The sequence below is a fragment of the Watersipora subatra genome, chromosome 1 (assembly GCF_963576615.1).
Source record: "Watersipora subatra chromosome 1, tzWatSuba1.1, whole genome shotgun sequence".
Classification (NCBI taxonomy): Eukaryota; Metazoa; Bryozoa; class Gymnolaemata; order Cheilostomatida; family Watersiporidae; genus Watersipora; species Watersipora subatra.
Window position 1 is genome coordinate 55273877 of NC_088708.1, and position 144179 is coordinate 55418055.

General features: G+C 36.9%; 1 protein-coding gene and 2 pseudogenes across 1 annotated transcript; 2 read left to right on the forward strand and 1 right to left on the reverse strand.

Moving 5' to 3' along the window:
• Positions 1–10734: 10734 nt before the first annotated feature.
• On the forward strand, positions 10735–64321 carry LOC137389079 (inositol 2-dehydrogenase-like; annotated as a pseudogene).
• Positions 64322–112321: 48000 nt separating this feature from the next.
• LOC137405365 (endoglucanase A-like) lies at positions 112322–120522 on the forward strand. Its single transcript, XM_068091601.1, has 9 exons — positions 112322–112364; positions 112478–112636; positions 113695–113879; positions 115418–115595; positions 115894–116005; positions 116470–116641; positions 117013–117329; positions 118957–119153; positions 120176–120522. The coding sequence occupies exons 1-9, from the start codon at positions 112343–112345 to the stop codon at positions 120202–120204; spliced, it is 1371 nt and encodes a 456-aa protein (XP_067947702.1). The 5' UTR covers positions 112322–112342; the 3' UTR covers positions 120205–120522.
• A 16753-nt stretch (positions 120523–137275) lies between these two features.
• Positions 137276–144179, reverse strand: part of LOC137389095 (endoglucanase E-4-like) — a 21228-nt pseudogene continuing 14324 nt past the window's right edge.

Sequence of the window (144179 nt, forward strand, 5' to 3'; positions counted from 1 at the left end):
GCTTTTATGGCTTCAATTCATAAGTTATTGCTGATCGTATGAACAACACACCATTATGTGTTACCGAGTAACATATGTAATAATCTAAGGTGGTTTATGCTTTATGGATGGTGAAGCCATCTACAATGTATATCACAGCTAATGGCTCTAAGTAAATATGAGAAGATTGCGAAGGCAGTTCAGTTAAAACTCAATTAGCAACAAAAGTAATGCTGACAGTTTTGAATATCAATAATAGTTTAATTTGTTAGAGAAAAGTATATTTTGCTCATCCTATTAGACTAGCTTATGTTTTACTAGTCTAGTGTATTCAGACAGTAAGGAGGGATGGGAAGTGCTCCAATAACTGCAGCGTCAGTTCAAATTAGTGTTTCAGCCTGAGGAATGACTTTAACATCTATCTTTGACAGGTAACTTTTTCAATAAAGAAGCCAGTATGACATGCAAGATGATAATGATAAGCCAGCAGCAAAAGGAATCATACGTTCGCTGCATACCAATTGCTTCTCCATTTTAAACAAAGAGCTAAACTGAGAGGAGTGTATGGTACATTATTTCCAGGAAGCCAGCGTCCAATAAACTCCTCTAGATTGCCACTGAATCGGCTGTCTTGCAGTTGATGGTAGAGTAGGAACTAGAATAAATGGATAGATGCTAGTATATTTAGATCTGTATATACGGTTGATAACTTGGTTCATCGTGTTTACTCTTTACAATTTATAAAACAAAAGATAGAAGTTAATTTGAATTTTAATTCTGTGTTTGTATTTTAAACTCATTATAGTTTGCTCATTTCATCACAAAACATGCTAATTCAAAAAAGTATTTGTGCGATTAACCTAACTTGTGTATTATTTGTAGAGAACTCAATTGTCCAATACTAACTGATATGGACAGTCTCCAAAAACTATATCTTGCAATCTTTTGTAGGCAACAATCCTTCTGTTAAAGCTTTTATTAGCAAACAATTTTAAATGAAGTTAATCTCATATATTTTCAAATTACATTACATTTACCAGGCCTCGTTTGTCTTCCCAGTCAAGGGCCTACATATACTGTTCAGAATCATCATTGAGATAAGTTTGAGCAGATGTGAGGTAAGTTGTCTCCTCGCTAGTTCCCTGATAAGCTAAGGCTAACAAGGCTGCTGCATGGGCCATCTCATGTTCCATCAAACTCGATCTGGTAATCAGCAAAGAAACTCCTAATATAATGACATTCGAGTATCAGAGACCAGAGTTGTATTCCCGATTCCAATATTCACACTGTGAATAAATTGTGTTAGCTGAACCTGTATATACCACTTTTTTAAACTTTTACTAAATTGCAAAATTATGGTAAAGTTATTAATGCTAAACATAAAAATAAATTATTATTATTATAACAGTAGAATATATATATAGTACTTTATTGGCAATAGAATTGCAAAATATTCTATTGCAAAATTATTTATTGCAATAAAATAAAATTATATATTTATATAAATATAAATAAATATATTTATAAATATTTATATATTTATAATTTATTAATATATTTATATATTTATAAATATATTTATAAAATAATTTGCAATAAATTATTGCAAAATAGCATCTCTTTGGTAGAAGGACTATAACATACTCCAAATGTAGGTACGTCGTACCTAGTAACAATTGCTATCAGTATATCTATTCAGTTGATATGAAATGATGTTTTCCAAAAATATGAAGAATGGCCTTAAAATAAAAAATAGTACTCACTCAAAATTTAACAGCTGGGAGTTGTCTTCTTTTCTTTGTGAATAAAACCTTTTACGATAGAATAATTACGTGATTATTTGTTTGGAAAGAATGCACAATTGAATACCTACAAATAAAATTCAACAGCCTCTGGTAGAGCAGTATTATATGTGTCTTTGTTACTCTTAGCAAGCTGATTGAGAAAAGTGGCATTTTTAAGCAAGTGATTGCTGCTATCTTGATTTGAAACAGAGGAAATGATTGCTTTAGTTTTAGTGTTTAACCATTTTATCTCCGACTGATCGGGTAAATTTAGTTACTTTCAAATGGTGTATAATTAATACAGTGCTTACTTAATTTTTATCCAACGTTCCAATGTGTTACTCCCTTTAGTTTTTTATAAGTAATAATTTAAAAGTATTGAATTCATTGAAAAAGTCATACAATAAATGGAAGCATGCAAAAAAGAACCAGAGCTCCCACATGTTACGATATTTCTAAAAGGCACTTTCCAAGCTAAAAAAATGTGTCTCTCAGAGTGCAAACATGGAAATACTCACTGGCAGTATAAATATTAATTATTAATTATTAGTATTATTAACCATATCCTGGGAGTTTCACAGAATCACTAAAACATTGCCTTACACAGACATAAAACATCTAGCTACTCTGTGATCAGAGTGCATAACGAGTGGGAATATCTAAGCTCACCAGATGTCTTAAATAAGATTGATCCAGCAGCAAGGGCTGCCGCAGTCTCTCCCATAACATCAGCCCCTCCACTCGTACTGGCTCCAGCCCCCAAGACATAACTCGGCCTTGCGATGTTCTGCTCATCCATCTCCTCAGGTCTGCCCCAGTGAGCATGATCAATTGTACCACTTCCAACCTGATCAAATGTGTTTATGAATATGTTTATTAATTGATTCGTGTTAGAAGGTAAATAATATAGATGGTTGACAAGAATAAATGTATTTATATATAATAACATATTTATATATACAAGGTGTTTATATATACATGGTGTTTATATATACATGTACAAGGTGTTAACATATACAAGGTGTATATAAACGAGGAGTATATATACAAGGTGTATATATTTATATATATAAGGTGTTCATATATACATGATATATACATGATATATACAAGATATATAGGCCCTATAAAGTTTATTGGAAGCCTTTTTACATTATATACCAACCGTAAGTAAATGTTGTTGTTGCTGGGGTGGTTGTAGCTAGTAGTGATGGTAATGGTGGTAGTCGCATAGTCATAAGTTATCCCGAAGCATGGGACAGGCCATTGAGATTACTGACATTAAACCTAAAATATGTATAATTGCCTTAAAAAATGTACATGTAAAATATGTTGTTATCACATGATCAGAAAATTATATAACTGCCTGATCATGTGATAACAACATATTTTACATGCTGTTGTTATAACATGGTCAGACAGTTATACAACTGTCTGACCATGTGACAGTTATATAACTGTCGGATCAAGTGATAACAACAAATGGGCAAAAAACAACTACGTATTAGTAACATGCATAAAACTTGCTCTCATACTTACCTCTACAGTAACATTTCCATCTCCTGTTCACTTCAGGCCGATATAATACAAGAATATTTTACCCAGCAAAGCTGGTCAATAAAACAGAATTAGGAGTATAAATCAAAAAAAGGTGTTCAAACCTAAAGTTCTTACAACACATCGTGAGCTGAGTGCAAAATTGTTGTAACTTCCCTTATGTTCTATAAGAAGTTACAACAATTTTGCACTCAGCACACGACATATACGATGAATGTAGCTAACTCTGATACAAATGTTGCTCATGAAATGTACTACGCTTAATTGAGCTTATTTGAGTTTAAGCATGCTAAGTGGCAGATATCATGCTTGATTATCGGTTCAAACAGTTGATAGCCAGCTTTACAAAAAGTGCTAAAAAGCTAAGTGATGAAGTAAGCAGTTGTTCAATGATGAAATCTATCTGACCAATCAGAAAGCATAACATAAACCAATATTCAAGTCTATTGATTCTATAAACTATAAATGCAGACAAAATAAAACATATAAGCTAATATGCAAGTATATACAAGTTCTGCCCACTCACTGTTACATTTCAGTTTGTTACAGATTGCCTCTTTTGAGAAAGATGTGAATGAATACTGATGCCAAGGTTTGTCATTCGTGACAGGCGCATGGTCTTGAGCAAACGATGCATTATTTGGTGACTGAAATTGTTTAAATTTGAAAGAATTGACAAACTTTGGCTCCGAGGCCTTTCTAACTAGCTGCACAAGCATTAGAAACGTAACTGAGTAAGTAGTCCTTTAAAATTAATTGATGACTGCTTTAGCACAGTTAAAGATGTGGTTGCGTCAAAAAGGTCGATTTAATGAAATTAAGACCCATTAAAGGCTAAAACATCAGCTACACTTTGATGCCATTTTTGTTTTTGTAGACCAATCTTGTCCAGAGATGTTTGCGTTAGAATGAGGCCCTCTTTTAAACAGCTCAAATTCCAGCGGGCGCTTCATTGTTGACGTAACTAGTGATACATCTGAAAAGAGTCCACGAGCGATAAATATAAGGTCGCTTCATTAGCCAATCATCAGCACGAAATTTTTATATAGGTCGTAATAAATGTTATCACTCGTAAAACGCGTTGTCTGTGATCTCAAGTTTAGGGATTTTACTCTATTATTTAATCGCATGGACATCGATATTTACCAAATTAATTAACATTGTTACTTTAATGGACTACTTGATCAACATGTTTTATTAACGAGTTGATTCCGAGTTTTCTGGGCATCAGTTGGTTAAAGTGCTATGAAGGAAAATAGGAGAATGGAGGTAAATTTATCCTTTACTTTGAGTCTCCTATAGATATACTGTTGTGTTTACATTCAGATTATATTTCCCTGTTTGAGGTTATAATGTAATTTCCTGCGCGTGCGAGATACGTATGTACAGTGAGTTCTTGACAGATCTTTTTTAATCCATAACATCTAGCAATACAATGGTTTAGATTGATGAATATACTGAAGGTAATATTTTTAGTACTCTTTTAGTATAGTTTTTTTTAATAGTAATAGTATATTTTTAGTATTTTTAGTAATAATGTATCGGTAGCTGGATTAAAAATTTTATTTTAGCCAACACCAGCAAATACAAGATAAATATATGCCAATAGAGCCGAGTAGGACTAGACTTTTATCGCAAATAGCCGATATGAATACGAGAGATAGAGACAGGTTGTATCACACGTTACATCATTTTGGTCATGTCTGGGCATGGTTTTTTGGCCCGAGTGTTTTCACCGCGATGGAATTTTTTCGATTTAAATCTTCAAATATCTTGACAATGAGATCGCCTAACACAACAAACACCATATCAACTGATAGACAAAGAAAAATACTTTCTTGTAAAATCAACTTAATTTGACGCAGCCACATCTTTAACGATGGTTTAATTCAGCTGTTTTAATCTTTGTAATACTAACATTAGAATGTGTAATGCTTGCTTAAGGTTTGATTAGATGATATGATGTCAGTTCACAGAATTTCCTCAAACCAGTACTAGGTTATAAAACAATCTCACAAACTGCTTGAATTCTCATGAATTGAAATTATCATCAGTATAGATAATATATGCTCATGTATGAATGATGCAGAATAGAAAGTGGCTTAACTATAAACTTTACTATTATATAAACTGTAAAACTTTATCCCACGAGCAAACACTAGTAAAGCGATTGTTTGAGAGATTTATGATTAATGCATATGTGCACACAACTCCCAAAAAATTATCCGTCAACAGCCGTGACTAAACCCTTGTACCAAAATCTCATCAACAAATTTAAGCAATTTTGTGTAGTCGTTTAAGTATAATAATGATACAAAACGCATATAAACCTATTTAAATATGTTACCAAGTCTTTGAAAGGTTACCACAACATCCTAAAACTAACCCATCTTATCGGATTATACATAAATAAACAGATTAATTCGGCCTAAAATCAAAATAAAAACTTGACCAGCCTTTTTTAATCAAAATTAAGACCAGCCAATAAAACGCCGATAAGGCCGTGCGACAGAGTGTAGGACCATAAAGTCGTGCGCATTTCACGAGAAAAAACGTGCATATTTCACCAGTCTTTGACATTGTTCAATTGCCGAAGGTTTCTGTAATTAATGTAAAAGTACTGAAAAGTAACCGTTTCTTTTTTGCCGATTCTACTGGACTCTAACATTTTGGACACTTAGCATGAGTTCTTTGCTATTCAAGGTGATGTCCAAAGCAGTGAAAGTAAAGGAAATGACGATGATATTTTTCTAACGATTTTATAAGATTTAGTTATAAGAATCATCATTCAAATTTACAAGATCGAAGTATATAGTGACCGATGGTGTGCAATATGTTACTGTTATTATTTTTTCTAAATAATTTTGTTAAATAAATTTTTTAAAAATCTAGATAAATATCACAACCTCTTGATATTGATTGCTATGACATTTTGAAATGTAAACAAAATTGTGCATTGGTTTTCTATTATTACTGTATTACTATATTAACAATATTGGTTATTCTAATAATATCATTGTATTTTACTTCTAATATTGCCTTTCTCTTATTGCAGGGGAGAGATATAAACATATAATATTTTCCTTTCATTATTGCTGTTTGTTGTACATAATAACACCCAGTACATTACAGCTACCATTGCAGCTACCATTGCAGTTATCCTATTGCACTGCAGTGCCATTTGACTCCTAATATTGCATTTCTCAACCATCAGTACCCTTTCTTTTTTCAAATATTACTTTGGTCGTGGGCTGTATGACAGGGAAATTTCTAGTATAAAAATAGGTTATATCTTAGTAGAAAAGATGGAGACAGGGCTCAAAGGCATACAGCAGACGGTGAAGGAAGAACAGAGCATGAATATGCTCTGTTATGCAGCCGAAATGGGCATCATAAGTAAATTACTAAATGAATTTCACTTTACTATTGTGACAATAGAACCACACTGACAAGGAACCTGACTAACATACCAAACCTCTTTATGGTGCAAACCACCAACAAACATCTGAGGTTGGCGACCTACATAGAGTAGTTAACTATGTCAACTATAGTCTTACTAGAGTTAACAAAACCAATAGATTAGCAAAAACATATATATTGAACCAGTCACTTGCGGCGAGTAGTTAATATCTCCATTTATCCAGTCCACAGTTGTACTAGATAAAAATATGTGAGTTAGATCGGTACAAGAATACATATCTACTAGATCAAACTAAACCACTCATACAACTGTATTTTACAGTTGAAGCAGATGTTGCTCCCTGGTTACACTACTGCGACAGTAGTCTCACATTGAATACCGCAAGTTCAATTTCTTAATAAAAGACTGCAAAACCTTTTCACATGCACAAACACAAAATTCTCTCATTTCTCTATTTCTGGTGACTGATCTGTGATTGCTGGCTATCTTCTATCAGCAACTTCAAATTCTGTCAGCTATTTACATACAAGGGAGACAAATCCAAGTATTTTCAATAGTTGTATAACCAATAGAATTGGATACTTGTGGTTATTATAATCACCTTCAACTAGGATTAGAATAACACTTGGCACAGATTCACAGGCTTCGTGGTCCTCCTATTGTAGAACTGACAGGTCTTCAATTTGACTGCATAGCTCTCACTGCATGCAGACATGGACCTACGAGTAAACACACGTGATCTCCACCAGCTGCCTAAGCAGATTCACATAGGCGTGTGCTCATAGAGTTGTCATGTCTTAATAAATTTCAAGGTCACTCCTGAAAATCATCCTAAATTTGTTCAAATAGCAACAGGTTAGGTGTTGAACCAATTTTTTTTAAAAAACAAAATACACTATTTGCCTGAATCCGTCAAACATGTTGACCGAATCAGTGTTCAAGACAGTGATGACACAATAAAGAAAGGTTGATTAATGAGCATGCAAATTGGTACACAAAATGTTAACATGTTTTGTAATAGAGAACCATAACTTACCATAACTTCCTGTATAGCTATTAGAGCACAGCTTGAAGTATGCCTGTTTATTTACCTGTATAGCTTTTTATGTTATAGTTATTCTGGTGAATAGACATACATTTAGTTCGATTTTCATCACTGAAGATAATAAAATCAACTTCTTATTCAAAACCATAGATCTTTGGAGTAGTTCGATGCTGGCTTGAAGTTCCATCTGCGCAGTGATTTCTCTCTTGCTACAAGACAACTTGCTACAGCCTATTTTGCTATAGCTTGTTGGATGTCTATGAATGCTATTGCAAACTAATGTTTTAATAGTCATCCGTTTTAAGTGTCTAGTTATGAACCACAAAATTCCTCACTATTTAACATTTAGGTCCATCAAATCTATAATAGAATCTTTATAAAATTTTATACAAAAATCAGGTCTAAGCAACTCCAACTGTATATTATGCCAAGTTAAAAGTGAGGTAAGGATAAGATAAGCAAGGCATGACAACTACTACGTAATCTAGCCAAGAATTTATTTCTTAGACAAGTTTTTCTAGAAATAACAGTATGAGGTACCTACAAGTGTAATAGGACAGAAAATGGATAATAATCAAACGCTTATCACTTCAAAATATTCCCAAGTCGGTTGATATATTGAAATGATTACTAAATGAATAACTTTACATGTACTTTAATTAACAATCAGCACACTTGTAAGAAACATTCCTATAAATAATAGATATGAGGATACTAACAGTCTTGAAACTTTTTATATCCAATATTTTTACATAATAATTTCTCTGATTATTGAAGATTTTCTTTAGTCTGCATATTGCTAAGTAGTTGCGGTTTATTGTAGTCACTTGTAATGATTATGAGCTATTGTATATTATTCTCCTAAAAAAATTCATCAGAAACTATTAAACTTATAACTTATCAGTTTTTATTATCATTTGATTAAATAATATTAAAATAAACATGAGGACTTTTATAATTTGAGCTGATCTACAAACACAACATGTCTAGACTTGTAAACTTTGTCACTAGCTGAGTTGTTGCGGAGACAGTATTAGTGCAAGTATTTGAAGGTACTTTAGTACAAAAGCAAACAAACAAGATAAAGCTAAAATTAGTAGAAGATAAATCAAAATATGCAGTTTCATAAAGATTTCCAAAACTTGCAGCCCTCTCTCAAGTTGTTTTGCTTGGGCTAGAAATACCCTTTATCTAAACAAGACATTTTTTCTTTAACAATATTGTATATGTTGAGTACTGATCATATTTTACCATAATATTTACTATAATAACAGCCATGAGTGTTTATTCAAAGCCACAGATAAAACTTGAAAAAAAGATTGCGTCGTAGGAAATCCGAGCCCCCTACTTTCTGTAAGTTAGATCGACAAATGTGCCAACAGACCGTCTCCTAACAGTATAAATTAATTGTACATATAGTTATTACACCTGACTATCTCTCACAGTACACTAAACTACCAGGGTACTAGTTATAATTGTACAGTACATATAGTTATTACACCTGACTATCTCTGACGGTACACTAGACTACCAGGGTACTAGTTATAATTGTACAGTACATATAGTTATTATACCTGACTATCTCTGACGGTACACTAGACTACCAGAGTACTAGTTATAATTGTACAGTATATATAGTTATTATACCTGACTATCTCTCACAGTACACTAGACTACCAGGGTACTAGTTATAATTGTACAGTACATATAGTTATTATACTTGACTATCTCTCACAATACACTAAACTACCATGGTACTAGTTATAATTGTACAGTACATATAGTTATTATACCTGACTATCTCTCACGGTACACTAGACTACCAGGGTACTAGTTATAATTGTACAGTACATATAGTTATTATACCTGACTATCTCTAACGGTACACTAGGCTACCAGAGTACTAGTTACAATTGTGCAGTACATATTGTTATTACACCTGACTATCTCTCACAGCGCTCAATATTACCAGGGTACTAGGAACAGGTAAAGCTGGTTGCTAATGCATTTGTAATTATGAATTTTTAAATCAAGAAAGTTTTTGAACCCATGAATTTGAATATTCATTATCATTTTAGTTCAATGAAGTTGCCAATATTAAATTATCATTTGGGAAGCACCAAAAGCGTACAAACCTATTACAAATTTTTCTGAAACCAAATGACTCATCAATTAAATGTTATTTAATTAGAAAAGATGCCATCTTATTGAATCAGTTCATGCAAATTCACTTTCAGGGGTCCTTTTAGAAAGTACAGTAAAACATGGCTTATGATCATTTCAACATACAGAGTTTTCAACATACAACACAAATAAAGTTCTAGCAGGTATAATAGGTACTTGGTGTGCACTCACATTATTCTCTCTCACGTGTTTGGAATTTTTTGAAATATTGATGCAAAAAAGGATGGGCGTATATGGATTATCACAGTGTAGGCTTTTCAGTAGATACTACAAAAAAACATTAGGTTCGAGAAAGATAATTCCAGGAAAAGATCCTTACGATGAAAATTCGAATGGGGAAAAATGAGACTTCGTGTTTGATCCATCTCGTGTTGAGTAAAATTACTGTATTTTACTATTTTATAAAGCCCTATATGTCATATCATATAACTTTGAAATGCGAGGGTTTGCTCACTTCTGAATTTGCTAGAATTTGCATCATGAAAGATGTTTCCGCCGGGTAAGTCGAGGATGAATCCATAAACTTAATATTTTGTGTCATATTTTCTACTTATGCGCCAGAATTCATGGTATTTCCTTCTGTAGTAAAACTACTGTTGAGGCAAAATAACCATCTACATGTAAGTCTTTCATGTAATAGCAGTAAAAGGAAGCTATGAGTTAGACAACCTATCCTTACATGGATTAAAACCATCTTGTTTTTGCTAGGTATTTATGAAAATTGTAGCCATAGAAATAGTCCTTTTATACATAATTACAGAATTATGATGACAACCGCCATATTTGTTGGTGTGGGTAACAGAGGTTTTACCTATGCTGAGCTTGCAACATATGCAACTGACAAGCTCAAAATAGTCGGCATTGCGAAACCAATTGAGTTGCTCAGACATCGGATGGCTAAAAAGTACTGTATCAAAAAAGATATGGCGTGGGTTACACTTTCAACTCTTGGGCCTGCGACTGGTTTAGTTAGCTCTGCTATTTTGCACTGGCCCAATCATCTCTGCTTTTGTTTGATTGTTGATATACGATTGTTTGAAACTTTTCTTTGTTTTCTTTTTCGTATGTATGCAATTGTATGTACTATGTATTTGATGAAATAAATCGGACACACACACACACAAACACACACACACGCACACACGCACACGCACACGCACACGCACACGTACACACGCATGTGGGAAAAGATGCTAGACCATGAGAGATTAACAGAAGTAGCTATCATAACTCTCCAGGATCGAATGCACAAAGAGCCAGATGTTCAACTCACTGCAAAGGGATACCATATCCTCTTGGAGAAACCGATGGCCATGACATAAAGAGATTGCTGTGATCTTTTGCGAGCTGTAAAAAAATGGTATAATCTTTGGTGTCTGCCATGCGCTAAAATATTTTGCACAGTACACACGCATACGCCTTAATAAATTGTGTTAATTTTCATATACGTGTCTGTCGAAAAATGGTAAAACCTTTTAACAATAGGTGATTAACAAAAATATTATCAACTCAAAATAAATAGAGAGCGCTTTATTACAAGTAAATCAAGCTGCTTTTTTTGCGAGTGTGAAGAGAAAATTCTGGTTTGCTGTGTTTGGTGTAATCTCTTGTTTCTGTCTTTAACTCGACTTGATGCCTACCTGACTGCTCATCATTGCATGGCCTGTTTTTTGGACTTTTCTCTGTCAAACTTGGTCTCACTTGCTCAGATGAATTCTATAGCCGAAGAACCATCGACTAGACAGGGACAGTGAGAGAAGTTCTAGCAAGCTATTGTGATGGAAACGTATGTTGCCATCGCCCTTTCTGTATATCATTTGGAGTTGTATTCTCTTTTTTCATTTATATAACCACGCCCCTAAAGGAGGCTGGCCTTTGCTACCTTATTTACATATTCAGCTGTATTTAAGGCAGAGCCTCGGCTCATTTACGTTGTTCAATACATGCCTTGCATTTGAACCCACACTCTTCTGTTACTTTGCGCAATAACAGAACCACACTGAGCACTTACTTTACTCCAAGACTCAGTCTATGGACTGTACTTTGGGAGTAAAGCCACAGAAACACTGTCGACCCCGTCGACCTCAGGTCGACCTTGTCGAACCAGTATAGTACCACTCAGGGAGCAATTCCTGTTGTAAGGTGGTTGATGTGGACCGGTGGTGTAAGTCGACCTAGTCGCCTCCGCGTGTTGGTCACGGGCAACCCTTACACAGCCCCTGTGAAGAGTGAATGCAGACCGGTAGAGTAAGCCGACCTAGTCGCCTCTACGTGTTGGTCGCAGGATCCAACACACTATCTAAAGGCTCAGCTTCGCAGGACAATTGGTGCTTTTCACCTACTTCACAATCAGTTCATTTGGAGAAAAGACCTGTTCCACAGCCCCTCCTACCAAAAAAGCCATCTAAGCAGGCGGGTATTCAGGATCAGGTTATAGCAACAATCGTTTTGCCATAGTTCACGAGGTAATTGCTTCGCTACGTTCATGGAATTGTTTTCAGTGCAAGAATGGACTGTTCTGGAGTTTTGTCTATCATTCATTTTATTGATTCACGTTCATCAACTGGTAGTGAAAAGTATTCTCCTAGTCAAGTGTTTAATATAGTGTAGCCAATGTTGATATAGTATTCACCTAGTCAAGTGTTTAATATGGTGTAGTTCATGTTGATATAGTATTCACCTAGTCAAGGATTTAATATGGTGTAGTCCATGTTGATATAGTATTCACCTAGTCAAGTGTTTAGTATGGTGTAGTCCATGTTGGTATAGTATTCACCTAGTCAAGTGTTTAATATGGTGTAGTCCATGTTGGTATAGTATTCACCTAGTCAAGCGTTTAATATGGTGTAGCCCATGTTGATGTACTATTCACCTAGTCAAGTGTTTAAAATGGTGTAGTCCATGTTGATATAGTATTCACATAGTCAAGTGTTTAATATGGTGTAGTCCATGTTGATATAATATTGACGTAATCAAGTGTTTAATATGGTGTTGTCCATGTTGATATAGTATTCACCTAGTCAACTGTTTAATATGGTGTGGTCCATGTTGATATAGTATTCATCTAGCCAAATGTTTAATATGGCTTAGTTAATGTTGGTATAGTATTCACCTAGTCAAGTGTTTAATATGGTGTAGTCCATGTTGATATAATATTGACGTAATCAAGTGTTTAATATGGTGTTGTCCATGTTGATATAGTATTCACCTAGTCAACTGTTTAATATGGTGTGGTCCATGTTGATATAGTATTCATCTAGCCAAATGTTTAATATGGCTTAGTTCATGTTGGTATAGTATTCACCTAGTCAAGTGTTTAATATGGTGTAGTCCATGTTGATATAATATTGACGTAATCAAGTGTTTAATATGGTGTTGTCCATGTTGATATAGTATTAACCTAGTCAACTGTTTAATATGGTGTGGTCCATGTTGATATAGTATTCATCTAGCCAAATGTTTAATATGGCTTAGTTCATGTTGGTATAGTATTCACCTAGTCAAGTGTTTAATATGGTGTAGTCCATGTTGATATAGTTCGAAGTAAATAAACTGCTTTCTTGTGCAGTTTTTTATTTGTACAGTTTCTCATGGTCTGCTCATTTTTCACATAGAGCCATATGTTTGTCATCTTTTACCTCTTCTGTCAGCAAGATCTGCATTGTTTCATAAAATAGCCGATCTCATCTGTTTTTCCACAATATATACTTCGCTGGAGCCAATTCCAATGATGATATATTTGTGTGAAGCATGTCCAGAGTTATAGCTACTCTCTACTGAGTCGTACACCATCCACCACTAGAGTATCTGTTAGAAACCATGGTTATCCTCCTCGTTTATGCACTGTAGATCATTACTCTGCTATGCAGCCTCCTCATTTATGGTTACTAATACGGTTCTTAGAAATATATATCTTTATTATTTTTCATTGTTATTAGAATGCTATTATTTATATCTGCAACATCCTATTCTAGCAAATTATTTTCATGGCTAGGTTGATTACAAACTCACATATTTTAAAGTTTTTATGTGCAGTAAGTTTCCATGTATGTGGCCTAATGATTAGGGGATGTGGATTGTGAGTTTCATACCATCTTTGTTGATCATGTTTTGTTTCCTTCGCTACAACTTTACATTTGGTCCCAACAATGAATGTCAACTTGTAAATGCTAAATGTTAACACGTCTGCTAGCGTATTTATACAGCTACAGCTGTTAGTGCTACTTCACCTATCAAGTTCCACGTCTATGGCATTTCTCAAACTTGACCTTGTTTGTAGTGACTATAACTAGGAGCTAGTGCTGAATACTGTTCTTATTATGTATTGTCTACTCCAAGGTGAGTTGTAAAAAAAGATACATTTAAAGATAGCTTTGGTTCATCATAAAACAAAACAATTTGCAGGATTTGAGTATTAAGCATGTTTATGCTTGCATCTTTTGTACTTCTGACTCTGTGAAGAAAACATGGATGTCACAAAAACTGAGAAAATATTTTATCTGTTTTCAAGTACATCGGTAATTGGTTAGTTGGCCAATGCAGCTCTGCTACCTGTTGCAGTCTTGACATGGTTAGGTTTTTTGGTGTCCTTCTCAGTACAATGTTCTACTACATTCGTATCTTTTGCTAGATAAGTCTCTAACTAGTATCCCTTTTAGCGCCTCGACGCTCTGAAATCCTTATACATTCATAAAAAATGTTACACAAAATGATTCATCTGTAAACAATAACTATACAAAGACTTAACACAAAAAAAACTGAAATTTACATTTTCAATGCTTCAAATTTTAAAGTTGAAATTTTAATGTATAATTAACCGCCTGCTAACACAAACGTTGATGGTTAATTACAACTTTTCAGTTTCGATTTTTCGAATTTTTATTTGAATACATTTTGGAAAAGCAAAGTATAATTTGGCACAGATCATGCTGCCATCAAATATACAAATTGAAGTTGATCAGTACTGCCAATAGAATATTTATATATTAATTAATTACGGATTAAGAAACTGTTATAGTTAAAATTTTTACTCTATCTATATAATGAATGTGTTTCTATCTATGGTAAAACATAACCAGTAGTCCGGCGAAATAACAATACTTCCTTAAGCAAAACTTTTTAAAAGAAATAATCCTTAGGGAAGAAGAGAGAATTGTATGACAGAATTACATGAAAGTTAGATTAATATAGTTGAATAGATGACACCTGAAGATTAGTCCAGAATGCCTGTAATGTCCATCATAAGAGGCTAACTGCTTTCTCCAAAGTGTAGCAAGCCTACAAACAATACAAACAAACTATTGCTATAGGTTTTAGGGTTAAAAAGGCAATTTATAGCTCTTGGGGTTATACAAATAAGCCATAACTGTTATGGTTATGTAGGTAAGCTATAGCTTTTAGGGTTATAAAACATTCAGCTAGCCTACGCAACGTAAGAACACCTACGTACAAGCATGCGAATCAATTACGAATTATTCAACAGAAAAATTAATTTTAATAACAATGAAGTGATCTGTCCTGCAACCATCAAAATATTCGGCCATTGCCACTATTCTACCTCCATTGACAATACAGAAGGTAAACTATAGTCCATTTTATGGTGCTGTTGACAAACAACAAATAAAACTATCAACATGGGAAAGCAAAAGTTCTGGAACAGAAATTGACAAAGAGAACCAGATGCTCTGAACCATCAGATTCACTTATAACTACTTTATATCATTGTTTTATATGGGACATTTGTATACGCTGAATGTGTGAATAAACTCACTTAGTCGATTTTTCAAGGATTTGTTGACTAAGATAGTGAACAGGTCAAAAAGATGCGCAGCTGTGACAGCAATGAGGTGACAGCAATGAGGTGACGGCATTGAGGTGACAGCAATGAGGTGACAGCAATGAGGTGACAGCAATGAAGTGACAGCAATGAGGTGACAGCAATGAGGTGACAGCAATGAGGTGACAGCAATGAGGTGACAGCAATGAGGTGACAGCAATGAAGTGACAGCAATGAAGTGACAGCAATGAAGTGACAGCAATGAGATGACAGCAATGAGGTGACAGCAATGAGGTGACAGCAATGAGGTGACAGCAATGAGGTGACAGCAAAAAGGTGACAGCAATGAGGTGACAGTAATGAGGTGACAACAATGAGGTGACAGTAATGAGGTGACAGCAATGAGGTGACAGCAATGAGGTGACAGCAATGAGGTGACAGCAAAAAGGTGACAGCAATGAAGTGACAGTAATGAGGTGACAACAATGAGGTGACAGTAATGAGGTGACAGCAATGAGGTGACAGCATTGAAGTGACAGCAATGAAGTGACAGCAATGAGGTGACAGCAATGAAGTGACAGCAATGAGATGACAGCAATGAGGTGACAGCAATGAGGTGACAGCAATGAGGTGACAGCAATGAGGTGACAGCAAAAAGGTGACAGCAATGAGGTGACAGCAATGAAGTGACAGCAATGAGATGACAGCAATGAGGTGACAGCAATGAGGTGACAGCAATGAGGTGACAGCAATGAGGTGACAGCAAAAAGGTGACAGCAATGAGGTGACAGTAATGAGGTGACAACAATGAGGTGACAGTAATGAGGTGACAGCAATGAGGTGACAGCAATGAGGTGACAGCAATGAGGTGACAGCAAAAAGGTGACAGCAATGAGGTGACAGTAATGAGGTGACAACAATGAGGTGACAGTAATGAGGTGACAGCAATGAGGTGACAGCAATGAAGTGACAGCAATGAAGTGACAGCAATGAGGTGACAGCAATGAAGTGACAGCAATGAGGTGACAGCAATGAGGTGACAGCAATGAGGTGACAGCAATGAAGTGACAACAATGAAGTGACAGCAATGAGGTGACAGCAATGAGGTGACAGCAATGAGGTGACAGCAATGAAGTGACAGCAATGAAGTGACAGCAATGAGGTGGCAGCAATGAGGTGACAGCAATGAGGTGACAGTAATGAGGTGACAGCAATGAGGTGACAGCAATGAGGTGACAGCAATGAGGGGACAGCAACAATGTGCCCAGGCACCACAGCCCTTTTTAGATTCACATTGGTATTGCATGTCCTCTGATCTGTAGAGTTACAAGTTTAAATAATATTTGCAGAGATTCATATCTGCGCAACTCCTTTCAGTGTATTAACTAGATTTCTTACCCGCAAGGGCCCCAGTATATCCAGCGTTGTAATCACATGAAACTCCATTTTTTTCATGGTCATTTCTCACATCCATATACAAATCGTTTGCATCTGGACCCCCGACTAATGCCCCATAAAGAGTGTTAGGATTGTCAACGTTGTCATTGAAGTCTTCCCAGTCACATGTGGCATCGTCTTTTGGCAGCGGACATGACCTATGTAAATGGTAATCATGATTACCACCAAAGATTCACATTTGTAGCTACACGTGACAGAAAGTCCTAACTTGTTGGTCCATTGTGTTTTACCCATGAATGTAAAACTTAAAGTGAACAAACTCATTTTACTAGCCAGAAAATATTACCATAATTTATTTTTTGCTGACCATAATGTTAACAAAAATGGAGTTAAAGTGGCAAGGTCAGAAATAAGCTTTAAATCAATTTTTTGACTCACTTCAGAAAATAAATCTGTATATTTATGCATTGGCACTTTGCCCTTCATCTAAAGAGTGAAAGAATAACTATAGTTCAAGCGCTAAAGCTACATTAAAGGTTCAAGCACTAAGGCTATATTACTCTTATATTTACTGTTCACTAATTCATAGCGACCTCATTGTGTAATAGAATATCGCTACCTTCAGTATTACAGATATACATATTATAAACTTGTAAATTATTGATATCCAACTAGATGCACAATACAACAAGTTGCACAGGTTCAAGCTAGTAACATACCATCAAATGTGGGACAGTTCTGATCTTTAGATCAATAGTTATTATTGAGGATTCGTTTTTAGCTGGATATATAAAAATAATAAGTCACAAGTTTTATTGTTTGTTGTTGAATGACTATTTCTATAGCAAACTTTTGAGTTTAGTGCATGTAATCAAAGTTGTTTTTAGATTGTTGGGTCAATCTTAGGCAAAAAAGCACAAAAATAAAACATGTTTATATTGACCAATAAGAAAAAAATTTTAAAAGTAATTTTACAATTTTTTTTTGGTTGAAAGACATTTTTTATACGTAATCTTTGCACAGTTTTATCTGACACGGAGACAGCTCTGCAAACAGGAGTAGCTGCAAAACCTTGTTTGCATCACCTAAGTCTCTGTCTGTGTTACAGCCTTCTAGTGTTAGCCTAGCTCCCAACTTCTTCAATCTGCTGGTAAATAAAGATTTGAAAAAATCGATCTTATGTTATTACTTATCAAATATTTAGATTGAAAAATATTCAAAATTTTAATGGCTTTAACATACATGTAGGTTTATTATTTGAAGTGAAATCGAAATTATGTTTTGTCCTCTGTTACTCGTTTCAATTTTAGGGTCGGCTAACTAAAGTGATTCAGGGTTATTCTTAAATAACTTAGTAATAATATTACTACTAATCTGGGTAGCATGTGCTCATATTCTCAGAAACTTATACAGTATTGCAGCTGAGCCATTTAATATGTATTTGACTGCTTTTACGGCTTCTATTTATAAGTTGTTGCTAGTCGTATGAACAACACACTAATATGTGTTACAAAGTAACATCGTAATAATCTAAGGTGGTTTATTCTTTATGCATGGTGAAGCCATTTACATTTTATATCACAGCTAATGGCTCTTTAAGTAAATACGCAAAGATTGTGAAGACTGTTCAGTTAAAATACAATTACTAACAAAAGTAATGCTGACGGTTTTGAATTTCAAGAATCGTTTAATTTGTTAGAGAAAGCAATATTTTTTTCATCGTATCATACTAGCTTATGTTTTACTAGTCTAGTGTATTCAGACAGTAAGAAGGGATAAAAAGCCTCTCGATAACTGCAGCGTTAGTTCTAAATAGCGTTGTAGTCTGTGAGGAAGTATTTTACCATCTATTTTTGACAGGTCACTTTTTCAATAAGGAAACCTGTATGACACGCAAGATGATAATTTTTATAGTCTTAGACACAAGAAATACACAGTCTGCATAGAGAAGTGCCCATATATGTGCTTACGCTGCTTTGTGGTGTGCTCGCTTTGGTGACGAGCTGTCGAAGCCGACAACATAACTCCTTCCACCATCGAAAAATCCTAGCATATAATCAATCTGACTCTTGGCGAAGTCTCTGTACGTCTGTTCGTTGATGCCTTCGCTAGCAGCCAGCAGCGAAAGGAATGCTGCATTCGCTGCATACCGATTGCTTCCCCCCTTTAAACGAAAAGCTAAACCAAGAGGAGTGTATGGTACATCATTTCCAGGAAGCCAGCGTCCAATAAACGTCTCCAGATTGCCACTGAATCGGCTGTCTTGCAGTTGGTGGTAGAGTAGGAACTAGAATAAATGGATAGATGCTATTATATTTAGATCTGTATATACGGTTGGTAACTTGGTTCATCGTGTTCACTCTTTACAATTTATAAAACAAAAGATAGAAGTTCATTTGAATTTTAGTTCTTTGTTTATATTTTAAATTCATTAAAGTGTGCACATTTCATCACAAAGCATGCTTAATTCGAAAAAATATTCGTGCAACTAACTTGTGCATTATTTGTAGAGAACTCAATTGTCCTATACTAACTGATATTGACAGCCTCTACAAACTGCATCTTGCAATCTGTCGTAAACAGCAAACCTCCTGTAAAAAGCTTTTATTAGCAAAAAATTTAAAATGAAAGTATTTGTTGTACTTTAACCTACGTTTACCAGGCCTCGTTTGTCATCCCAGTCAAGAGCCCACATATACCATTCAGAATCATCCTTGAGATAGGTTTGAGACTCTAAGAGGTAGGTTGTCTCCTCACTAGTTCCCTGATGAGCTAAGGCTAGCCAAGCTGCTGCATGCGCCATTTCATCTTCCCACAAACTCGATCTGGTAATCAGCAGAAAAACTCCTGATATAATGGCATTCAAGTATCAGAGACCAGAGTTGTGTTCACGATTCTAATATCTACACTGTGAATGAATTGTGTAAGCTGAGCTATATATTCCACTATTTTAAAACTTTCACTAATTAACAAAATTATGGTAAAGTTATTAGTGTTAAACATAAAAATAAATAAATCCCATTATAATAGCAGAACTATAACATACTCAGAATGCAGGTACGCCATACCTAGTAATAATTGCTATCGATATATGTATTCAGTTGATTTAAAATGATGTTTGGGAGACCTCCCATGTTTTATGACGATTTTGATGACCTGAAGACATGGATAATTAAAAAGTGACAGATGAGACGACCCTTTCTTGTTGTAGGTGACGTTGAAAAGATGACGATGATTGTGTAAGTAGGATTACTAACTACGTTATTATTTGTCCATAAATCAACACGATCAAATGAAACTTCACTAGTTTTGGTTTGAAGCATCTGGCTCAGCATTCGTAGACTGACAGGTAATTTAAGTAAACAGCCATGAAATGCCACAATACACTGACAGCAAATCCGGTTCAAAGTCTGTAGCTGACAGTGATTATTAAAAACCATCTCGGTCTATTTTCAATTTTTCAGTACGGGAATTGTAACCCTAAAACCCTAAGACGCCGGTCACACTTTGCAGAGTAATCAGCAACGCTCCCAAACATCACTCATAAGTTTGTGAAGGTCGCTGGTTGAGCCACGTTTTTGACTAGCAGAAGTTCAAGCTCAGCAAGTTTCAGGTTTTCAACGCAACACAGTGAAACCAGAATGGATATTTGTATTAAAGTAACGAATGTGAAGAAAGAGGTTGTTTTGGTTATCTAAGGAAAAATGTGATGACAGTGATTTTAAAAGTGACTATTCTGATGACAAGTTTGTGTGGTAAGAGCCCCATGTTTTCCAAAAATATGAAACAATGACCTGAAAACATAAAATAGTACTCATTTAGTATTTTAGCGGCTAAGAGATGTCTTCGTTTTTTTAATAAAATCATTTGTGATACAATAATGATGTGATAATATGTTCAGAAAGAATACACAGTTGAATACCTACAAATAAAATTCAGTAGTCTCTGGCAGAGCACTATTATATGTGTCTTCATTACTCTTGGCGAGCTGGTACAGAGAGGTGGCATTGTTAAGCAAGTGATTGCTGTAATCTGGGTCTGAAACAAAAGAAACAATTGCTCTACATAGCTACTGATGTACAAGTACATGTAATTTTGATGTAGCCTTGAGCTACACACTCTGGTCTTGTGGTATAAATCTGGTCATCAGAATCATTTTTTATATGATGTTTCCTAGGCATCTGATCCAACCAATATGTAACCTTTAAAATGCTTATCAAGTGGTCTTATTGGTTTGTCTGTATACTTTTACTGAAAAGTTTCTAGCAATTATCTTAAATAGCTTGACATTATTCTTTAGTTTTAGTGTTTGACCATTTTAGCCTTGACTGATCGGGTAAATTTATTCACTTGAAATAATGTATAATTAACACAGTGTTTAGTTATATTTTATCTGACTTTCCAATGTGTTACTCCCTTTAGTTCTTATGAGTAATAATTCAAAAATACTATATTTATTAAAAAGTCACAAAATAAATAAAAGTATGCAAAAAAGAGCCTGAGTTGCCACATGATACGATATTTTAAAAGGCATTTCCCAAACCATAGAGGTGTGTCTCTCAGAGTGCAAACATGGAAATACTTACTAACAACTTTAAACCTTAAAGGTTGACTTGCAACAAAATTCACATTACAGTTATTTGGTATCAAAAGATTCGCCATGTCTTACTCTGTTGTGTAATAGGTGCCAAATATGTGGGAATGTGATTAAAAGCACTTAAAAGCTCAAAAACGAGCAGAAAATTGCAGTGACACGAGACCGCCCAAGTTTGGATTCGTTTTCCAAAACGGCTAAAATGTGACGTATGTGTGGGAGATGGTTTATGTTTACACTTTCATGCATCTTTATTCGTCGAACTATTTTCACAAATATACTTCACGCTTGCAATAAAAACCATGTCTATTGTTCTTACGCGTCTATTTTATTGGCATCGTAATGCTGCAACTTTGAGCACTGATATCTCCAAACATAGCATAAAAATATGTTTAATTTTTTAAACTTAGCTTGAACGATTGCATATCATCCTCTGATAAAAATGATGAGCCTTTTGGTCCGCTATGGTGGTCGAAAAAAGCTGTAGAAGTTGTTCGCGCCATATGGCGGGAATTGTAAGTCACATGATCAGATAATGTTAGTTTCAGTTCAAGTTTGATCTATCGCAAATAACGGATACGCTTTCTCGTATTAAACTTGTTAATTTCAATTCGTCATAATCTCTAACGCGCCACATCGTGTTTGTGCAGCTGGCAAGCTGAGAAGCACCTTTTTTCTTGGCCAAGAGCAGAGAAAAGACCAGACCTTCACCAGGCGTGGAGCAACTGGGTGAAGCTGGATGTGATAAACTTTGTTTATTCATCTGCTTACTCCTACTTTTGTTTTCGCCATTTCAAAGACGACATGTTTTCTAACCTGTTTGCATACTCCACATGCCACCAAAGCACATGAGTAATTTATTTTATGAACCACTTGTATTAGTAGTAGTAACTCGGGTTATTTTCTAGTATTCTCCTAATGCTACTGTATTAATCTATATTTAATATTACAACATTAATGTCATTTAATTGTAATATGATATTATTAGTATTTTATCTTTTTAATTACTTGTATTATTATTATAATAACAAAACTAATTCATACTGCATATCTATCTGTAAAACGTAATATATTAATCTATAATCGATAAAATAATGTTATAAATTTCACGATTAATTTCGCCAAATCTCTTAACCCCACTCATTTATAGATATGTTATATAAACTAGTTATTGTCATTTTCTGGTACAATCGTTAATAGCATATTAATATTATTAGATGATTATTATTAGTATTAGATTATGAAGAGTTTGTGCCAACCACTGAAGACTAGGAAGAGTTTGAGCGCTATGTTGGCCAGCGTCAAACGCTCTCCAATTACATGTCAGATAGAGCTGAACTTAACCAAACTTGACAAAATATAAAGAATATCCATAGAGTTATTACTCACATTTTTATGTTTACAATATCATGGATTCTGACAAGGTTTTGTAAAATCTGTGTCATGATTGCATAGCTAAAAATTTATTTTTTTTCTGATCAAGCAAATATGATATAATAACCGGAAATGATGTTGTACAAATCTTATTGCAAGTCAACTATTGTGTTGTGATTTCAGACCCGAATCCTCCTCCTAAGTGGCAAAAATAATAGTAAGTGTGACAGCACTCCAGCGACTATTTCACTGCCACGCCTGCGCCCTCCGCTGCTCATTCACGATGGTGCGAGAAGGCGGATGGATAGAGTTCAAGGTTACATGTGCCTCCTGTCACCAATCGTACACTTGGGAAACAACTGCCAGGATGAACAGAGCTCACGTCATCAACCCCCTGCTGGCAGCTGAAACACTCTTTTCTGGCGGATGCCTTACGCAGAACCTCCGTTTTCTGTCGCTCCTGAACATCGCGACACCAAGCCACAGCGTTTGCCTCTACCAACAAAGAGAATACTTACATAGTGTGAGTGTTAATATTTACCCATAAATTTGGAAAATGTGAGTAAAAGCTTGGCAAACTAATTGAATAACTACATTTAGAAACCTTTTTTTTTAAATGAAAATATGTCATTCTTCAAGGGACATATATAATAATTTAAAATTCTGATTCTTCATCATAATATAGCACAAAAAAGGGGAAGAGGATTCTACATTCTTAGACTAATGATAATGATACAAATTAATCTTGTATAATGAAGTTTTACAATATTTTACAGTGTATTGCTGAGCAGTACACCCTGCATAACGAGGGATTGATGGCAGCAATCGATTGGGAGCTTGATTTGGCAGGTGACGGTAGATGTGATAGTCCGGGGCTTTGTGCACTATACAGGGCCTACACTATGATGGATCAGAGCTGCAGTTTAATAGTCAGCAGCCATCTTGTCAAGGTAAAACTTTGGCAGTTTTTACTTTACAGCCTGACAAAAACCCAAATTTTTTAGTAGTTATCAATACATAAACATGAAGTTGCTGATCTAGCTAAATAATTCATTCAAATAATGTGAAAGTGATTGTTGGTCGTAACTTTCTTTACTTTGCAGTCAACGGAGACCACCAGCTCTAAAGCCATAGAGCTGAAAGGCTTCAAGCGATGCCAGTCCGATCTAGTTTTCCATGGCCTGAGAGTGAGGTCCATTACAACGGATGTTGTTACAAAGGTTGTGTGCATACCGCAAGCTTGTGTTTTGGCTTATGCCGCAAATTCGTCGTGGTGAGCGGCGGCCTCTACCTGTCTGCTTGGTGTCTAAGATTCGGGCTCTTTTCCCACCAACAGATGATGAAGAAGAGTTTGCAGACTATGTGTTCAAGGGCTTCTGCTATGGCGATGAAGAGACTCAACGACTTTGATTGAGAATTCTAGATCAACTCTATATCATAGGTGGTACTCATTTTCATTGCATTGTCATTTTATTATTTTACTTTTATTCAGGCTAAGCCACATGGTGACTACACACCATGTAGCTAACAAACTAATTTTTGTTAGTAAATTGCTGTTACATTGCTTCCATATTTAAAATCACATGATTAATGCGCATAAATCTGCCATCACTGATTTTATAAAATAAAAACAAATACATAGAGGAACGCACATTGGTTTCACCGCTTACCATCGGTTACTAGGCCCCAGCACTTCGTCGAAGTTTGCGTTCATGGCTGGGGTTCCCTACCTGGGCGCCCACTCTAAAAACCTCGTCGCCGGGGGATTAGTACCACCTACTATCATTCTGGCTTCGAAGCCTCAGAGCGGTCTTTAGAGTTGAGCTGGAATTCTCAATCAAAGTCGTTGAGTCTCTTCATCGCCATAGCAGAAGCCCTTGAAGACGTAGTCTGCAAACTCTTCTTCATCATCCGCTGGTGGGAAAAGAGCCTGAATCTTAGACATCAAGCAGGCAGGTAGAGGCCGTCGCTCACCGCGACGAATTTGCGGCATAAGCCAAAACACAAGATTGCGGTATGCACACAACCTTTTCCGAGCATTTGGCGATGGCTCTCCAAATGGGAATAGATTATCTACCAAAACAATTATTGAAAAACAATAATTGCTGATCATCAAAATAATCTCGATCTTTATATAATAAAATCATAAAACTAATACACTCTATACTGTAGTAAGTGTACAAGCCAAATATAACAGTTCTCCTTGTGTTCCATGAGTTCAGAATATGTGTGTTCAACCAATGCATTAAATGTGTAACACAAGACTTGTAGATAATGCTTGACACATTAGCATAGCTTTGGTGTTGTTGGCATTAAATGAAAATCCAACTCACTATGATATCGCAGGTAATTATTCCACCCCAACTCAAGGGGTGCAGACGCCACAAGTTCATCCACACCAGGATGCATACACAGGCATTCATGCTCCCCGTGGTCATGGAGACGATACGCAAACTCAGCACCATGGCAGCACAAACATTCAGGAAGAGATGGCATGTCTTGACAGCGCTTGCAGACACACCACTCTGTAGTCGATGGTATTAGCTCCTAAAGAAATGAACAGATATGTCTATGCAACCATAGCTAATACATCAGGTCGATGTTATCCAACAGTATATCAGTGCAGCACTAGATTTAAATATTAAAATTGTTAATGTTGGCATTCGAGAAAAATCTGTAATTATTTTTTTGCAATATGAAGCGATAATTATCATCATTAAAATCATATACATGTATATAATAATAATATTCGTTCTATCACTCTCAAGCTAAAACTATTACTACTAGCTAGCTTGGCACATAAGAGCTGGCTAGTGGCGGTGCTTACTTGCTGGGAGGTTTGATTCTGCTGAGGATCTTCTTCAGATAGGGCGTCAGGCTCGCAACGCCAGGGTCTTAACTCTTCAGAATTTGACATTTTTTATGATCGCAACTCGGACATGTACACGTATGTTGAATAGTCGGACGGAATGGCCAAGCTGAAACTGTAAAGTAGCGAGCATCTGTATTTGATACGGGGTCTTCGGTAAAACCTAAAAAGTTTGTCATAAACTATTGTTACGATAAGTTTGATATTGAGCTTTGTATTGGCCTTTTAATTCTCGCGAGAACATCACGTGACAAGACAATAACCAAACTCCACGGATACGTCATCGAAATCAAGAGATTCCAATCTACGGAGGCTTTTTGTTTTTGAGCTTTTAAGAGCTTTTAATCACATTTCTACATATTTGGCACCTACCACGCACCAGAATAAGACATGGCGAATCTTTTGATACCAAATAACTGTAATGTGAATTTTGTTGCAAGTCAACCTTTAATCATATCCTTAGGGTTTCACAGAATCAGTATAATATTGCCTTACACAAACATAAACCATCTAGCTAGCCTGTGATCAGAATACATAACGAGTGGGAGTATCTAAACTCACCAGATGTCTTAAATAAAATTGATCCAGCAGCAAGGGCTGCCGCAGTCTCTCCCATAACATCAGCCCCTCCACTCGTACTGGCTCCAGCCCCCAGGACATAACTCGGCCTTGCGATGTTCTGCTCATCCATTTCCTCAGGTCTGCCCCAGTGAGCATGATCAATGGTGCCATTTCCAACCTGATCAAATGTGTTTATGAATAAATTTAATAATTGATTTATGTTAGAAGGTAAATAATATATATGTTGCCAAGAATAAATTTATTTATATATAACAATATGTTTATATATAAAATATGTATATACATACATGATACATAAACATAAATACACATGATACTTACATGATATATATATATATATATATATATATATATATATATATATATATATATATATATATATATAGATGATATATACATTATACACATGACGTTGCCATGACCTTGGCGTTGCCCTGGTAGTAAAAAATTCTTTGGTACGAATATCAATTTTTATTTAACATAATATAACAACATATCAAATGTGATGCCAACCTGATCAGATGTGTTTATGAACATTTTTATTAGTTGATTCATGTTAGAAGGTAAATAATATAGGTGGTTAACATGGATAAATTTACTTATATATTATAATACATTTATATGTACAATATGTATATACATACATGGTGCATACACATATACACGTATATACGCATGATATACACATGATATATACACTATGTATATATAAACATATATCATGACCACTAAAAACAAATTGCTTCATGTGGTGTGAACAAAAGTTTGTTAAAACTTAGTTCACTCCCACAATCGTCAGTTGTGTGTGTCTACTAAAATACAGCTTTTCCGTTTATTGCGTACAATTTGCTTTTTAGCTTTGCTTCTTGGAGGTTTGCTAGATTTTTTGGTGAGGCAGTTGCTTATGTGTTGGTATATATACCTATATATATATACCTATATATATATATACCTGTATATATATATACCTGTATATATATACACCTGTATATATATATACCTGTATATATATACACCTGTATATATATATATATATATATATATATATATACCTGTATATAATATATATATATATACCTGTATATAATATATATATATATATATACATATACATATACCTGTATATAATATATATATATACATATACCTATATACTTATATATATATATATATATACTTATATACCTATATACCCATATACCATATACTTATAAGATCGAAGTGTATAGTGACCGATGGTGTGCAATATGTTACTGTTATTATTTTTCTAAAGATCTTGTCGAAGATACTATGGCTGTGCCCAATATCGCGGTACTGCCAAACCGTTTTTAGTATCTGCAAAACAAAGTAATAGGCCTACATTTTCTTTTAGATATACAGCTATTTCTATGACAACCAACTAAAATCTGTTTAGATTTTTAAATTTAGCATAATTTTTTGCATATAAATACAAAAATCTATATAAATATCACAGCTTCTTGATGTTGGTTGCTAAGGCGTTTTAAAATGTAAACAAAATTCTGCATTGGTTTTCGTTTCTCAAACTTTAACACCAGTTTTATCAGAACCATGTTTTCGCACTAATGGTAAACATGCATTCAGTTTATTGACCATAAAATCTGCTGTAATTAAGATGGAATCAAATTTTTTTGCAAAATAACTGAGAATTTCCTCCTTCTGCTAGTGTAGATAACTCTGAATCACACACCCAACATTACCATGGCTTTTGTGATCATGACCCATTTCTTTACTTTGGTTACAGATTGCTGTCAAAGCCATTCTACATTCAACACAACCAACTTTCAAACTGTGTATATTACACAGCAGCTTACTATTTTACTTCTAATATTGCATTTCTCCTATTGCAGTGGGAGAGATATAAACATATAATCTTTTCCTTTCTTTATTGCTGTTTGTTGTACATAATAACTCCCAGTACATTAGAGCTACCATTGCAGCTCTCCTATTGCACTGCAGTGCCATTAGACTGCTAATATTGCATTTCTCAACCAGCAGTACCCTTTCTTTTTTCCAATATCACTTTGGTCATGGGCTGTATAACAGGGGAATTTCTAGTGTATGTGTACGTGATAGCTATTAAAATCTTGATAAGGAAAGTTCACATTCTGATGGATTTGAACTCCCGACCATTGCCACAAACACATAGACAAAGTTCTTTTCCAGACGCTCTACCACTGAGCTAGAACGGCATGGTGACCAAAAAAATTTTCATGTACTGCATACACCGTGCTAATTATTTTAGCCTTGCATCTACGAGTTAAGGTTCAGAAATAATTTTGGAACCCAAGTATATTCAATGCGATGCTTCTTCATTTTCTTTTCTTCAGGGCTAATTCATTCGGCCTGACGATATCAACAATAATTTATTTCGAATGTAAAATTTTGCGATTTGTGTACTCTTTATATACAGTAGAACCTCAGCTCTTGGACGCTTCGGTTCCCGACCAACTCGGTTATCAACCAAAGATTTTGAAATTTGTTCGTTTCGGATCTCGAACATAAATTTGGAGCAAACCGGAGCAAGCGTATTGAAATTGGAACAGCTCCGGAAACAGCATGGAAACATTCGTTAACAAATGGAAAAGCGATTTACGCTTCACAAATCCTTTACAAAAAGGAAGAAACCATCTGGGACGACGTTTCCTTTAATGAATAGATTTGCTAAAGAGATAACCTCTCCAGTCGAGTTGCCCTAAATTGTTTTGGAGGAAGATTCTCCTTCAAAGATGTGAAGTAAATGTGCCATTGTTGTTTATATTTTCTTTTTCTTATGACTTTTGATGTAACTGATCTGTTGCATTTTTTGCTGTTTCACTATCAATTTCTGCAAATTTTGTCATTGTATCTAAACCTTTAATTTTTACGATGTTTTAATAGCGAAGAATACAAAATGTTTACTTTTTTTTTTTTCATCATCATAAATATAAAACCTTTTATGGAAATTAAACACGATTTATATCTACCCATTTTTATTTATAGTATGCAGTACAGTTTACGGTGTGAAATTTAAAATACTTTGCCGAAGTTGTTTTTTCGCAATGTAATGAATTAAAAATTACTTACATTCATTCTAATGGGAAAATTGTTTTGAATCTCGAGCCACCTTCTGGAACGGATTATGTTCAAGAATCGGGGTTCCACTGTATGTTATTAAAAGATATACGTCGCTGAAATTATGAAATTTTAAATTTTCAGTAGTTTTAAAACCTTTATAGTTGTTTTTATTTTTGCTTTTAATTAGTTTTAACTACACGAAGCACTTCTCTCATGATATGTAGTTTGAAAGTTAGAATGACAAATGTTGTTATATGTTAAATACAAATTAATTTTCTGTCCAAATTATTTTTATTGCCCGGGCACTGCTGGGTAGCACAGCTAGTATATATACAAATATATATATATATATATATATATATATATATATATATATATATATATATATATATATAACAGAGAACACTTTCAAGACGCGATTCATTAACCATAAAGCTTCTTTCAACCACCTGTCTAAGAGAAACTCTACTGAATTAAGTAAATATATATGGTCACTAAAGGACAATAATACCAACTACTCAATATCATGGAAAACTCTACGACATGCTAAAGCATACAACACTATCTCCAACAAGTGTAACTTATGCTTATGGGAGAAATTCTTTATTATTTACAGACCATCACTAGGCACTCTTAATAAACGTAACGAGCTATTATCATCATGCAGACATTCATCTAAGTTCTTGCTACGTAATTGTATCGCTTAACTATTTGGCTTTTGGCTTCTGTACACTCATCCAATTATCAGCTTATCTAACTTTGCATAACAGCATATTACTGGTGTATGAAATTCATTTTAGACATTTTATCTGAAGAGAGTGATACTTATTGTACCACATGAAACTATTAGTAATAAAATGTTTAACTTATAGAGTGAAGTTCCACTTATACATATTTTATATATATATATATATATATATATATATATATATATATATATATATATATATATATATATATATATATATATATATATAAACGCATACACTGAGCGGCATAATCATGTCGCAGGTATTGTGTATAGAAGTCTATGTGATGAGTATGGCCTTAATAAACCACAACACTGGTGGGAAGCTCCTGGTAAGGTCAATGAAAATGACCGCGCTAAGATCCTCTGGGACTTCTACATCCAAACTGACAAGCATGTCCTAGCAAACCAACCAGATATAGTGGTGGTAGACAAGGAGAACAAGAGGGCTACTATAATAGATATAGCAGTACCCAATGACTACAATATAGCCAGCAAAGAAAAAGAAAAGGTAGAAAAATATCTCCCTCTTGGAGAAGAGATTGAAAAATGCTGGAATGTAAGAACAACCGTAATCCCAGTAGTGATTGGGGCACTGGGCGCAATAACACCGGCGCATAAAATGTGGCTTGCCCAAATACCAACAACAATCAACTCAGGTGAGTTGCAGAAAAGTGCGCTATTGGGAACAGCTAAGATCTTGAGACGAGTGCTCAAACTCCCAGGTCTCTGGTAGGAGACCCGAGTTAGAGCAGAATTTACCACCCATACGGGGTATCCGGGGTGAGGAAACAATTTTTTTTTTTTTTTAATATATATATATATATATATATATATATATATGTATACTAGCTGCATTACCCGTGTTCGGGAACAGATTTACGTAAAGCAAGTTTTATTGAGAGTTGTCTTTCATAGTGTAAAACAACTCCAAATATTCAATCTACTGAACTTTTTGTGCTGATCTGACTGCATAAACATATGCAGTTGTACATGTCAATAATGTTGGAGAAACCAATGGAGATATGCAATGTATTTTACAGCTAGTCTACAATGCATCAGTCTCGAACCACTCAAATCGGAATTGTCCTAATTTTATACACAGAACTGATAATGAAATTGACATTGCTAGGCAAACTGACGTTCTTCAAACTGGCAATATTGAAAAGTTTTACATATTTTAAAAAATTCCAGAATATATTTTGCTATTGCACTGCTTAGCTATCGCCAGCATTTATTGAATTGAGGCTTCTGCATGCTTGAAACACTAATCATGACTCACCAGTTCTTCGTCTATAGCCTCTGTTTTGACATGGTATATACAAACTGTGCAGCAGTAATGCGGTTGTTGATAAATTTATTATCAATAAAATCTACTATATAAACTACATATATGGCCTCTCGCCTTTCCAACGTAAGGCATTACATCTGGAGCATTTTTGGACATTCGTCTCATAAAAAAATCAAACCTATACTGTGTTGCAGGACTGTAGTCAATTGCGAAGTTTTCTGTCCATACACGGCGCCTGGTAGCAGCTGCTGTAGTTAGTGCATCTCGCTGTTGTCGCCGTTTCATCTGCTCTGAAAATTCAGCTCGCCGAGCAGTTGTTGTAGCTAGTGCATCATGTTCTTGTCGCCGCTGCATCTGCTCGGAGGTTTCTGCATGTCTGGCCAATGTAGCGGCTGCTCTGAGTCGCTTGAGTTGCTGCTGGGGTCGGTTCAGTAGGCTCTGCACTTCTAGCGGCTGCAGCATCTATTCTAGCCTGCTTTCGATGTACCCGTGTTTGGTCGGCGGTTTCTGCTCTTCTAGCAGCTGCAGTAGCAGTTCCGTTTCATTGTGGGCATAGCTGTGTTTGCTCTGCAGTTTCTGCTCATCTAGCTGCTGCTTTGCGAATTTGGTCTCTTTCTCTACGGGAATCAATCTGTTCTTGCGTTTGGGCAGTAGGCTTTTTGGAAAGCATTGTACTGCTTCAAGCATTTCTAAAATTGAATGAGATGGTGTGTTTTTTTGTAATATACACTGCTCGCTTTCCTCTCACCGCCGCCTATCACCAGGCCCGTGCAAGTTCTGTAGTAGCTGTAGTTCTGTAGTACTCGTAGCTAGAAAAAAATTAAAAGTAACTCAACTGCGGAAGGAAATGAACATGTTTACTATCACAAACAGTGGCAATTCCAACGTTTTCAACCCTTTCACTGAAGCAGACTTATTCGTGCATTTTTTATGGTCGACCGCCGTGGACACATTTTTGCGATTTTCCCAGCAATTGCTAATAACTGAATTTTATTATTCGTTGATAACATAACCAACGATCTTTAAGACTTTTATGGTAGTGACAGTGTTGTTCAAAAATTTCTCTATAAAATTAGCCTAAAATTTAATTTTAATTCTTTGTTTGAGAATTTCCAACTTAACCACTTTGGGTGCATGCCCGCTATAGCGGTTTCGAGTATATTACTTTCAAGTTCATCAGCCGGTTTTTAGGCTTTGCGTAGTCGCAGTACTCATCTATATTTAGAGCCTGCTTACAGTTACACTCTATCTACAAAGCTAAGCATGACCTTCAGACATGTTTGCAGACATTGAACTGGTCAAACAGCTATGGTCAAAGAAAAGGACTCGAGTAATTTGCATTCAAAGTTCAACATCGCGATTAGTTAGTAACAACGCGTAGTAGCTAGTAGTGGATGCGTATTATAAGCTTCAATTCAGCGATAGAAATGGCAGACTTCCAGCGGAGTGGTGACGAAGATAAGTTAACAGCTATGGAAAAGACTGTAGATTGCATATTATGCACAATACAGTGTTTTAATTGCTGGTTATCATATATACTTTTATACATTTATATGCTACCCTTATCAGTCAAATATGTTTGTAGAACACGAATTTTAATAAAACCGCATAAAATTTCATGCCACTTTCAAAATTTATTATTTTTAATTTTTGCAATAAAGATAATATGATCAGATACAGAATTTTCTTTGCTTTCTACAAAGTATAGGTATTCTATGTAAAAATGTGAGTGCTTCTATGGTTAAAACGACATTTTGTTGACCCATGTCATAATCTGTAGACTGTAGAGCATCATGATTTAATTGTACCTGAACGCGAAATAAGATTATGCAATTGTACCCGAAGTGGTTAAATAGCAGCACTGACTCTGGTGGCGATGAAAGTAATGGTTTTGTAAGAATAAGGAAGATTGTAGAGGATCGTTTTGCTTTGTAGCTTCACATCGCTTTATAAATGCACAAAGTATAAACACAATGAATTTTTTGAATAGCAGTGCTTGTTAACGTGTTGGCAAAATGAAATATATAACCAAAACAAATGTTCTAGATGGAGTTTGAAATTGAAAAAATATCATGAAGCATTGTCGGCAAAATGGCTGGCAGTAGGCCGATAGCTAAATTTGTACATGGACACAAGTAAAAGGGTTATGTATTGAAAGTGTGGCAATTCATAGACAATACAACATTGAATAAGAAGCCCTTACCTTTTCAATGTGAAAATTTAGTAGGTGAGAATTGCATTTTTCTAATGGCCGCAAGAAACAAACGTTTACGCGACCTTCCCAGTAGACGCTGGCTGTAAGTATTAATTGCGTGTAAAGTACTACGCGCTAACCGGATATGACGTTTTGTGTAGAAACGATGATGATTAGGTTATGTATAATAGAGACGTGTACTAACTGGAGATTCCCGTTAATGCGCCCAAGATACCTAGTAGCGGGTAATAGTCCGAAAAGTACGGTACTCTATAACGCGGACACTCAATCACACACACACAATGATTGCCGTTTATATAGTGGATATATATACATATATATATATATACTATATATACATATATATATATATATATGTACTCATGCTACAGAAAGTACTGTTTCGGCTTATGAAGCCTCATCAGTGCAGCTCAGAGCTTAGGCAAGGGACACAAATCCCCTTACCAATGAGAGTTGACTTCCTGCCATGAAACAACTAGGTTGCCTCGCAGACTTTAAGAAAGTCAATGTGCTGGCGCCAGATATATATATATATATATATATATGAAAAAAAAAAAAAATTGTTTCCTCACCCCGGATACCCCGTATGGGTGGTAAATTCTGCTCTAACTCGGGTCTCCTACCAGAGACCTGGGAGTTTGAGCACTCGTCTCAAGATCTTAGCTGTTCCCAATAGCGCACTTTTCTGCAACTCACCTGAGTTGATTGTTGTTGGTATTTGGGCAAGCCACATTTTATGCGCCGGTGTTATTGCGCCCAGTGCCCCAATCACTACTGGGATTACGGTTGTTCTTACATTCCAGCATTTTTCAATTTCTTCTCCAAGAGGGAGATATTTTTCTACCTTTTCTTTTTCTTTGCTGGCTATATTGTAGTCATTGGGTACTGCTATATCTATTATAGTAGCCCTCTTGTTCTCCTTGTCTACCACCACTATATCTGGTTGGTTTGCTAGGACATGCTTGTCAGTTTGGATGTAGAAGTCCCAGAGGATCTTAGCGCGGTCATTTTCATTGACCTTACCAGGAGCTTCCCACCAGTGTTGTGGTTTATTAAGGCCATACTCATCACATAGACTTCTATACACAATACCTGCGACATGATTATGCCGCTCAGTGTATGCGTTCCCTGCTAGCTGTCTGCATCCACTGATGATGTGTTGGATGGTCTCAGGTGCATCTTTGCACAGTCTGCATCTAGAATCGTCTCTAGTGTGATAGATTTTCGTTTGGAGTTGCCTTGTTGGGAGCACTTGCTCCTGGGCTGCCATGATTAGCGACTCTGTATTGGCCGTTAGGTTTCCTTTGTTCAGCCACATATATGTCTGGTGAAGATCGCCAACCTTAGATATTTGTTGGTGGTAAGCACCATGAAGAGGTTTCGTATGCCAGTCAATTTCCTCATCATCAGGGCATAGGTCCGTTGTGAGAGCAGCCGATTGAAATTCAGCTAGCAAATTATCTGAGATGGCCATGGAGGCTGCATATGCTTTGATGCTTCGCTCCTCCTCTTTCACTGTCTGCTGTACACTTTTGAGTCCCCTACCGCCATCTTTCCTATCAAGATACAATCTAATAGTATCAGATTTTGGGTGGAGTGCTCCATGCATGGTCAGCAGTTTACGAGTTGCTATATCTGTTTCTTTGATGGCTTCCTCAGTCCACTTTATTATGCCTGCTGGATATCTTATTACTGGCAGTGCGTAGGTATTTATTGCCATGATTTGGTTCTTGGCATTGAGCTGGCTCCGTAAGACCTGCCGAAGGCGTTTCTTGCATTCGGAAATGGCTTTGTGACGTACCTCGGCTTCGTGGTTGATGTTGCTTTGCATAATCCCCAAGTACTTGTACCCTTCTTCTATATCTTTGATGGTACCATTTGGCATTCTTAGGCCATCTGTGAGCATAGAATAGCCTTTCTTAAGAATTAGCCTTCCACATTTCTCAATACCGAAGGTCATTCCGATGTCCTTGCTGTATACCTGAGTGAGGTGTATTAGCGAATCAATGTCCCTTTCTTTGTTAGCGTACAGCTTGATGTCATCCATGTAGAAGAGGTGGTTTATCTTGGTGCCACTTTTAAACTGGTACCCATATTGAGTCTCCTCCAGCATATTGCTTAGAGGGTTTAGGCATATGCAGAAGAGCAGCGGTGATAAGGAGTCACCTTGATAGATGCCTCGCTTAATTTGTACACTCGCCAGCTTTTTGCCATTAGCCTCCAGTTCCGTCTTCCATTTGGTCATTGACATCTTCATGAATGCCACAAGAGCAGGGTGAACATTGTACATACTGAGGCACTCAAGTATCCAACTATGGGGAATTGAGTCATAGGCCTTTCTGTAGTCAATCCAAGCCATGGCAAGATTGGTTTGCCTTCTCCTGCTGTCTTGACAAACCGTCCGATCCACCAGTAACTGATGTTTAGCTCCTCGGGTGTTGCGCCCAATTCCTTTCTGAGCACTGGTCATATAGTGACTCATGTGCTCTTCCAGTTTGTCTGCAACTATTCCTGAGAGCAGTTTCCAAGTGGTGGGCAAGCACGTTATTGGTCGATAGTTTTTGGGAATCGGCCCCTGCTTTGGATCTTTTATCAGAAGCACAGTTCGTCCTTTGGTCAGCCATTCTGGATGGTCACCTTGTTCTATGAGGTATTCCATCTGCTTAGCCATTCTAGTGTGAAGTGATGTCAATTTCTTTAACCAGAAGGCTTGAATCATGTCATGGCCAGGTGCTGCCCAGTTTTTCATACGCTGCACTCTGCACTTAATGTCGTCTTTGCTGATGGTGAGTCCTTGCTGAGCCACAGTGTGTTGTTGGTTCTCTTTAAGCCTCTTCAGCCAATTTGCAGTGGTGTTATGAGTGGTCTCTTTCTCCCAGATGTCCTTCCAGAACTTTGAAGTGCTAGATCGGGGAGGCTCAGACATTGGCCTCTGCAGTTCACCTTTGAACTGGGAATACACTCTAAATGGATTATTGATGAACAGTTTGTTCATTCTCTTGTTATCTCGCTCTTTGGTGTACCGCTTCAGTCGTGCCGAGAGTGCTACTAACCGCTGTTTGGCAGATTCTAGAGCTTCTATTGTGGCTTCCCTTTTTGGACGCTCCAAACTGTGGTTAGATCTCTCACTGAGCTTACTAACTTTCTTGCGCAAGTCCTTGATCTTATTTTGTAGCCTCAGCTGCCAGGATGGAATGGCTTGAAGCCTTGTTGGCATTGGCTTAATATCCATCTCCTCCAAGATGACGGTTGCTGTACTGTAGATTAAGGCATTAGTCTCACTGATTGATCCAGTTGAGATCGACTCCAGTGCCATGTTAATGTCTTCTAACAGCTTCTTAGGTATGGCCTTGCTAACTCTTCGTAGTGGTACCCTGCTTCCATAATCATTAGCAGCTGACATCTTGTTGATGATATTTTCCGCAAGCTCTTTCACCCTTGGGTCAACGTCCAAGTGCATGTCCTCTTCAGCCCGTGAGTCAACACATGATCGTGTATCCATGACAGTGTGTGTGTTGATATGCACTCCTCGTTGGTTGAGGTTACTTGGGTGAACTTTTCCCTAATTTCATCTACCTCAAGTTGTGATATGAGGTGCCGGTTGATTATGTTACTCCTCTGAGCTACAAGTTGCTTAGCGGTTAGTGGCAATTCAGGGCGCATGTTTATCCACAGTTGACACATCCTTCCCATGTAGCCCCACTTTTGAGGTTCACTCATAAAGTAGCACTGCATGAGGTCCGTGTTATCAGTCCGAGTCCATTTCATCCGTTTTGAACCAGTAGCCCATTTTTCACTGCCTTGTCCTGGTTCAGCTACAGGCAGCGCGGACCTTGTTTGACCGGGCGACGTCCGAGCCGGCATGGCTTTGGTTATTGCACTCATCATAGAGGTTGTAGACGTTATACAAGCAAAGGTCTTGTCTAAGGACCACCAGAAAAGTGCAGTTGTTGGGGTTTGAACCGAGGACCTAATGATCACGGTCCCAATACCTTACCAACTGCGCTATCTGTCCTGTATATATATATATATGTATATATATATATATATATATATATATATATATATATATATATATATATAAATATATATATATATATGCATACATATATACATATATATATATATATATGTATATATATGCATATATATACATATATATATATATCAATATATATAAGCCTGATAAGCCTGCGTTTTAGGTAGCGATGCTTTTGTATCGTAGGAATATTCTTTTAGAAAAATTAAATATTATGATAATTTGAAGGTTTTATTTATGTTTAAACATTCTAGCCATACAAGCATACATGATTGTGTGAACCTACATATAGTCCATAGATATATACTTACTTCCTTTGGTCATCAAAATAATGCTAGGAGTACTATTTTAATGCTGTAATCTAATAATTGTCATTATATCTTGACAATGTTTGAAACAACAGTTTCTTTTTAGTATTTTGTAGGAAGTCAAGCTATCAGTTGACAAGTTTTAAATTTAATCAGCCCAAAGCCTTTTACAACTGTCCAAACACCTAATCTACAACTCATTCAAGCAACACCCTTACATTAATAATTGTAGCAACTGAATATCAAATAAAAATGCATAAAGTAGGTTTAGAATAATTTATATTTTGATTACAAAAAATTAGTAGATTGTCTTCCTAAGGAACAATGGTCAAACTTTATGCTATTACAGAACAAATCAATTAAACAGGAGGACTGAACATTTTTCATTATAAAATTCATAGAAAACCTGTAGGCCTACATTAGCAAAGTTACTGAACCAAATAAAAGCAAGTTTTGAAACAATTACATTGTAGAGGTACTTATTTTACTACTAAATTTGGCCATACTTATATGAGAAGTAGAGTTTTATATTTGTTAGTAAAATATTCAGTTTTTAATTTTGGCCTAATGACTGCATCGAAGTTGAATTTAAAATATCAAGCAATCTGCTACTGACTTTGCTAAAAAAGGCGTGAGAAAATATGCTATTACTTTCCAAGCAAGCTACAAACTTACTGTAAATAAAACTAAAAGTAAGTCATTATTAGCTAAATGAGACTGTATTTCTTTCTAGAGCAAAAATATCACATCTGTGTTCACTGAGGCTATTGGCTATGCATATCAAATCTGTGTTCACCAAGGCTATCGGCTATGCTTATCACATATGTGTTCACTGAGACTATCGACTATGCAAATTTTTCTTGAGGCACATAGATTGAGTGATTTACAAAAAACAATTCCAAGACATAATCGTGCACCACATAATTGGTGCATGACATCCATTCAGCTGTGGTTAGCGATTTAATATGCCTCAGTGATTGTGTATGACACCAATAACAAACAGAAAGTATGACAACAAACAAAGCTTGCAGTCAAGCAAATCAAAGCCTTGGCAAATAGCTTTGCACCTAGCAGCAAACCTAGCCTTATAAAAATGATCTCAATGGTTGACCCCCAATTATGTTTACATCTTTGCTCTTACCAAATGAAGAGTAGAAAGAGCACATTACATGTTGCAGATTGTGACTGTGTAAATGAGAACAGTTGGACTCGTTATATTGTCCAAATATATACATGCACATGAAGACTACCGATGCAAGCTTCTTTACCGTTGTGTTGGATTTATCAATTGTCGAACAGAAGCCATTTAGAAGTCTCAACTCTAAAGCATTCATAGCAATCAAGTAACAAGTAACTGTATTCAATATTTCTCTCAAGTGAAGTGTATCATCAATACTTATATTTATTTTTGAAGTCCATCTAAAAAAACTTTCTAAAGTTACAAGAGAATTGAGTCACACACAGATAGTCTAAAGACAAGCACAAAGTCCACTAGTTAGCGCTGATCATAGACATAGATAAATGCTGTTTGTTACTCTACCTGTGCGTAAAATCTATCCGTCAATTGATGGCACTTCATGAAGTAATCGAGTGGCCATTTAATTTGTCTAAGTCCCTCATCGTATTGTCCAATCATCTGGTAGGCATCGCCAAAAAATATCAAGCCGTGTAAAAGCATGGTCGTTGCTGAAGACATTGGCAACCCGAACTTTACGTGGTCACCAGCTGAAATCACCATTCCAAAATGATTATTAGCAATCAACATATACATGTAGATCTTAATTGCGTGGTTAGTCATATGCTCTAAACACGTTACGATGTATGGTTTTGTTGTCTTGAGGATAACCATGATTCCTTTAGACTATTATTTTCATTAATTTTGTTAAATTCTATGAAACACGTCTGCAGTCTCAAGTTTCTTCTTTTAGTTCAAGTATCTTAATTTAATATTTTTCAGTGCTTAATGATGATGTAACTCCTCTGACAGTATGCAAATATTTCTTCTTGTCTTTGCTATTTTAGGCAAAACTAAAAAAACGGATATATGGACATAGCTTTTGAGATATATACATGTATATACCTATGCATATACTTATTATAAAACTCTGATCACCTTGTAGTTTTGCCTTTAACTGTCTCTCTGAAAAACGGGACTCAAACTTGTAATACTCCATTTATGATACGGACGGTTTACCAACTTTATCAATCTGACTAGCATATGAGATTGTAGAATAAACTTTACTATAATAAGAGCCATTTTCCATGACTAAAAATCTTTCGGGTGTTGGAAGATCAGTAAGAGCAGACTGCAAGATTGCCATGTGTTACCTATGGCTTGCCTAATGTGAAATAGGAGGCCCACTGCAAGCAGCGACCTTGCAATGCCTTTGCATAAGGACAATTGCCTTCAAAGAAACGTGTTCATGGATTGTTTCCATGACAGCTATTTATCAATTTGCGGTAAAAATGAAAAGATGATTTCAAGATATCAAAAATAAATTTTTTACAACTTCCAACTGCGTACCGACTTGTACCAAAAAGCTGGTATTTAGCGACATATGATGCTTATTACCAGCAAGTGGCTAGCATTATATGACATGTGACAAGTGGTTTTTATCAGTTGACAAATGGCATGAAACTTGTACCAATTGGTACATAGTGACTGACTAGCATCAGGTGACAAGTGATTCGTATCAGTTGACACATTGAATGCCATTTGTACCAGGCGATACATAGTGACTTGCTTACATCAAGTAACATGTGACATATGAAATGTATCAGCTGACACATTGCACGCCACTTGTACCAGGCAGTACATAGAAATTGGCTTAGATCAGGTGACATGTGACATATGATTTGTATCAGGTGACATCCGATAATGGCTAATACGCATATCAAATGACATGACAACTAATTTGAATCAAGTTTCATGTAGCGACTGACAGACTAAGTGATATTTGGTCCAAGTGACTTGAATGTTAATGTGTGGCATGTGACATATGACATAAAGCAGAAAAAATGCAACCTCCTAAATCAGGTACTCCCAAACAAAATATAAGCATTTGATGATGCGTAATATAAAATTTGAGCGACTGACACATGAGGCTGTTAAAGCAAAAACGGACTCACCATCGTGCCAGCCTCCACTCAGGTCAAGGCCAACATCACTGCCATCATTTTCTGATGAATCGCCTCTCCAGGTTATTCTGTTATCGGCAGGAAGAACTCCCGATCGTTGAGCCTCGTAGAAAAGGAAGGAGTAATCAATGGCCAAAGCATAGTTAGAGTCTATAAAAAACTGAATGCTATGCACGAAAGGGAAAAAAGAATTTTTATAAATACTGAGCTCAAAAAAACAGTGGAAATAGATTTTATGAGAAACTTTTCAACATTATATACTAACCGTAAGTAGCTGTTGTTGTTGCTGGGGTGGTTGTAATAGTTGTGGGAGTGGTGGTAGTTGTGGGAATGGTGGTAGTTTTGGGAGTGGTGGTAGTAGTAGGAGTGGTGGTAGTTGTAGGCGTGGTGGAAGTTGTGGGAGTGATGGTAGTAGAAGGAGCGGTGGTAGTTGTAGGCGTGGTGGTAGTTGTGGGAGTGATGGTAGTCGTAGGAGTAGTGGTGGTTGTGGGAGTGGTGGTAGTTGTGGGAGTGGTGGTAGTTGTGAGAGTGGCGGCAGTTGTAGGAGTCATGGTAGTTGTGAGAGTTGTGATAGTCGTATAGGTGGTGGTAGTTGTAGGAATGGTCGTAGTTGTTGGAGTGGGTGTAGTCGTAGGACTAGTGGTAGTAGTAGGCGTGGTGGTAGTTGTGGGATTGATGGCAGTCGTAAAAGTAGTGGTGGTTGTGGGAGTGGTGGTAGTTGTGGGAGTAGTGGTAGTTGTAGAAGTGGTGGTAGTTGTAGGAGTGGTGGTAGTTGTAGGAGTGGTGGTAGTTGTAGGATTGGCGGTAGTTGTGGACGTGGTGGTAGTATTGAGAGTGGTGGTAGTCGTAGGTGTGGCAGTAGTTATAGGAGTGGTGGTAGTATTGGGAGTGGTGGTAGTCGTAGGAATGCTGTTAGTTGTGGGATTGTTGGTAGTTGTAGGTGTGATTATAGCTGTAGGAGTGGCGGTAGTTGTAAGAATGGTGGTAGTTGTGGGAGTGGTGATAGTGGTAAGAGTGGTGGTAGTTGTGGGAGTGGTGGTAGTTGTGGGAGGGGTGGTAGTCATATAGGTGGTGGTAGTTGTAGGAATGGTCGTAGTTGTTGGAGTGGGTGTAGTCGTAGGACTAGTGGTAGTTGTAGGCGTGGTGGTAGTTGTGGGATTGATGGTAGTCGTAAAAGTAGTGGTGGTTGTGGGAGTGGTGGTAGTTGTGGGAGTAGTGGTAGTTGTAGGAGTGGTGGTAGTTGTAGGAGTGGTGGTAGTTGTAGGATTGGCGCTAGTTGTGGACGTGGTGGTAGTATTGAGAGTGGTGGTAGTCGTAGGTGTGGCAGTAGTTATAGGAGTGGTGGTAGTATTGGGAGTGGTGGTAGTCGTAGGAATGCTGTTAGTTGTGGGATTGTTGGTAGTTGTAGGTGTGATTATAGCTGTAGGAGTGGCGGTAGTTGTAAGAATGGTGGTAGTTGTGGGAGTGGTGGTAGTGGTAAGAGTGGTGGTAGTTGTGGGAGTGGTGGTAGTTGTGGGAGGGGTGGTAGTAGGGGGATTGGTGGTAGTTGTAAAAGTTGTGGTAATTATGGGAGTGGTGGTAGTTGTGGGTTTAGTGGCAGTTGTAGGAGTGGTGGTAGTCGTGGGAGTGGTGGTAGTCGTAGGAGTGGTGGTAGTTGCGGGAGTGGTGGTAGTTGTAAGAGTGATGGTAGTTGTAAAAGTGGTGGTAGTTGTGGGAGTGGTGGTAGTTGTGGGAGTGGTGGCAGTAGGGGGATTCGGGGTAGTTGTAGGAGTGGTGGTAATTGTGGGAGTGGTGGTAGTTGTGGGTGTAGTGGCAGTTGTAGGAGTGGTGGTAGTTGTGGGAGTGGTGGTAGTCGCATTAGCGATGGTAGTTGTAGGAGTGGTGGTAGTTGTGGGAGTGGTGGTAGTTGTAAGAGTGGCGGTAGTTGTAGGAGTGGTGGTAATTGTAGGAGTGGTGGTAGTTGCAGGACAGGCGGTAGTTGTGGGAGTGGTGGTAGTTGTAAGAGTGGTGGTAGTTGCGGGAATGGTGGTAGTTGTGGAAGTGGAAGTAGTTGTTACAGTAGTAGTAGTTGTAGGAATTGTGGTAGTTGTGGGAGTGGTGGTAGTCGCATAGTCATAGGTTATCTTGAAGCACGGGGACAATCCATTGAGATTGCAAATGTTAAACCTAAAATATATATAATTGTCTGATCATGTGATCACAACAGATGGGCATAAAACAACTACATATTAGTAACCTGCATAAAAAACATGCTTTCGTACTTACTTCTACAGGAACATTTCCATTTCCTGTGCACTTCAGACCATTCAGAACAAGAATATGTTAGCTGCAAAGCTGGCCAATAAATCAGAATTTAGAGTGTAAATCAATAGAACATTTTCAAACCTAAAGATTTTGGAACAAGTACACAATGAATGTTGCCCACTCTGACTCACTTTTTGCTCATAAAGTCAACCACACTTAACTGAGCTCATCTGCGTTTAAACCCGCTAAGTTACAGATGTTATGCTTGATTACTGGTTCAAACTGTAGATAGCCGACTTTACAAAAAATACTAAAAAGCTAATCTATGAAGTAAGCAGTTGTTCAATGATGAAATATATTTTTCTAATCAGAAAACATAATATAAACAAATACACAAGTATGCTGTTTTTATAACCTATATATGCAAACAAAATGAAATATATAAACTAAGATGCAAGTATATACATTTCCTGACCACTCACTGTTACATTTCAGATTTCTACAGTTTGCCTCTTATGGAGAATATGTGAATGAACATTGATGCCAAAGGTTGTCACTCATGACAGGTGAATGCTCTTGAGCAAACGATGCTTTATTTGGTGACTGGACAGATTTGGATTTGAATGAATGGAAAAACTTTGGCTCTGAAGCTTTGCTAACTAATTGCACATGCAGTAGAAACATAACTGAGTAAGTAGTCGTTCAAAATGAGTTGATGACGGCTTTAACACAGTTAACAGTCAATATAACTGTATTTAGGTTTTGTAATACTGACATTAGAAAGTGTAATGCTTGCTTAAGGTTTAATTAAATGATATGATATCGGCTCACAGAATTACCTGAAACCTGTACTAGTTTATAAAACAATCTCACCGACTGATTGAAATCTCGAAAATTTAAATTGCCATAAATATAGATACTATAAGCTTATGTATGAATGAATGATGCAGAATTAAAGAATGGCTTAACTTTAACTTTTATAGTTGTAAAAACTATAAAATTTGATAAATATTATTAAGGTTCTTAACATTAATTTAACAATATTTAATATTGTACTGGTGAATGGCGTTCAGCGCTAACAAACCAAGGAGATTTGTTGGCACTTTTGACCAGTTACCATGGTAACAATACAATTATGATGAATATGTGATCACATTAGTAAACAGTAAAATTATTAAATTGATCTAGATGTCGGTGATTGGTTCGACTAGTAAAAAGAAAATTATCTGGAGTTGTCTAGTCCTACGTGTTTGAGACTGACATCTTTTGATGAATGCAATGTGCATAGAATGAAACATAGTAGTCTCTGCTTACTTGACAGTAAAATTCAGACGAAATTTATCTCCTGCTGCCATTACTCCTTCTCCGTCCTTATTAGTCAAACTGTACACCTTATTGTTGACCTTTGTTACAACAGCATCCTTGACCTGTAGAGTACTTACACATTACACTCAACTGGCAGTGCAGATCGGTTAGTAAAGACTAAGTTCTACAGAACGACTTCGTGCTAGGTAGCCAAGAACCGCCACACGACCTAGCCAAGAACAGCCACAAAATCCATTAGGTAACCACTGCATGACAAACAAGTCACGTTAAACTACATTTTACTTCTTAATGTAGATTATCTACTCATTATTAAAGTTTGACCTTAGTTAACTTACCTACGAGACACTGATTTGCAAAGCTATAACAAGTAACATTGAACTACCTACCTGAACAGCACTAACAAGTGACATTGAACTACTTACCTGAACAGCACTAACAAGTTACATTGAAATACTTACATGGTCAGCACTAACAAGTGACATTGACCTACCTACCTGAAAAGCACTAACAAGTGACATTAACTAACTACCTAAACCGCACTAACAAGTCACATTGAACTACTTATCTGAACAGCACTAACAAGTGACATTGAAATACTTACCTGAACAGCACTAACAAGTGACATTAAACTAACTACCTGAACAGCAATAACAAGTGACATTGAACTACTTCCCTGAACAGCACTAACAAGTTACATTGAACTAGTTATCTGAACAGCTATAACAAGTGACATTGAACTACTTATCTGCACAGCACTAACAAGTGACATTAAACTAATTACCTGAACAGCAATAACAAGTGAAATTGAACTACTTACCTGAACAGCAATAACAAGTGACATTGAACTACTTACCGGAACAGCACTAACAAGTGACATTGAACTAATTACCTGGACAGCACTAACAAAGAACATTGAACTACTTACCTGCACAGCACTAACAAGTGACATTAAACTACTTACCTGAGCAGCACTTACAAGTGACATCGAACTACTTACCTGAAGAGCACTAACAAGTGACATTGAACTACTTACCTGAACAGCACTAACAGGTCACATTAAACTACTTACCTGAACAGCACTAACAAGTGTCATGAAACTACTCACCTGAACAGCACTTAGAAGTGACATTGAACTAATTACCTGAACAGCATCACAATTACCAGCTCAGCCCTAACAAGTAACCTTGCGCTAGTTACCAGAAGCGCAACCATCATTTCCGCCGTTTTATTTCGTTCAACCTAAGTATATGGTAGTTTTGTTAATACGGAGAACTACAACTCTAAAATCTTGAACTAGAAGTATCACAATTTGAGTATACTGTTTTTGTAGTTCCAGATATACATGTGTAGACAGATAGAATGCGCTCACTCGTAAACACTTGGTTCTGTGGGTGAAAGTAAGTGTAGCTTCCCATCCGACAATATCCTGTGGAACTGTTAGCTTTAATCTTTCATCATAGCTTGTGAAATAGAAGCCAAGGACACTTGTACTTCCATCACACCCATAAACCTGTTGAAACCACAAACACACAAATACACATGTGTAACAGCTAGCCTAGACAAGTTCTGTCAGTTTTCCTATTAGCACAGACAAATGCGTTTTAACAATTTACAAATGTACACCTTGAGAAACATCTAAAAAGCCAATCTGAATTGCAATATAACGAGTAGCTATGTGATTGATAAGATATGCAGTGTATGCCTTTGTATGATTATGTACAAAACTTTGCAGGAAGTGATAAACTTGTTGAAATTTAAATGCATTTTCGCGTAATGTCGAAGTGAAGCGCAATGCACAATGTAAAGTGACTCGTGGAACAACTCGAAATAAATTGCTTTGATCTAGATTATGTGTATGGCCACAGGAGACTATACATCTATAGTAGTGTGAATTATTTTGAATATTGTTAGAATAATAAAACTCATGTTGACATAGTCGCACTGGCAACTGAGTTGGATTGTCAAAGTTGGTATGATACAACTCCCATAACATCACTAGAAACATGAGCAATTGTTCAGATGCAAGTAAGGCTGATATGATACAACTCCCATAACATCACTAGAAACATGAGCAATTGTTCAGATGCAAGTAAGACTGATATGATACAACTCCCATAACATCACTAGAAACATGAGCAATTGTTCAGATGTAAGTAAGACTGATATGGTACAACTCCCATAACATCACTAGAAACATGAGCAATTGTTCAGATGCAAGTAAGGGTCATATAATACAACTCCCATAACATCCCTAGAAACATGAGCAATTGTTCAGATGCAAGTAAGGCTGATATGATACAACTCCCATAACATCACTAGAAACATGAGCAATTGTTCAGATGCAAGTAAGGCTGATATGATACAACTCCCATAACATCACTAGAAACATGAGCAATTGTTCAGATGCAAGTAAGGCTCATATGGTATAACTCTAATAACATCACTAGAAACATGAGCAATCGTTCAGATGCAGGTAAGACTGATATGATACAACTCCCATAACACCACTAGAAACATGAGCAATTGTTCAGATGCAAGTAAGGCTCATATGGTACAACTCTAATAACATCACTAGAAACATGGGCAATTGTTCAGATGCAAGTAAGGCTCATATGGTACAACTCTAATAACATCACTAGAAACATGAGCAATTGTTCAGATGCAAGTAAGGCTCATATGGTACAACTCTAATAACATCACTAGAAACATGAGCAATTGTTCAGATGCAAGTAAGACTGATATGATACAACTCCCATAACATCACTAGATATATGAGCAATTGTTCAGATGCAAGTAAGACTGATATGATACAACTCCCATAACATCACTAGAAACATGAGCAATTGTTCAGATGCAAGTAAGGCTCATATGGTACAACTCTAATAACATCACTAGAAACATGAGCAATTGTTCAGATGCAAGTAAAACTAATATGATACAACTCCCATAACATCACTAGAAACATGAGCAATTATTCAGATGCAAGTAAGGCTCATATGGTACAACTCTAATAACATCACTAGAAACATGAGCAATTATTCAGATGCAAGTAAGGCTCATATGGTACAACTCCCATAACATCACTAGAAATGTGAGCAATTGTTCAGATGCAAGTAAGGCTCATATGGTACAACTCTAATAACATCACTAGAAACATGAGCAACTGTTCAGATGCAAGTAAGACTTATATGGTACAACTCCCATAACATCACTAGAAACATGAGCAATTGTTCAGATGCAAGGAAGGCTGATATGATACAACTCCCATAACATCACTAGGAACATGAGCAACTGTTCAGATGCAAGTAAGACTGATATGGTACAACTCCAATAACATCACTAGACACATGAGCAATTGTTCAGATACAAGTAAGGCTGATATGGTACAACTCCCATAACATCACTAGAAACATGAGCAATTGTTCAGATGTATGTAAGACTGATATGATACATCTCCCATAACATCACTAGAAATATGAGCAATTGTTCAGATGCAAGTAAGGCTGATATGATACAACTCCCATAACATCACTATAAACATGAGCAATTGTTCAGATGCAAGTAAGGCTGATATGGTACAACTCCCATAACATCACTAGAAACAAGAGCAATTGTTCAGATGCAAGTAAGACTGATATGGTACAACTCCCATAACATCACTAGAAATATGAGCAATTGTTCAGAGGCAAGTAAGGCTGATATAATACAACTCCCATAACATCACTAGAAATATGAGCAATTGTTCAGATGCAAGTAAGGCTGATATGATACAACTCCCATAACATCACTATAAACATGAGCAATTGTTCAGATGCAAGTAAGGCTGATATGATACAACTCCCATAACATCACTATAAACATGAGCAATTGTTCAGATGCAAGTAAGACTGATATGATACAACTCCCATAACATCACTAGAAATATGAGCAATTGTTCCGATGCAAGTAAGGCTGATATGATACAACTCCCATAACATCACTATAAACATGAGCAATTGTTCAGATGCAAGTAAGACTGATATGATACAACTCCCATAACATCACTAGAAACATGAGCAATTGTTCAGATGCAAGTAAGGCTAGTATGATACAACTCCCATAACATCACTAGATATATGAGCAATTGTTCAGATGCAAGTAAGGCTGATATGATACAACTCCTATAACATCACCAGAAACATAAGCAATTGTTCAGATGTAAGTAAGACTGATATGATACAACTCCCATAACATCACTAGAAACATGAGCAATTGTTCAGATGCAAGTAAGACTGATATGATACAACTCCCATAACATCACTAGAAACATGAGCAATTGTTCAGATGCAAGTAAGGCTGATATGATACAACTCCCATAACATCACTAGAAACATGAGCAATTGTTCAGATGCAAGTAAGGCTGATATGATACAACTCCCATAACATTACTAGAAATATGAGCAATTGTTCAGATGCAAGTAAAGCTGATATGACACACAAAATTTGTCATTCCAGCCAGAATATCATACTCACCCCAAGTAGCTTACAGGTAAAATTTCAAAGTAAATAAATCTATTTGCTATAAAAATTTCAAAATAATCTTAGAAAGACTTTGTGGACATTGGACACAGATGGTAGGTTTAGAATAATTTTATTGCAGATCATGGTTCCTAAGGAGAGTGACTGTACCAAGTGAGACAGACCGTTTAGAAGGACTCCAATACATAGTGAGTTGTTAATGAAACCTTATCTTATAGATAGTAAATCCCTATCTCAGTCGCTTAACTTCAACGAGGTTTTCAGGATACGACTGAGGTAAGAATAAGAGTTACTGTCTAAACTCACCAGTCTCCTGTTCAACATTTTTATCTAGAAATAAGTTTATGGTATAAACTGTGACTTTGTCTAACCTACTGGTGAAAAACTTAAGTTTAGCAAAAGAGGTTTTATGGTAGCCTGTGATCATATGTATGCGTTTGAGGTTTGAGAAGTTGGCTTAGTAACAGAATATTTAGTTTAATAAGTACTTATTAATGCTAAAAACCTCCAACTCCACACTTAACTTTAGTTAAGTCGATAGTAAAGTATTATATTATGATTATATGAATGACATCAGTACGTGTATATTTACACTCAAAAATAGTCTATGCGTCAACATGTCCAAGCCTATAGATTTAATTTCATCAGATCTAATTTGATGTTGATGCTATTTTATGAAAATTTTCATAAAAATATAATAAATTTCTGAAATTGGTATGAGATGTAACTTATGATATGGTGGATAACATTAATAACATCTGCATGCCATGCTATTAACAAAAAACTTTTTAAACCAACTCACATTTCTCCTGAAATAACATTGAAAACTTTCAATAGATTCAGTGTAAAAACAAAAGTACAAAATGTTTGCTAAATAGTAGCACAACAAAACTAGTGCAAAAATGATTTTTTCCATTCCAATAATTAAACTAAATTATGGTATATAATTACCATGACTTCGTTCACAGCTATCCAGACAACAGCAATCCACAAATACTTCTGTACCCTGTCCATCATGTAACGAGGCAGACAGCAAACTGTGGACATTATACGATATCACATTTATTTGTACCTTACAGCATGCACCAGACCAAGAAAAAGTCTTTCAAACCTTTCGAGGGTGTGGGTAGATATTGTGTTGGATCCAGCGACCAACACGTAGAGGCGACCTGGGTCGGCTTACTCTACCGGTCTGCATTCACCTTCCACAGGGGCCGTGTAAGTGTTGCCCGTTGACCAACACGCGGAGGCGACTAAGTCGGCTTACACCACCGGTCTACTCCAACCACCTTACACGGGGAATTGCTCCCTGAGTGATATTATGCTCGTTCGACAAGGTCGACCTGAGGTCGACCGGGGTCGACAGTGTTTCTATACTCTACTCCCAAAGCACAGTCCGTAGACTGAGGCTTGGAGTAAATAAGTGCTCAATGTGATTCTGTTATTGCGCAAGGTAACAGAAGAGTATGGGTCCAAATGCAAAGCATGTATTGAACGATTTAACTGAGCCGAAGCTCGGCCTTAAATACAATCAAATATGTAAATGAGGTGGTAAGGGCCAGCCCCCTCTAGGGGCGTGACTACACAAAAGAAAAAGGGAACACAACTCTAACGACAATCAGAAAGAGGAGATGGTAACGCATGTTTCCATCACACACGCCGCCCCTATAGACGACTACCGGCTATACATAATCAAAGAAAAGAAAAGAAAAAAAAAGATACAAGAAATGTAAGAAACCACCAACTAGCTACAACACACAAAAACAAGAAGATATAATAATATGAGAGACACCAATTACTAAAACGTACCAAGAGAAATAGTGATAAACAATGTCGATCGTGTCCTTTATGCGGTCAACATGCGGTTTGCCAGGTCCTCCAGACGACGAGCTGCCCGTCGGAGGTTGGAGGCCTCTTCTCGCAGGGCGTCCACCGTGACCTGGGGTCGAATGTCCCCCAGTCGGCTCTGGATGCTGCCTATCGTAGTCAATTTTCTGGGAGCTGGAACCGGTCGTTCCAGCTTGGGCGGACTGCACCACTTCTTCTTCGGGGGAGAGGGGAGAGGTGCCTGGGGTCCTCTTCGTGTAGGCGGCTTGGCTTTAATTGGCCCATAAGGTGTGGGTTTTTCGAAGGTTGGAGGATTAATTAGTCGGGCCTTCTGGCTCCATGCTGGGTAGCTAGCACGGTCGACTTCGTAGATGGTAATACCTTTTCCGCCGTGAGCCTTCCGTACTTCTGCGTCTTTAATTCGAGCCTGATGTTTTGAAATGGTATCTCTGGATGTGGAGTTTCTCCCACACTTACAGAAGAAACGTTTGAAATGTTGGGCTATATGGATTCTGCGCCGTCGAGGGGTAGATAATAGTTGTTGGCATAATGGGCAGCTAGTACCCTTCTCCCGACATAATTTCGAGATCGTCTTAGCTGTATCCTCCGATATCCATTTTGTCGGTAGTGGGGAGTGTGGAGCGTGGTTCTCCTTCAACGAATCCGTCTCCGAGTCATCCAGGGTCTCGCCAGGCGCTGGGTGGAGCTCCAGTGGCGGGGTCGTCACTTCAGACAATAAGGGTAATGCTCCGATGATCGGTGAAGCCTTCTTCACTGTTTCTTTAGTAATTTCCATATTTAGAAGAGATATAGGTGCGTGCGCTTCGAGTTGATAACAAGTAATGAGCGCGCTCTGTCTGGGGCCCAAGATAGCCGCCTTCTGACCTTGAACTCCGATGACTTCTCCCGATTGGACGGCGCTAGTGTCGTAATCGGCCAAATACGCGGGAGGCCTCCTTATTCGTTGGGGCCGTGACGTATTCCCAGCCCCGGTATTACTAGCCTGGGCTCCCGTATTTTCCGTGGTTCTTTCCTCTTCGGTTGTTAATTCGCCGCCAGGGTCAGCCATCGAGTCAGGGTTGCGTTCCCCTGGGGAGACCAAGGAATCTTCGCTGGGAAATCGAAGTGCTTCTGACCTTCCTGGCGACTGGGGTATTCGTAACTCCGTTAGTCGGCTAGGCAGGAGTAGTTCTGGAATGGCGGCCTCTGGATTATGGTTTCCTCGTGAGATTCGCCTTCGGGGTTGACCCCTCATGTTAGGACGTCGAGCAGGCTCGACTTCAACTGGGGCTCGTCCTTGTTGCACCGGACTGGGGCGACAGAGTCTTAACCTTCCCTCAGCTTGAATGGATCGCTGTCCATACCTCTCTATTTCGTAAGTATGATTTTCTTGACTCTTTAATACGCGATAGGGTCCCACGTATTTGGCCGCTAGCTTCGGGTTTTCCCCTCTTCTCCGCCGCTTGCTTAGTAACCACACGAGGTCACCCTCATTGAATAGTGGAGGTTCTCTCACATCAGTCGACACAATTTCCTTCTGTCTATCTCGGAGGAGAGTGTGGGCTTGCATCAACCGGTCGTGGACAGTCTGAACATACTCATGTATGCTTGTAAATGATTCCAGCCTGTTTCCGTACAGCAACTGGTCAGGAAGACGCAGCTCTCGACCCAACATCAGATAATTGGGTGTTTCTTTAGTGGCGGAGTGCGGTAACCCTCGCAGCGTCCGCATGATTTGTGGCAGTAACTGATCCCAATCTTCCTGTCCTCTGCCCAGTAAGAGGGCTCGTAGGGAGTCACCCAATACACGATTGTTTCTCTCAACCACACCATTCCCTTCGGGGTGGTACGGAGTGGTCCGAGATTTATCGACTCCCCACAAGTCACATAACTCCTGGAATAAAGCGGACTCGAATTGGCTCTCCTGGTCGGTGTGGATAACTTCGGGTAGACCGAAGTAGCCAAATACCCTCTCGTCCAGGACTTGAGCTACCGTTGGGGCCGTAGCGTCGGGGATGGCTAAAGCATCTGACCACCGAGTGAAATGATCAGTGAGCACCAACACCCAGCTATTTCCTCGAGGGGTCTGAGGTAGGGGTCCTACCAAGTCTACGGCTAGTCGTTGCCATGGCCTCCCGGCGTACAGCCGTTGTCTGTTCCCGGAGGTCCGGCCCTTTCCTGTTTTGGCCCTCTGGCAAACTTCGCAAGAGAGAACTGCCCTCCGGATATCGCCAGCCATGCCCGGCCAATACCAGTCCATTTGGACGCGTTTCAAGGTCTTCTCCACACCGCAGTGCGTCTGCTCGTGGGCTTTCCACAGGATTTCCTGTCTCAGCGTTTGCGGGCATACCACCACCACCTTTTCTCGCCCATTCTGGGTGAGATGAAGGGTCAATACACCCGACTCGTCGAGCTGGAGCTGGTGGAACATCCGGGCCAACCGCTGCAGTTCGGGGCTGCCTACTTGCAGCACGGCCTCTTCTATTCTCCTCCGGTTCCTGACGGCCTGGTAAATGACCCCTAGGTCGGTAGCGGCTCTCTGTTGTAATGCCCGCATTTCATCCAGTGAAGTCTGCACCACCGTCAATCGTTCTGGAACCTTTGGGACCGTGCTTTTACCAATTCTCTCAACGATTCCGGTTTCGCCTGTTACCTTGATGGCCTGTAACCGAGGATCCTGAAGCATTCTGGGAGGGTCGTCCGACACTCCGGGTGACCCCGCACCGCCCGGCAGCCGTACTGAGACTGGACTGGCTGGTGTGGGAGTCGGGAGGTCGGGCCCTAAGGCAGGTCCGCTGTCAGGTAGTCGAGGCCATTCATCTTCATCCAACTGGCGTAAGTTGGGACTGGATGTACCCGTGCCTCTTGGTGGCTGTACCGGAACCTGGTCCACTGGCACAGCAGTTTCCCAATTTGCTCCTGGGGTTACTAAAGAGTCACACACTTGTGACCTCGTTGGCCCCTGATCCCGCTTCTCAATGGCAGCACACTGCCGGCAGTCGACGCACTGTCGTCGACTCAATCCATCGGCGTTCCCATGCTTATCGCCTTTTCGATGGATAATTCGGTACTTGTGCTCGGCCAGGCTCTCCAGCCACCGGGCCACCTGGCAAGAGGGTTCCTTCCTCCGGTGCAACCAAACCAAGGAGGCATGATCGGTCCGGATGGTAAACTCTCTGCCATATAGGTAGGGCCGGAAATGCCGGACAGCCAGCACAACTGCCAGCAACTCTCTCCTGGTTACGCAGTAATTGCGTTCGGCGGAGGAGAGGGTCTTGCTGTAGTAGGCTATGGGTCGCTCCTTGCCCTGCTGGACCTGGGATAACACAGCCCCGGTCCCTACGTTACTAGCATCGGTATCTAGCACGTAGGGCAAGGAGGGATCGGGATATGCCAGTACTGGAGCGTGTGTCAGCAACCATTTGAGCCTAAGGAAAGCTTCTTGTTCCTCTTCTCCCCATTTCCAGGGGACTCCATCGCTCGTCAACAAGGTGAGAGGTTTGGCGATCGAGGCGTAGTCAGGCACGTATCTGTGATAGTACCCAGTGGTACCCAAGTATGACCTTAACTGCGTCACATCCTGGGGTGCTGCCCATCCGCTTATGGCCTGAATCTTCTCAGGGTCGGTAGCCACTCCCGTGTCGCTGACTATGTGGCCCAGGTACTTGACTTGGGTCTGGAACAAACTGCATTTAGAGGGCTTTAGCTTCAACCCGGCCTGTCTCAATCGCTCTAACACCTCTGCCAGCCTAGTGACATGACTAGAGAAGTCGGCTGACATGACGATGATGTCGTCTAGGTACAGCAGCAAGGTTTTCCAATGTAGCCCTTGGAGGACGCGCTCCATCAGCCGCTGGAAGGTAGCCGGGGCGGAGGTCAGTCCAAAGGGGAGCACCTTCCACCTCCATAACCCACTGCGTGTGGCGAACGCCGACCGCTCCTGGGCCTCGGCGGAGAGGGGTACCTGCCAGTATCCGCTCATCATGTCCAAGGTACTGAGAAACCTACTGCCGGACAAGGCGTCCAAACTCTCGTCAATCCGGGGGAGGGGGTAGGCGTCCTGGCGAGTGACACTATTAAGTTTTCTATAGTCTACACACAATCGCCACGCCCCGTCCTTCTTCCTCACCAAGACCACTGGAGAGCTCCAGGCCCCGTGAGCGGGCTCAATCATGCCTTGCTTTTCCAGGGCCGAAACCTGTCGTTCGATTTCGGCTTCTTTCTCGTGTCCTACACGGTACGGGTGTTGACGGATGGGTTGTGCCTCTGGGAGGAGGGGGATCTCGTGTTGTACCAGGGTGGTACGCCCCATGTCCTCACTTCCTTGGCTGAATACATCCGCATAACGGATCAAAAGGTCTTCCATCCTTCGGTGCTCGGTAGGGGACGAGCAATGTGGTGCCGCCTGTTGGAGCAAGTCCAGCATGTGGGGAGGTACGTTGGAAACAGGAGGGGGAGTTTCTTTGGAAATCTCGGCTTCTCCCTTCGCTGTCCAGGGGACCCCTATTTCGTCCGGCCCGACTCCAGTGTATTGTCCCACGACCGTTCCTGCTGTCACGCTGACGGGATGGTCGGTGGGGTTCATACATCGGATGGCCACTCTCCCCTTCTCACCGGGTTGGTGTAAGCTGGCGGCCACCATATATCCGTTTTTTGTTCCCTCGATTAACCCGACTGGTTGATAGGATGAGGACGTGAGACGTCCGGCAACCAGGACCTCGGTTCGAGGGGGAAGCGTTGTGGCTCGCATTATTTGAACGCTGCTTGTCAGAGGTCGACCCTCTCGGTCAGTGCAAGTCAACTTCTGTCCATTTAACACCAACGTGGGTTGCTGAAAGTTCATCTCACAGTGGTGGTCGACCAAGAAGGGCATGCCCAGGATGGCGTCCTCCTTCAGGGCACACACCACGAGAGATACCGTAACCTGGACATTCCTGACTCTGACCGGGAGAGTGATGAGTCCGTGAAACTGCAGCCGGGTACCATCTGCCATTCGTCCATAGTCCTCCCGAGCCTCTAATTTGCTTTTGACATCTTTAGGTAATCGCTCAAAGACATGTCGTCCCAACAAATTAGAGGTGCATCCGGTGTCCACGAGGAATTGGACGGGCTGACCTCCGATGCGACCTGGCAAGAAATAGCTGCTATTATGCGGCTTCCATGATTCGTCTCCGTGAGTCCGTCTGGCTTTGCTCGTCCTCTGGGGGCCTTTTTTGGAAGGCCGAGACGGCTTTGGCCAGACGTACGTTTCGTCCTTGGCTTCTGAGGGTGGGAGACCTGCACACTCAGGTAAGGGTTGATATGGGTTATGCAAGGGGACCGGTGGCGAGCAGGGGGGGAGCCTGTGTCGCCTAGTCCGTCGTGGCCGTTGCCACTGGCCTTGCAAGGGTATATTTGATCCACAGTCAGTACTTCCCCCTACTGCTGTGGATGGTAACCGTTTCCCGACCTCGTGACTTGAGGCGGTTGTCCTTGGGAGGCTTGGGAGCACCGGCGTTGGGTGTGCCCTGTCTGGCCGCAACCCCAACAATTTGGTCCCCTTTTTTCCACTCCCCGTTGTCCCAACAGCTTTCCTTCCCTCAGTCCATCCGCTAATCCCTTTATAGCCATCAGGACGTCGTTCAAGGTGGCTGATGGAGGATCCGAATGGACGGGGGCGACTGTAGCGGGGGTAACCTCCTCCTCCTCCACCGTCATTATTAGGGGTCGGGCACCAGGCCGAGGAAGAGTGGGCTGGATTTGCAGGAACTCATTCCCCGCCTGCACTGCTTCCTCCAAGCTCTGGGCCTTCATTGCTAACAGGTGGCGTTGGAGGGGCGTATTTCCCAGAGTCAGAGAAAACGCATCCATGGCCATACTGGACTGGTAGGAGTCTGGAAGGTCAGCGTACGCTATCTTCACCAGACGCTCCATCTCTGTGGCATGTTCTTGGAGGCTCGTCTTTGGTTCCCTCTTGAGGTGGAGCCTACTCTTAGCCTCTCTCGGGGAGAGTCCGTACTTCGTGCGTAAAGCCGAGAAGATGGAGGCAGGTGAGTCCCCTCGACTACAGCTTCTGGCTCCCTCCTTCAGGGTCTCCCGCAGGTGGAGGAGCGTGGCCTTCTCACTTCACTCATTAGCTTCCGCAACCTCTTCGAACTGGGAGATGAATAACTCTACATCCTCACTCCCATCGAACTTCGGAGGCTTGAAACTAGCTTCTCCTCTGGGTATTTGTAAGGCTCTAGTGATAGCCTCTGTCAGCTGCCCAATCTGGTCGACCTGCTGTAACTCTGCCTCAGCCAGATCTCTGGTAGCATTCCGTCGGCTGTTTGGCATGGTTACCAGGTTCGTCTTATAAGTCCTAATTACCGCAGTTAGATCCCACTGCTGCCACCAGTGTGTTGGATCCAGCGACCAACACGTAGAGGCGACCTGGGTCGGCTTACTCTACCGGTCTGCATTCACCTTCCACAGGGGCCGTGTAAGTGTTGCCCGTTGACCAACACGCGGAGGCGACTAAGTCGGCTTACACCACCGGTCTACTACAACCACCTTACACGGGGAATTGCTCCCTGAGTGATATTATGCTCGTTCGACAAGGTCGACCTGAGGTCGACCGGGGTCGACAGTGTTTCTATACTCTACTCCCAAAGCACAGTCCGTAGACTGAGGCTTGGAGTAAATAAGTGCTCAATGTGATTCTGTTATTGCGCAAGGTAACAGAAGAGTATGGGTCCAAATGCAAAGCATGTATTGAACGATTTAACTGAGCCGAAGCTCGGCCTTAAATACAATCAAATATGTAAATGAGGTGGTAAGGGCCAGCCCCCTCTAGGGGCGTGACTACACAAAAGAAAAAGGGAACACAACTCTAACGACAATCAGAAAGAGGAGATGGTAATGCATGTTTCCATCACAATATGAAGGTAAGCATTTGACTTGCTTCATTGAGTTTGTAAAAACATAAAACACAAATTCACGTGACAGCCTTATATAAGGCTATAATTCTCTCTAAATGATGCCTGTATCTGTATTTTCACAACATATGATAGTAACAAATCTTGGAAAACTGTTATTCTGTCAATATACTTATGTAACCGAGAAAAAAACACTCCTCACTTGGAATGTGATAAGTAGGCAATATGCGCGTATATATGCAATCAAGCCTTAGTAAAACTAATAATAGACAGACACCTGTTAACTTGTGTCAATATATTATATTAAAGACCACATTAGGGAAGCTACTTAGTAGTTCATACAAGTCTATAAGCAGGCTGCCATGGCATCATTATTGACCTTGATAATTATATTTACTGGAGACAACTTAACATCAGAGGGTCTTATGTATATCAGCAATTCTAATTTGAATCTATAGTCAGTGAAATTACAGACATATACTTTTAATGTGGTGTACTTAACATAGGCTAACTACAGAGTACAGCTAAAGTACAGCTGTAGTTTGCACACACTGGTACTCTTCATTGCACTAGCTACATTGTTTGTTTTAGCAGACTATGGACTGCTGCAAAGTTTATGGTTAGCTTTAGCAGAGAGTCATGTTTTGATTTTTTATCTAGTGAACTGAGTTGAGGAAACTAATAAGTATGTTTTATTTTATTCTCCTTTACTTGGTGACTATTTTTTGTTTCTGTATTTTATACCAACCAATTGTACACTTGAAAATTGTTGAATATTGTTATTTTGGTTTTGATAGTGTCATGATTGCGATAAATTAAAATCAATACATACCTCAGTGAATACCTTCAAAGACTCAGTTCACTATAGTCTAAATATAGTTAACTATTATTATAATAGTTCATTATAGTTCACCAACTATTGTACATGTATGTTCATAGAGAACCATCTATATTTATATTTAGTTCACCATCAATCTAAACCACTTTTCACCCATAACTGTGAAATATTCTTCACGCTATAATAAAATGCACAGCATGCATTATAAGATGAACTGGGGGATACACATGCGTAATAAGGTGAACTGGGGGATCAACAAGCATAATAAGGTAAACTGGGGACTACAAATGAATAATAACGTGAACTGAGGGATTCATCAAGAATACTGACAAAGCAGCTTGCTAGCTGCCAGGCTTATCTTATATAAAAATAGGTTATATCTTAGTAGAAAAGATGGAGGCAGGAGGCTCAAAAGTGTGCAGCAGACAGTGAAGGAACAACAAAGCATGAAAGTCTATGCAGCCTCAATGGGCATCATAAGTAAGTTACTAGCTGAATTTCACTAGGTTATTGTAACAATAGAACCACACACTGACGAGGAGCCTGACTAGCGCACCAACCTTTCCACGGTGCAAGCCACCAACAAGCATCTGAGATTGGGGACCTACATAGACTAGTTAACTATGTCAACTATAGTCTTACTAGAGTTAACTAAAACCAATAGATTAGCAAAAACAGATAAATCAGACCAGGTACATGCCGTGAGCAGCTAATATTTCTATTCATATATCTATCCCACAGTTGTACTAGATACAAATCTAGATAGGCCTACAGTTGCTGTAGATTGGTAAAAGGATACAGATCTACCAGATTAAACTAAACCACTCATATTTTACAGTTAAAGCAGAAGTTGCTCCCTCATTACAGTACTGTCACAGTAGTCTCACATCAAATACCTCAAGTTTACTTTCCTAGTACATAGTGCAAAAGGCGTTTACATGACGAATAAAAGACAGCAAAACCTTTTCACATGCACAAACACAACATTCCCTCATTTCTAGTTCTGGTGACTAATCTGTCACTGCTGGCTATCTTCTATCAACAACTACAAATTCAGTCAGCTAGTCAAACACAAGGGAGACAAATCCAAATCTTTTCAATATATATATAACCAATAGAATTGGATACTTGTGGTTATCATAATCACCTTCATCTTGAATTAGAATAGCACTTGGCACAGATTTACAGGCTTTATGCTCCTCTTATAGAAAGCTATTACAGCTATTAGAGCACACCTTGAAGTATGCCTGTTCATTTACCTGTATAGGTCTGTCATAGTATAGTCATTCTGGTGAAGAGACATACATGCAGTTCGATCTTCGTTTCAAAGTGTAATGGAAGACAACTTCATATTCAACACCATAACACCTTGGAGTATTTCAAAGTTGGCTTGAATTTACGCCTGCTTGGTGATTTCACTCAAGGAAATATAGCAATTTCACTGCTATCCTTTTTTTCATTGAGTAACTTGCCGAAAATATATAAAAAAAATATATTTATTCACCCAATACACAACAAAACCGCTTCAAATGTAAGGCCAAATTTTAGTGAGCTTTTAATATATCGCGCAACAACTACTTGCACAATTAAGACTTGCATTTTCTTCCAGTTTCTTTATCACCAAGAGAAGACAACTTGCTACCACGTGTTTTGCTATAGCTTGTTAGATGTCTATGAACAATGCTTTAATAGTCATTTGTTTCAAGCGTTTAGTAAATGAATTCAAATTTCTCACTATTTAACCTTTAAGTTTATCAAATCGATAAATGAACCTTCATAAAATTTTATAGAAAAACCAGGTGGAAGCAACTCCAACTGATGTTGTTATGCCAAATTAAAAGTGAGGTTTAGACAAGATAATCAAGACATGACAACTACTACATAATCTAGCCAATAATTTATTTTTAAACAGGTTTTTCTAGCATAACACTATAAGGTACCTACAAGGATAAAACAGAAAATGGATAATAATCAAATGCTTATTACTTCAAAATATTCCCAAGTCGGTTGATATATTAAAATGATTACTAAATGAATAAATTTACATGTACTTTAATTTACCACCAGCACACTGGTGAGAGATATTCCTATAAATAATAGATATGAGGACACTAACAGTCTTGAAACTTTTTATATTCGATATTGTCACATCATAATTTCTATTATTACTGAAGATTTTCTTTAGTCTGCATATACAGTCATACTTCGACTTACGAGCTTAATGCGTTCCGAGACTGAGCTCGTATGTCAATTTATTGCATGTTGGTGCAATTTATTTTTATATAGAACAGTTAAATATATAATGATTGGTTTCCATACTCTATAAAAATGCAAATAAAACTCTCAAAACAAGATATTGAAACAGAAAAAACATGTTGGTTATTGTCCTAACTTAACACATGCTTTCAAAAAGCAACAATTAAAAATAATGCAAGGAAATGTGACTAATTAAAATGTAAAATTAAATACATACAATAGCAGCTAACGCTAGCATTTGCCAGGAAGGGAGAGATAGTTATCTTTCATTACAACAGTTGACTTTGATAAATTTGAATTTTATCAAAGTTTTAAAAGACAAACTTAGAAGCAAACCTAAAAGCAAACTTTCATTTTTAACTTAACATAATTAAAATGTTTTCGGCGTTCATAGTTGTAAGTTTCTCACTGGTTATCTAATTTTTCCTTTGTTTCGCTTTCACGACCAGCCGGCAATTTTAAGAGAAACCTATCTAAGGACGTTTGCCTTTGTCGCCCTTTCAACATGGCGTGATTAGGACGAACACTGGGACAGATGTCGTCACAAAGGGTTAATGCATGACCACTAGTCAACTTGTCCAATTGTCTATTTTTTATAGCTTTGATAAAAGCACCGGCTTTTTTACATAGCCTCGTTTCAGTTACGCTGTCACCTGCCAATTGTTTGTCTTTTATCCAATGCCTGAGCAGTCTCTCCATCAGCAGTCGTGAAGATCGCTGCGCTGTTTAGAAGCTATAGTTAGTCCTTTTGCAAACTAAATGCCCTGAATATAACCCTTCAGTTTGATAATTGTAGATGTATTTCTGTCATATTGCTGAGCTAGCTCAATCACGCATACACATTTCACACATTTTTCAATAAATTTCCGTTTAATATCAATTGTTATCATTCGCTTTTTCTTTGCGTTATTTTTCATTTTACTGGCAAACTTTTCGTCTACGCACAGTACTTTTAATTTACATAATTCTGCACTGAAAATCGCGCACAAAAAACGTGAAAAATAAAGAGTGATGCTGTTCTCATAAAACACCTCCGGCATACTTGGCAACTGACTCATGTGCTTATATCTCAAACATGGCTCGTATGTTAGTGCTAAAACTTGCTTGAAAGCTGGCTCCGTACCTCAAGTTTCTCATACGTAGTGGCAACCGTAAGTTGAAGTAATACTGTTGTTGAGTATTTGTGGTTTGTTGTAGTCACTTGTGATTGTTATAAACTATTGTATAATAGTCTTCTAAAAAATACATCAGATGTTATTAAACTTATAACTTATCAGTTTTTATTACTATTTGATTAAATAATTGATACTTTGATATACATATAAAAATTTAGCTGCTGCTCCAGTTTTGGCTGAAAAAAATTGATGCAATGTTAGCATTTTTGCCCAATTACAAGACTACAACTAATTCAGAATATCATCAACAAACGAGTCTGTGTTACAAATGTGAAGTTACTGTTCCAGAACAAACTAGGAAAACATAACTCCCATAATTATATTATATAAGTTCATTATTGGTTGACAAAAAAGCTTTGTAATTTGTTATAGAGAACAACCATGAATTTCACAAACTATCAGTGTTCGTATATCCATAGTTTTAGAATAAATTTTAAACATTCAAGTTATAGTAACTAAAGCTAATGTTTGCGTTTTGATTGAACAGACATGCACTACAAGATTAAGTAAAATGCAGGTTTATTTAGGCTTTTAGCTTTTAGTCACACTCTTTCTAAGACTAAATTCTGTGCAGTGTCAGTATCATAGGTAAAATAACTTTATTTTTATATAAATACTAGCTGTGCTACCCAGCGTCTCCATGCGTTAAAAGTCAGCTTATAAACAATGAGAGTTGCTCCCTTGCTATTAACCTGGCACATTGCCAATGGAGAATTTGAGTAAGCTTACTAATAAGAGCTATGCTTCTCATGACGTTATGCCATGACTTTGCCTCATGATAGATAGCGGTAGCGTATTTACTCTCATATAGCGACATATATCGCCTGGTTTTAAAGTACTGGATTAAAAAGGATATGGCTTGGGATACATCGGAAAAGACACTAGACCATGAGAGGTTAGCAGAAGTAGCTATCATAACTACCCAGCTGTTAAACTTGCTGCAAAGGAATACCATATCCTCCTGGAGAAACCGATGGCCATGACGTACGAGGATTGCTGTGAAATTGTTCAAGTGGTCCAGAAAAATGGTGTAATCTTTGGTGTCTGCCACGTGCTGAGATATTACCTACAGTACATATGCATTTGATAGCTGATTGAATCTGGAGAAATCGGAGAAGTTCACAATATCCAGCACACTGAGCCAGTAGGCTTTTGGCACTATACGCTCACTCATATGTTCGAGGGAAGTGGAGGAATGAAAGTAAAAGCTCTTCATCCCTTCTGGCAAAATGCTATTATGACCTTGGCCTGATTTGCTATTGGTTGGGAAACAAGAAATGCAACAAGATCTCCAAGATATACCAGAAAATGCTGGTCTAAACTGCCTTAGTAGCACAATAGAGAAAACATGTGTGTATTCTACCAAAAAATATATATTTGAGCAGAGCCAAGGAAGGCAGTTTCCGCTGGCCAGTGTCAGTAGTTGCAAACATGGCTTATATCGAGGATTTGACAGACGCTCTACAAAATGGTCAGTATGGTAGATGTGTTTATGACTGTAATAGCGATGTTATGTCGAATCAGGCTGTAAGCGTGCAATTTTTGGGTGGAGCAACAGCAACCTTGACAATGGTTGCTGTTGCTCCACCCATAAACTACCGAATATTACACAGAGCCAAAAAAAGGAATAAGAGGACACGGTGGTACCGACCATCATCTCATGGTGTAATCCATGAGTGGTGGGACCATCTTCATTGATGTAATTTGAGCCAAAGATCAGAGCCGAATTTTAGCAGGACCTGACAAGACACTCTACAGTCACAGGCTTGTGTTTGAAGTTTTTTTCTGCTTATTCCTGGTTCCTTGTCAAGCATTCTGGAAGCAGCATGATTATAATCCTCGCTTGTCCAAGTTATTCGCATAAGATATGGAAGCCCCCAATTCAGTGAAATTTCAGCATGCATATTTAGGGATATTGTCTCATTCATTGTGCATGGCATGAATTCTTACGCGCAGCTGGATTTGTTATTTGGTGCTCAATGAGCTGCATCATTTTTTGAAATGTTACTTTTTATATATAATACATATTTTTATTGTAGAAAAGCAGATAAACAATACTGTTTAAAATAAGTTTGGTTGAATAAATTATTCAAAGTCTTCTAGGAAAATATTTAAACATCTTCACTAACAGCCATTCAGACATTCAAAACTAAATTACTTGAACTAATACTGAAAACTGTTAAGTCCAAAAATGTGAAGCAGCCGAAAAAATGTGAAGCAATACAAAATGTGAAATAACAAAAAATGTGAAACCATTTACTTAGAATTTTAATGGGAAAGCTGATGGATAACTAAGATTGATTTTATATAGTTCTCAGATGTGATTTGTTGAAGCAATGCACTGTAATTCACTTACAGCACCACCTAAACCTCCTCCTCCACAATTAAATAAAAGACAAAGCTATGCAGACCCTAAGGTCTCTTCACCCACTAGCCCACCAGTTGCCCCCAAGTCTAGTTTTCTCCTTGAAGCAGTATCAACCATTGCTGAATGCACAAGTAATGACCAATCAAACTGCAAGGACTCTGATCCTTCAAAGTCATTTAATGTTGTTATGTTTAAACTCAGCCAGTTAAAAATTCTGAAGAGGCAGTACCTGTAACTTCAGAGCTCAACACCATAGACTAGGTGGAGCCTATGGTAAAACTTCTGGAAGACGCAGTGAGTGATGCGTGCACAAAAGCAGACAGCACTATGGAAGGTGATCGCGGTGGTGGCTTTTTAGGAAGATGCTCGGTGGTTGTTGGGTGTAATGCGAGGTGAAGGAGAGATGCTTGGCAGAAAATTGCCTGCAGGGTGTTAGGAGTACCTGAGCCCTCAGAGTAACCATCTTTCCTGACGCATGCTTTAGGAGGCTTGTTGCAAATTTACAATTAATTTCATTAGAGTGTAGATGACTCCGGTATAATGCCCTAACACTGCTTGCAGTCTCTGCTGGAACAGGCTTTGTATAAGTTTGATCATCTCTTAAGTTTGGCTCTTTAATTGCTATTTTATCCTGGCACAAGTTAAAAAGTGCAGACTTCATTTTTTCATGCTTTTAATATACATACGTTTAATATCGTTTTACAGCTGGTGGGAATATGAAGGTATCATCTTTGCAGGGAGATTTGACTTTGTATGACAATGATGCATCTTCAGCTAAGCTTATAGGAAGATTAGCGGAACAATCCTATATACAAAGAGCAATATTGATGTCATCAGTTAACCTACGCAGGCAGTTATAATAGTAAATAGAGTGAATAAACAAGATACATTTAAAGTGAAACGTTGAATAGGTGAAGTGTAAAGCAACTTTAAACATGACCACTGTTATTGCTAACAAGGAAACGCATCTGACATGCTACACGCACTTATGCTGGTAAGGATGTCAGACATGTGTACCTTTCCACATACATCAATGTACAGTTAATAGTGATTAGAGTTATCACTAGTGTCATTCTCATGAATACGTATTGGAAAAACAAGGTATAAGCTAAGCATAGATCATGCTGCTATAAAATATACAAATTGAAGTTAAATAGTGCTGCCAATAAAATATTTCTATATTAATGAATTGGGAGTTGAGAAACAGGTAAAGTTCAAACTTTTACTCTATGAATATAATTAATGTGTTTTTATATATGGTAAAAACATTACCAGTAGTCCAGTGAAATAGCAACACTTCTTTAAGCAAAACTTTCTGAAAGGAATAATCCTCAATGAAGAGGAAAGAGATGTATGACAGAATTACAAGAAAGTTAGAATAATATAGTTAAATGAATGTTACGTCTCTTCAGATGACTTTTGAATATTAGTCCAGAAAGTCTGTCATTTCCATCATGAAGGGCTAACTGCTTTCTCCAAAGTGTAGCAAGCCTACAAACAAACTATTGCTATAGCTCTTAGGGTTATGATGACTGGAGTTATTACTATAGCTCTTAGGGTTATACAGACAAGTTCTTTAACTGCTATATAGGTAAGCTATAGCCCTTGGGGTTATAATGACAAGTTATAGTTTTTATGATTATATAGGTAAGCTATAGCTTTTAGGGTTCTAATAAATTCAGCTATTGCTCCAGCTCTTAGGGTAAAAATCCTGCTCATAACGGTGAGAAAAACTTAGCCATCCTTACCTGAAAATTAGAGTTCCTTAACAATATGCTCATAATTATACTAAAAAATGAACTTTCTCAATGTTATGATAAGACACTTAAACCAATTTCTACAAAAGTATTACCTGAAAGACCATGCAACAATAATGCATTACCCATAGCATACAAAACAATTACAAATTATTCAACAGAGAAATTAAGTTTAATAACAATGAAGTGGTCTGTACCGCAAACATCAAAATATTCAGACATTGCAAAAGTTTCTGAACAGAACTTGACAGAGAGAACCACATGCTCTGAACCATCAGATTCACTCATAACTATTCTATATCATTATTTTACATAAGAAATTTTTATACGCTGCATCTGTTTATTAATTCACATAATCGATCTTTCAAGGAACTATTGCCTAAGATCGTGAACAGGTAAAAAAGATGTGCAACTGTGCCAGAAAGAAAACAAGTGACAGCAATGAGGTGAGAGCAATGAGGTGACAGCAATTAAGTGACAGCAATGAGGTGACAGCAATGAGGTGACAGCAATGAGGTGACAGCAATGAGGTGACAGCAATGAGGTGACAGCAATGAGGTGACAGCAATGAGGTGACAGCAATGAGGTGACAGCAATGAGGTGACAGCAATGAGGTGACAGCAATGAGGTGACAGCAATGAGGTGACAGCAATGAGGTGACAGCAATGAGGTGACAGCAATGAGGTGACAGCAATGAGGTGACAGCAATGAGGTGACAGCAATGAGGTGACAGCAATGAGGTGACAGCAATGAGGTGACAGCATTGAGGTGGCAGCAATGAGGTGACAACAATAATGTACCCAGGCACCGCAGTGCTGTTTTGATTCACATCAGTATTAAATTTCCTCCGACCTGTAGAGTTACAAGTTTAAATAATATCCACGGAGATTCATATCTGTGAAACTCCTTGTGGTGTATTAACTAGATTTCTTACCCGCGAGGGCCCCAGTAAATCCGGCGTTGTAATCACATGAAACCTCATTGCTTCTATAGTCGGCTCTCACATCTCTATACAAATCGTTTGCATCTGGACCCCCGACTAAAGCTCCATAAAGAGTGTTAGGATTGTCAACGTCATCATTGAAGTCTTCCCAGTCACATGTTGGGTCCTCTTCTGGCAGCGGACAAGACCTATGTACATAGTAATCAAGATTACCACCAAAGATTCACCATTGTGTTTTACCCATGAGTAAAAAAATCTAAGGTGAACAGAACTATTTTTACTAGCCAATAGATGAAATTAAACTAATTTATTTTTTGCTGAACATAATGTTAACAAAGATGGAGTTAGAGTGGCAAGGTCAGAGATAAGCTGTAAATCAAACTTTTGACTCACTACAGAAAATAAATCTGTATATTTATGCATTGGCACTTTGCCCTTCATCTAAGAAAAAAAAGAATAATGATAGCTCAAGTACTTCAAGTTCAAGGTTCAAGTACTAAGGCTAGATTACTCTTATATTTACTGTTCACTAGTTCATAGCGACCTTATTGTGTAATAGAATATCACTACCTTCAGTATTACAGATATACATATTTTAAACTTGTACATTACTGATATCCAACTAGATGCATAATACAACAAGTTGCACATGGTTCAGTCAGTAACATACCATCAAATGTGTCACAGTTCTGATCTTTATATCAATAGTTATTATTGAGGATTCATTTTTAACTGGAGATATAAAGATATACACTCACAAGTTTGACTGCTTTTCATTGAATGATTATTTTTATAACAAACTTCTGAGCTTAGGGCATGTCATCAAGGTAATTTTTAGGTAATTTGGGTCATTCTTAAGTAAATAACATGAAAATAAAATGTGTTTATATCAAATAGTAGAAAAAAAATTTTAAAGTAATTTTAGAAATTAGTTTTTATGGCCGAAAGATATTTGTCATACATAATCTTTATACAGTTTTATCTGACACGGAGACAGCTCTGCAAACAGAAGTAGCTGCAACACCTTGTTTGCATCATCTAAGTATCTGTCTGAGTCGCAGCCTTTTAGTGTTTGCCTAGATCTCAACTTCTTCAATCTGCTGGTAAATGAAACCTTGAAGAACTCAATCTGATGGTAGTACTTTTCAAATATTCAGATTGAAAACTATTCAAAGCTTTAATGGCTTTGACATACATGTAAGTTTAGTATTTAAAATGAAGTCGAAATTATGTTTTGTTTTCTATTACTCATTTCAATTAAAGGGTCGGCTAATTAAATGATTTAGGGCAATTATTTAGTAACTTAGCAATAATATTACTACTAATCTGGTTAACATGTGCTCATCTTCTCAGAAACTTGTACAGTATTGTAGCTGAGCCATTTAATATGTATTTGACTGCTTTTACCTCTTCTATTTCTAAATTATTGCTGGTCATATGAACAACACACCATTATGTGTTACCGAGTAACATAGGGAATAATTTAAGGTGATTCATACTTTATGAATGGAGAACTCATCTACACTGTATGTCACGGCTAATGGCTCTCTAAGTAAATACGAGAAGATTGTGAGAACATTTCAGTTATAACTCAATTAGCAACAAAAGTAATGCTGACAGTTTAGAATAGCAAGAATCGTTTAATTTGTTAAAGAAATGAATATGAAGCATTCCAATAACTGCAACGTCAGTTCGAAATAGCGTTATAGCCTGAGGAACTATTTTAACATCTATCTTTGACAGGTCACTTTTTCAATAAGGAAACCAGTATGACACGCAAGATGATAATCTTTTTAGTCTTAGGCACAAAAAATACATGACCTGCACACAGAAGTGCCCACATATGTGCTTACGCTGCTCTGTGATGTGCTCGCTTTGGTGACGAGCTGTCGAAGCCGACAACATAACTCCTTCCACCATCGACAAGTCCTAGCATATAATCAATCTGACTTTTAGCAAAATCTCTGTACGTCTGCTCATTGATACCTTTGCTAGCAGCCAACAGCGAAAGGAATGCTACGTTTGCTGCATACCGATTGCTTCCCCATTCTAAGCGAAAAGCTAAACCGAGAGGAGTGTATGGTACATCATTTTCAGGAAGCCAGCGTCCAATAAACGTCTCCAGATTGCCACTGAATCGGCTGTCTTGCAGTTGATGATAAAGTAGGAACTAGAACAAAGGGATAGATGCTAATATATTTAGATCTGTATATACGGTTGGTAACTTGGTTCATCACATTTACTCTTTACCATTTATCAAACAAAAGATGGAAGTTCCTTTGAGTTTTAATTCCGTGTTTGTGTTTTAAACAAATTATAGTGTACCCATTTCATCAGAAAACATGCCTATTTCAATAAAGTATTTGTGCAACCAACTTATGCATTATTTGTATAGAACTCAAGACTTCCAATACTAACTGATATGGACAACCTCCACAAACTGCATCTTGCAATCTGTTGTAGACAGCAAACCTTGTGTAAAAATGTTATTTAAAAACTTTGAGTATTCAGTTTATTGACAGCAACGTTATTAGCTGCATTCATCTTGACAGTTGGAAACAAAAGTGAGAGCTTTACATGAAAAAGCGATGGGTACCAATAAGCAACAAGCTTTTAGAAAGCAAAGTAAGAAAGTACAATGAGAAAGCACTATTAAAACCATGAAACTGCTATTATATCAACACTACCACTTAGTTACATGGTTGCACCAACAGACATTCTGAGTACCACAAAATTACAATGATCATAAACAACGAGAAACAAAAATGATGATAATAACAGTCTTGTGTTTACTATAATTAATCTTCCCTGGTTAACTATCTCAAACCCAACATGTCTCTGCGTTTGACAAATCGATCATGTGACAGCGGCTTCATAAATATGTCAGCGGTATTATCATTTGTCGAACAAAACTCGGTGCAGACATAACCAGCTTCAATCGCCTCATGAACGTAGTGGTATTTGACATTGATATGTTTTGTACGCTTGCTTGTTTTCTGGCTGTTTGTGATCGCTGCAGCTGATTAATCCTCTACAAAAATAGTTGTAGAATCAACTACAACTGTGCGATTCCAATATTTGAGAATTGCTGACGTAACCACATGCATTCAACAACACCAGCAAACAACCCAATATACCATACCCAAGGATACTTATTTATTCGCCTCATCTAACTTTCGCAATTTCATGGAGTCTTCCTCTCGCAAAAATTTCATGTGCGAAACTAAACTATGATAACGAACGAAAACGTGAAATTAAATAGCTTTGTTCATCGATGGTTCAAAAAACAAATGGCAGCAAGCAATCAAATTGCATTATCGACCTCGCCCACACCATTCTACCTGCGGTTCACAATTACAAACTAATCCCAAATTGAAATTTTTTTCTTATCAGTTAACCAGGCCCGTATTCCCTGAGGAGGCTGGCCGGCTGAGCCATTCTAACTTTTTAGGAACTTTTCGCGGCTAAGTACAATCAAACTCGGATAACTCGCCCTCGGATGAAATGTAACATTTCATCTCAAACACAAGAATAACTCGAACGGATTTGTTTGGTCCGTTCCGACGCAATGATAAATTGCTTCAGATAACTCGACCTCAACATCATTTATTCAAAAAGTTATTTGCCCAACGGCTATGGAGATGGCTTTTATCACTGTCGAATATCACTTTATTCGACGCCATAGAGACAAACATCAACTTTTAGTAGTTCGTAGGCATCATTATTATCATTATCAGTGGCAAAATATTCTTGTTAACGACCTTTATAAAGGTTTGCAAAATATCAAGTTTTACCAAACATCCTTTTGACCATGTCCCACCGAAAGCATGGAAACCTCCGTATGAACTTGAAATAAAATCGGCAAAATTGATCTTTGTTAAAACCCTCAAAAGAAAAATATGTCTTTTTCTGAGCGTTTTAACAGCAGTCAAGTTTTGCCTATTTTAATTTAAAATCGTCTCATCAGGCACATCACCTAAAACAAAACAAATCTCAAAAAATACCAAAAAAGTTGATACTTTCCGATAAAAAATTTTCAAACCTCACACGAGAGGCCTGGCTGAGGGCCTACATACACCCTCAACACCCTGAGGCCCCTCAACACCCTCAGGTGTTCATAACTAGTCGACTAACATTAGCCGCCCCTACTTGCAACCAGTGAATACAGGCCTGTGGTGAACTGAACCTGAGGAATCTAATTATGTTTGTTCCACTGCATTTATTTTCTTATCACTATATTTTCGCACTCATCAGAGCTGCGAAATTAAGTTGCAGTGAAATTTTAGTCTGTATGCTACTCACGAAACTAAATACTAGCAAAATATAAGTCTCCTAGGGTACGCAGACTCTGTAGTAGAGAGGGCATTGACTGACTAACTGACGCTTGCTGGGCCAGTTGATTGGACAATAGGCATTAATGAAGACTGCACCAGACTTTGAGTGCCAGTCAGGGTCGCTTGCACAATCCCCATCTGTAGGCTATATCCAGCCATTGATTTACCTTGTTTTTCAAAAACCAGGGATAAATCTTGTCTTTCAAGTAACTTATTACTCGGTTGGCTGCAGCAGTCAAGTGAGTCTGGGTGGGGGAAGCGTTAAACGTGGCAAAGGCTCCCACTGTTTTAGCAATACCTGGACGAGTAGATACGACAGCATATAGTAGACTTTCTACCATAGATTGATAGAGATGGGAATCTGCTAATTTATTTCCATCCTTGTGGCCGAGTTTTACATCATATGCTGCCAGAATTGCAACAGGCTTACAAGTTTTCATGTGTAACTTCTGAATTATTGGTTGAATGTAAGGTTTCTGACTTGGATGCATGGAATTGTCTCCTTTCTAAACACTTAACCCCAGGCAATAATGAAGTGGATCGAGATCCGTCATTTTGGATCGAGATGAGAGAGCTGATTTTAATTCGGTCATCTGAGCAGTAGTGTCTAACATTATATACAGGTCTCTACGTAGACATCAATCATCATTTCTCTAGCCAATGTGCACACAGTTGTTGGCAGAAGACTGCATGAATTCTAATGATTTAAGAAGTTCATCTAATACCATGTTCCAATTTTTAGGCGGCTGTTAAAGTCCATACAGCAAGTGATTTAGTTTGCAGACTAAATTTTCTTTACTAGGCACGACAAAACCCTCTGGCTGTTCCATATACACTTGTACATTTTTTGACAGTTTTTCATTCAGAAACGCTATTTGTACATCCATATGGTGTATCAACATCTCTCCATAACATCTAATAAGAGTGCACGTTGAGATGTTCTATGAATCATAGGACCGTATGTTTCATCGTAATCTACCCCTGATTTTTGTGCATATCCCTTTACAACAAGTCGAGCCTTAAATCTACTTATAGATCTATCAATTGAGTGTTTAGCTTTAAAAACCCACTTAGAGCCAATCACTTTGCAATCGGACGAGAGATCAACCAGTTCTCATGTACCAATGTTGATCAGGGATTGATCCTGTCATTGCTCATCATTGATCATCATTGCTGGTTTTGATCCAGGCATCACGATTCGTACTAATCTGCGCTTGCGACAAACTAAGAGGTTCCACAATGTTGATTGCTGAGTGAGCAGTGTGACCAAAGTTTGTGAAGTCATCAGCACTAAACCGAACAATTAGTTGAGTCAAACATGTTGATCGCCTATGTGTAACCGTCTGCATTGAAGGAGCTGTTTCGTTTTCTGATAAATCAATATTTACCACTTCAGAGTTGTCTACACTTGACTTTGTCAGCTGATTTGGTAAACTGAGTTTAGTTTCATCAAAGGTGACATCACGCCTTACCTCTAATTTTCTAGTGATAAGATTGTAAAGTCTGTAGGCGTTGGATCTAAGGCTATACCATGCAAACATCATTGATTCTGCTTTCTCATCAAGTTAACGTCTCAGCTGATCAGGTATGTGGGCATAAGCCACACATCAAAAATTTTCACCTGCTCAAGATCAGGGTTTTTGTTGTTCCACTGTTCATAAAGATTTGTATTCCATTTAAGTGCTCGTGTGAGGAGGCGATTCCAAATGTATATCACAGTTGATATTTGAAAGTTGAAATTCAGAAATTAACGAGCGAGCGGCTTCACCAACAGTACGACTAAATTTCTCAGCACAGCCGTTTTTTTTAAGAGAATAGCGAGTGGTGACTTGATGATGTATACTTTGGGCTGGCAGGTAACTCTCAAACTCATTAAATGTATATTCTCTACCATCGTTGTTTGTAAGGGTACCTATTATTTGTCCAGTTTGATTTGTTACTAATGATTCATAGGTTCTAAACACCTGGAACACGATAGATTTGTCACGTAAAAAATATACATGCGCATGCCTACTAAAATTATTAATAAGTGAAACAAAATATTTGCTACCACCTAAAGATTCATTCTTTATAAGGCCACCACATCCGCATGTACCAATTCAAGAATTCTATTTTATCTAATTCCATGGACAGTTTGAATTGGTTGTTGAGACATTTTACCGTTCACACAAGCTTAACAGACACTGATTTCGCCAGTACCACTACAACTGTTTTCACACCAAACGATTCATGTTTTAAGGTTACTTGGGTTTACATGAGTGAGACGTTGATGCCACAGGAGTGAGGAGGGTGTGGCGAAATTAGCAGTATGCGTAGCAGACTCGACATCAAGATAGTAAGATAGTATAGCCTGTTGTTTACTACAAATTCGAATGCTATCAACTTCCTTTTTTGATTTTTAATCGAGCATCATGAATGTCCACACTATATTATATATCCTCTTTGTGCAGCAGCTTTTACAGAAAATAGATTTCCATGTAGATAAGATATGTGATGTACATTGTACATAAAGTGTAGCATGTCTAGTTTTATCTCTGTACAATTTTATTTGCAGCCGTACAGTACTTTTTCTGACTACTTGAACCTGTGATCCACCGGCAACGACAACATACTCAGGTAAATCTAGTTTTAAATAATCCCGAAAAACAGCTTTATTTTCATCCATTTGGCTAGCAGTGCCGCTGTCAATCAGCCATCATTTGAGAATAAACATATGTCTCTAACACAGTGAATGCTGATTCAGCATATTTGCTGTTATCATCGTGTGTAGGTATTTTATCTTGATGTGGACGTGAGTTATTGTTGTCATATCCATGACCTCGGTCACGGCTGCAACGCGATTCTCAGCTCTGATTACCGTTGTTTTAAGGACAACTGTTTCGACAATGTTCCAGAGAGCCAGATATATAGCAGCCTTTGGGATCTTGCTGACTATGTATAAAGCGGTTACTTGCTAACAGCAGAGCAATTTCATAACTTGCTTTAGACCTGACACCAACGGAATCGCTGGTTAAGCCAGTGCTCTTTGTACCTTTTTTGTTCTTCTTTAAGCAGGGTTTGTGTGGCGAACCATAAAGTTATATCGTTACCGCAAGGCTCGAGTGCAGTCATTACCATCGAACAGCTTTCCGGGAGGCTTCTAAGTAGAGTCACCAACTGGTCTCCCTCGTTAACATTACCATTAACAGCAGCAAGTTTATTGGTGATAGCTTTCATGTGATGTAGATAGTCTTCAATTGATAAACCTTCATTTATAACCACCCTAAAGTACCATTTCTTAAAAAATAATTTATTCGCCAGTGTATCATCTTCAAAGTGAGCTCTCAGGTTGTTCCACGCAACTCCTTGGTCTTCAAATTCACTGCCAAGATAAATAAGACTATCACTGACAGAAAGCGCTATGTGAGAAAAAGCTTTGCTTGATTTTTTTGTGCTCGGCTTTAGTGGCAAAGTTAGCGCCATCGTCCAGAGTAATGGTTCCATCTACATGTACATATCCAAATAAGTCCTTAGTTATGAGTAGGTGTTTGAGTTTGAACTTCCATGTGACATAGTTAGCATTGTCTAGCTTGTCTATAGCTAATGCTTTTCTCATCCATAGTTCTTTGATATAATATTTAATGGGTTGACTGGGCCCATAACCTGATGTCTATAAAGTTAGAATATTCAGTTTATTGACAGAAACTTTATTAGCTACATTCATTTTGATAGTGGGAAACAAAAGTGGGAGCTTTATATGAAAAAGCTATTGGTACCAAAAAGCAACAAATTTTCAGAAAGCACAATGAGAAAGCACTATGAGAAAGCACTATTAAAACCATGAAAATGCTATTATAGCAACAAAAAAGCTTTTATCAGCGAAAAACTTGGAACAAAATTATTTGCCATATTTTCAACTTACGTTTACCAGGCCTCGTTTGTCATTCCAGTCAAGGGCCCAAATATACTGCTCAGAATCATCCTTGAGATAGGTTTGAAACTCTGTAAGGTAGATTGTCTCCTCACTAGTTCCCTGATGAGCTAAGGCTAACCAGGCTGCTGCATGCGCCATCTCATCTTCCCACGAACTCGATCTGATAATCAGCAGAGAAACTCCTAATATAATGGATATCAAGTATCAGAGACTAGAGTTGTGTTCACGATTCCAATATTCACACTCTAAATGAATTGTGTAATTTGAACTTATATATATATATATATATATATATATATATCACTCATTTAAAACTTTTACTTATTTGTCAAACTATGGTGAAATTAATAGTGTTAAGCCTAAAAAAATAAATACCATTATAATAGAAGAACTATAAAATACTCAAAATGTAGGTACGTCATACCTAGTAATAATTGCTATCAATATATGTACTCAGTTGATATGAAATGATGTTTTCCAAAAATATGAAGCAAAGACCTGAAAACATAAAATAGTACTCAATCAAAATTAAATAGCTGGGAGTTGTCTTCTTTTTTAACAAAATTGCTCGTGATAGAATAATGATATGATTAAATTTTCAGAAAGAATGCACAGTTGAATACCTACGAATAAAATTCAGCACTCTCTGGTAGAGCAGTATTATATGTGTCTTCATTACTCTTGGCAAGCTGATAGAGAGAAGTGGCATTGTTAAGCAAGTGATTGCTGTAATCTGGGTCTGAAACAGAGAAATGATTGTTGTACATAGCTACTGATGGACAAGTACATGTAATTTTGATGTAGCCTTGAGCTACACACTCTGGTCTTGTGGTATAAATCTGGTCCACAGAATAATTTTTCATATGATATTCACTAGCCATATGATTCTAACTAAAATGTAACCTCTAAAATGCTTATCAACTGATGTTACTGGTTGTTTGTACTGTTACAGAAAATTTTCTAGAAATTCTCTAAGACGTTTTGACATTACTCTTTAGTTTTTGTGTCTAACCATTGCAGCCCCGACTGATTGGGTAAAATTACTGTTTTCTAAATGTTTTATAATTTCCATAGAGTTTACTTACTTTTTGTTTAACTTTTCAATGTGTTACTCTCTTTACTTCTTATAAGTTATAATTTAAAAATATTGAATTTATTAAAAAGTCACAAAATAAATGGAAGTATACAAAAAAAAGTTGCCACATGTTACGATATCGTTAAAAGCACTTTCCAAACAAAAAGGTGTGTCTCTTAGACTGCAAACATGGAAATACTTACTGACAACTTTAAACCTTATTCATATCCTAAGAGTTTCACAAAATCAGTACAATATTGCCTTACGCAAACATAAACCATCTACTTAGCCTGTGATCAGAATACATAACGGGTGGAAGTATCTAAACTCACCAGATGTCTTGAATAAGATTGATCCAGCAGCAAGGGCTGCCGCAGTCTCTCCCATAACATCAGCCCCACCACTCGTATTGGCTCCAGCACCCAGGACATAACTCGGCCTTGTGATGTTCTGCTCATCAATATCCTCAGGTCTGCCCCAGTAAGCATGATCAATGGTGCCACTCCCAACCTGATCAAATGTGTTTATGAATATGTTTATTAAGTGATTTATATTAGAAGGTAAATGATATATATGGTTGACAAGAATAAATATATTTATATATAAAATATGTATACACATACATTATACAAATTCATATATACATACATGATATATACATGATATATACAGGAAACAAATTTACATTATTTACAAATTTGCAATTTATGTTATATATATTATATATATATGTTATATATATAATATATATAACATATATATATATAAATTTTTTTTCTCACCCCGGTTAACCCATATGAGTGGTAAATTCTGCTCTAACTTGGGTCTCCTACCAGAGACCTGGGAGTTTGAGCGCTCACCTCAAGACCTTAGCTGTTACCAATAGCGCACTTTTTTGCAACTCACCTGAGTTGATTGCTGCCGGTATCTGGGCAAGCCACTATTTATGCTTCGGTGTTATTGCGCCCAATGCCCCAATGACTACCGGAATTACAATTGTTCATACATTCCAGCATATTTCAATCTCTTCTCCAATAGGGAGATATTTCTCTACCTTTTCTTATTCTTTGCTGTCTAGATTGTAGTCATTAGGTACTGCTATATCTATTATAGTAGCCCTCTTGTTCTCCTTGTCCACCACCACTATATCTGGTTGGTTTGCTAGTACATGCTTGTCAGCCCGGATGTAGAAGTCCCAGAGGATCTTAGCTCGATCATTTTCATTGACCTTACCAGGAGCTTTCCACCAGTGTTGTGGCTTATTAAGGCCACAACACTGCGACATACCTTCTATACCGACAGGCCTTCTATACACAACACATGTGACATAATTATGCCACTCAGTGTATGCGTTTTTTGCTAGCTGCTTGCATCCACTGATGATGTGTTGGATGGTCTCAGGTGCATCTTTGCACAGTCTGCATCTAGGATCGTCTCTAGTGTGATAGATTTTTGTTTGGAGTTGCCTTGTTGGGAGCACTTGCTCTAGGGCTGCCATGAGAGGCGACACTGTATTGGCCGTTAGGTTTCTTTTGTTCAGCCACATACATGTCTAGTGAAGATTGCCAACCTTAGATATTTGTCGGTGGTAAGCACCATGAAGAGGTTTCATGTGCCAGTCAATTTCCTCATCATCAGAGCGAAGCTCCAGTGTCAGAGCAGCCGATTGAAATTCAGCTAGCAACTTATCTGAAGTGGTCATGGAGGCTGCATAGGCTTTGATGTTTTGTTTTTCCTCTTTCACTGTCTGCTGTACACTTTGAGTCCCCTACCACCATTTTTCCTATCGAGATACAATCTAGTAGTATCAGATTTTGGGTAGAGTGCTCCATGCATGGTCAGCAGTTTACGAATTGCTATATCTGTTTCATTGATGGCTTCCTCAGTCCACTTTATTATGACTGCTGGATATCTTATTTCTGGCAGAACATAGGTATGTATTGCCATGACTTGGTTCTTGCCATTGAGCTGGCTCCGTAGGACCTGCCGAAGGCGTTTCTTGTTTTCGGTAATAACTTTGTGACGTACTTCGGCTTCGTGGTTGATGTTGCTTTTGCATAATCCCCAAGTACTTGTACCTTTCTTATATAACTTTGATGGTACCATTTGGCATTCTTAGGCCATCTGTGAGCAAAGAATGGTCTTTCTTAAGAATTAGCCTTCTACATTTCTCAATACCGAAGGTCATTCCGATGTCCTTGCTGTATACCTGAGTGAGGTGTATTAGCGAATCAGTGTCCCTTTCTTTGTTAGCGTACAGCTTGATGTCATCCATGTAAAGAGGTGGTTTATCTTGATGCCACTCTTAAACTGGTACCCATATTGAGTCTTCTCCAGCATATTGCTTAGAGGGTTTAGGCATATGCAGAAGAGCAGCAGTGATAAGGAGTCATTTTGATAGATGCCTCGCTTAATTTTTACACTCGCCAGCTTTTTGCCATTAGCCCCCAGTTCCGTCTTCCATTTAGCCATTGACATCTTGATGAATGCCACAAGATCAGGGTGAACATTGTACATACTGATTCACTCAAGCATCCAACTATGGAGAATTGAGTCATACGTCTTTTTGTAGTCAATCCAAGCTATGGCAAGATTGGTATGCCTTCTCCTGCTGTTTTGACAGACCGTACGATCTACCAGTAACTGATGTTTGGTTCCTCTGGTGTTGCGCCCATTTCATTTCTGAGTACTGGTCATATAGTGACTCATGTACTCTTCTAGTTTGTCTGCAACTATTCCTGAGAGCAGTTTCCATGTTTAGGGCAAGCCCGCTATTGGTCAATAGTTCTTGGGAATCGGCCCCTGCTTTGGATCTTTTTTCAGAAGTACAGTTCGTCATTTGGTCAGCCATTCCAGCTGGTTGCCTTCTTCTATTAGGCATTCTATCTGCTTAGCCATTCTAGTGTAAAGTGATGTCAATTTTTCAAACAGAAGGCTTGAATTGTGTAATGGCCAGCTGTTGCCCAGTTTTTCATACGCTGCCCTCTACACTTGATGTCCACTTCGCTGATGGTGAGTCCTTGCTGAGCTACAGTGTGTTGGTTGCTCTCTTTAAGCCTCTTCAACCAATTCGCATTGGTGTTAGGAGTAGTCTCTTTTTCACAGATGTCCTTCCAGAACTTTGAGGTGCTGGATCGGGGAGGATCTGACATTGGCCTCTGCAGTTCACCTTTGAACTGAGAATACACTCTAGATGGATTATTGATGAACAGTTTGTTCATTCTCTTGTTATCCCGCTCTTTGGTGTACCGCTTCAGTTGTGCCGAGAGTGCTACTAGCTGCTGTTTGGCAGATTCTAAAGCTTTTATTATGGCTTCCCTTTTTGGATGCTCCAAACTGTGGTTAGATCTTTCACTGAGCCTTCTAACTTTCTTGCGTAAGTCCTTGATCTTATTTTGTAGCTTTAGCTACCAAGATGGAATGGTTTGAAGCCTTTTTGACAGTGGCTTAATACCCATCTCTTCCAAGATGGCGGTTGCCATACTGTAAATTAGGGCATTAGTCTTACTGATCGATCCAGTTGAGATCGACTCTAGTGCCAAGGTATGATCTTGCTAACTCTCCGTAGTGGTACCCTGCATTCATAATCATTAGCAGCTTGCAGCTTGATGATATTTTCCGCAAGCTCTTTCACCCTTGGGTCAAGGCCAAAGTGCATGCCTTCTTCAGCATATGAATCAACACAAGATTGTGTGTGTTGATGTGCACTGTTGGTTTTGGTCGAGGTTACTTGGGTGAACTGTTCACTAATTTCATCTACCTCAAATTCTGATATGAGATGCCGCTTGATTATGTTACTCTTCTGAGCTACAAGTTGCTTAGCGGTCAGTGGCAATTCAGGGCGCATGTTTATCCACATTTGACGCATCCTTCCCATATAGCCTCACTTTTGAGGTTCACTCAAAAAACATCCCTGCATGAGGTCCGTGTTATTCGAGTCCATTTCATCCGCTTTGAACCAGTAGCCCATTTTTCACTGCCTTGTCCTGGTTCAGCTACAGGCAGGGCAGACCTTGTTCGACCGGGCAACATCCAAGCCGGCATGGCTTTGATTATTGCACTCATCATAAAGGTTGTACACATTATACAAGCAAAAGTCTTGTCTAATGGCCACCAGAAAGGTGCAGTTGTTGGGGTTTGAGCCTAGGACCTATTGATCACGGTCCCGATACCTTACCAACTGCACTATCTGACCTGTATATATATATATTTTTATACATATATATATATATATATATATGTATATATATATGTATATATATATATATGTGTATACAATATATACGTACAGCTTGATGTCATCTTCACGATGACATCAAGCTGTACGCTAACAAAGAAAGGGACATTGATTCGCTAATACACCTCACTCAGGTATACAGCAAGGACATCGGAATGACCTTCGGTATTGAGAAATGTGGAAGGCTAATTCTTAAGAAAGGCCATTCTATGCTCACAGATGGTCTAAGAATGCCAAATGGTACCATCAAAGATATAGAAGAAGGGTACAAGTACTTGGGGATTATGCAAAGCAACATCAACCACGAAGCCGAAGTACGCCACAAAGCCATTACCGAATACAAGAAACGCCTTCGGCAGGTCTTACGGAGCCAGCTCAATGCCAAGAACCAAGTCATGGCAATAAATACCTACGCACTGCCAGTAATGATATATCCAGCAGGCATAATAAAGTGGACTGAGGAAGCCATCAAAAAAACAGATATAGCGACTCGTAAACCGCTGACCATGCATGGAGCACTCCACCCAAAATCTGACACTACTAGATTGTATCTTGATAGGAAAGATGGCGGTAGGGGACTCAAAAGTGTACAGCAGACAGTGAAAGAGGCGGAGCAAAGCATCAAAGCATATGCAGCCTCCATGGCCATCTCAGATAAGTTGCTAGCTGAATTTCAATCGGCTGCTCTTACAACGGACCTACGCCCTGATGATGAGGAAATTGACTGGCACACGAAACCTCTTCATGGTGCTTACCACCAACAAATATCTAAGGTTGGCGATTTTCACCAGACATATATGTGGCTGAACAAAGGAAACCTAACGGCCAATACAGAGTCGCTAATCATGGCAGCCCAGGAGCAAGTGCTCCCAACGAGGCAACTCCAAACGAAAATCAATCACACTAGAGACGATCCTAGATGAAGACTTTGTAAAGATGCACCTGAGACCATCCAACACATCATCAGTGGATGCAAGCAGCTAGCAGGTAACGCACACACTGAGCGGCATAATCATGTCGCAGGTGTTGTGTGTAGAATTCTATGTGATGAGTATGGCCTTAATAAACCGCAACACTGGTGGGAAGCTCCTGGTAAGGTCAATGAAAATGACCGCGCTAAGATCCTCTGGGACTTCTACATCCGAACTGACAAGCATGTCCTAGCAAACCAATCAGATATAGTGGTGGTAGACAAGGAGAACAAGAGAGCTACTATAATAGATATAGCAGTACCCAATGACTACAATATAGCCAGCAAAAAAAAAGAAAAGGTAGAAAAATATCTCCCTCTTGGAGAAGAAATTGAAAAATGCTGGAATGTAAGAACAACTGTAATCCCAGTAGTCATTGGGGCACTGGGCGCAATAACACCGGCGCATAAAATGTGGCTTGCTCAAATACCAACAACAATCAACTCAAGTGAGTTGCAGAAAAGTGCGCTATTGGGAACAGCTACATTTAAGATCTTGAGGCGAGTGCTCAAACTCCCAGGTCTCTGGTAGGAGACCCGAGTTAGCGCAGAATTTACCACCCATATGGGGTATCCGGGGTGAGGAAACAAATCATATACATGTATATATACATGTATATATATACATGTATATATATACATGTATATATATATATATATATATATATATATATATATATATATATAAATGAAAGTGAAATATGATTCAAGAAATGTTTTGTATATTACCAGAGAAACAAACCTGAAACTTATTAATTCAGTTGTCAAGTCACTTGCTTTCAAGGTTTTAGAAAGACGTGTGAGAAGAAAATATACAAAAGAATAAAAAATCTACCAGCATTTTAATCCATGTCTGTCCTCAACAATAAAACATTAACCATGAAGAGCAAAAAGGAGTTGGCTATTTATTTTTATACTTGCTATTATAAATGATGAAAGCCTGCGTAATACGTATTTATATTTTTATATTACTTCTATAAGCCTGCATTTTAGGTAGCGATGCTTTTATATTGTAGTAATAACTTTTTGGGAAAATAAAATATTTTGTTATAATTTGAATGTTTTGTTCATGTTTAAACTTTTCAGCTATACAAGCATACAAGTGTAAACCTGCATATAGTCCATAGATATATACTCACTTCTTTTTAGTCATCATCATAATGCTAGGAGTATTACTGTATATTCATGCTGTAATCTAATACCGTAGTTGTCATTACATCTTGACTATGTTTGAAACAATGGTGTTTTTTTTAATATTTTTCACAAAGTCTAGCTATTAGCTAATAAGTTTTAAATTTAATCAGCCCAAAGCCTTTTACAACTGTTCAAACATCTAATCTCCTACTCAATCAAGTAAAACACTAACATTAATTTTAGCAATTAAATATTGAATATAGAATTTATAATGGAGCATTAGAATAGCTTGTAATTTAATTACAAAGAAAGTAGATTGTCAACTTAAGGAGCAACGGCCAACTTTAACATTTTTACAAAACAAATCAATCAAACAAAAGGACTGAGCATCTTTTATTAACAAATTCATAGAAACCCTGTACATTAGCAAAGACACTGAACCAAATAAAAACAAGTTTTGAGACAATTACATTGTAGAGGTACTTATTGTACCACTCAATTTGGCCATATTTATATGAGAAGTAAAATTCAATATATTACTAAAACAATCAGTTTTCAGTTTTGGCATAATGACTGCATCGAAGTTGAATTTAAAATACCAAGCAATCTGCTACTGACATTGCACGTTGCTGTAAAAAGGCGGGAGAAAATATGCTATTACTTTCCAAGCAACCTACAAACTTACCGTAAATAAAACTAAACATAAATAAGGAAGTCATTATTCCCTAAATGTGGCTGTGAACTTCTTTTTAGAGCAAAAATATCACATCTGTTTTCTCTGAGGCTATCGGCTATGCATATCACATCTGTGTTCACTGAGGCTATCAGCTATGCATATCACATATGTGTGCACTGAGGCTATCAGCAGTGCATATCACATCGGTGTTCCCTGAGACTATCGGCAAAGCAAATGTTTCTGGGGGCACATAGATAAGGTGATTTATAGAAAAAAATTCAAAGACATAATTGCCCCTAATTACGTTTACATCTCTGATCTTACCAATTGAAGAGTGGTAAAAATGCATTACATGTTGTAACTCATGACTGCAAAACTAAGAACGATCAGACTCGCTATATTCTCCAAGTATATACATGAAGCTTACATTTATTGCAAGTTTCTTCACAGCTGTGTTGGATTCATCAACAATCTAACAAAAGTTGTTTAGAAGTCACAATTCCAAAGCATTTATAGCAATCAAGTAACAAGTAAATGTATTAAATATTTTTCTCAAGCGAAGTGTATAATCAATACCTATGTAAATTTTTAAAGTTCACCAAAGAAAGCTTTTTATAGCTACAAAAAGTTTTTTTCACTTACAGATGGTCTAAAGACAAGTACACAGTCAACTAGTTGGCGCTGACCATAGACATAGACGTATGCTGTTTGTTACTCTACCTGTGCATAAAATCTGTCCGTCATTTGATGGCACTTCATGAAGTAATCGAGTGGCCATCTAATTTGTCGGAGTCCTTCATCGTATTGTCCAATCATCTGGTAGGCATCGCCAAAAAATATCAAGCCATGTAAAAGCATGGTCGTTGCTGCAGACATTGGTAACCCAAACTTTATGTGGTCACCAGCTGAAATCACCATTCCAAAACAATCATTAACAATCAACACATGGATCTTAATTGTGTAGTTAGTCATATGCTTTAAACACGTTATGAGATATGGTTTTGTTGTCCTGAAGCCTGTCCTAATCCTGATTCCCTTATAATATTTTTTTTATTTGTTAAATTATGTGAAATACATCTGCAGCCTCAAGTTTCTCCTTTTAGTTTAAGTATCTTTATGTAATATTTTTCAGTGCTTTATGATGATGTAACTTCTCTGCCAATATACAAGTAGTTCGGCTTGTCTTTGCTATTCTCGGCAATTGCTAAAACTAAAAAAACTGATATATACCTGTATTTTTAGATATATAAATGTACATACCTACATATATACATGTATAATATACCTATGTATATACTTATCACAAAACTCTGATCACGTTGTAAGTTTACCTGTCCCTGTCTCTCTGAAAACCTGGACTCACACTTGTACCACTCAATTTATGATACCGACAGTCTAACAGTTGTTAAAACTAAAAAAAATGATATATATGTGTATATTTGTAGATATATACATGTGTATACATAAATATATACATGTATATATTTACGTATATACTTATCATAAAACTCATAGCTATATACATGTATATATCTACGTAAATACGTAAATATATACATGTATATATCTGCTTATATACACCTGTATATACACACCTATGGATACGCTTATCATAAAACTCTGATAACCTTGTAATTTTGCCTGTAACTGTCTCTGAAAAACTGGACTCAAAGTTGTAATACTCAATTAATGATACAAACTGTCTACCAACTTCATCCTTCTAACCAGCATATGGGATTGTAAAATAAACTTGACAATAATAAGAGCTGTGTTCCGTGACGTTAAAAGATTCTCATGTGATGGAAGAGTTGTGAGAACAGACTGGGAGAGCTCCATGTGTTACCTACGGTTTGCTTAATGTGAAATAGGAGGACCACTGCAAGCAACGACTTTGCAAAGCCTTCCCACTTGTACCAAGCAGTACATAGTGACTGACTTACATTAGGTGACATGAGACAAGTAAATTTTATCCGTTGACACATAGCATGCCACTTTTATCAAGCGGTACATAGTGGCTGGCTTACATCAGGTGAAATGTGACAAGTAATTTGTATCAGGTGACATATGACAATGGCTTATACGCATATCATATTTCATGACAACTAATTTGAATCAGATGGCATGTAGTGAGTGAGAGGTTAAGTGACATTTGGTGCAAGTGACTTGATTGTTAATGTGTGACATGTGACATATGACCTACACCAGAAGAAATGCAGCATCCTAAAGCAGATACCCCCTTAACATGATATAAGCATTTGATGATGCATAATATAAAATTTGAGTGACTGGAAAACTAGGCTGTTTAAGCGAAAATTGACTCACCATCATGCCAGCCTCCACTCAGGTCAAGACCAACATCACTGCCATCCTTTTCTGATGAATCGCCTCTCCAGGGAATTCTGTTATCGGCAGGAAGAACTCCTGATCGTTGAGCCTCGTAGAAAAGGAAGGAGTACTCAATGGCCAAAGCATAGTTAGAGTCTACAAAAAAATGAATGCTATGCGCAAAAGAGAAAAAGATCTTCTATAAATACTGAGCTCAAAAACGAGTGAATAGAGGGTTTATTGGAAGCCTTTTATATTACATACTAACCGTAAGTAACTGTTGTTGTTGCTGGAGTGGTTGTAGTGGTTGTGGGAGTGGTGGTAGTCGCATAGTCATAGGTTATCTCAAAATATGGGAGTGAGCAACTGGGACTGCCAATGTTAAACCTAAAATATGTACATCTGAACTGCACATGTAAAATCTATATTATCAGACAGTTATATAACTGTCTAATCATTTTATTACAACAAATGGGCAAAAACTACTGCGTATTAGTAGCCTGCATAAAAACATACTATCATACTTACTTCTACAGGAACATTTCCTGTTCACTTCAGGCCGATATAATACAAGAATATTTTAACCAGTAAAGCTGGTCAATAAATCAGAATTAAGAGTATAAATCAAAAGAACGTATTCGAACATAAGGATCTTGGCACACATATACATTGAATGTTGCCAACTCTGACTCAAATGTTGTTTATAAAATGTAGCAGCTTAACTGAGCTTATTTGACACTAAGTGGCAGATATTATGCTTGATTGGTTCAAACAGTTGATAGCCAGCTTTACAAAAAGTGATAAAAAGCTAAGCGATGAGGTAAGCAGTTGTTCATTGATAAAATCTATCTGATCAATTAGAAAGCATAATATAAACCAATATGCAAGTATATTGATTCTATAAACTATATATGCAAACAAAATAAAACATATAAGCTAATATGCAAGTATATACAAGTTCTGCCTACCCAATGTTACATTTCAGACTGTTACAGCTAGCCTCTTTTGAAAAAAGATGTGAATGAATATTGATCCCAAAGGGTGTCACTCGTGACAAACACACGCTCTTGAGCAAACAATGTTTTATTTGGTGACTGGAATTGTTTGGAGTCGAATAAATTGAAAAACTTTGGTTCCGAGGCTTTCCTAAATAACTGCACATGCAGTAGAAACATAACTGAGTAAGTAACCATTCAAAATGAGGTGATGACAGCTTTAACACAGCTAACAGTTGTCTAATAAAGCTTCCTTTAGCCTTCGTAATACTACATGTAACATTAGAAACTGTAATGCTTGCGTAAGGTTTGATTAGATGATACGATATCAGCTCACAGATATACCTCAAACTGGTAGTAGATCATAAAACAATCTCACGGACTGCTTGAGTTTTTATGAATTGAAATTATCATAAGTATAGATAATATATGCTCATATATAAACGGTGCAGAAAAAAAAATGGTTTAACTATAAACTTTTTTATCTTACAAACTATAGCATTTAATAAATATTATTAAATTTATTAACCTGAATTAAATAATATTTAATATTGTCCTGGCAAATAGCGTTTAGCGCTAACAAAGCCAAAGGGATTTGTTGGCACATTTGACAAGTTACCATGCTAACAATAAAATTATGATGGATCACGATAACAATAGTAAACATAAGTAATTGATCTAGATGTTGGTGAATTGTCAGAATAGTAGAAATAAGCATACTAAGAGTTGTCTAATTTTACATGGTTTAGACTGACATCTTTTGATGAATGCAATGTGCATAGAATGAAACACAGTAGTCTTTGCTTACTTGACAGTAAAATCCAGACGAAATATATTTCCTGCTGCCATTACTCCTTCTCCATTCTTATTGGTCAAACTGTACACCTTTTTGCTGAGCTTTCTCACAACAGCATCATTGGCCTGCCGAGTACTTACACATTACACTCAACTGGCGGTGCAGATCTGTTACCAAAGACTAAGTTCTACAGAACTACTTTGTGCTGAGTAGATCTTACAACTTAGCCAAGAATAGCCACACAATCTATTAGCCAGTCACTGCATGACATAAACAAGTCAAATTGAACTACATGTGTCTTAGTATAGATTATGTATTTATAATTAAAGTTTGACATTAGTTAACTTACCTACAATACCCTTATTTGCACAGTCATAACAAGTGACATTGAACTACTTACCTGAACAGCACTAACAAGTAACCTTGAACTACTTACGTGAACAGCACTTACAAGTGACATTGAACTACTAACCTGAACAACACTTACAAGTAACATTGAATTACTAACCTGAACAGCACTAACAAGTAACATTGAACTACTTACCTAAACAGCACTAACAAGTGACATTGAACTACTTACCTGAACAGCACTAACAAGTGACATTGAACTACTTACATGAACAGCACTAACGAGTGACATAGAACTAATGACCTGAACAGCACTGACGAGTGACATTGAACTAATTACCTGAACAGCACTAATAAATGACATGGAGCTAATTACCTGAACAGGACTTACAAGTGACATTGAACTACTTACCTGAAAAGCACTAACAAGTGACATTGAACTACTTACATGAATAGCACTAACGAGTGACATAGAACTAATGACCTGAACAGCACTAACGAGTGACATTGAACTAATTACCTGAACAGCACTAATAAATGACATGGAGCTAATTACCTGAACAGGACTTACAAGTGACATTGAACTACTGATCTGAACAACACTAAAAAGTGATATTGAACAACCTACATAAATAGCACTAACGAGTGACATTGAACTACTTACCTGAAAAGCACTAACAAGTGACATTGAACTACTCACCTGAACAGCACATACAAGTGACATTAAACTACTTACATGAATAGCACTAAAAAGTGACATTGGACTAATTACCTGAACAGCACTTACAAGTGACATTGAACTACTGATCTGAACAGCACTAACAAGTAACATTGAACTACTTACCTGAACAGCACTAACAAGTGACATTGAACTACTTACCTGAACAGCACTAACAAGTGACATTGAATTACTAACCTGAACAGCACTAACAAGTAGCATTAAATTACTTACCTGAACAGCACTAACAAGCGACAATGAACTACTTACCTGAACAGCACTTACAAGTGACATTGAACTACTTACATGAATAGCAATAACGAGTGACATAGAACTACTGACCTGAACAGCACTAACGAGTGACATTGAATTACTTACCTGAACAGCACTAACAAGTGACATAGAACTAATTACCTGAACAGCACTAATTAGTGACATTGAACTAATTACCTGAACAGCACTTACAAGTGACATTGAACTACTTATCTGAACAGTACTAACAAGTGGTATTGAACTACTTGCATGAACAGCACTAACAAGTGACATTCAACTACTTACATGAACAGCACTAACGAGTGACATTGAACTAATTACCTGAACAGCAGTAATAAGTGACATCGAACTAATTACCTGAACAGCACTTACAAATGACATTGAACTACTGACCTGAACAGCACTAACAAGTGACACTAAACTAATTACCTGAACAGCAGTAATAAGTGACATCGAACTAATTACCTGAACAGCACTTACAAGTGACATTGAACTACTGATCTGAACAGCACTAACAAGTGATATTGAACTACTTGCATGAATAGCACTAACGAGTGACATAGAACTACTGACCTGAACAGTACTAACGAGTGACATTGAAATACTGACCTGAACAGCACTACCAAGTGACATTGAAATACTTACCTGAACAGCACTAACGAGTGACATTGAACTACTTACATGAACAGCACTAGCCGGTGACTATGATTAATTACCAGTACAGCACTAAAAAGTCATCATGTGGAAGTTACCAGCACAGCCCTAACAACTGACCATGTGTTAGTTACCAGAAGTGCAACCATCAATTCCACCATTTTAATCCGTTTAACCCATGTCTACAATTATAGTTCTTTTAATACGGAGAACTGCCACTCTGAATTCTGGAACTACAAATATCACAATTTTGGTATTTTTGTAGTTCCAGATATAGATAGAATGAGCTCACTCGTAAACATTTGGTACTGTGGGTGAACGTAAGTGTAGCGTTCCATCCGACAATGTCCCGTGGAATTTTGAGCTTTATTCTTCCATAATAGCTTGTGAAATACCGGTTACAGATAGTTATACTTCCATCACACCCATAGACCTGCTGAAACCACAAACATACAAATACACATGTGTAACAGCCTAGATAAGTTCTGTCAGTCTTCCTATTAGCACGGACAATTGCTTAATAAAATTTACAAGTACAACTTGAAAAACATGCAATCTGCCAAACAAAATTTTTATATAATGAGTAATTATGTAATTGATAAGATATGCGGTGTATGCTTTAAGATAATTATGTACAAAACTTTGCAAGATGTGATAAAATTGTTGAAATTTAAATGCACTTTCGCGTGATAACAAGATGAAACACAATGCAAATATTTACATTGTAAAGTGACTCATCTGTAGTAGCAGCATTGAATCTATTCAATTTGGTGGACTGACTACAAATAAGTTTCTTTGATCTAGATTATGTGTATGGCCGCAGGAAACTATACATCTATGGTAGTGTTAATTCTTTTAAATATTGTTAGAATAATAAAACTCATGTTGACATAGACACACTGACAACTGAATTAGGTTGTCAAATTTGATATGACACAACTCCCATAACATCACTAGAAACATGAGCAATTGTTCAGATTCAAGTAAGTCTGATATGATACAACTCCCATAACATCACTAGAAACATGAGCAATTGTTCAGATGCGAGTAAAGCTGATATGATACAACTCCCATAACATCACTAGAAATATGAGCAATTGTTCAGATGCAAGTAAGGCTGATATGAAACAACTCCCATAACATCACTAGAAACATGAGCAATTGTTTAGATGCAAGTAAGACTGATATGATACACCAAATTTTCTACTCCAAAAATAACATCATGTTCATCTCAAAGAGCTATTTCAAAGTAAATAAGTTTATTTGCTAAACAAAATTTCAAAACCATTTTAGAAAAACTTTGTAGACACAGATGGTAGGTTTGAGCATAAGTTTATTGCAGATCATGGTTCCTAAGGAGAGTGAAAGTACCAGGTGAGACAAACCAGTTTAGAAGGACTGCAATACATGGTGAGTTGTTAGTGAAACCTCATCTTATAGATAGTAAATGCATGTTTCAGTCACTTAACTTCAACGAGGTCTTCAGGATATGACTGAGGTAAGAATAAGAATTACTGTGTAACCTCACCAGTTTCCTATTCAACATTTTTATCTAGAAATAAGTTTATGGTATAAACTATGACTTCGTCTTATTTACTAGTGAAAAACTTAATTTTAACAACTAAGGTTTTATGATAGCCTGTGATCATATGTATGCGTTTGAGATTTGAAAAGTTAGCTTAGTAACAGAATACCTGGTTTACTAGGTACTTAATTAATGCTGAAAACCTCCAACCTCACTCTTAACTTTAGTTAAGTTGATGGTAAATTATTAGGTAATTATTATATGAATAACATCAGTACTTGTATATTTACACTCAAAAATCGTCCATGCGTCAACATGTACAAGCTTATAGAAATAATTTCATCAGATATGATTTGGCATTGTTGTTCCTGTAGTAGCTTCTTGATAACAGTATGAAATGTAACTTATGATATGGTTGACAACATTAATAGAATCTGCATGCCACGCTATCAACAAAAACTGTTGTAACCAATTCACATTCTTACTGCAACAACATAAAAAACTTCTGAAAAAAATAAAAGATTTTGTTTATAAAACAAAAGTAAAAAATGTTTGTAAAACAGTTGCACAACAAAACTAGAGTCTAAACGCTTTTTTCAATTCCAATAATTAAACTAAATTATGCTATATAAATACCATGAGTCCATTCACAGATATCCAGACAACCGCAATCAGCAAATACTTTTGTACCCTGTCCATCATGTAGTGAGGCAGACAGCAAACTCTAAACATCATACGATGCCACAGCTATTTGTACCTTATAACATGCAAACCACCAGGACAAGTCGTTTAAATCTTTCAGGCATGTGGGTAGATATGAAGGCAAGCATTTGACTTGCTTCATTGAGTTTGTAAAACATAAAACACAAACTTACATCACAGCCTGATATAAGGTTATAATCCTCTCTAAATGATGCCTATTTGTGTATTTTTAGAAAATATGATAGTAACAAATCTTGGACAACTGTTATTCTGTCAATGTACTTATGTAATCAAAAATATATATTTGTTAATGTAATTATGTAACCAAGAAATAAACACTTCTCACTTGGAACGTGAAAAGTAGGCAATATGCACGTATGGATGCAATCAAGCTTTAGTAAAACTAATAATAGACAGACACCTGTTAATTTGTGGCAATATAATTTATTAAAGACCACATTAGGGAAGCTACTTAGTAGTTCATAGAGGTCAATAAGCAGGCCGCCATCGCATCATTATTGACTTTGATAATTATATTTACCGGAGACAACATCAGAGGGTCTTATGTATATCAGCAATTCTAATTTGAATTTAGAGGCAGTGAACTTACAAACATATAATCTTAATGTGGTGCATTTAACATAGGCTAGCTACAGACTACAGCTAAAATACAGCTGTAGTTTGCACACACCCGTACGCTTCATTGCGCTAGCTGCCACATTTGTTTTCGCAGACCATGGATTGCTGCCCAGTTTATGGTCAGCCTTAGCTACATATAAGAGTCATGTTTTGATTTTTTATCTAGTGAACTGAGGTGAGGTAACTAATAGGTAAAATTTATTTTATTCTCCTTTCCTCTGTCACTATCTTTAGTTTTTGTATTTTACAACAATAAATTGCACTCTTGGAAATTGTTGAATATTGTTATTTTGGTCTTGATGGTGTCATGATTATGATAAATTAAAATTCAAGCATACATAAGTAAATACCTTCCAAGACTCAGTTCGCTATAGTTAACTGTTGAGTTAAATCACTATATTCATTTAACTAAAATAAATATTCTTATGAAAGGGTCGGGGTGCCTGATGATTAACTCTATTGCCAGGTTTAAGTAAATTGTTTCACTAGTTTAGTTTAAATGTTTTGGGTTTTACAGTCACAAAGAGAAAGTGAGCTGCTCATTATTTTAGTTTACTACCAATCTATATATATATAACTCTCAGTGTCTTTCCATCTGTTGTTCACTCTGCGATTTGGTCTCTTCAGCTATAGCCATAAAAACCTTGAAATGAAAAATCCATATTGCAGAAGATTGGATCTCGGAACCTCCCTTTCACTAGGCAATAAGGTAACCAATTGAGCTATGGGGATGCATTGGATTTATTGAGCAATATGATTGGTTATCGAGATTGAAGTAACATAGCAACTTTGCATTACGTTAAGGTCAATAACACTTGCTCTCACAGCTCTTATTAATAAGTTTTGCACTACTTCGATACTAACTCACTCAAACTAGCCATTAAAAATGTGCCAGGCCAATAGCTACTGGCAGGCAACCGAATTATCTGTCACTGTTTATAGGCTGTTTTATTACCTATGCAACATCAGGCATTCTACTAGTATGTTCATAAAAAAATTTACATTTAAAGAACTATCTATATTTAAAAACTATCTACATTTAGTTCACCTTCAATTCAAACCACTTTTGACCCATAATCGTGAAATATTCTACGTGGTATACCGTAATAAAACAGCCAGCATGCATAATAAGGTGAACTGGGAGACATACATGTAAAATAAGGTGAACTGGGAGATACGCATGCATAATAAGGTGAACTGAATGATACACATGCATAATAGGGTGAACTGAGGAATACACATGCATAGCAAGGTGAACTGAGAAATACACATGCATAATAAGGTGAGCTGGGAGATACATATGCATAAAAAAGTGAACTTGGTGATACACATGCATAATAATGTGAACTGGGGATACACATGCATAATAAAGTGAACTGAAGAATACACATGCATAATATGATGAACTGGGGGATATACATGCATAATAAGGTGAACTGAGGAATACACATGCATAATAAGGTGAACTGGGAGATACACATACATAGTAATGGGAACTGGGCATACACATGCATAATAAAGTGAACTGAGGAATATACATGCATCATAAGGTGAACTGGGGGATACATATGCATAATAAAGTGAACTGAGGAATACACATGCATAATAAGATGAACTGGGGGATATACATGCATAATAAGGTGAACTGAGGAATACACATTCATAATAAGGTGAACTGGGGGATACACATACATAATAAGGTGAAATGGGGGATACACATACATAATAAAGTGAATTGAGAAATACACATGCATAATAAGGTGAACTAAGGGATACACATGCATAATAAGGTGAACTGAGGAATACACATGCATAATAAGGTGAACTGGGGGATACACATGCAAAATAAGGTGAACTGAGAGATACACATGCATAATAAGGTGAACTGAGTAATACACATGCATAATAATGTGAACTGAGTGATACACATGCATAATAAGGTGAACTGGGGGATACACATGCATAATAAGGTGAACTGGGGGATACATATGCATAATAATGTGAACTGGGGATACACATGCATAATAAAGTGAACCGAGGAATACACATGCATAACAAGGTGAACTGAGGATACACATGCATAATAAGGTGAACTGAAGAATACACATCCATACTAAGGAGAACTGGGGGATACACATGCAAAATATGGTGAACTGAGGGATACACATGCATAATAAGGTGAATTGAGAAATACACATGCATAATAAGGTGAACTAAGGGATACACATGCATAATAAGGTGAACTGAGGAATACACATGCATAATAAGGTGAACTGGGGGATACACATGCAAAATAAGGTGAACTGAGAGATACACACGCATAATAAGGTGAACTGAGTAATACGCATGCATAATAATGTGAACTGAGTGATACACATGCATAATAAGGTGAACTGGGGGATACACATGCTTAATAAGGTGAACTGGGGGATACATATGCATAATAATGTGAACTGGGGATACACATGCGTAATAAAGTGAACCGAGGAATACACATGCATAATAAGATGAACTGGGGGATACACATGCATAATAAGATGAACTGGAGAATGCACATGCATAACAAGTCGAACTGAGGATACACATGCATAATAAGGTGAACTGAAGAATACACATCCATACTAAGGAGAACTGGGGGATACACATGCAAAATATGGTGAACTGAGGGATACACATGCATAATAAGGTGAACTTGGAGATACACATGCATAAAAAGGTGAACTTGGGGATATACACGCATAATAAGGTGAACTGGGGGACACACATGCATAATAAGGTGAACTTGGGGATACACATGCATAATAAGGTGAACTGGGGGATATACATGCTTAGTCAAAGCAACTAGCTACCTGCTGGACTTATCTTATATAAAAATAGGTTATAACTTAGTAGAAAAGATAGAGGCAGGGGTTCAAAAGCAAAAACTAAACAGTGAAGGAAGAGCAGAGCATGAAAGTTTCTGCAGCCTCAATGAACATCATAAGTAAATTACTAGATGAATTTCACTTGATTATTGTGACAATGGAACCACACAATGATGAGGAACCTGACTAGCACACCAAACCTCTCCATGGTGCAAGCCTTCAACAAATATCTGAGGTTGGCGACCTACATAGACAAGTTAATATGTCAAGTATAGTCTTACTAGAGTTAACTACAACCAATAGATTATCCGAAACAGATAAATCAGGCCAGTCACTTGCGGTGAGTAGTTAATATCTCCCTCCAGCTTACAGTTGAACTAGATTTTGCATCTAGATACGGTTGATCTAAATCGGTACAAGGATACAGATATACTAGGTTAAACTAAACCACCCATACTTTACACCTTAAGCAGATGTTGCTTCCTTGTTACAGTACTGTCACAGTAGTCTCACATCGAATATCTTAAGTTTACTTTCCTAGTGCAAACCGCAAAAGGTGTTTGCATGATGATTAAAAAGCTGCAAAACCTTTTTCCCACACATAAACACAACATTCTCTCATATCTCTAGTTCTGATGACAAATCTGTCACTGCTGGCTGTTTTCTATCAACAGCTACAAATTATGTCAGCTATTCAAACACAAGGGAGACAAATCCAAACACTTTCAATAGTTATATAACCAATAGAATCGGATACTTGTGGTTATTATGATCAACTTCATCTCGGATTAGAATAGCACTTGGCACTGATTCACAGGCTTCATGCTTCTCTTATTGAGGAACTAACTTGGTCTACAATTTGATTGCATAGCTCTGACTGCATGCAGACATGTTCCTATCAGTGGTGTAAAACCAGTGTGAATTTTCAACATAAAACTTTCTAGAATCTTTGTCTTTTGATGTGTAGCACAACATACAGAAACTTTAATGTTTGATGGCTTTTATAGCCATCGAACATTACAGTTCATAGACCTATAATAGGTCTATGAGCTTTCTCATTTTATGTCCATGAGGCTTTTGGTATATGGCGCTTTAAGTCTTTGTGTTTTTACCAATATTTGTAATTACTGCTGTAGGTCATTGTAACTCGAGATCTATGTAGCTATAGTGTCAGAATTGTTACCTCTTAAACTGAGCTCTTAATGTGGTGCCATGCATTAGAAGACAAAAATTCTAGAAAGTTTCAAGTTCAAGCTTCACACTAGTTTTGGGTCAGAGTAGTTAATTTCTATTTACTGTCTACATAATATCTGAGAACCATTCCAATTATGGTCGCAACATGGTAGTGTCTTTACCTACAGCAGGTGCTGTATATGTCCTTGGTCTATATCTAGTCCTTCAGGCTTATCTATGATTTGTTTAAATAATCATGAGGATCGAATTCAAAGTACTTCTAATAAGTGATTGAACTAGAATGCTGTTACCTTTAAACAAGTTACATAAAGAACTTGTTCCGTACAAGCCGGCAACACTCCGAAGGTTTGCCTCTTCAATTTTCAGTATCACTGTCCTTCTTCAGCATTGACTACACTTAGTTGATTTACTATCGTGCATTTTCTACGGCTGATGAAATTCAAACGAGATAATAGTTCAACGGTTTTGGTGTTTCATAGCCAAATATTGGTAAAGAAATGCTGGTGGTGTGTAGAATAGCCTGTAATAACACAATCAGATTATAACTGCTCAGTTTTGTTAGCACAATTTAACATTTCTTAACTCGGAATAACTTTTTACAACAGTATATCACATCAACACAACATGTTTCTATAACAGTATATCACCTCAACACAACATATCTCTATAACAGTATACCACCTTAACCCAGCATATCTCTATAACAGTATATCACCTCAACCCAACATATCTCTATAACAGTATATCACCTCAACCCAGCATATCTCTATATAGCAGTATATTACCTCAACTCAGTATATATCTAGAACAGTATATCACTTCAACCCAGCATATCTCTATAATAGTATATCACCTCAACCCAACATATCTCTCTATAGCAGTATATTACCTCAACCCAACATATCTCTATATAACAGTATATCACCTCAACCCAGCATATCTCTATATAACTATATATCACTCTAACCCAGCATACCTCTATAATAGTATATCACTTCAACCCAGCATATCTCTATAACAGTATATCACCGCAACTCAGTTGATCTCTATAATAGTATATCACCTCAACCCAACACATCTCTATATAACAGTGTATCACGTCACCTCAGTATATCTCTATATAACAGTATATCACCTCAACCCAACATATCTCTCTATAACAGTATATCACGTCACCTCAGTATATCTCTATATAACAGTATATCACCTCAACCCAACATATCTCTATAACAGTATATCACCTCAACCCAACATATCTCTAGATAGCAGTATATTACCTCAACCCAACCTGTCTCTATATAACAGTATATCACCTCAACCCAGCATATCTCTATAACAGTATATCACCTCAACCCAACATATCTCTATATAACAGTGTATCACGTCACCTCAGTATATCTCTATATAACAGTATATCACCTCAACCCAACATATCTCTCTATAACAGTATATCACGTCACCTCAGTATATCTCCTTATAACAGTATATCACCTCAACCCAACATATCTCTATATAACAGTGTATCACGTCACCTCAGTATATCTCTATATAACAGTATATCACCTCAACCCAACATATCTCTCTATAACAGTATATCACGTCACCTCAGTATATCTCTATATAACAGTATATCACCTCAACCCAACATATCTCTATAACAGTATATCACCTCAACCCAGTATATCTCTATATAACAGTATATCACCTCAACCCAGTATATCTCTATATAACAGTATATCACCTCAACCCAACATATCTCTAGATAGCAGTATATTACCTCAACCCAACATGTCTCTCTATAACAGTATATTACCTCAACCCAGTATATCTCTATATAACAGTATATCACCTCAACCTAGTATATCTCTATATAACAGTATATCACCTCAACCCAACATATCTCTAGATAGCAGTATATTATCTCAACACAACATATCTCTATAGCAGTATATCACTTCAACCCAGCATATCTCTATATAACAGTATATCACCTCAACCCAGCATATCTCTATATAACTATATATCACTCTAACCCAGCATACCTCTATAATAGTATATCACTTCAACCCAGCATATCTCTATAACAGTATATCACCGCAACTCAGTATATCTCTATAATAGTATATCACCTCAACCCAACACATCTCTATATAACAGTGTATCACGTCACCTCAGTATATCTCTATATAACAGTATATCACCTCAACCCAGTATATCTCTATATAACAGTATATCACCTCAACCCAGTATATCTCTATATAACAGTATATCACCTCAACCCAACATATCTCTAGATAGCAGTATATTACCTCAACCCAACATGTCTCTCTATAACAGTATATCACCTCAACCCAGTATATCTCTATATAACAGTATATCACCTCAACCCAGTATATCTCTATATAACAGTATATCTCCTCAACCCAACATATCTCTATATAACAGTATATCACCTCAACCCAACATATCTCTATAACAGTATATCACCTCAACCCAGTATATCTCTATATAACAGTATATCACCTCAACCCAGTATATCTCTATATAACAGTATATCACCTCAACCCAGTATATCTCTATATAACAGTATATCACCTCAACCCAACATATCTCTAGATAGCAGTATATTACATCAACCCAACATGTCTCTATATAACAGTATATCACCTCAACCCAGCATATCTCTATAATAGTATATCACCTCAACCCAGCATATCTCTATATACCTATATATCACCTCAACCCAGCATCTTCAAGATTACCATGTGTGCACTTTGTGCATCATTTGATTAGGTGTGCTTCTTATTATTTGGGCTTTAAAACTGAATTTGTTGCAAAATTGGTTTGTGTAGGGCAAAGTCTACAGCTAACAAATTTTTGATTATAATTAAAATAATCCACTTATTATAACTATTTTGAATAAGCGGATTGAATCATTTTCTTACTTTTTCACACAGTGGCTGTGGTTGGCAATTGGTATTTAGGACCTAAGAGAGAGAGAAATGAAGACAACAGAGTGGGAAGTGATATAAAGAGAGGAGATGGGGAGGAGGAGCAGTGGGTAAAGAAAAGGAGGATATAAGAGGGAGAAAGGGAAAGGGTTGGAAGGGATGAGAAAGAAAAAGGTGGGAAGTAGAAGGAAAAGGGACACAGAGAGGTGGTCGAATGAAGAAAGATGACCAGTATAACCAGTGTCTTTTGCTGTAATGATGTAGTTATTTGTAGCACAATAAAATCCATGCTAGTGCAAAATCATTACAGGTACCTGAGTCCAATGTCATTTTTGATGATTAATTGCCATAGCAAGGGAGTGATTCGGATGGCAACCTCTGTGACAAACTGCCAGGCTCTTTGCTACGCATCCACTGTTTTTAGAATACGAAATAGGCAAAACTGTTTGAATTCTCGCCACTCTTGCTTTGCAACAGCAGTAGAGAGAAAAGCGACGCTATTTATCTTTTTATAGAGTATGGGTGTTTAGGCCTACTAGTTCTAGTTCTACAAGGTCCTATGCACTGAAAGCTAGAACATTTATACAGAAGTAAAGCTATTTTATCAACTTTAATGGCACTGTATAACGTTATGTTTTGCAAAGAATGTGACTAAAAGCTAACAGCCATCAAATCAAACAAAAAACTTCTAGATGAAAAGACGTTTTTGCCAATGTAATGTTGAACAGGCAAGAACTTCCAGGTTCAACTCATTAATGACATTCCATAAGAGACTGTGTAACCTTTGTTATGATTCCATATTGTGGTTCTTCAAGAGACTGAAGATGATTAAATGTTTCAACTTTGTGGCATTTATTCCTACTTGGTAAAATTGAATCCTGAGTGCATTTAATTTTTAATCAAACTTGCATTCAAATTATTCTTGTAGGAGTTGTCCATTCTAGCAAAAAGTCAAACATTAGCTTTAGTTTTTATAACTTGAATGTTAAAAGTTTATTTCAAACCTATGGATGTACGAACACTGATACTTTGTAAAATTCATGATTGCTCTCTATAACAAATTACAGAGCATTTTATTTAAACGAATACAAACCTATATAATTATGGGAGTTATGTTTTCCTGGTTTATTCTGGAGCAGCTACTTCAAATTTATTACGCATATGCGTATGTTGGCAATACTCTGAATTAATTGTAGTTTTGTGATTGGCCAATAATGATAACACGGCACCAATATTTTTTGCTCAATACTAGTGCAGCAGCTATATGTACATTATATTAAGGTATCAGTTATTTAGAATATCTGTCTATACACAGAGAAATTTTCATTCAATTTACTACCATTAAAACTAGGAGTGTAACACTTTCATTTACATTGTAAGACAGTTTGAGGCTACATGTACAACATACATGTAGCTAAATAATAAACTTTATTTTTAGGTAAAGGCTGTTTCTAGCCAAGCAAGACAGCTTAAAGGTTGACTTGCAACAAAATTCACATTACAGTTATTTGGTATCAGAAGGTTCACTATGTATTACTCTGCTGTGTTGTAGGTGCAAAATATGTGGAAATGTGATCACAAGCTCTTAAAAGCTAAAAAACAAACAGCTACTCGCAAACATCACGAAAACGCCGTAAGTTGGAATCTTTTTATTTTGATGATGTTCTCAACTCAAAGTGGTTATTGTTTTGACATGACGATATTATCACGTGAAATAACAATAAAAGGTCAATAAAAAGCTCAATATAATACGTCTCATAGCACTAGTTCATGACATACACTTTGAGTTCTATCGGAAAGCTTGTATCAAATATAAATGCTCGCTACTTTACTGTTTCATTTCAGCTTGGTCTAATTATCTAGTCATAATCTGATCATGTGGCCGATACTTCCTGCCATATGGCTCGAACAATTTCTACAGCATTTTTCAACCTTCACAGGTAACAGGCTCCTCATTTTTGTCAGAGGATGATATGCACTCCTTCGAGCTAAGGTTAGGAAATTAAACGAATTTTTACGGTTGGTTTTGAGATATCAGTGCTCAAAGGGACAGCATTACAATGATGATGAATAAACGCGTATGGATAATAGACATGGTTTTATTGGATGCGTGAAATATATTTGGAAAAATATTTCGACGAATGAGGTTGCATGAAAGTGTAAACAGAAGCCATCGTGTTCAACTACATCCCATTAGAGCCCCTTTAGAGAGGGATTCCAACCTACTGTGTTTTTGTGATAACTACGATTAACTGTTCGTTTTTGAGCTTTTAAGACCTTGTAATCACATTTTCACAACTTTGCACCTACAACACAGCAGAGTAAGACATGGTGAGTCTTGGATACCAAATAACTGTAAATTGAATTTTGTTGCAAGTCAACCTTTAAGAGGTGGCTGCAAGTTTTGAGAAGTTTTATGAAACTGCATATTTTTGTTTATCTTCTACTGAATTTAGCATTACCTTGTTTGTTCAGCTTTTGTGTTAGAATACATTCAAATACTTGCTGCCTCCGCAACAACTCAGATTGGGACACAATTTAAAAATCTGGACACATCATGTTTGTAGATCAGCTCAAATTTTAAAAGTTTTGATGCTTATTTTAATATTATTTAAAACATGTTAAAATAAACATGAGAATATTATACAATAGGTTATAAGTGTTACAAGTGACTACAATAAACCACAACTCCTTAACGATATGCAGACTAAAGAAATTCTTCAGTAATAATAGAAATTGTTATGTGAAAATATCTAATATAAAGAGTTTCAAGACTGTTAGTGTCCTCATATCTATTATTTATAAGAATGTCCCTCACAAGTGTGCTGATGGTAAATTAAAGTACATGTAAAGTTATTTGTTTAGTAATCATTTCAGTATATCAATCGGCTTGGGAATATTTCGAAGTGAGAAGCATTTGATTATTATCCATTTTCTGTCCTATCCTTGTAGGTACCTCATAGTGTTATTTCTAGAAAAACTTGTCAAAGAAATAAATTCTTGGCTAAATTATGTAGTAGTTGTCATGCCTTGATTATCTTATCCAAACATCACTTAATTTGGCATAACAATATCAGTTGGAGTTGCTTACACCTGAATTTTTTATATGATTTTATGAAAATTCTATTATCAAGTTGATGGACTATAAGAATAAACAGTGAGAAAATTTTTGATTCATTTACTAAACATTTGAAGCGGATGACTATTAAACATTAGTTTAAAGTAGCGTTCCTATAGATCCAACAAGCTATATCAAGATAGGTTGTAACAAGTTGTTTTCTCCTGGTGATGGAGAAAGTGAAAAAAGGTACAACTCCCAATTTCGACAAAAAGGTTAGTAGTGACTGAGAAATTCAAAGCATTGTTATATTTACTTGTGTGAAATCACTAAGCAACTTCAAGCCAATATTGAATTACTCTAAAAAGCTATGATTTTGAATAGGAAGTTGTCTTCTATTATCCTTAAAGATAACGATCCGACTATGTGTATGTCTCTTCACCGGAATAACTATATCATGACAGACCTATACAGTTAAATATACAGGCATACATCAAGCTGTGCTCTAATAGCTATGCAGGAAGTTATGGTAAGTTATGGTCCACTATTAAAAAGCATGTAAACTTTTCGTTTACCAAACTGCATGCTCATTGATCAACCTCCCTTTACTGTCTCATCATCATCTTGAACACTGATTGGGTCAATATGTTTGACAGATTCAAGCAAATAATTTATTCTGTTTTTTAACAAAAATTGGTTCAACATCTGATCTGTTCCTATTTAAACAAATTCAGGATGATTTTTAGGAGTGACCTTGAAACTTGTTAATACGTGTATACTAGAAATTCCCCTGTCATACAGCCCACGACCTGATAATGGAATAAGTGATAATGGAAAAAATAAAGGGTAGTGCTGGTTGTTGAAAAAGTAGTTGTCAGCAGGAATTGACAGAGTATAGTGTAAATGAGAGTTGTTCGAGATGATAAAAAATAAATTTGAGGGAGCATGACTTCAAAAAGGAAATTCTAGTAATCTAGGAATTTGACAGGGAACTTGTTGGCACGTATGACATAGTTTTATTTGAGCATTGTATGTAATGAAATGTTTTCCATTACATCTAGTACACGTGAGCTGTGATATGTTGTTGCCAAGTCTGCCTAAAAAGTTGTTACGCAGTTCTTGAAAATTAGGACAATCTAAAGATTGAAAATGAGGAATGTGATGAAGGGGGAAGGAGCAATATTGTTTTGTGCAATATTTTAATGGTCAATGATGTCCATAAAATCATGACCATCATCTAGAAACAAAGGGGCTGCCAAGTCCATGTCATTTACATCGCCTACAACATCTACTAAAGAATTCTCTGAATCAGATGAGTTGTTGTTATTAATTTGAGTAGCGTGTTGTTGAACATTAGCATTTGATGCTGATGGTTGCTGTGAGGACCTTTTATTTATCTTCCAATTGAGCTGTAATAATTGAGAGACACATGGATGACCACTGCTTAGGCCACGGCGTGGTGATCTGGGAAGTTGTATGTCCATGGTAGTTATCAAGTTGTTTTTGAAATTAAATTAAAAGAGTCGAATATGCAAAACAAATGGTTGTAAAAAACCACACCTAATCTACTACTATCTCAAACCTATGTTTTACAACAATAAAATGAATATTAATTAAAGCTGTAGGCCTAACCTAATGTAATGTATGTAATTTAACAACAACAATAAGGATGTATGGTTATTATATCTCTGAAATGCAATATTAGAAGTAAAATGGCAAGTTGCTGTGTAATATGCATAGTTTGAAAGTTGGTTGTGTTGAATGTAGAATGGTTTTGATAGCGATCTAGCAGAAAGCAAGTATGAGCGTTCACACGTCTGGAAGTTTTCTGCAAACTGGAGCAAAATAAAAAAATGTGCTCGTCGTAAAGGGGCGTTGGAGTTTGGCCCTAGCTTGTACATAAGATGTAAATAATTTTGGCTAACACTTAAAATAATTTAATGAAACCTTTAGTAATTAGAAAAAAACATAGGCTGATAAACTGTGTACCACAATTTCGTACCTGTAAATTGGTCTATGCCTTAAACAGTCTATGTTTATTACAAAAATCTTTGGATAAATAAATTCGAATAATTATTTTTATAATTAAATATTTTTGGAAAATATTAAAAACGGAAAAATATTAGAAACCTTCGGCAATTAGACAACGCGATAGACTAGTAAATTGTGCACGTTTTTCTCATGAAATGCGCCCTGCTTAATAGTTCTACTATCTGTCGCACGGCTTTATTGGCGTATCGTTGGCTGGTCTTAATTTTGATTAAAAAAGCTCATCAAGTTTTTTATTGCGAATTTAGGCCAAACTAATCTGTCTATTTGTGTATAATCCGATCAGATGGGTAAGGTTTAGAATATTGTCTACAAATAATAAAGACTTGGTAACATATTTAAATAGGTTTGTACGTGTTTGGTATCGTTATTATACTTAAACGACTCCATTGAAAAATGGTTGAATTGTTGATGAGATTTCGGTACAAGGGTTTGCGACAGTGTTGATGAATAATTTTTGTGAGTTGTGTGCACATGCGTTTATCATAAATCTTCCAAACAATCGCTCCGCTCGTGTTTGGTCGTGGGAAAATGACTCCATTGAAAAATGGTTAAATTTGTTGATGAGATTTCGGAATAAGGGTTTGGGACGGTGTTGAAGAATAATTTTTTTGATTTTTGTGCACATGCATTTATCATAAATCTCCCAAAAAATTGCTGCGCTCGTGTTTGGTTGGGGGATGATGACTCCATGAGCACACGCCTATGTAGATCTGCTTATGCAACTGGTGGAAATCATGTTTGTCTACTGATAGGATCATGTCTGCATGCAGTCAGAGCTATGCAGTCAAATTGTAGACCATGTCAGTTCCTCAATAAGAGAACCATGAAGCCTGTGAATCTGTGCCAAGTGCTATTCTAATTTGAGATGCAGTTGATTATAATAACCACAAGTACCCAATTCTATTGGTTACATAACTATTGAAAATATTCGGAATTATCTCCCTTGTGTTTGAACAACTGACAGAACTTGTAGTTGTTGGTGAAAAATAGCCCTCAGTGACAAGTTTGTCACCAGAATTAGAGAGATGAAAGAATGTTGAGTTTGTGCATGTGAAAAGGTTTTGAAGTCTTTTATTAGGAAAGTAAACTTGAGATATGTGAGACAACTGTGACAGCAGTGTAACGAAGGAGCAACATCTGCTTAAGGTGTAAAATATGAGGGATTTAGTTTGATCTGGTAGATCTGTATTTTTGTATCAATCTAAATCACATATTTGTATCTAGTATAACTGCGGGTTGAATGAATGGAAATAATAACTACTCACCGCAAGTGACTGGTGTGATTTATCTGTTTTTGCTAATCTATTGGTTTTTATTAACTCTCATAAAACTATAGTTGACAAAGTTAACTAGTCTATGTAGGTCCCCAACCTCAGATGTTTGTTGGTGGCCTGTACCATGGAGAGGTTTGGGGTGCTAGTCAGGTTCCTCTTCAATGTGTGGTTCCATAATCACAATAATCAAGTGAAATTCAGCTGGTAATTTACTTATGATGCCCATTCAGGCTGCATAGACTGTGTTCTTCCTTCACCGTTTACTGACGTATCCCCAAGTTCACCTGATTACGCGTGTGTATCCCTCAGTTCACCTCATTATGTGTGTGTATCCCTCAGTTTACCTTATTATGCATGTGTATCCCTCAGTTCACATTATTATGCATGTGTATTGCTCAGTTCACCTTATTATGCATGTGTATCTCCCAGTTTCCCTTATTATGCATGTGTATCCCCCAGTTCACCTTATTATGCATGTGTATCCCTTAGTTCACCTTATTATGCATGTGTATCCCCATTTCACCTTATTATGCATGTGTATTCCTCAGTTTACCTTATTATGCATGTGTATCCTTCAGTTTACCTTATTATGCATGTGTACCCCTCAGTTCAACCTATTATGCATGCTCGGCATTTTATTATAGCGTGAAGAATATTTCAAAATTATGGGTGAACAGTGGTTTAAATTAATTGTGAGTTAAATATAGATGGCTCTTTATAAACATATTAATGGTGAACTAAAATAATGAGAAGCTTACTTTTTTGCAGCTGTAAAACCCAAGACATTTACTCTAAAATAGTAATAACATTTAGTTGAACCTGGCAACAGAGATACGCAGCAGACACCCTGACTCTTTGAAAATAATATTTATTGGAGTTAAATGACTATTGTTATTAATCTATAGTTAACTATAGTTATCTATAGTTAACTATAGTTGTAACTTTAGTTACATATAGTTATGTTAACTATACTGAGTCTTGGAAAGTATTCACTGATGTATGTTTTGACTTTAATTTATCATAACCATGACACCATCAAGACCAAAAAACAATATTCAACAATTTCCAAGTGTGCAAATTATCAGTACGAAATCTAAAAACAAAAAACAATGACAAAGCAAAAGAGGAAAGGAAAATAAAATAAAACATACCTATTAGTTTCCTCAACTCACTTCACTAGATAAAAATCAAAACATGACTCTTAGCTAAGGCTGACCATAAACTGGGCAGCAATCCATGGTCTACTAGAACAAATGTTGTAGCTAGCGCAATGAAGAGTACAGGTGTGTGCAAAATACAGCTGTACTTTAGATGTACTCTGTAGCTAGCCTATGTTAAGTACACCACAATAAAAGTATATGTTTGTAAGTTTACTACTTCTAAATTCAAATTAGAATTGCTGATATACATAAAACCCTCTGATGTTAAGTTGTCTCGGGTAAATATAATTATCAATGTCAATAATGATGCCATGGCGGATTTATTAAGCACCACATTAGGAAAACTGCTACGTAGTTTAACCAATGTGGTGTTTGGAAAACCTGTCTATTAGTTTTAATATGGCTTTAATGCATTTATTTGTGTACAGTGTATACTTCTCACATTCTAAGTGATAACGGTTTATTTCTTGATTATGTGAGTACATTGACAAAATAACAACTTTTCAAGGTTTGTTAGTATCATGTTTTGTGTACAATACACAAATAGCCATTATTTAGAGAGGATTATAGCCTTATATAAGGCTGTCACCTGAATTCGTGATTTATGTTCTTTAAAAAGTCAATGAAGCAAGTCAAATGCTTGCCGTCATATCTACTCTCAAGCGTAAAAGGTTTTAGCGACATAACTTTTAGCGACATGCATGTTATAAGGTACAAATAACTGTGGCATCCTTGGGTGTTCAGAGTTTGCTGTCTGCCTCACTACGTGATGGACAGAATACAAAAGTATTTGCTGGTTGCTCTTGTCTGGATAGCTGTGAACGGAGTCATGGTAATTATATACTATAATTTAGTTTAATTATTGGAATTGAAAAAATAATTTGGGCTCTAGTTTTGTTCTGCTACTATTTTGCAAATATTTTGTACTTTTGTTTTTATACTGAATCTACAGAAAGCTTTTTATGTTGTTTAAATAGAAATGTAAATTGGCATGCAGATGTTATTAACGTTGTCAACCATATCATAAGTTACATCTCATAATGTTTTAAGAAATTTATTTTAGTTTCATGAGAGTCTTCATACAATTGCATCAACGCCAAATCATATCTGATGAAATCAGTTCTATAAGTTTGAACATGTTGACACATGGAGGATTAGGATTGTTGAGGATAGAATGACAGATAGATGATTGTTGAGAGTAAATATACAAGTCGTGATGTCATTCATGTAATCATAATATAATACTTTACTATCAACTTAACTAAAGTCAAATGTTGAGTTGGAGGTTTCAGCCTAATAAGTACCTAGTAAACCAGGTATTCTGTTACTAAGCCAACTCCTCAAACCTCAAACCTCAAACACATACATATGATCACAGGCTACCATAAAACCTCTCTTGCCACAGTTAAATTCTTCACTAGTAAATAAGACGAAGTCATATTTTATACCATAAACTTGTTTCTAGATAAAAATGTTGAATAGGATACCGGTGAGTTTACACATTAATTCTAATTCTTACTTCAGTCATATCCTGGAAACTTCATTGAAGTTAACTGACTGAGATAGGCATTTACCATCTATAAGATAAGGTTTCACTAACAACTCACCATGTATTGCAGTCCTTCTAAATTGGTTTGTCTTACTTGGTACAGTTGCCCTCTATAGGAACATTCATCTGCATTAAAATTATTCTAAACCTACTATCTGTAACCACAAAGTCTTTCTAAAATGATTTGAGAATTATTCTAGCAAATAGACTTATTTGAAATTTTACTTGTAAGCTAATTGGGGTAAGTATAATATTCTGTTCGGAGTGGGAAATTTGGTGTACCATATCAGCCTTACTGGCATCTGAACAATTGCTCATGTTTATAGGGATGTTATGGGAGTTGTATCATACTAACTTTGACAATTCAAATCAGTTGTCCGTGTGTCCATGTCAACATGAGTTTTATTATTCTAACAATATTTAAAAGAATTCACACTACTATAGATGTATAGTTTCCTGTAGCCATACACATAATCTACATCAAAGCAATTGATTTAGAGTTGTTCCACCAAACTGAAGAGATTCAATGCAGCTATTACAGCTTACAGATGAGTCACTTTACATTGTAGATATATGCATTGTTTTACTTCACTATCCTATATCGTTAACTTAAATAAATTTAAATTTCAACAATTTTATCACTTTCTGCAAAGTTTTGTACATAATCATACGAAGGCATACACTGCATATCTTATCAATCACATAGCTACTCATTATATTGCAATTTGGTTTGGCATTTTGCATGTTTCCCAAGTTGTACTTGTAAATTTTTAATACGCATCTGCCTGTACTAATAGGAAGACTGTCAAAACTTGTCTAAGCTGTTACACATGTTTATTTGTGTGCTTGTGGTTTCAGCAGGTCTATGGGTGTGATGGAAGTGTATCTACCATTGACTTCTATTTCACGAGCTATGATGGAAGAATAAAGCTCACAATTCCACAGGATATTGTTGGATGGGACGCTACACTCACGTTCAACCACAGTACCAAAAGTTTACGAGTGAGCTCATTCTATCTATCTATATCTGGAACTACAAATATACCCAAATTGTGATATTTGTAGTTCCAGAATTCAGAGTTGCAGTTCTCCGTATTAACAAAACTATCATAGGCATGAGTTAAACAAATTGAAATTGCGGAAATGATGGTTGCACTTCTGGTAACTAGCACCATGGTCAGTTGTTAGGGCTGTGCTGGTAACTTCGACATAATGACTTTTTAGTGCTGTGCTGGTAATTACATCATTATGTTTTGTTAGTGCTGTTCATTTAAGTAGTTCTATGTCACTTGTTAGTGCTGTTCATGTAAGTAGTTCTATGTCACTTGTTAGTACTGTTCAGGTAAGTAGTTCATATCACTTGTAAGTGCTTTTCAGGACAGTAGTTCAATGTCACTTGTTAGTGCTGTTTAGGTAAGTAGTTCAATGACACTTGTTAGTGATGTTCAGGTAAGTAGTTCAATGTTACTTGTTAGTGCTGTTCAGGTAAGTATTTCAATGTTACTTGTTAGTGCTGTTCAGGTAAGTAGCCCAATATCACTTGTATGCACTGTTCAGGTAAGTAATTCAATGTCACTTATTAGTGCTGTTCAGGTATGTAGTTCCATGTCACTTGTTGTGGATGTGCAAATAAGTGTCTTGTAGGTAAGTTAACTAATAGTAAGCTTTTATAATGAGTAGTTATCTAATTAGTAGTAATTATTTAATGGATTGTGTAGCTGTTCTTGGTTAGGTTGTAAAATCTACTCAGCACAAAGTAGTTCTGTACAACTTAGTCTTAAGTAACAGATCTCTACAGCCAGTTGAGTGTAATGTGTAAGTACTTTGCAGGCCAATGATGCTGTTGTAAGAAAGCTCAGCAATAAGGTGTACAGTTTGACCAATAAGGAGGGAGAAGGAGTAATGGCAGCAGGAGATATATTTTATCTGGATTTTACTGCCAAGTGAGCAAAGACTACTGTGTTTCATTCTATGCACATTGCATTCATTAGAAGATGTCAGTTTAAACCATGTAGGATTAGACAACTCCAGATAAGCTTATTTCCACTATTTGGACCATTCACCAACTTCTTAATCATTCTAATATTTTTTTGTTTACTATTGTTATCACGGATCCATCATAATTGTATCGTTACCATGGTAACTTGTCAAAAGTGCCAACAAGTTTCCTTTGCTTTGTGATAGCTGAACGTTCTTTGCCAGTACAATATTAAATAGTATTAACTTGATGTTAATAAATTTAATAGTATTTGTTAAGCTTTAAGCGGATTTACAGCATATATAATAGGAACTTTTATAGTTGAGCCATCTTAATTCTGCATCACCCATTCATACATGAGCATATCTATACTGATGATAATTTCAATTCATGAGAATTCGAGCAGTTTGTGAGATTGTTTTATAAACTAGTACAGGTTTCAAGTAACTCTGTGAGCTGATATCATATTATCTAATCAAACCTTAAGGAAGCATTACACTTTCTAATGTTAGTATTACAAATACTAAAGACAGCTATAATAATTATTGACTGTGTTAAATCTGTCATCAACTCAATTTGAATGTTTACTTACTCAGTTTTGTTTTTAATGAATGTACAGTTAGTTATCAAAGCCTCGGAACCAAATTTTTACAATTTATTCAAATCTAAACAATTCTAGTCAAGCTGGCATCAATATTTATTCAGATCTTTCCCAAAGGAAGCAAGCTGTAAAAATCTGCATCATTCATACATGTATATGTTAAAATCTGAAATGTAACAGTCAGTGAACATAACTCGTATATACATGTACTTGCATGTTAGCTTATATGTTTTATTTTGTTTGACATATACAGCTTATAGAAACAACATACTTGCATATAGGTTTATGTTATACTTTCTTATTGGTCTGATAGAGTTTATCAAGAACAACTGCTTATCCCATCACTTGACTTTTTAGCACTTTTTGTAAAGCTGGCTATCAACTGTTTGAACCGGTAATGAAGCATATCTGCCACTTAGCACGGTTGAACTCAGAAGAGCTCAATTAACCGGGGTACATTTTATACGCAACATTTGCGTCAGAGCTGGCCACATTTATCGTATATGTGTTCCGAGATCTTTATATTTAGATACATTTTACTGATTTATACTCTTAATTCTGATTCATTGACCAGCTTTACTGGTTAACATATTTTTGTATTAATCAGGAAATGGAAATATTTCCGTAGAGGTAAGTTAGAGAGCATGTTTTTGTGCATGTTACTAATACGCAGTTGTTTTTTGCTCATCTGTCGTTGTTACATAATAAGACAGTTATACCTATTTTAGGTTTAACTTTGGTAACTTTGATGGCTGGTCCCCGTGCTTCGAGATAATCTATAACTACATGTATGTGACTACCACCACTCCCACAACTACCCCAATGACAACAACAGTTACTTACGGTTGGTATATAATATAAAAAGGCTTCCAATAAATTCCAGATTCCCTTTTTTTAACTCAGTATTTATAAACATTATTTCTCTTTTCTTTGCGTAGCGTTCATTATTTTTTGTAGACTCTAACTATGCTTTGGCCATTGAGTACTCCTTCCTTTTCTACGAGGCTCAACGATCAGGAGTTCTTCCTGCCGATAACAGAATTCCCTGGAGAGGCGATTCATCAGAAAATGATGGCAGTGATGTTGACCTTGACTTGAGTGGAGGCTGGCACAATAGTGAGTCAGTTTTTGCTTAAACAGCCTCATGTGTCAGTCGCCCAAAATTTATATTATGCATCATCAAATGCTCATACTCCAGGTTGTTAAGGATGTACCTGCTTTAGGATGCTGCATTTCTTCTGCTGTAGGTCATGTCACATGTCACACATCAAAATTCAAGTCACATGAATCAAATATCACTTAATATCTCACTCAATACTTGCGTCCTGAATCAAATTAGTTGTCAAGTCATTTGGTATGCATACAAGCCGTTGTCATATATCACCTGATACAATTCATATGACACATGTCACCTAATGTAAATCAGTCACTATGTACTCCTTGGTGCGAGTGGGAAGGCATTGCAAGGGTTTTTGCTGGCAGTGGGCCTCCTATTTCACACAAAGCAAACTGTAGGTAACACATGGAGCTCTCGCAGTCTGCTCTTACAACTCTTTCATCACATGAGAGTTTTTTAACATCAGGGAACACGACTCTTATTATAGTAAAGTTTATTCTACAATCCTATATGCTGGTCAGATTGATAATGTTGATAGACTCTCTGTATCATAAATTGAGTATTACAAGTTTGAGTCTAGTTTTTCAGAGAGACAGTTACAGGTAAAATTACAAGGTGATCAGAGTTTTATGATAAGTATATGCATAGGTATATACATGTATATGCGTAGGTATATACATGTATATGCGTAGGTGCGTAGGTGCGTAGGTATATTCATTTATATATCTGCAAATTTACATGTATATATCAGTTTTTTAGTTTTAGCAATTGCCGAGAATAGCAAAGACAAGCAGAAATATTTGCATTTTGTCAGAGGAGTTATATCATCATAAAGCACTGAAAATATTAAATAAAGATACTTGAGACAAAAGAAAAAACTTGAGACTGCAGATATGTTTCATATAATTTAACAAAAAAAAATATTATTCTAAGGAAGTCATGGTTAGCTTCAGGACAACAAAACCCTATCTCGTAACATGTTTAAAGCATATGACAAACTACACAATTAAAACCTATATGTTGATTGTTAATGATCGCTTTGGAATGGTGATTTTAGCTGGTGACCACATAAAGTCTGGGTTACCAATGTCTGCAGCAACGACTATGCTTTTACATGGCTTGATATTTTTTGGCGATGCCTACCAGATGATTGGACAATACGATGAGGGACTCCGACAAATTAGATGGCCACTCGATTACTTCATGAAGTGCCATCAATTGACTGATAGATTTTATGCACAGGTAGAGTAACAAACAGCATATACCTATGTCTATGGCTGGCCCCAACTAGTGGAGTGTGTGCTTGTTTTCAGACTATCTGTGTGTGACTCAATTTTCTTGTAACTATAAAAAGTTTTCTGGACGCAACCATTTATATCATTTTTGTAAGGCTAGATGTGTAGCTAGGTGTAAGGCTATTCGTCAAGGCTCAGATTCGGTTGACTGCTAGCTTTGTTTGTTGTCATACTTTCTGTTTGTTATTCATGTCATACGCAGTCACTGAGACACTGAATCACTAACCACAGCTGAATGGATTCTAATCACCGATTATGTGATGCTGGATTATGTCTTTAAATTCTTTTCTTTAAATCACTTAATCATAGTGCCTTCAGAAACATTTACATAGTCCATAGCCTCAGTGAACATAAAATTGATATGCATAGCCAATAGCCTCAGTGAACACAGATGTGATATTTTTGCTCTAGAAAGAAGTTCACAGTCTCATTTAGCTAATAATGACTTCCTTATTTACTTTTATTTTTATTTACAGTAAGTTTGAAGGGTGCTTGGAAAGTAATAGCATATTTTTTCACGTCTTTTTTTAGCAATGTCAAGAGCAGATTGCGTGATATTTTAAATTCAACTTCGATGCAGTCATCATGCCAAAACTGAAAACTGAATATCTTACTAAAACTGTATAAAAGAATTTAGTTCACATATACAAGAAGCAAAGTGTACACAATAAACTGAAGAGCTGTTTTTAGTAAACACGTAGACCTGACAATTGTGGGAGTGAATTAAATTTTAATAACACTCTTGTTCACACCAGAGTTATGAAACAATTTGTAGCCAAGTGTTTTTAGTGGTCATGATATATACTTGATATATTGCTACTTGCCCAGGTATTAAAAATCAGCTTATAAATAATGAGAGGTAATGAAAGTTGCCTGTCACTTGTTGTCAGCCTGGCACATTGCAAATGCATAACTTGAGCAATAAGAGAGCAATATAGCAATATTAGCAACAACTTGCTAATAAGGGCTACCCTCTCGGTGACGTTAGGCAATCACCCTGTGTAGTACGCAAAACCTTCGCGTATTTGCTCCGATATATCAACATATATGGCTAGCAAAGTGATCAAGTTCGTGTGGCTGAGTTGGTACGGCATCTGACTGGTGAACCAAAAGGTCTCAGATCAAATGTTCGGCAATACGGAATCGTTATTCCAAGATAGCTAAACGGGACAATCAAAATGACAAATACACAAACTTTGAGAAATATATCATGAATGTATACATCTCTATATATCATGTATATATATACATATATATATATATATATATATATATATATATATATATATATATATATATATATATATATATATATATATATATATATATATATATATATATATATATTGTATGTACATGTATATACATATGTTATATATAGATATATTTTATTGTATAAATATAATTATTCTTGCCAATCATATATATTAATTACCTTCTAACATAAATCAATTAATAAACATATTCATAAACACATTTGATCAGGTTGGAAGTAACCGCAATGATCATTCTTACTGGGGCAGACCTGAGGAGATGGATGAGCAGAACATCGCAAGGCCGAGTCATGTCCTGGGGGCTGGAGCCAGTACGAGTGGTGGGGCTGATGTTATGGGAGAGACTGCGGCAGCCCTCGCTGCTGGATCAATCTTATATAAGACATCTGGTGAGCTTAGATACTCCCACTCTTTATGTATTCTGACCACAGGCTAAGTAGATAGTTTATGTTTGTATAAGACAATGTTTTACTTGGTAAAAGTACACACAACCAGTAAGATTAGTTGATAAGCATTTTAGAGGTTACATATTGGTTGAAATCATATGGCTGGTAAGCATCATATGAAAAATTATTTTGTCGACCAGCATAATACTACAAGACTAAAGTGTGTAACTCAAGGCTACATCAAAGTTACATGTACTTGTACATCAGTAGCTATGTACAGCAATTGTTTTCTCTGTTTCAGACCCAGATTACAGCAATCACTTGCTTAACAATGCCACTTCTCTCTACCAGCTCGCTAAGAGTAATGAAGAAACATATAATACTGCTCTGCCAGACGCTACTGAATTTTATCCGTAGGTATTCAACTGTGCATTCTTTTGGAAAATATAATCCCATCACTAATCTATCATGAGTGACTTTATTCAAAAAGAAAAGAAGACAACTCCCAGCTGTTAAAATACTGACTGATTACTATTTTATGTTTTTAGGTCTTTGCCTCATCTTTTTTAAAAACATTTCACATCAACTGAATACATCTATGGATATTGGTAGTAATTATTACTAGGTACGACGTACCTGCATTTTGAGTATTTTATTGTTCTTATGCTATTATAATGTTGTTTATTTGTTTTTATGTTTAACACTAATAAACTTACCATAATTTTTCAAGTTAGCAAAATTTTTAAAAGAGTAGTATAGGCTATATAGGTTTCGATTAAACAATTCATTCACAGTGTGGATATTGAAATTGTTAACACAACTCTGGCCTCTGATACTCGATATCCATTATATTAGGAATTTTTCTGCTGATTACCAGATCGAGTTCGTGGGAAGACGAGATGGCGCATGCAGCAGCCTGGTTAGCCTTAGCTCATCAAGGAACTACTGAGGAGACAACCTACCTCACAGAGTCTCAAAACTATCTCAAGGATGATTCTGAGCAGTATATGCGAGCCCTTGACTGGGATGACAAGCGAGGCCTGGTAAATGTAAGTTGAAAATATGGCAAATAATTTCATTTCAAATTTTTGGCTGATAAAAGCTTTTTACAGAAAGTTTGCTGTGCTGTCTACAACAGATTGCAAGATACAGTTTCTGGAGGCTGCCCATATCAGTTCGTAATGGACAATTTTTGTTCTCTATGAATAATGCATAAGTTAGTTGCACGAATACTTTTTCGAATTAGGCATGTATTGTGATGAAATGGGCACACAAATGAACTTAAAATATAAACACGGAATTAAAATTCAAATAAACTTCCATCTTTTGTTTGATAAATGGTAAAGAGTAGATGCGATGAAGCAAGTTACTAACTGTATATACAGATTTAAATATACTAGCATCTACCCATTTGTTCTAGTTCCTACTCTACCATCAACTGCAAGACAGCCGATTCAGTGGCAATCTGGAGACATTTATTGGACGCTGGCTTCCTGGAAATAATGTAACATACACTCCTCTCGGTTTAGCTTTCTATAAAAAATGGGGAAGCAATCGGTATGCAGCAAATGCAGCATTCCTTTCGCTGCTGGCTGCTAGCGAAGGCATCAATGAACAGACGTACAGAGATTTTGCTAAAAGTCAGATTGATTATATGCTGGGACTTGTCGATGGTGGAAGGAGTTATGTTGTCGGCTTCAGTACCACGTCACCAAAACGAGCACATCACAGAGCAGCGTAAGCACATATATGGGCACTTCTCAGAGTATTTTTTGTGCCTAAGACTAAAAATTATCATCTTGTATGTCATACTGGTTTCCTTATTGAAAAAGTGACCTGTCAAAGATAGATGGTAAAATAATTCATCAGGCTACAACGCCATTTTGAACTGACGCTGCAGTTATTGGGGTGTTTCCCATGCCTCCTTACTGTCTGAATATCCTAGATTAGTTAAAAAAAGTTAGTCTAGTACATTGAGCAGAATAATCTTTTCTCTCTAACAATTTTAAGGATTCTTGCTATTAAAAACTGTCAGCACTACTTTTATTAGTAATTGTATTTTAACGGAACTGTCTTCACAATCTTCCCGTATTTACTAAGAGAGCCATTAGCTGTGATATACAGTGTAGTTGGCTTCACCATGCATAAAGTATAAACCACCTTAGATTATTACGCATGTTACTTGGTAAGACATATTGGTGTGTTGTTCATATGAGCAGCAATAACTTATAAATTGAAGCTGTAAAAGCAGTCAAATACATATTAAATGGCTCAGCTACAATACTGTACAAGTTTCTGAAAAGATGAGCACATGTTACCCAGAATAGTAGTATATATTATTATTGCTAAGTTACTAAATGATAGCCCTGAATCACTTTAGTTAGCTAACTCTTAAATTGAAACGAATTATAGAGGACAAAAAATATTTTCTATTTCATTTTAAATACTAAACCTATGTCAAAGCCATCGAAATTTTGAGTATTTTTTAAATCTAAATATTTGATAAGTAGTAATATCAGACCAGGTTTTTCAAGGTTTCATTTACCAGCAGATTGAAGAAATTGAGAGCTAGGCCAACACTAGAAGGAGCTACTCCGTTGGGAGAGCTGTCTCTGCGTCAGATAAAACTGTGTAAAGATTACGTATGACAAGTATCTTTCGGCCATAAAAACTAATTTATAAAATTATGTAAAAACATTTTTCTATTAGTCAATATAAACATGTTTTATTTTCATGTTTTTTGCTTAAAAAAGACCTTTATGACCTAAAAGTTTACTTTGATGACATGATGCCCTAAGCTAAGAAGTTTGCTGTAAAAATAATCATTCAATGAACAGTCATAAAACTTGTGAGTGTATATCTGTATATCTACAACTAAAAATGAATCCTCAATATAATAACTATTGATCTAAGTTGGATATCAGTAACGCACAAGTTTAAAATATGTATATCTGGAATACTGAGGTAGGGATATTCTATTACACAATAAGGTTCCTATGAATTAGTAAACAGTAAATTTAAGAGTAATCTAGCCTTTACTATAGCCTTAGCGCTTGAACTATTGTTATTCTTTTTCTCCTTAGATGAAAGGGTAAAATGCCAATGTTGTGAGTATACAGATTCATTTTCTGAACTGAGTCAAGAATTTGGCTCAAAGCTTATCACTGACCTCGCTACTCCAGCTTTATTTTTGTTAACATTATGGTCAGCAAAAAATAAATTATTTTAATATTCATTGGCTAGTAAAAGTAGTTTGTGGACTTTACGTATTTCCATTTTGGTTAAAACACAATGGACTCACAAGTCATGACTTTCTCTCATGTGTAGCAACAAGTGTAAATTTTTATGATCACCATTTACATAGGTCATGTCCGCTGCCAGAAAATGACTCCATATGTGACTGGGAAGACTTCAATGATGACGTTGACAATTCTAACACTCTTTATGGGGCATTAGTTGGGGGTCCAGATGAAAACGATTTGTATATAGATGTGAGACGCGACTTTGAAAAAAATGAGGTTTCATGTGATTACAACGCTGGATATACTGGGGCCCTCGCAGGTAAGAAATCTAGTTAACACACTAAAAAGCGTTTCACAGATATGAATCTATGTAAATACTATTCAAACTTGTAACTCTACAGATCTGATCAGAACGTTGAATACCAATGTGAATGAAAACAGCACTGTGGTGCCTGGGACCATTGTTGCTGTCACCTCCTTGCTGTCACCTGTTTTCTTTTTGGCACAGCCGCACATCTTTTTACCTGTGCACTATCTTGGGCAAGAAATCCTTGAACAAAGGTCTATGTGAGTTTATTCACACATGCTGCATATAAAATGTCTTATGTAAAATAATGATATAAAATAGCTATGAGTGAATCTGATGGTTCAGAGCATCTGGTTCTCTCTGTCAAGTTCTGTTCCAGAACTTTCGCCTTCCCATGTTGATAATTTCATTTGTTGTTTGTCCGCAGGGCCATAAAATGGACTACAGTTTACCTTCTGTATTGTCAATGGAGGTATAATAATGGCAATGTCTGAACATTTTGATGGTTTTGGTACAGACCACTTCATTATTATTAAACTTAATTTTTCTGTTGAATAATTTGTAACGTTTTTGTACGCTTGAGTGCTGCACTACCCAAAAAACAGGTCAAGGACAAACAGAAATTATTGTTCTCATAGCTATGTAGCCAACTATCTATAATCAGTTAACTAAACAACTATGCTATGGGCAAAGCTTCATTACTGCGCAATCTTTTAGCTAATACATTTGTGGAAATTGGTTTAAGTGTCTTATCATAACACTGAGAAAGTTCATTTCTTAATATAATGATGAGTATATTGTTACAAATCCTAATTTTCAGGTAAGGGCGGCTAAGTATTTCTTACCATCATGGGCAGGATTTTTACCCTAAGAGCTAGAGCAATAGCTGAACTTAGCATAACCCTAAAAGCTATAGCTTACCTATATAACCGTAAGAGCTATAACTTGTCTTTATAACCCTAAGAGCTATAGTAATAACTCCAGTCATTGCAACCCTAAGAGCTATAGCATTAGCTTGTTTGTATTGTCTGTAGGCTTGCTACACTTTGGAGAAAGCAGTTAGCCCTATACGATGGAAATGACAGGCACTCTGGACTAACCTTCAGAGGTCATCTGCAGAGACATAACATTCATTTAACTATATTATTCTAACTTTCTTGTAATTCTGTCATACAATTCTTTCCTCTTCCTTAAGGATCATTTCTTTCAAAAAAAATTTTTTTAAAGAAGTATTGTCATTTCACCTTACTACTGCTAATGTTTTACCATAGATAGAAACACATTCATTATATTCTTAAAGTAAATATTTTAACTATAACAGTTTCTTAATCCGTAATTAATTAATATATAAATATTCTATTGGCAGTACTGATCAACTTCAATTTGTATATTTGATGGCAGCATGATCTAGTCCTAGCTTATACTCTGCTTTTCCAAGACGTATTCATCTCAAAATTCCATTTAAAATCTGCTGAACCTGGTAGTCATGAGAATGACACTAGTGATAACTCTAGTCGCTATTAAGTGTACATTGATGTATCTGGAAAGGTACATATGTCTGAAATCCATATCAGCATAAGTGCCTGTAGCATGTCAGATGTGTTTTATTGTTAGCAACAACAGTATAGTGGCGTTTAATATCACTTTACACTTCACCTATTTGACATTTTACTTTACATGTATCTTGTTTAATCACTCTATTTACTATCATAACTACCTGCATAGGTTAACTGATGACATCAATATTACTCTCTAAATGAGGTATTGGCTTTAAAATTTAGAAAGCAAATTAGTAAGAACTGCCAATCAATAGAACAAGCATGATATCTCAAAACAAAAATAAGGTGGGAAGAGGCAATTTATTTTAACTTTTGTAAGCATTGAAACTGTGTGAGTGGTCACCATTACATATTAAAGACTCAGTTGGCAGCCATGACCTCATGACTAAACTATTTAGTAGCTTTGGAATTGGTAAAACATTAACAATAGCAGTACTACTACCATGAAGTTTATGAAGTCCCTACTAAAATTAAAGTCTACATTTAATTTTGCCCAACTTTGTGAATAACTTGTAATTTCCAATAAACAAAATATATTTTGTGTGCAATGCTTGAACCCAATATTAGGAGTTGTGATTCCTTGTTGCTTTTATTTTATGTTGTAGATAATTCCTACCATTTTGCAGATAAATGAAGGGCTAATAATAGGGCATTTCACAATATAGTTAATTGCATTTTATTTACTTTAGTTTAATAGAATTCAAACCAAGATTTTTCTTTTTGGCCTCGAATTTTGGTCAAAACACAAAGACTCAAAATCAAACGATGGAGACTGAAAAATTGTAATTAACCGTCAATGTTTGCGTTAGCAGGTGGTTAATCATATATCTAAATTTAAACTTCAAAATGCAAAACATCAAAATATGTTAATTTCAATTTTTTGTTGTTAAGTCTGTGTATATTATTGTATTCAAATGGATCATTTTGTAGTAACCATTTTTATGAATGCGTAAGGATTTCAGAGTGTAGAGGTACTAACCATGCCAAGATTGCAACAGGCAGCAACTGCGTCGGCCAACTGACCAATTACTGATGCACTTGAAAACAGATGAAATATTTTCTCACTTTTTTGACATTCATGTTTTCTTCACTGAGTCAGAAGTGCGAAGATGTATGCATAAACATGCTTAATTCTCAAATCCTGCAAATTGTTCTGTTTTATATGATGAATAAAAGTTATCTTGAAATGTTTCTCTCTTTAAAACTCACCTTAAAGTAGACAATGCATAATAAGAACAGTATCCAGCATAAGCTCCTAGTTATAGTCGCTATAAAAATGGTCAAGTTTGAGAAACGCCAGAGACGCTGAAGTAGCGCTAACAGCTGTAGCCGTGTAAACGTGCTGGCAGCTGTGTTAACAATTAGCATTTACAAGTTGACATTCATCGTTGGGACCAGATGAGAAGTTGTAGCGAAGGGAACACAACATGATCCACAAAAATGGTATAAAAATCGCAATGCACAGCCCTAACAATTATGTCACATATTTTTACTGTAAATAAAAATTTCAAATCTGTGAGTTTGTAATCAATCTAGTCTTGAAAAAAATTTAATACAAATAAGATATTGCAGATATAAATAATAGCATCCTAATAATAAGAATAAAAATATATATTTCTAAGAACCTTATATTAGTAATCGTAAACAAGGAGGCTGCATAGCAGAGTAATGATCTACAGTACAAAACAATAGTTTAACAAAAAGAGAAGATATTAAGGGCACAGACATGCTTGTCCAACTCGAACAATTCACAAAATCTACGTTGGAAGTAAAAGTGAGCAATATTAACGGCACAGACATAATATGTCCTTGATGATGGTTGATAGAGGCGTTGTTAGCCAAAACTTAGCAATTCAGGGGTCAATAGTTCACATGTGCAAGGCTGAGTTGTTTTTATATAATTTTAATGAGTTGATATGTAGACTCATGGATCCATCACTTGTAATGATGACTTGGCAGATAAAGGACTTTTATCACTGCGTCACCGATTGTATCATTGTTTTCTAAGCTAGTAATTTAAGTGGAGGTACAAGTCACAGCTTAATAAATGTGAAAGACTTGTTTTCAAAATGTTTTGGTGACAAAAGAATGAAAAGGCATGCGAAAGTCTTATTGAACCCTAGTTTAGGAGTAGCTATTGTTTGCATTGTTGATCCTAGAATGAGCAGACAGAGTGAAATGAGTGAGCAATAAGGAAACTGTTCTGAGGGAAGATTAAGTAGAGGGAACACGAACCACTGGGTTATGTTAAGTCACTCCCTAAGAAAAAAAGCTATGCACACATTTCAACGGCTCTTAAAAAGCCTGTAGAGGAATAATTTGCAAACACAGATGTGAAGGTGGCCCATCAGTAGGTGTAGCTAAACAGAGAACAGAGGAAGTGTTTGAAAGTGATGTTATGAAAGTACACTAAGATGGTAACTCAACTTGTATATGCAAGGCTGAGCTTCTATGTTCATATGATGGGTCTGTTGACAAGTGAGATGCTCCTCTCATAATGGGGAATGGCAGCTGTAATTCTTTCAGAGCTAGTGAAAGTGATTACATGTATTTAAAATGTATATTATTCACCTTTTGTGATGGTGATACTTTTTCATCTCAAAGTGATTTAAAATTCAATTTATTGTCTAAAAAGATGATAAATAGAAGATTGTTTTTTATACTGACAACCTACCTCTATTTCTATTAGTGTTTTGGCTATTCATTTAAGATACTCTCTAAGCTGACCAAGTGGTATGTATAAAAACCAACATATTTAAGTGCGCCTTTCAGTAAGATTACCTTTGATCTATGAATAGATTGGTCACTGCACCCAAAGTTTCATGTAGCTTAAAAACCCACAAGCACTCTATTCATTAAATCTTAATTTCATAGATAAATCACAAGTGTACACAGTTGGGTTAGTAGCAATCACACTTAGGCAAATTGAGAAGGTAACCAATACCAATCCACTGTACAAATTGTAGCATTCACACACTAGCCTTCTAACACTAGCTACATGTAGCTTCGTTCGTTTACTTTAGAAATTAATAGTCAGAATGCCCAGTGTGAAAATTGTGCATTATTATGTAACCGTTTGGAGGGCTTGCTTGTGGGTCACATGGTGCTGTCACCGGTGGTTGGTCAGCAGGGTCTCTTATAGGGTCAGTAGGGTAATCTTGTGTCCACCAATAGGGTCCAAAGTGACTCAATATTCCCCGCTTGCCTGTTGTTTGTTATGTCTAGGCTGTCAGTAGGTTTTGAACCATCTAAAGCTTTACTACGCATTTTACATTTTTTATGTAGGCTTTCATATATCACTTTATATACCTACCTATGACATCATGATATTGCTCATGCGATTTATTAGCATGGCAAAGGTAAATATTATGCACCATTATTTAGCAATTATCTTTGCATACATCATTCTCACCTCATACGTATGCTCTGTATATTTCTATTCTTTATTTTATCATGTATAATGTATTTTACATGTGACAACATATATTTCACATTTTACTATATGTAATCTTGTGAAATCTTATTTTAGATTTCACGGTGGTATTGGTGACTAATAAATACATAGCATTCATCACTACCAGCAGTGACGTCGATTTATCTCCAAATAATTCCGCAACCCACACCAGATGGCATAACACAATTTGCTACACAAATACTGCTGACTTACAGAACAATTTTTATGACATAAATCTCATTGATGATTGATTTATTAAAACATTAATGAAAATATAGCCATAGACTACCTCGCCTTAGCTTATCAGAACTGAACACACAATTGTTTTCACACAATTTTAAAGATCCACCCTGTTGAATGATCACTGTTCATGGATGAGTCACCCTTAAAATACATAGATCCAAAATGTAACTAAAAAGTACTCATATTATCACAAAGCAACAACACTGACAATTATAAATTTAAAGTAAGAGTATACTTCTACTTCTGTTAATGATAGAACGACAGAAAAACCAAGGGAGTAAAATAAAGGTGCACAGTCAGACATTCTGCAATACATGCTAACGACCTTCATATATTGTTACGTTCTAACAAAATTGATCTTTGAGATAATCAGCCTAGTTTGAGTCATGGACAAGAGCTAATAGACGCTAGGATGGTGTCCTACCATTTTAACAAAAACTTTTTGTTGGTGAGCGACCTGAGAGATCTCTGGTCATGTCACTAATTAGAAGAATCTTACATTATGTAAACCGCAATTATGTTAATAACAATTAAATATAACATCACCATTTAAACTGTTAAAGTTTATACCAGCTCTATTGCATGAATAACTTTTTGCAGTGACTTAAAGATTCAGTAAGCTAGTGTTGCTCACATTTGACAACATTAATTAAGTTATTGGTTTCTGTAAGCTGACAAAAGAGTATGTAGCACTTTTTTGCATAGGTAGCTGAGTCATAGCTGACTCGTAGAAGCGTTTGATTACCTTATCTAACTGTTCTATGGTCATCTCTATCTGCTTCCTCGTTGTGAATAATGCAATTAAATTTAACTTCGCACATTTAACTCGGTGGAGAAAAAAGGGATGTGACAAAAGTGAAAAAATATTCCATATGTTTTCAAGTACATCGGTAATATGTCAATTGGCCAATGCAGCTGCTGCCTGCTGCAATCTTGACATGGTTAGGTTTATTGGTGCCTTACTCTGTACAAAGGTTCTACTAGATTCGTACCTTTTTGCTAATTAATGCTCTCACTAGTGTCCCTTTTAGTACCCTTACACTCAGAAATCCTTAAACATCCATAAAAATGGTTACTACAAAATGATTCATCTGTATACAATAACTATACATTGACTTAACAACAAAAAACTGTAACTAACATTTTTCAATGTTTCGCATTTTTAAGTTTAAATTTTAATGTATGATTAACTGCCTGCTAACACAAACATTGATGGTTAATTACAATTTTTCAGTCTCGATCGTTTTATTTTGAGTCTTTGTGTTTTGACCAAGATTCGAGCCCGAAAAAAAAACTCTTGGTTTGATTTCCAGCAAACTAAAAGCAATAAAATGGAGTTTGTTTTATATGCAGGCATCTCCCATGAGCCTGACTATGTTACCGGAACTTAGGCAATGAAAACCAGATAGGTTTTAGATGGCAAAATCCTCTCAAACAAACTTGCAGGATTATGTACATGTAGGTGTATAAGCTTATTGAGGTCCCTGTGTATTTACGTTCAAGAGTTAATTGGAAAGCCTTCTTTTTCCTGTTTCGAGCTAGTGAAGGCGTAGTGGGTGCTTATAAAACATGGCGTCATAGACAAAGGTGATTTGCGGAGGATAATGATAGTGTTGTCAGTGTTTAGTGCTCAAACTGTTGCGTGGACATCTGAGATTGGTGTAAGGAAAAGTGATACAGTCTTTAGTGACAGTGTTACAGAAATTAATTACCTACTCATTTCAGGAAGAGCGAGGGTAAGTGTTTCGATAGCTTTTGTGCAGTAATCCACGTAGCGGCGTTCGTTAATTTTAAACCATGGCCCTATTCAGGTTTAATGCCAAGGACTTTCCTAGTTTAGTTATTGACTCTAAGAGTGCATCTGATTATTATACATGTAAGTCGTGACTATAAGAACTTAATTGATGTGTAGAACTTACCAAATGGGGATGGGTAAGGCTGAAGGAGGTCAGGTTAACTTTAGCGGTCGCCATAAACTGCTTGCACTGTTGAGTGCTATAGGTAAGGATGGTCATGAGGCTTAACAGTCTGTAGGATTTAGTTTAGAGTTTCATGATTTTGCTTATGAGCAGTCCATGGAACACCTAAATAGAATTTATGGTGGAGAGAAAACAGTATATGTTAGGACTCTGAAATTTGTTGTGTTCTCAAGCATGTGATGAAAATGAAAGCCATTATATGTTAAAGTTGAGAAACTTAGCAGGAGTTTACACTTGGGTGGTGATGATATCAGGAACGATTTTGCTCTTGCGATAGCTGGTAATTGACTCAGAGAGTCAGCGCTACGTAGGCAATTAATGCAGAAAAGGGATTTATATTGGGCAAGATTAACTGACACTCTCAGAGCTGGGCAACTTGCTCGTGATGCAGAAGCACTACTAAAAATGCTAAGATTAAAGCTACCAGTACTGAGGTTTTAGAAGTAGTGGCCATCCATTGTTCTAGGCAACCTGAAACAAAACTACAAGCACTAGTCGTTACACAAGTGAAGGTGCAGAAGTTCATAGACTTTCTCAGAAGGGGTGTAAGGACTATTATGAAAGTCCTCAGAACCATTCCTAGCACAATCAATAATTGACTGTGCTAGGACTGGTTCTGAGGACTCTCAGGAACAAGATCTTAACAGGTACCACTATGATAGAAGTTGCAGTAGCGAAAGTGACCGGAATATGAACAGAGATTCAGATAAAAGAGACAGGGCCTACTGCATATGTTCCCGTCATTTTAGTGGGAGTGTTAGATTTTTTTCTTCTAGTCCTAAATGACTAGAAGATAAGATAGTAAAAACATTAAAGGTGAATGTTATTGAAGTTGATTTTGTGCTTGATACAGGGGCTGAGGTTTCAACAGTAACCGAAAAAACAGCCAACAGGTTAGATTTACAGTTAAGAGCACCATCCACGGTTTTGACTGCAGTAGATGGTTCTGAGTTAAAGGTAGTAGGTAAAAAAGAGGTTAAGTTGAGATGTAGACACAGATCTATGGTTACTCAGGTTCATGTTATAAAAGGATTGAGCCAAAGCTTTTCGGCATAAATGAGTTGAGGCAGCTGAAATTGTTAGCTTTTTAAAATGCATTATGTACGAAAGGTTTTAAGTCAGTTATTTTGTTGCCTCCTAGGCCTATCATTGCTGGTCTATGTTGACATCATAGATATATATATACCTAGATTGGCCAATAGGGAAAAAGCCTGTCAGACTTAAATAGCATGACGTAATGTCATTGTATTGTACCTCACGCTTGACTGCACTGCTGGTAACAATGAAGCTTGTGAGGAAAATTTGACAAAATCACATTTATTTTCACATAAAAACTTTCTTGGATACATAATCCAGTAAACTAAAGCAATTCTGTGATAATGTCTAATAACCACCTTAGATTAAAACTATAAAAGTTATGAATTGTTGCGAACAAGTCATGAGCCATCAGGGCTTTATTTGCCACCCTCTCCTATTCCCATTCTCTCTTTTCCCTTTCTCCAAAGAAGAAGTGAGAAGGGGAAAAGAGAGAAGGGAGAAAAGAGAGGGACGGCAAATAGCCCACCCACTCAAAGATCCAGACCCTGGCTAGGTGAATAGACTAATATCATGTTGAACTAAACATGACAAAATATGATGAGCCTGTGAAGTTTTGATCTGATCAGGGAAATGGAACCAACGGCTTTCTTAGCTAGAGCTGGAACAAGACCAAGGAATGCATGGTCAGACTAGACTCGGGGTCATCAATGAGGGCCAAGATCGGGTCGAACCGGGTCAGCACGATTTTTTATTCATTTAAGGTTAAGAGATAGTTCCATTACAGCCTAATGTTGTTACATCAATAAACTAAGATAAAAGAAACAATTATCACACCAATCATTGTATATTTGTGGCTTGGTTTATAGATGCAATCTACAATTTATGGCTAGACATTGGTGGATCAATGCTATTCAATGGGTGATAGATTAATGGCATGATTTGGCTAGTGTTGTTATTACAAATTTTATTTTCAACTGCTATTATAATCAACAAGAGATTAATTAAGAAATACTTTACAAATATAGAAACAGATAACCCAGCATAGTGGAAAACAAAAATCTATCACTTCCCTAAAACTTCTGGTATTAGTGAAAGAAACTGAAAATAAAATAATTTTGCTGGATTAAAGGTTCTTAGACGCGCTTTTAAATTCCTCAGGATGCCCTCGTTGTAAATGCCTCAATAGTATTGAGACGGATCGTTCTTTGTAGCTTAAAGGTTGACTTGCAAAAAAATTCACATTACAGTTATTTGGTACCAAACTATTCACCATATTTTACTCTGTTGTGTTGTAGGTGCCAAATACATGGAAAGATGATTACAAGCATTTAAAAGCTCAAAAATGAAAAGCCGCCGTAGATTGGAATCTCTTTATTTCGAGGACGTAGTCATTACAGTTTGGTTATCGTCTTGTCACGTGATGTTCTCACGTGAATTGAAAAGCCAATAAAAAGTTAAATATAAAACTTATCGTAGCACTAGTTTATGACAAACACTTCGGGTTTTACCGTATACCCCGTATCAAATATAGATGCTCGCTACTTCGCAGTTTTGTTTCGGCATTATTCAATCGTCAAGTCGTCATCTGATCGAGTGACCCAATATTTCGAAAATAATTTTTGCAGCATTTTTTGATTATCACAAGTGACCAACAGGCTCGTCATGATCATCAGACAATGATATGTACTCCTTCGAGCTGAGGTTAAAAAGTTTAACGATCTTTTACGGTAAGTTATAAGATATCAGTGCTAAAAGTGACAGCGTTACGATGACGATAAAACAGAGACATAAGAACAATAGACATGGTTTTATTGAATGCGTGAAGTATATTTATAAAAATATTTTGACTAATGAGGTTGCATGAAAGTGTAAACAGAAACCATCCTGTAACAACTACGTCCTATTTGAGCCGTTTAGGAAAGCGAATCCAAACTACGGCAGTCTCATGCGGCTTCGATTAACTGTTCGTTTTTTAACTTTTATAAGCTTGTAATCACATTTCCACATATTTGGCACCTACAACACAACAGAGTAAGACATGGTGAATCTTTTGATACCAAATAACTGTAATGTGAATTTTATTGCAAGTCAACCTTTAAACAATAGCATGATGTTGAACCTCAGCAACCTCTCCATGGTAGCACTTAGTGCTAGCCTGGAAAAGTTTTCCACCAATCCAGCACTACTAAGCAACACTCTCGTCGCTTTCTCACTGTGGTTGCAAACCTAAATCACCACATGCGAAGACAAAGTCAAGCCACCACGATTCTCAACTGTGATTAGGGAATTTGTTGCTTGGTTTACATCATAGTTGGTAACATCTACGATGCTAGTGATACAATATTTACATTTCAGCTTTGGTGACCTAGCCAGCTACATAGCCAGCTGTAAAATAATCATTCTGTCTCATTTTTGACTTAAGACATACTTGCATACTCATCATATTTAGTCATGTTTAGTTCAGCATGATATTAGTCTATTTACCTAGCCAGGGTCTGGCTCTTTGAGTGGGTGGGCTGTTTGCCCCCCCCCCATTTCCTTTCTCCCTTCTCTCTTTTCCCTTCTCACTTCTTCTTTGGAAAAGGGGAAAGGAGAGAATAGGGATAGGAGAGGGTGGCAAATAAAGCCCTGATGGCTCATGATTTGTGTGCAACAATTTATACCTTTTATAGTTTTAATCTAAGGTGGTTATCATATATTATCACATAATTGCTTTTGTTTACTGGATTATGTATCCAAGAAGGTTTTTATGTGAAAATAAACGTGATTTTGTCAAATTCTCCTCATAAGCTTCATTGTTACCAGCAGTGCAGTCAAGAGTGAGGTACAATACAATGACGTTACGTCATGCTATTTAAAGGTTGACTTGCAACAAAATTCACATTACAGTTATTTGGTATCAAAAGATTCGCCATGTCTTACTCTGTTGTGTAGTAGGTGCCAAATATGTGGGAATGTGAGTAAAAGCTCTTAAAAGCTCAAAAACGAACAGAAAATCGCAGCGAAACAACACCACCCTAGTTTGGATTCGTTTTTCAAAACGGCTAAAATGTGACGTATGTGTGGGAGATGGTTTATGTTTACACTTTCATGCATCTTTGATCGTCGAACTATATTCACAAATATACTTCACGCTTGCGATAAAAACCATGTCTATTGTTCTTACGCGTCTATTTTATCGGCATCGTAATGCTGCAACTTTGAGAACTGATATCTCAAAACATAGCATAAAAATATGTTTAATTTTTTAAACTTAGCTTGAACGATTGCATATCATCCTCTGATAAAAATGATGAGCCTTTTGGCTCGCTATGATGGTCGAAAAATGCTGTAGAAGTTGTTCATGCCATATGGCGGGAATTTTAAGTCACATGATCAAATAATGTTAGTTTCAGTTCAAGTTTGATCTATCGCAAATAACAGATACGCTTTCTCGTATTAAACTTGTTAATTTCAATTTGTCATAATCTCTAACGCGCAACATCGTGTTTGTGCAGCTGGCAAGCTGAGAAGCACCTTTTTTCTTAGCCAAGAGCAGAGAAAAGACCAGACCTTCACCGGGCGTGGAGCAACTGAGTGAAGCTGGATCTGTCAAACTTTATTTATTCGCCTGCTTAATCTTACCTTTGTTTTCGCCATTTCAAAGACGACATGTTTTCTAACCTGTTTGCATACTCCACATGCCACCAAAGCACGTGAGTAATTTATTTTTAAACCACTTGTATTAGTAGTAGTAACTCGGGTTATTTTCTAGTATTCTCCTAATACTACTGTATTAATCTATATTTAATATTACAATATTAATGTCATTTAATTGCAATATGATATTATTAGTATTTTATCTTTTTAATTATGTGTATTATTCTTATTATAATAACAAAACTAATTCATACTGCATATCTATCTGTAAAACGTAATATATTAATCTATAATCGATAAAATAATGTTATAAGTTTCACGATTAATTTCGACAAATTTCTTAACCCCACTCACTTATAAATATGTTATATAAAATAGTTATTGTCATTTTCTGGTATCATCGTTAATCGCATATTAGTATTATTAGATGATTATTATTAGTATTAAAGGATGAAGAGTTTGTGCCAACCACTGAAGACTGGGAAGAGTTTGAGCGCTATGTTGGCCAGCGTCAAACACTCTCCAATTACATGTAAGATAGAGCTGAACTTAACCAAATTTGACAAAATATAAAGAATATCCATAGAGTTATTACTCACATTTTTATGTTTACAATATCATGGATTCTGATAAAGTTTTGTAAAATCTGTGTCATGATTGCATGGCTATATATTTATTCTTTTTCTGATCAAGCAAATATGATATAATAACAGGAAATGATGTTGTACAAATCTTATTGCAAGTCAACTATTGTGTTGTAATTTCAGACCCGAATCCTCCTTCAAAGAGGAAAAAATAATAGTAAGTGTGACATCACTCCAGCGACTATTTCACTGTCATGCCTGCGCCCTCCCCTGCTCATTCATGATGGTGAGATAAGGTGGATGGGTAGAGTTCAAGGTTACATGTGCCTCCTGTCACCAATCGTACACTTGGGAAACAACTGCCAGGGTGAAAAGAGCTCACGTCATCAACCCCCTGCTGGCAGCTGCATCACTCTTTTCTGGTGGATGCCTTACGCAGAACCTCCATTTTCTGTCGCTCCTGAACATGGCGATACCAAGCCACAGCGTTTGCCTCTACCAACAAAGAGAATACTTACATGGTATGAGTGTTAATATTTACCCATAAATTTGGAAAATGTGAGTAATAGCTAGGCACACTAATTGAATAACGACATTTAAAAACAATTTTTTTCTTGAAATGAAAATATGTCATTCTTCAAGCAAATAATATTATAATTTAAAATTCTGATTCTTCATCATAATGTAGCACAAAAAGAGGGGAGAGGATTCTACATTCTAAGACTAATGATAATGATACAAATTAATCTTGTATAAAGAAGTTTTACAATATTTTACAGTGTATTGCTGAGCAGTACACCCTGCATAACGAGGGATTGATGGCAGCAATCGATTGGGAGCTTGATTTAGCAGGTGACGGTAGATGCGATAGTCCGGGGCATTGCGCACTATACGGGGCCTACACTATGATAGATCAGAGCTGCTGTTTAATAGTCAGCAGCCATCTTGTCAAGGTAAAACTTTGACAGTTTTTACTTCACAGCCTGACAAAAACCCAAATTTTTTAGTAGTTATTAATACATAAACATGAAGTTGCTGATCTAGCTAAATAATTCATTCAAATAATGTGAAAGTGATTGTTGGTCGTAACTTTTTTACTTTGCAGTCAGCGGAGACCACTAGCTCTAACGCCATGGAGCTGGAAGGCGTCAAGCGATGCCAGTCCGATCTAATTTCCCACGGCCTGAGAGTGAGGTCCATTACAACGGATGTTGTTACAAAGGTTGTGTGCATACCACGAGCTTGTGTTTTGGCTTATGCCACAAATTCGTCGCGGTAAGCGACGGCCTCTACCTGCCTGCTTGGTGTCTAAGATTCGGGCTCTTTTCCCACCAACGAATGATGAAGAAGAGTTTGCAGACTTGCAAACAAGATTTGCGGCATAAACCAAAACACGAGATTGCGGTATGCACACAACCTTTTCCGAGCATTTGGCGATGGCTCTCCAAATGGGAATAGATTATCTACCAAAACAATTATCGAAAAACAATAATTGCTGATCATCAAAATAATCTCGATCTTTATATAATAAAATCATAAAACTAATACACTCTCTACTGTAGTAAGTGTACAAGCCAAATATAACAATTCTTCTTGTGTTCCACGAGTTCAGAATATGTGTATTCAACCGATGCATTAAATGTGTAACACAAGAATTGTAGATAATGCATGACACATTAGCATAGTTTTGGTGTTATTGGCATTAAATGAAAATCCAACTCAATATGATATCGCAGGTAATTATTCCACCCCAACTCAAGGGGTGCAGGCGCCACAAGTTCGTTCACACCAGGAGGCATATACAGGCATTCATGCTTCCCGCGGTCATGGAGACGATGCGCAAACTCAGCATCATGGCAGCACAAACATTCAGAAAGAGATGGCATGTCTTGGCAGCGCTTGCAGACACACCACTTTGTAGCCGGTGGTATTAGCTCCTAAAGAAATGAACAGATATGTCTATGCAACCATAGCTAATACATCAGGTCGATATTATCCAACAGTATATCAGTGCAGCACTAGATTTAAATATTAAGATTGTTAATGTTGTCATTCGAGAAAAATTTGTAATTATTTTTTCGCAATATGAAGCAATAATTATCATCATTAAAATCATATACATGTATATAATAATAATATTCGTTCTATCACTCTCAAGCTAAAACTATTACTACTAGCTAGCTTGGCACATAAGAGCTGGCTAGTGGCGGTGCTTACTTGCTGGGAGGTTTGATTCTGTTGAGAATCTTCTTCAGATAGAGCGTCAGGCTCGAAACGCCAGGGTCTTAACTCTTCAGAGTTTGACATTTTTTATGATCGCAATTCGGACATGTACACATATGTTGAATAGTTGGACGGAATGGCCAAGCTGAAACTGTAAAGTAGCGAGCATCTATATTTGATACGAGGTTTTAGGTAAAACCCGAAGTGTTTGTCATAAACTATTGCTACGATAAGTTTGATATTGAGCTTTGTATTGGCATTTCAATTCACGCGAGAACATCACGTGACAAGACAATAACCAAAATCCACAGATACGTCATCAAAATCAAGAGATTCCAATCTATAGCGGCTTTTTGTTTTTGAGCTTTTAAGAGCTTGTAATCACATTTCCACATATTTGGCACCTACCGCACAGCAGAGTAAGACATGGCAAATCTTTTGATACCAAATAACTGTAATGTGAATTTTTTTGCAAGTCAACCTTTAAGTCTGACAAGGCAACCGATAGGAATAGCTATTATTGGCCAATCTAGGTTTATATATCTATGGTAGACATTTTTCAGATGATGGCAAGTTGCCAAACTTGACTAATATATCTGATAGAAAAGGTAAATGTTCAAGATATGGGAAGGACAGAAATGAAGCTCACCCTTGGAGTTATTAATGAGGGTAGTACCAGCTCAGAAAAAGCTGTTTCACGAACAAAGGTACATGGTCGTAGGACCAGCTCCGCAGAGATGGCTCAGGGTAAGCCACAACCTTTCCTGACTCAGGTAAGCAGCTTCCTTAATGAGGTTTAGTCATGTTTCATGTCACATGAGGTTATCCTACAGCGTAAACATGCCTTTGCTGAACGCAGGTTCATGATAAAAGAGGAGTACAAGAGGGCTATTGCAGCTGTAGAAGTTGACGAGCACCAGCTCCAGCATGAGATTGAAAGTGATCAGGTGTTTAAGGCTGCCTTTACAAGCTTTGCTACCCTGCTGAAGGACGCTAAACTGCCTGCTACCCAGGCTAAGGAAAAGTCACCTACAAACAACCAGCTGTCTGTCGGCAGAGAGGCCCAATTGATTTCTCTCACCTCACATCAGGTAGGTGCAGAGAGGACTGCTTCGTCAGTAACCTGCTCTAGCCGCGAGGCTAGTAAGGCTCAGTCACAATTACCTACAGTCAACCAGCTTTCTGTCGGCGGGGAGGCCCATTTGGCATCTCACACCTCAAAACAGTGCAGCTTCCCTGTTGAGAAGCTGCACTATTTTGCAGCTATCCTCTGCAGGTTCCGAGGATGTTATCCCGACAGCAACCTGCACTAGCCGCAAAGCTAGCCATGCCAAAACAGGTGGCATGGTAGCTCAGGGAAAGACTTCTTGGACTAAAGCGATGGATGAGCAGGAGGCTCTGCTAAAGGATGAGACAGGCTCTGAGAAGAAGTGTATGGTCCACCTTCTTTATAATTCAGATGATCCAATGATGTCGGTAAGATAGGTTTATCCTGATGCCTAATCAAGGCACGGGAGAAAGTAAAGACAGGAACAGATAATTACTCAGGACTACTTTTATTTTAGAGCTGAAGATGACAGGTTAGGCTGGTGAGAGCTACTATGGCTTGGAGAGTACATGCATGTATTGGAGAGGATGACTCAACCCATACAGGCAAGGCCACTTTTGATTTTAGTATGTGCTAAGACCTGATTCACAAGCTACCCTCATGCTCATGTACCATTGCTAAGCTCTTGTTTACCACATTGGCAAGCTCACGATGATCGCAGGCTCTATTAATGTGCCAAAGAATAGTATACACGCATGTCAGACACTGTGTCCAAAGCTCATTGCTTCCTAACATGATTGGTGGTAAAACCTATGTTTGAATCTCAATAGTTACAGTGCCTATGTTCAGGCTTAAAAGGGGGCATGTTGTATATGCAGGCGTCTCTCGTGCGACAGACTATGTTACAGGAACTTGTACTAAGGAAGCCAGATAGGCTTTAGAAGGCAAAAGCCTCTCAGGAGTTCAACCGGCTTGCAGGATTATGTAGTTTTCTAAGATTTTTTGGAGGTCTCCAAGTATATACATGTATATACAAGGGTTAATTGGAGAGGATTCTTCTTCTTGCTTCGAGTTTGTGAGTGCTTATAAAACACAGTTAAGTATATTGTGATATATGGTCTATTATTAACTCTCCATTCATCTACAAACTGGCAGGAATTATCTATAAAATAAAAGCAACATGGCATCACAACTTCTATTATTTGGTTCCAGCATTGCACAGCAAACTGCTAAGTGAAACATGACATCACTTGTCTGTTAACAGAAAATCGCAAGTTATTCGCAAATTTCGGCAAAATTAAATTGAGATTTTTGTTCTAATAGAGACTTCATAAACATAGCAGGCAGCAACATTGTGGTCGTAGAACTGGTATCGTTAATGTTATATTGATTCCAAAGCTACTAACTAGTTTAGTCATGAGGTGATGGCTGCTAATTGAATCTTTAATATGTAATGGTGACCACCCACACAGTTTTAAGTAAAATAAATTGCCTCTTCCCACCTTATTTTTGTTTGGAGATATCATGCTTGTTCTATTGGTTGGCAGTTTTTACTGATTTGCTTTTTCAAATGACCAAAAACTGCTAAGGCAATTGCCAAACTCAAAATAACCCAGTTCTTGTAAATTCAGATAGCATTACTGAATAAAAATGTTGCTTGGATTAAAGCCAATCCTGCATTTAGAGAGTAATATTGATGTCAGCAGTTAACCTACGCAGGTGGTTATTATAGTAAACAGAGTGAATAAACAAGATACATGTAAAGTAAAATGTTGATTAAGTGAAGTGTAAAGTGATTTTAAACACGACTACTGTTGTTGCTAACAAGAAAACGCATCTGAAATGCTACACACACTTATGCTGGTATGAATGTCAGACATATGTATCCTTCCACATACATCAATGTACACTTAATAGCGACTAGAGTTATCACTAATGTCATTCTCATGACCACCAGGTTCAGCAGATTTTATATGGAATTTTTATAAGAATACGTCTTGGAAAAGCAGAGTATAAGCTAGGAATAGATCATGCTGCCATCAAATATACAAATTAAAGTTATTTAAAGCTGACAATAGAATATTTCTATAATGATTACGAATTAATAAACTGTTGAAGCTGAAAAGTTTTACATTATGAATATAATAAATGTGTTTCTATTTATGGTGAAAACATAACCAATAATCCAGTGAAATAACAATATTTTTAAGCGAAACATTCTGAAAGAAACAATCCTTAGTGAAGAGGAAAGAATTGTATGACAGAATTACAAGAAAGTTAGAATAATATAGTTAAATGAATGTTATGTCCCTTCAGATGACTTTTGAAGATTAGTCCAGAATGCCTGTCATTTCCATCATAAAGGGGCTAACTGCTTTCTCCAAAGTGTAGTAAACCTACAAACAATACAAACAAACTATTACTATAGCTCTTAGGGTTGTAATGACTGGAATTATTACTATAGCTTTTATGATTATATAGGTCAGCTATTGCTTTTAGGGTTATAATAAATTCAGCTATTGCTCTAGCTCTTAGGGTTACAATCCTGTCCATAATGGTATGAAAAACTTAGCCATCCTTACCTGAAAATTGGGATTCGTAACAATATACTCATAATCCCACTACCAAACACGACCAAAGTGATAGTTTGGGAGCTTTATGATAAATGCATATGTGCACACAACCCACGAAAATTATTCATCATCGGCCGTTACCAAACCCTTGTACCGAAATCCTATTAAAAAATTAACCTTTTTTGTGTAGAGTTGTTTAAGTATAATAATGATACAGAACACACATAAACTAATTTAAATATTTTACCAAGTCTTTGAAAAGTTGAGACAATATCTTAAAACTTAACCATCTGATTGGATAATACATAACTAAACAGATTTATTTGGCCTAAAATCGCAATTAAAACTTGACAAGCCTTTTTTAATCAAAATTAAGACTGGCAAACAAAATTCCAATAAAGCTGTGCGACAGATAGTAGAACTATAATTAAGCCATGCGCAATTCGCCATTCTATGGCATAGTCCAATTGCGTAGAAATACTGAAAGGTAATCGTTTCTTTTTTGCCGATTTTATTATTCGATTTAATGATTCGATTTTATAAGATTATTATAAGATTTTGTTATAAGAACAATCATTCAAATTTAAAAGATCGAAGTATATAGTGACCGATGGTGTGCAATATGTTACTGTTATTATTTTTCTAAAGATTTTATTGATGATATCGTGGCTGTGCCCAACATCGCAGTACTGCCAAGCTGTTTTCAATTTCTGCAAAATGATTCAATAAGCCTACATTTTTATAGATATACAGCTATTTCTATGACAACCAAATAAAATCTGTTTAAATTTTTAAATTCAGAAATCTAAATAGATATCCCAACTTCCTGATATTGGTTGCTATGACGTTTTGAAATGTAAATAAAATTGTTTACATTTCATTGGTTTTCGTTTCTCAAAATTTAACACCAGTTTTCTCAGAAATATGATTTTGCATTAAGGGTAAACGTGCATTCAGTTTATTGACCATAAAATCGGCTGTAATCAAACTGGAATCAACTTTTTTTTCAAAATAAGTGACAATCTTTTCCTTCTGGTAGTGTAGACAACTCTAAATCTCACACACCGGACAACCATGGTTTCTGTGACGTGACTCATTTTTTTTATTTTGCTCCAGTTTGCAAAAAACTTCCAGACACACTTGAATGCTAATGCTTGCTTTCTGTTACAGATACTGTCAAAGCCTTTCTACATTCAACACAACTAACTTTCAAACTGTGTATATTACACAGCAGCTTGACATTTTACTTCTAATATTGCATTTCTCCTATTGCAGGGAGAGATATAAACATATAATCTTTTCCTTTCATTAATGCTGTTTGTTGTACATAACAAAACCCAGTACATTACCGCTACCATTGCAGTTCTCCTATTGCACTGCAGTGCCATTTGACTGCTAATATTGCATTTTTCAACCAGCAGTACCCTTTCTTTTTTCAATATCACTTTGGTCATGGGCTGTGTGACACGGGAATTTCTGGTTATATTAGGAAATGAACTTTCTCAATGGTATGATAAGACACTTAAAACCAAGTTCCATAAGCGTATTAGCTAAAAAAACATGCAATAATAAAGTATTACCCATAGCATAGTTGTTTAGTTAACTGATTAGTTAGTTGGCTACATAACTATGGGGACTGTAATTTATGTTTGTTCTTGACCTGTGTTCTGGGTAGGCCGCAAGCATACAATGCGAAACAATTACCAGTTATTCAACAGAGAAATTAATTTTAATAACAATGAAATGTCAGTCTCGCAACCATCAAAATGTTCAGACATTGACCTTATTATACTTCCATTAACAGTATAGGAAGTAAACAGTAGTTCATTTTATGGTGCTGCTGGCAAACACCAAATAAACTTATCAACATAGGAAGGCAAACAGAAACAGAACGTGACAGAGATAAACGAATGCTTTGAACCATCGGGTTCACTCATAGCTATTGTATATCATTATTTTATATAAAACATTTTTATATGCTGAATGTGTAAATAAACTCACATAGTCAGTTTTTCAAGGAATGGTTGCATAAGATAGTGAACAGGTAAAAAAAAGATGGGCAGCTGTGCCAAAAAAAACAAGTGACAGCAATGAGGTGACAGCAATGAGGTGAAAGCAATGAGGTGACAGCAATGAGGTGACAGCAATGAGGTGACAGCAATGAGGTGACTGCAATGAGGTGATAGCAATAATGTACCAAGGCACCACAGCTCCGTTGTGACTCGTATTGGTATAAAGTGTCCTCCGACCTGCAGAGCTACAAGTTTAAATAATATTCATGGGGATTCACATCTGTGCAACTCTTTTGTTGTATTGGCTAGAATTCCTACCTGCGAGGGCCCCAGTAAATCCGGCATTGTAATCACATGAAACTTCATTGCTTCTTAGTCATCTCTCTCATTTATATACAAATCGTTTGCATCTGGACCCCCAACTAATGCCCCATAAAGAGTGTTAGGATTGTCAATGTCATCATTGAAGTTTTTCCAGTCACATGTGGCATCGTCTTCCGGCGGCGGACATGACCTATGTGAATGGTAACTGTGGTTACCATAAACAATTGACACTTGCAGCTGCTACGCATGAAAGAAATTCATGATTTGTGGGTCCATTGTGTTTTACCCATAAATGTAAAAATTAAGGTGAACAAGACTATTTGTACTAGCCAGAAAATATTAAAATAATTTATTTTTTGCTAACCATAATGTTAACAGAAATGGAGTTAGAGTGGCGAGGTCAGAGATAAGCTTTAAATAGAATGTTTGACTCCGTTCAGAAAATAAATCTGTATATTCACAACATTGGCACTTTGTCCTTCATCTAAGGAGAAAAAGAATAACTACAGTTCAAGCGCTAAGGCTATATTAAAGGTTCAAGTACTAAGGCTAGATTACTCTTATATTTACTGTTCACTTATTCATAGCCACCTGATTGTGTAATAGAATATCACTACCTTCAGTATTCCAGTTATACATATTATAAACTTGTGCATTACTGATGTCCAACTAAATGCATAATACAAGTTGCACATGGTTCAAGCCAGTAACATACCATCAAATGTGGGACAGCTCTGATCTTTAGATCAATAGTTATTATTGAGGATTTGATTTTAACTGGAGAGAGAAAGATATACACTCAGAAGTTTTACTGTTTTTAGTTGAATAATTATTTCTATAGCAAACTTCTGAGCTTAGGGCATGTCATCAAGGTCATTTTTAAGTCATTGGGGTCATTCTTAAGCAAAGAACATGAAAATAAAACGTATTTATACCGACTAAAAAGAAAATGTTTTCAAAGTTCTGTTACAAATTTGTTTTTATGACCAAAATATATTTGTCATATATAATCTTTACATATAGTCTTATCTGACATGGAGACAGCTTTGCCAACAGAAGTAGCTGCAACACATTGTTGCATCAACTAAGTATCTGTTTGTGTTACAGCCTTCTCGTGTTGCCCTAGCTCTCGACCTCTTCAATATGCTGGTAATTGAAGCCTTGAAAAACTTGATCTGATGGTATTACTTATCAAATACTCAGGTTTAAGGCTATTCAAAACAACAGTGGCTCTGACATACGTTTAGTATTTAAAATGAAATCGAAAATATTTCTAGTCTAGTATTCATTTCAATTTAAGAGTCAGCTAACTAAAGTGATTCAGGGCTATGATTTAGTAACTTAGGAATAATATTACTAATAATCTGGGTAACATGTGCTCATCTTCTCAAAAACTTATACAGTATTGTAGCTGAGCTAGTTAGCATGCATTTGACTGCTTTTATGGCTTCAATTCATAAGTTACTGCTGGTCGTATGGACAACACACCAATATGTGTTACCGAGTAGCATATGTAATAATCTAAGGTGGTTTATACTTTATGAGTGGTGAAGCCATCTACACTGTATATCACAGCTAATGGCTCTCTTAGTAAATACGGGAAGATTGTGAAGACAGCTCAGTTAAAATACAATTACTAACAAAAGTAATGCTGACAGTTTTGAATAGCAAGAATCCTTTTAATTGTTAGAGAAATGAATATTCTGCTCATTGTAACAGAGTAGCTTATGTTTTACTAGTCTAGTATATTCAGACAGTAAGGAGGGATGGGAAGTCCCACAATAACTGCAGCATCAGTTTGAATTAGCGTTATAGCCTGAGGATTTTTTTACCACTTATCTCTGGCAGGTTACTTTTTTAATAAGGAAGCCACTATAATGCACAAAATGATAATTTTTATAGTCTTCGGCCCAAGAAATAAACAGACTGCACAGATAAGTGCTTATATATCTGCTTACGCTGCTCTGTGATGTGCTCACTTTGGTGACGAGCTGTTGAAGCCGACAACATAACTCCTTCCACCATCGACAAGTCCCAGCATATAATCAATTTGACTCTTACCAAAATCTCTGTACGTCTGCTAGTTGATGCCTTTGCTAGCAACCAACAGTGAAAGGAATGCTGCGTTCGCTGCATACCGATTGCTTCCCCATTTTAAGCGAAAAGCTAAATCGAGAGGAGTGTATAGTACATCATTTCCAGGAAGCCAGCGTCCAATAAACGTCTCCAGATTACCACTGAATCGGCTGTCTTGCAGTTGATGATAGAGTAGGAACTAGAATAAATGGATAGATGTAAGTATATTTAGATCTGTATATATACAATTGGTAACTTGTTTCATCACATTTACTCTTTACCATTTATCAAACAAAAGATGGAAGTTTATTTGAATTTTAATTCTGTGTTTATATTTTAAATTCATTTTAGTGTGCACATTTCATCACAATACATGCCTAATTCGAAGAAGTATTCGTGCAACTAACTTGTGCATTATTTGTAGAGAACTCAATTGTCCAATACTAACTGACAAACTGACTCCACAAACTGTATCTTGCAATCTATTAGAGACAGCAAACTTTCTGTAAAAATTTTGTTTAAGAAGTTAGAATATTCAGTTTATTGACAGCAATGTTATTAGCTGCATTCATCTTGACACTAAGAACAAAAGTGAGAGCTTTACTTGAAAAAGCGATGGGTACCAATAAGCAACAAACTTTCAGAAAGCAAAGTAAGAAAGTACAATGAGAAAGCACTATTAAAACCATGAAACTGCTATTATATCAACACTACCACTTAGTTACATGGTTGCACCAACAGAAATTCTGAGTACTACAAAATTACAATGATCATAAACAACGAGAAACAAAAATAATGATAATAACAGTATTGTGTTTACTATGATTAATCTTTCTTGGTCAGACAGTTAACTAGCTCAAACCTAACATGTCTCTAAGTTTGACAAATGGATCAAGTGACAGCAGCTTCGTAAATATGTCAGCGATATTATCATTTGTCGGACAATACATGGTGCAGACATCACCAGCTTCAATCGTCTCACAAACGTAGTGGTATTTTACATCAGTGTGTTTTGTATGCTTGCTTGTTTTCTAGCTGTTTGCTATCACTGCAGCTGATTAATCCTCTACAAAGATAGTTGTAGAATTGACCACAACTGTACGTTTCCAATATTTGAGAATAGCTGACAATCACATGCATTCAACAATGCCATTAAACAAGCCAATATACTCAGACTCCGTAGCAGAAAGGGCAATGACTGACTGACGCTTGCTAGACCAGCTGATTGGACAATAGGCATTAATGAAGACTGCACGAGATTCTGAGAGCCAGTCAGTGTCGCTTGCATAATCCCCATTTGTATATCCAACCATTGATTTACCTTCTTTTCTAAAAACCAGGGATAAATCTCATCTTTCAAGTAACATATTACTTGTTTGGCTGCAGCAGTCAAGTGAGTCTGGGTGGGGGAAGCATTAAACTTAGCAAAGGCTCCCACTGTTTCAGCAATACCTGGATGAGTAGATACGGCAGTATATAGTAGACTTCCTACCATCGATTGATAGAGATGGGAATCTGCTAATTTGTTTCCATTTTTGTGGCCAAGCTTTAAATCATATGCTGCCAGAATTGCAACAGGCTTACAAGTTTCCGTGTTGAACTTCTGAATTATTTGTTGAATGTAAGGTTTCTGATTTGGATGTATGGAATTGTGTCCTCTCTAAACACTTAATCCCAGGCAATAATGAAGTGGTTCGAGATCCGTCATTTTGAATCGAGACGAGAGAGCTGATTTTAATTTGGTCATCTGAGCACTACTGTCTAACATTGTATACAGGTCATCTACGTGATAACCAGATGTTAATAAAGTTTGAATATTCAGTTTATTGGCAGAAACTTTATTAGCTGCATGAATTTTGACAGTTGGAAACAAAAGTGGAAACTTTGTATGAAAAAGCTATGGGTACTAATAAGCAACAAGCTTTCAGAAAGCACAATTAGAAAGCGCAATGAGAAAACACTATTAAGACCATGAAACTGCTATTATAGCAAGAAAAAAGATTTCATCAGCGAAAAACGTGGGATGAAATTATATGCCATATTTTCAAATTACGTTTACCAGGCCTCGTTTGTCATTCCAGTCAAGGGCCCACATATACTGTTCAGAATCATCATTGAGATAGGTTTGAGACTCTGTGCGGTAAGTTGTCTTCTCAGTAGTTCTCTGGTTAGCTAAGGCTAGCCAGCTGCTGCATGCGCCATCTCATCTTCTCATGAACCCGATCTGGTAATCAGCAAAGAATCGCCTAATATAATGGATATCGAGTATCAGAGACTAGAGTTGTG

What these genes read in the sequence shown, in the direction of transcription:
- LOC137405365 (XM_068091601.1), top strand. Translation starts at nt 112,343, where the DNA reads ATGACAACAACAGTTACTTACG. An exon ending in GAGTGGAGGCTGGCACAATA is followed by an intron (nt 112,637 to 113,694) that starts GTGAGTCAGTTT and finishes TGGTGATTTTAG; the next exon opens with CTGGTGACCACATAAAGTCT. An exon ending in ACAAGCGAGGCCTGGTAAAT is followed by an intron (nt 116,642 to 117,012) that starts GTAAGTTGAAAA and finishes CATTTGTTCTAG; the next exon opens with TTCCTACTCTACCATCAACT.